At 36.2% G+C, this 119,589-nt stretch overlaps 1 protein-coding gene across 2 annotated transcripts; it reads right to left on the reverse strand.

The window, feature by feature from the left end:
* Window positions 1-35,907: 35,907 nt before the first annotated feature.
* Window positions 35,908-119,110, reverse strand: CD163L1 (CD163 molecule like 1). 2 transcript variants are annotated; one of them, XM_005570013.4, is made up of 20 exons: window positions 119,054-119,110; window positions 116,096-116,188; window positions 111,000-111,320; window positions 110,032-110,352; window positions 90,670-90,990; window positions 87,751-88,071; window positions 82,170-82,490; window positions 79,964-80,284; window positions 61,567-61,887; window positions 58,293-58,607; window positions 57,875-58,189; window positions 57,424-57,516; window positions 57,035-57,349; window positions 54,774-55,094; window positions 50,768-51,076; window positions 50,344-50,376; window positions 49,490-49,600; window positions 48,636-48,731; window positions 38,376-38,482; window positions 35,908-36,078 (listed from the first exon to the last, which is right to left on the reverse strand). In XM_005570013.4, the coding sequence occupies exons 1-19, from the start codon at window positions 119,082-119,084 to the stop codon at window positions 38,400-38,402; spliced, it is 4,362 nt and encodes a 1,453-aa protein (XP_005570070.4). In that variant the 5' UTR covers window positions 119,085-119,110; the 3' UTR covers window positions 35,908-36,078; window positions 38,376-38,399. The 2 variants fall into 2 exon arrangements, 1 of the variants encoding a protein (XP_005570070.4); XR_006690381.2 differs by lacking the exon at window positions 35,908-36,078 and having other exon boundaries at window positions 38,449-38,482; window positions 49,461-49,600.
* Window positions 119,111-119,589: the final 479 nt, after the last annotated feature.

The following is a 119,589-nucleotide window of genomic DNA, read 5'->3' on the forward strand; positions in this document are numbered from 1 at the left end:
AAACACTAGCAGACTGGCAGCAGAGGGGCCTGACTATCAGAAGGAAAAACTAACAAACAGAAAGGAATAGCACGTTCACTCAAAGACCCCATCTGAAGGTCACCAACATCAAACACCAAAGGTAGATAAATCCACAAAGATGGAGAGAAACCAGTGGAAAAAGGCTGAAAATTCCAAAAACCAGAACACTGCTTCTCCTCCAAAGAACCACAACACCTCACCAGCAAGGTAACAAAACTGGACGGAGAATGAGTTTGACTAATTGACAGAAGTAGGCTTCAGAAGGTGAGTAATAACAAACTCCTCCAAGCTAAACGAGCATGTTCTAACCCAATGCAAGGAAGCTAAGAACCTTGAAAAAAGGTTAGACAAATTGCTAACTAGAATAACCAGTGTAGAGAAGAACATAAATGACCTGATGGAGCTGAAAAACACAGCATGAGAACTTCATGAAGTATACACAACTTTCAATAGCCGAATTGATCAAGGAGAAGAAAGGATATCAGTGATTGAAGATCAACTTAATGAAATAAAGAAAGAAGACAAGATTAGAAAAAAAAAAAAAAAAAAAAGAATAAAAAGGAGCAAACAAAGCCTCCAAGAAATATGGGACTATGTGCAAAGACCAAATCTACATTTGATTGGTGTACCTGAAAGTGACAACGAGAATGAAACCAAGTAGGAAAACACTTTTCAGGATATTATCTAAGAGAACTTCCCCAAATTAGCAAGACAGGACAACCTTCAAATTCAGGAAATACAGAGAATGCCATGAAGATACTGCTCGAGAAGAGGAAAACCAAGACACATAATCAGCAGATTCACCCAGGTTGAAATGAAGGGAAAAATGTTATGGGCAGCCAGAAAGAAAGGTCAGATTACCCACAAAGGGAAACCCATTAGACTAACAGCAGATTACTCTGCAGAAACCCTACAAGCCAGAAGAGAGTGGGGGCCAAAATTCAACATTCTTAAAGAAAAGAATTTTCAACCCAGAATTTCATATCCAGCCAAACCAAGCTTCATAAGCGAAGGAGAAAAAAAATCCCTTACAAAGACAAGCAAATGCTGAGAGATTTTGTCACCACCAGGCCAGCCTTACAAGAGCTCCTCAAGGAAGCACTAAATGTGGAAAGGAACAACTGGTACCAGCCACTGCAAAAACATACCAAATAATAATGGAAGACTTTAACACCCCACTGTCAATATTATACAGATTAATGAGACAGAAAATTAACAAGGATATTCAGGACTTGAACTCAGCTCTGGACCAAGAGGACCTAATAGACATCTACAGAACTCTCCACCCCAAATCAACAGAATATACATTCTTCTCAGCACCTCATCAAAAATATTCTAAAATTGACCACTTCATTGGAAGTAAAACACTCCTCAGCAAATGCAAAGGAACGGAAATCATAACAAACAGTCTCTCAGACCACAGTGCAAACAAATTAGAACCCTGGATTAAGAAACTCACTAAAAACTGCACAACTACATGGAAACTGAACAACCTGCTCCTGAATGACTACTGGGTAAATAACGAAATTAAAGCAGAAATAAAGATGTTCTTTGAAACCAATAAGAACAAAGACACAATGTACCAGAATTTCTGGGACACATTTAAAACAGTGTGTAGAGGGAAATTTATAGCACTAAATGCCCATAAGAGAAAGCAGAAATGATCTAAAATTGACACTCTAACATCAAAATTAAAAGAACTAGAGAAGCAACAGCAAACAAATTCAAAATTCAACAGAAGATAAGAAATAACTAAGATCAGAGCAGAACTGAAGGAGATAGAGACAAAAAACTCCTCAAAAAATCAACGAATCCAGGAGCTGTTTTTGGAAAAGATCAACCGAGTAGATAGACCACTAGCCAGACTAATAAAGAAGAAAAGAGAGAAGAATCAAATAGACGCAATAAAAAATGATATAAAGGATATCACCACTGATCCCACAGTAATACAAACTACCATCAGAGAATACTGTAAACACCTCTATGCAAATAAACTAGAAAATCTAGAAGACATGGATAAATTCCTAGACACAAACACCCTTCCAAGTCTAAGCCAGGAAGAAGTCGAATCCCTGAATAAACCAATAACAAGTTCTGAAATTGAGGCAGTAATTAATAACCTACCAACCAAAAAAAGCCCAGGACCAGATGGATTCACAGCTGAATTCTACCAGAGGTACAAAGCGGAGCGGCTACCATTCTTTCGTAAACTATTCCAAGCGGTAGAAAAAGAAGGAATCCTCCCTAACTCATTTCATGAGGCCAGAATCATCCTGATACCAAAACCTGGCAGAGGTACAACAAAAAAAGAAAATTTCAAGCCAACACCGTTCATGAACATTGTTATGAAAATCCTCAATAAAATACTGGCAAACCGAATCCAGCAGCACATCAAAGAGCTTATCCACCACAATCGAGTCACCTTCATCCCTGGGATGCAAGGCTGTTTCAACATACACAAATCAATAAACGTAATCCATCACATAAACAGAACCAATAAGAAAAAGCACATGATTATCTCAATAGATGCAGAAAAGGCCTTTGACAAAATTCAACAGCCTTTCCTGCTAAAAGCTCTCAATAAACTAGAAATCGATGGAACATATCTCAAAATAATAAGATATATTTATGACAAACCCATAGCCAATATCATACTGAATGGACAAAAACTGGAAGCATTCCCTTTGAAAACCAGCACAAGACAAGGATGCCCTCTCTCACCATTCCTATTCAACATAAAATTGGAAGTTCTGGCCAGGGCAATCAGGCAAGATAAATAAATAAACGGTATTCAAATAGGAAGAGAGGAAGTTGAACTGTCCCTGTTTGCAGATGGCATGATTGTATATTTAGAAAACCCCAATGTCTCAGCCCAAAATCTCCTTAAGCTGATAAGCAACTTCAGCAAAGTCTCAAGATACAAAATGAATGTGCAAAAATCACAAGCATTCCTATACACCAATAACAGACAAACAGAGAGCCAAATCATGAGTGAACTCCCATTCACCATTGCTACACAGAGAATAAAATATGTAGGAACATAACTTACAAAGGATGTGAAGGACCTCTTCAAGGAGAACTACAAACCACTGTTCAAGGAAATAAGAGAGGACATAAACAAATGGAAATACATTCCATGCTCATAGATAGGAAGAATCTATATTGTGAAAATGGCAATACTGCCCAAAGTAATTTATAGATTGAATGCCATTGCCATCAAGCTACCATTGACTTTCTTCACAGAATTGGAAAAAACTACTTTAAAGTTCATATGGAACCAAAAAAGAGCCCGCATAGCTAAGACAATCCTAAGCAAAAAGAACAAAGCTGGAGGGATCGTGCCACCTGACTTGATCATGCCACCTGACTTCAAACTGTACTCCACCACTACAGTAAATAAAACAGCTTGATCCTGGTACCAAAACAGATATATTGACCAATGGAACAGAAGAGAGGCCTCAGAAATAGCACCACACATCTACAACCATCTGATATATATTTACAATTGTTATATCCTCTTGCTGAATTTTTCTATTTATTATTATACAATGTCCTCCTTCGTCTCTTTTTGCAGTTTTTTTTTTTTACTTAAAGTGTATTTTATTTGATGTAAGTTAGCTATTCCTGCTCATTTTTATTTGCATAGAAATTTTTTTTCATACTTTTGCTTTCAGTCCTGTTTAATTTTTTAATTTTTTTATTTTTTTAGAGATGAGGTCTTGCCTTATTGCCCAGCTGGTCTTAAACTCATGGACTCAAGCAATCCTCCTGCCTTGGCCTTCCAAAGTCTTGGGATTGCAGGCATGAGCCATGCACCCAGCCCTATTTCTACTTCTTTAAGTTGTAAATTTAGGATGTTGATTTTAGATCTTTCTCATTTTTTAATGTGTGCATTCATAGATATGAAGGTCCCCCTTAGTTTTGTTTTCACTGTGTTCCATATGTTTTTATAGTTTTTGTATGCTGTGCTTTCATTTTCGTTTGTCTCTAAGAATTGTCTATTTTTTTTTCTGATCTCTCCATTGATCCATTTGTTAAGCGTGTGTTGCTTAATTTCCACAACTTTGTGAAGCTTCCAGTTTTTCCTCTGTTATTAATTTCTAACTTTCTCCTGTTGTGGTTGGAGAAGATACTTTGTACACATCTACCTTTCAAAATATATTGAGACTTAACTTGTGGTCTAACATATAGTTTATTCTAGAAAATGCCTCATGTGCCCTTGAGAAGAATATGCATACTGTTGTTGTTGGGTAGAGTGTTCTGTAAATGTCTGTTAGACCTAATTGGTTTATTGTGTTGTTTAAATCCTCTATTTCCTTACTTCTGTCTGGTTGTTCTATCCATTACTAACAGTGGAATACTAAAGCCTCCAACTATATTGTAGAACTGCCTATTTTATTTCTCCTTTCATAATTTTTATTTGAACATTGTACATCATGTATAGAACAGTAGAAAATGAGATAAATAACATTTACATCTAGAAATTTTAATTCCTCTTCTTTTACAAGTTTATAAGTATAGGGGCCGAGTTTGTCTAGCTAAAAATTCAGCTGTTTTGAAATGTTTTTGCTATCATTATCTTCAGTACACCACAAACTTTGTATTTCCCCAGAAGTGGGTTGCTGCCATCTTGTGCTTTGAGTTGGGACTACAGTACCAAAGCATTTTTTTCAGTGTTCTTTATTCTCCCTCAATTCAGTGTTTCTGCAAATCTGTGCCCCAGAGATAATTTTTCTCCTCATGCCTCACTCTTGTTACTCAGTGCCAAGTTCATTGTGAGAGAAGAGAGAGTTCTATCTTTTCCTTGTCCACTCCCAGTCTTAGAATACTTTATGCATTTGGACTTAAGTGGTGGATCTTTTCAGCATCTATTTTCTTCCTCCCCATAATGGCCAAATTCTAAAATGTATCATGGTTGATATTTGGTGGTTGTTTTTTACCTCTTTACCACTGGCTAGCAGAGCTCTGCTTGGTATTAGTGTTGGTTCCTGAGTCAAAGACAGTTTCTTACATCCAATCCAGAAGTAGAGAGTTTTTGCTTCAACACTCAACAGAAGCAATGAATCTTTTATTATTATTATTATTAATATTATTATTAATTTGTATCATGGAAGCAAGAGACAGACTGGTTTTGCTTCTACTGCTACCTCAGAAGCAATGGATTTTTTTTTTTTTTTTGCCTATACCCTGAGGCAAAAGGGATTGCTGCCTCTTATCTGGTGATGCAAGGCTTTTCCTTTTTGTAAGAAAACGTTTTGAAGAAGACAGGGCTTTTTCTCCCCAGCAGTTGTTGATTACCTCTCACACTCTTGTAACATTGGAGGGTCTCTATGCAGTGTCCTATGCTGCTCTTAATCTTTTTTGTGAGGTCCCAGTAAAGGCCCATGAAGAAGAGATTGTGAAGAAGTATAAAATTCCCCTGTTTCTGGGTACCCCAATGATTCCAAACTGATGAAGTAGCCCACGCTTAACAACAATTCATTAGAACTTTACCTTATGTCCTATTTTTTGAGGGGGCTGTTTATCTTGGAATTTGAATTACTTGGATGGCTTATGGCTTCAGTTATCTAATGAGCTGAAGAAAAGGTATGATTCTGTAGTGCAACTTCTCATTTTTTGGGCAATAGAAATATTCTTTGTAGCTTCCACATTCTTTGAGCTACCACTTCAGTAGAGGTGGAAATCTCAATCATTATTATTTTAAAATCCTTGTATATTTATGTCAGACTCTTTCATGATCTGCAAATCTGTTTTTGTTGTCTATTTTATCTCACTCCTTCATTTTATCCCATTTTTTTTGGTCGTGTTTGGCAATGTTTGATTGAGTGTGAAATTTTTTAAATAAAGAATTTTATTCCAACTTGATTTTATTTTCCTACAGACAGGATTCCTTCTTGGAAACATGTAGCAGCCAAGAATACTATATCCAGCAAAGCTAACCTTCAGAACTTAAGGAGAAATAAAGTCTTTCCCAGACAATCAAAAACTGAGGAAGTTCATCACCACTAGACTACCTTCAAAGAAATGTATAAGGGAGTTCTACATCTGGAAACAAAAGGAAAATAACTACCATCATAAAACACATGAAAGCAAAAAAACTGACTAATAGAGCAGATGTACAAATGAAAAAGAGAAATAAATTAAACCTAATCACTACAGAAAACCACCAAACCACAAAGACAAACAATAAGAGAGGAAGAAATGAACAAAGAAAATACAAAACAACCAGAAAACAACTAACAAAATGATAAGAGTTAGTCTTCATGTATCAGTAATAACCTTGAATGTAAACAAATTAAATTTCCCAATTAAAAAATATAGATTGGCTGAATGGATTTAAAAAATACTTTACATATTGCTTATAAGAAACTCACTTCACCTGTAAAGACACACACAGAATAAAAGCAAAAGTATGAAAAAAAAGATATTCTATGCAATGAGCAGGAATAGCTACACTTACATCAGATAAAATAGACTTTAAGTAAAAATTAAAAAAAAAACAAACTGCAAAAAAACCCAAAGAAGGTCATTGTATAATAATAAATGGATAAACTCAGCAAAAGGATATAACAATTATAAATATATATTCACTGAACACCAAAGTTCTCATATATATAAAGAAAATATTATTAGATTTCAAGGGAGAGACCCCAATACAATAATAGCTGGGTACTTCAATACCCCACTCTCAAAATTTGATGTATCATCTAGACAGAAAATCAACACAGAAACATCAGATTTAAACTGCACTATAGATCAAATGAACCTAACAGATATTTACAGGACATTTCATCCAACAGCTGTAGAATACACATTCTTCTTATCAGCACACAAAATATTCTCCAGGATAGATCATGTATTAGGTAACAAAACAAATCTCAACAAATTAAAAAAATAGGAATTATATCAAGGTGTTTTTTTTTTTTTTTTTTTTTTTTTTTTTTTTTTTTTTTTTTACCTTAGTGGCATAAAACTAGAAATCAACAACAAGAATAAATGTCAGAAAGTATATAAATACATGAAAATTAAACAACATGCTCCTGAATGACAAGAAGTTAATGAATAAATTAATAAGAAAATTAAAGAAATTCTTAAAACAGATGGAAACAGAAACATGACATATGAAAACCAATGGGCCTTCATAGTTAAAGTAGTGCTAAGAGGGAATTGTATAACAATAAATGCTTACATCAAAAGGGTAGAAAGATTTCAAATAAACAACCCAATAGTGCATCTCAAGGAATTTTGAAAAGCAAGAACAAACCAAAAACAAAATTAGTAGAAGAAAATAAATAAAGATCAGAGCAGGACCGGGAGCGGTGGCTCACACCTGTAATTCCAATACTTTAGGAGGCCGAAGAGGGTGGATCATGAGATCAGGAGATCGAGACCATCCTGGCTAACACAGTGAAACCCCATCTCTACTAAAAATACAAAAAATTAGCCAGAAGCGATGGCATGGGCATATAATCCCAGCTACTCGGGAGGCTGAGGCAGGAGAATCACTTGAACCTGGGAGGCAGAGGTTGCAGTAAGCCAAGATCATGCCACTGCACTCAAGCCTGAGCGACAGAGTGAGACTCTGTCTCAAAAAAAAAAAAAAAAATCAGAGCAGATGAAATCAAGACGAAAAACAATATAAAAATCAACAAAATTAGAAGTTGTTTTTTGGAGAAGATAAACAATATTGACAAATCATTAGCTAGACTAATAAAAAAGAGAAAGAACGCAAGTAAATCAAACAAAAAGAGACGTTAACAACTGATAACCACAGAAATACAAAGGATCGTAAGTTTTAAGAAAAACTATACACCAATGAATTGGAAAACCTAGAGGAAATGGATACATTCCTGGATACATAAAACCTACCAAGATTGAACTAGAAAGAAATAGAAAATCTGAACAAGACTAAGAACAAGTAATAAGATTGAAGCCATAATAAAAAGTCTCCCAGTAAAGAAAAGTCCAAGACTGGATGACTTCACTGCTGACTTCTATCAAACATTTAAATAAGTGTTAACACCAGTTCTTCTCAAACTATTCCAAAAAACTGAAGGGGACTCCAAACTCATTCTATAAGGATAGCATTAATCTGATACCAAAACCAGATGAAGACACAACAACAAAGAACTATAAGTCTGTATCTGTGATGAACATATATGCAGAAGTCCTCAATAATATACTAGAAAACCAAATCCAACAGCCCATCAAAATATTTTGTAGCGTGATCAAGTAAGATTTATCCCAGGGGTGCAAGGATGATTAAACACACATAAGTCAGTAAATATGATGCATCACATCAACAGAATGAAGGACAAAAGCCTTGTGATCATCTCAATAGATGCAAAAAAAGCACTGGATAAAACCCACTATCCCTTCATGAAAAAACTCTGTACGAATTAGATACGGAAGGAACATACCACAATAAAATGAAGATTATATATGAGAAAACAGGTAACATCACACTAAACAGGGAAAAATTGAAAGTTTTTTATGTATGAACTGGAACAAGGCAAGGATGGCCATTTTCACCACTCTTATTCAGCATAGTACTGGAAGTACTAGTCAGAGCAATTAGGCAAGAGAAAGAAAGAGCACTTAAATTGAAAAAGAAGCAGTGAAATTGTTACTGTTTGCAGAGGACATGCTCTTACATACATAAGACTCCACCAAAAACTTTTAAAATGGGCATACAAATTTAGTAAAGTTGCAGGATACAAAATTAACATATGAAAATCAGTAGTGTTTCTATACACCAATAATAAACTAGAGAAAGAAATCAAGAAAGTAATTTCTTTACAATAATTACCTAAAAATCAAATACCTAGGAATAAATTTAACAATCAAAACTACAAAACACTGATGAAGCAAATTGAAAATGACACACACAAAAATGAAAATACATCCCATGTTTATTGATTGGAAGAAATTATTAAAATGAACATACTATACAAAATAATCTACAGATTTAGTGCAATCTCTATCAAATTATGTGTGCCATTCTCCACAGAAATAGAAAAAAAAAATCCTAAAATTCTATGGAGCCATAAAAGACCCCAAATAGCCATGGAAATCCTGTGCAAAAAGAGAAAAGATGGCAGCATCACACTATCTGATGTCAAAATATACTACAAAACTGTAGTAAAGAAATCAGTATGGTACTGGAGTAAAAACAGACACATATGCCAATAGAACAGAACAGAGGGCCAAGACATAAATCCATGCATTTACAGCCAAATAATTCTTGACAAATACACAAAGGATATATTTTGGGGAAAGAACAGTCTCTTCAATAAAAGCACCATTAAAGACAAAAATTAACATATTATAATGATAAAGAGGTCAACTCATCAAAAATTAATTCTAAATCCATCAACACCTTTAAAATAATGAAAATTCATACACAAAAAAGAGAAATGAACAAACCTAAAATCACAGGTTCATAGAACAAACATAAAAAATGCATTAGGATATATATTATATATCACCTACTACACCTGGTAGATTGTATATATGATGAATTATGGTGATAGTGATAGTACTCACTTCATTAGCAATATGAGGGAGAGAGATAGCTTTTAATATGTCAGCATGTATCGTGTTTGCTGTAGGTTTTGTGTAGATGTTCTTTACCAGGTTGAAGAAGTTTCCTTCCATTCTTATTTTGCTAAGAATTTTTAACATTAATGAGTGTTGAATTTTATCAAATGCTTGTTTGATATGTATCAAAATAATTGTATAATTTTGGCCCTTTTTCAGTATCAAAGAGATATTACATTGATTGAATTTTTAAATGCTAAATCACCCTTGCATTCCTGGCATAAGCTTTACTTAGTCATAATATATTATTCTTCATATATGCTCCAGATTAATTTTGCTAATAGTATGCTTAGTCTTATGCAACATGCTCATAAGAGGGATTTGTTGTATTTCTTTCTCATAAAGTTTTTCCCCCCAAGCTTTTGTATTAAGTTATGCTGGCTTAAAAAACATGTTCTATACCATAAAAGTATTTTTATGGCACACATAATTTGATAGAGATTGCACTAAATCTGTAGATTATTTTGTATAGTATGATCATTTTAATAATATTATTTCTTCCAATCAATAAACATGGGATGTCTTTTCATTTTTTTGTGTGTCCTTTTCAATTTCTTTCATCTGTTGAAAAGTAGTGATATTTCTGATCTAAATACTTGGGAGAATCATTGGTGAAGTTATGTGATCCAGAAGTTTGCTTTCTGGGAATGTTTTCAATAATGCATTCAATTTTTGTAATACTTAGAAGACTACTGAGATTTCCTAATTCTTCCTTTGCCGGTTTTAAAAGAAATTGTCTACGTTGGTACAAGGTGTATTATCATTTTAGCATCTGTAGAATTTATGGTAGCATATCCTTTATTCATTCCTAATAACAATTTGTATTATACTTTTTATATCCTTTATCAATCTTGGTGGAGGATTTTAACAATTTCATTTAGATTTTCACATAGTTTTTAGCTTTAATGATCTACTCTATTACAGGTTGATTTTCTATTGTATCATTTTCTAAGCTTGTTTCTGTATCTTTATGCATTCTATTACTATTTTTAGATTCATTTTGCTATAATCTAAGATTTAATATAATTATGTCTGTAACTTTTCCTCTAACTGTTACACTACTTTTTAAACTATTTTTTAAGAGATGAGATCTTGCTATGCTGTCTAGGCTGAACTCAAACTCCAGGGCTCAAGGAATCCTTCTGTCTCAGCCTCCCATATAACTGATATTATAGGTGCGTGTTACCACACCTGGATATAAGTACTACTTTATTTAATAAATTTTATATATTATATTTTCACTATTGTTCAGTTAAAATTATTTTCTAATTTTATCATTATTTCCCCACTTTGGTCAGATAATATATATGAATTATTACAAACTTTTGAAATCATTGAGGCTTTTTTATGATCCTAAAAATGAACCATACATATACCATAAGATCTAACTACTAGGTATTTATCCCAGAGAAAGGAAAACTTATATCCACACAAAAACTTGTATGTACTTTTTCATTGCAGCTTTATTTGTAATAGCCAAAATTGGAGCCAAGCAAATGTACTATTTTTGCAACTATGTGAATTTATGATTATTTCAAAATAAAGTTTAAAGATAGTCTTTGTTTAATGATATACTGGATAAATGTATTAAAGAATGTATATTATAAACCAATCTCTGGGGCCTAAATTCAGATTCAAGAAAGCCTAAGAATTCGATACACAGAAAATGTCTGGTTTATTCTCTTATGCCTACATAATTGCATAGCTGAACTTGGTGAATTTCCCAAACACTTAAAAGGATTCACCCTTATGCTAATAATGGCATAGACTAAAACTGTAAGAAACTTTCAACTGCCTTTCCCTTGATAAAAAAAAAAAATTATAAAAAGAATGATTTTCTTTTTTTTTTTTTTGAGACGGAATCTTGCTGTGTCTCTGAGGCTGGAGCATGGTGGCGCGATCTCAGCTCACTGCAAACTCCAGTAAAAAGAATAAATTTTTAAAAGAGATTCTAATAAATCACTTTTTAATTCTGTACTATTTTCCTGTACCATTTTAATAACTTTGTTCATATATAGTTATTTTAAAGTTACTTGTGTTTATATTTTGATTATTAAATTGACTTCAGGTTTAAGAGTCCCTCTGGTTTTGTTAAAAGGAAAAAGCAAATGTTATTTTTTATAAGCTACTTCACTTATGCTTATTTAAATGACATTTTCCCTTTCCTCACACGAGGGAACACAGATCATATACATAACAATAAAAATAATGAATCAAGTTCTACATAAAAAGGAATGAGCTTTCTAAGGGGAGAAGCATGTGCTAGAGTCAGAGTATTTTTGGTCTAAAATAAGAATCTGTCTGTATGAGATATGAACACACACAAAACAAAATAACACAGGGACTAGATAGAATTCTATGTAGTTATTAGTATTAATAATTATAAGAGTAAAACAGCATCAACAGTTTTTGGGTTTCAACTTCTAAATATTAATTATCTCAATAACTTAAAAATGAAATTTAGACTGAGAAGTGTTAAGTTTCTGAGTCTCCCAACATCATTTTTTCTCCCAAAAAGACAATAAAGGCATATACATGGTTGTCTTCATTCCCTGTTTCCATCCACGAAAGCCAAGAAGTCACTTTGAGCCTCAGAACATTTCCTGTTAGTTCCCTTTGCCTAGCTGTCATTCCTTCTCTGTGCTGTTCCATAAAGAATTCCCCAAGTACCCCAGCCCATGATGACCTTTGACTTTCCTGCCTGGGATTTTATTTCCTCAGTTGGATCAGATGCTCGCAGAGGGAGCATTGGCACAGTTTAGATTCTTAGTCAGAGTCACAATGGTGGTGATTTCTCTTTGTTCTTTTGTGGGAACAAAAATAGGGAACTTGACCTTGAGAGAACACACATACTCATGTCAGACAGAGACTAGGCATGAAGACTCCTGGAGCTGGTACATGAGAAGTCTTGAGAGCTAGCCAAGGCTACAGAGTCATGCAAACATCTTATCAGTGGGTCTCCACTGGGATTTTAGAGAAGGTTGTGTTTAGACCGAGATTGGGATCATCCTGTGCTGTGCGGCGTGAAAGAAGGCAGAGCCATCGCTATGGCAGTGGGCTGGGACTCTCGGGAAAGGTACTTGAAGCATGAGACATCTTCTTGTAAGTGCTCTTATGAAAGGGGGAGAATGAATTGACCTAAATTCTTTGAAAACCATGAGATGGGTTTGCATAGTAGGTTAGGAATGCAGAGCCTCTCTCTCCTGTCTGGTTCCAGAATTGCTGCCAAGGATCGAGAAAGCATGTCATGGTGATAGTCAGAGTAACTATTGCTCGATATACTGTTTAGTTCACAAGACAATGTAATTTACATCTTGAAAAAAAACCTGTTCCCTGGGGGTTCTGGGCAAGATGGCCAAATAGGAACAGCTCCTGTCTGCAGCTCCCAGATAGACCAATGCAGAAGGTGGGCGATTTCTGCGTTTCCAACTGAGGTACCTGGTTCGTCTCATTGGGACTGGTTAGAAAGTAGGTGCAGCCCACTGTGGGCGAGCCAAAGCAAGATGAGGCATTGCCTCACTCGAGAAGCACAAGGGGCAGGGGAACTCCCTCCCCTAGCCAAGAAAAGCGGTGAGGGATGGTGCTATCCAGCGCAGATACTATGCTTTTCCCATGGTTTTTGCAACCCACAGACCAGGAGATTCCCTCGGGTGCCTACACTACCAGGGCCGTGGGGTTCAAGCACAAAACTGGGTGGCCATTTGAGCAGACACGGGCTAGCTGCAGGAGATTCTTCTTTTTCTTTCTTTTTTTTTTCCCCCCCCAGCAGCGCCTGGAACCCCAGTGAGATAGAACCTTTCCCTCCCCTGGAAAGGGGGTTGAAGCCAGGGAGCCAAATGGTCTTGCTCAACAGGTCTCACCCCCATGAGTCCAGTAAGCTAAGATCTACCGGCTGGAAATTCTTGCTGCCAGCACAGCAGTCTGAAGTCGACCTGGGACACTTGAGCTTGGTGGGGGGAGAAGCGCCTGCCATTACTGAGGCTTGAGTAGGCAGCTTTCCCCTCACAGTGTAAAAATGCTGCAGGGAAGGTTGGACTGGGCAGAGACCACCTCAGCACAGGAAAGCCACTGTAGCTAGCCTGCCTCTCTGGATTCTTCCTCTCTGGGCAAGGCATGTCTGAAAGAAAGGCAGCAGCCCCAGTCAGGGGCTTATAGATAAAACTCCCATCTCCCTGGGACAGAGCACCTGGAGGAAGGGGCGGCTGTGGGTGCAGCTTCAGCAGACTTAAAAGTTTCTACCCGCCAGCACTGAAGAAAGCAGCAGATTTTCAAGCACAGGACTCGAGGTCTGCTAAGGGACACACTGCCTCATCAAGTTGGTCCCTGACCCCTGTGCCTCCTGACAGGGAGACAACCCCCAGAAGAGGCGACAGACACCTCATAGAGGAGAGTGCCAGCTGGCATCCAGCAGGAGCCCTTCTGGGATGAAGCTTCCAGAGGAAGGAACAGGCAGCAATCTTAGCTGTTCTGCAACCTCCACTGGTGATACCCAGGCAAACAGGATCTGGAGTGGACCTCCAGCAAATTGCAGCAGACCTGCAAAAGAGAGGCCTGATGGTTGGAAGGAAAACTAACAAACAGAAAGCAATAATTTCAACATCAACAAAAAGGAAGCCGATGCAAAAACCCCATCTGAAGGTTACTAACATCAAAGCTCAAGGTAGAAAATTCCACCAAGATGGGGAAAAACCAGAGCAAAAATGCTGAAAATTCCAAAAACCAGAATGCCTCTTCTCCTCCAAAGGATTACAACTCATTGCCAGCAAGGGAACAAAAATGGTTGAAGAAGGAGTTTGATGAATTGACAGAAGTAGGCTTCAGAAGGTGGGTCATAACCAACTCCTCCGAGCTAAAGGGGCATGTTCTAACCCAATGTAAGGAAGCTAAGAACCTTGATAAAATGTTACAGGAACTGATAACGAGAATAACCAATTTAGAGAAGAACATAAATGACCTGATGGAGCTGAAAAACAGCAAGAGAACTTCGTGAAGCATACACAAGTATCAATAGCCAAATCAATCAACCAAAAGAGGGGATATCCGAGACTGAAGATCAACTTAATGAAATAAACCATGAAGACAAAGAGAAAAAAGAATGAATAAAAAATGAACAAAGCCTCCAAGAAATATGGGACTATATGAAAAGACCAAACTTAAAATTGATTAGTGTACCTGAAAGTGATGGGGAGAATGGAAGCAATTTGGAAAACACACTTCAGGATATTATCCATGAGTACTTCTAACCTAGCAAGACAGGACAACATTCAAATTCAGGAAATACAGAGAACACCACTAAGATACTCCTTGAGAAGAGCAACCCCAAGACACATAATAGGTTCACCAAAGTTGAAATGAAGGTAAACATGTTAAGGGCAGATAAAGGTCAGGATACCCACAAAGGGAAGCCTATCAGACTAACAGCAGATCTCTCTGCAGAAACCCTACAAGCCAGAAGAGAGTGGGACCAATATTCAACATTCTTAAAGAAAAGAATTTTCAATCCAGAATTACATATCCAGCCAAACTAAGCTTCATAAGCGAAAGAGAAATAAAATCCTTTACAGACAAGCAAATGCTGAGAGATTTTGTCACCTCCAGGCCTGCCTTACAAGAGCTCCTGAAGGAAACACTAAATATGAAAAGGAAAAACCAGTACCAGCCACTGCAGAAGCATATCAAATTGTAAAGACCAATGACACTATGAAGAAACTGCACCAACTAATGTGCAAAATAACCAGCTAGCATCATGATGACAGGATCAAATTCACACATAGCAATATTAATCTTAAGTATAAATGAGCTGAAAGCCCCAATTAAAAGACACAGATTGGCAAATTGGATAAAGAGTCAAGACTCATCAGTGTGCTGTACTCAGAAGACCCATTTCATGTACAAAGACACACATAGGCTCAAAATAAAGGGATGGAGGAATATTTACCAAGCAAATGGAAAGCAAAAAAAAAAAAAAAGTAGGGGCTGCAATCCAAGTCCCTCATAAAACAGACTTTAAACCAACAAAGATCAAAAGAGACAAAGAAGGGCATTACATAATGGTAAAGGGATCAATGCAGCAAGAAGAGCTAACTATCCTAAATATATATGCACCCAATACAAGGGCACCTGTATACATAAAGCAAGTTTTAGAGACCTACAAAGAGACTTAGACTCCCACACAATAATAGTGGGAGACTTTAACATCCCAACATCAATATTAAACAGATTAATGAGACAGAAAATTAACAAGGATATTCAGGACTTGAACTCAGCTCTGGACCACATGGACCTAATAGGCATCTACAGAACTCTCCACCCCAAATCAACAGAATATACACTCTTCTTAGCACCAAATAGCACTTATTCTAAAATTGACCATATAATTGGAAGTAAAACACTCCTCAGCAAATGTAAAGGAAGAGAAATCGTAACAAACAATTTCTCAGACCCCAGTGAAATCATTAGAACTCAAAATTAAGAAATGCACTCAAAATCACAAAACTACATGGAAGCTGAACAACCTGCTCCTGAATGACTATTGGGTAAATAACAAAATTAAGGCAGAAATAAATAAGTTCTTTGAAACCAACGAGAACAAAGAAACAACATAACAGAATCTCTGGGACATAGCTAAAGCAGCGTTTAGAGAAAAAAATTATAGCACTAAATGCCCACAGAAGAAAGCAGAAAAGATCTAAAATCGACATCCTAAGATCACAATTGAAATAACTAGAGAAGCAGGAGCAAACAAATTCAAAAGCTAGCAGAAGACAAAAAATAACTAAGATCAGAGCAGAACTGAAGGAGATAGAGACATGAAAGACTCTTCAAAGAAATCAATGAATCCAGAAGCTGATTTTTGAAAATATTAACAAAATAAATAGACTGCTAGCCAGACTAATAAAGAAGAAAAGAGAGAAGAATCAAATAGACACATTAAAAAATGACAATGAGGATATCACCACTGATCCCACAGAAATACAAACTACCATCAGATAATACTATAAACACCTCTATGCAAATAAACTAGAAAATCTAGAAAAAAATGGATAAATTCCTGGACACATATACCCTCCCAAGACTAAACTAGGAAGAAGTCGAATCCCTGAAGAGACCAATAACAAGATCTGAAATTAAGGCAGTAATTAATAGTCTACCAACCAAAAAAAGCCCAGGTTCATATGGATTCACAGCTGAATTCTACCAGAGGTACAAAGAGAAGCTGGTACCATTCCTTCTGAAACTATTCCAAACAACAGAAAAAAAAGGAATCCTTCCTAACTCATTTTATGAGGCCAGAATCATTCTCCTACCAAAACCTGGCAGAGACACACAAAAAAGGAAAATTTCAGGCCAATATCTCTGAAGAACATCAACGTAAAAATCCTCAATAAAATATTGGCAAACGAGATCCTACAGCACATCAGAAAGCTTATCCACCACTATCAAGTCAGTTTCATCCCTCGGATGCAAGGCTGGTTCAGCATATGCAAATCACTAAATGTCATCCATCACATAAACAGAACCAATGACAAAAACCACATGATTATTTCAATAAAGCAGTAAAGGCCTTTGATAAAATTCAACACCCCTTCTTGCTAAAAGCACTCAAACTTGGTAATGATGGAACATATCTCAAAATAATAAGAGCTATTTATGACAAACCTACAGCCAATATCATACTGAATGGGCAAAAGCTGGAAGAATTCCCTTTGAAAACTGGCACAGGACAAAGATACCCTCTCTCACCACTCCTATTCAACTTAGTATTGGAAGTTCTGGTGAGGGCAATCAGGCAAGACAAAGAAATAAAAGGTATTCAAGTAGGAAGAGAGGAAGTCAAACTGTCTCTGTTTGCAGATGACATGATTGTATATTTAGAAAACCCCATCATCTAAGCCCCAAAACTCCTTAAGCTGATAAGCAACTTCAGCAAAGTCTCAGGATACAAAATCAGTATGCCAAAATTTCAAGCATTTCTAAACACCAATAATAGACCAAAAGAGAGTCCAATCATGAGTGAACTCCCATTCAAATTGTGACAAGGGGAATAAAATACCTAGAAATAAAACTTACAAGGGATGCGAAGGACCTCTTTAAGGAGAAGGACCTCTTCAAGGAAACCACTGCTCAAGGAAAGAAGAGAGTACATAAACAAATGGAAAACCATTCCATGCTTTTGGATAGGAAGAATCAATATCGTGAAAAATGGCCATACTGCCTAAGGTAATTTATAGATCTGATGCCATTCCCATCAAGCTACTATTGACTTTCTTCACGGAATTAGAAAAAAACTACTTTAAAGTTCATATGGAAGCAAAAAAGGGCCCGTATAGCCAAGACAACCCTAAGCAAAAAGAACAAAGCTGGAGGCATCATGCTACCTAACTTCAAACTATACTGCAAGGCTACAGTAACCAAAATAGCATGGTACTGGTACCAAAACAGATATATAGACCAATGGAACAGAACAGAGGCCTCAGAAATAACATCACACATCTACAACCCTCTGATCTTCGACAAACCTGACAAAAACAAGTAATGGGGAAAGGATTCCCTATTTAACAAAGATGTTGGGAAAACTGGCTAGCCATATGCAGAAACAAAAACTGGACCCCTTCCTTACACCTTAAACAAAAATTATCTCAAGGTGGATTGGATTAAAGACTTAAATGTAAGACCTAAAACCATAAAAACCCTAGAAGGAAACCTAGGCAATACCATTCAGGACACAAGCATGGGCAAAGACTTCATGACTAAAACACCAAAAGCAGTGGCAACCAAAGCCAAAATTGCCAAATGGAATCTAATTAAACTAAAGAGCTTCTGCACAGCAAAAGAAACTATCATCAGAGTGAACAGACACCCTACAGAATGGGAGAAAATTTTTGCAATCTATCCATCAGACAAAGGGCCAATATCCAGAATCTACAAGGAACTTAAACAAGTTTATGAGAGAAACACAAACAATCCCATCAAAAAGTGGGCAAAGGATATTAGCAGACACTTCTCAAAACAAGACATTTGTGCAGCCAAACAAACATAACAAAAAAAGATCGTCACCGGTCATTAGAGAAAGGCAAATCAAAACCACAGTGAGATACCATCTAACTCCAGTTAGAATGTAAATCATTAAAAAGTCAAGAAACAACAGATGCTGGAGTGGATGTGGAGAAGTAGGAACGCTTTTACACTGTTGGTGGGAGTGTAAATTAGTTCAACCACTGTGGAAGACAGTGTGGTGATTCTTCAAGGATCTACAACCGGAAATACCATTTGACCCAGCAATCCCATTACTGGTTTTATATCCAAAGGATTATGAATCATTCTACTCCAAAGTCACATACACACCATACACACGTAGGTTTGTTACAGCACTATTTACAATAGCAAAGACTTGGGGCCAACTCAAATGTCCATCAATGATAGACCAGATAAAGAAAATGTGGCACATATATACCATGGAATACTATGCAGCCATAAAGAAGGATGTGTTCATGTACTTTGCAGGGACATGGATGAAGCTGGAAACCTTCATTCTCAGCAAACTAACACAGGAACAGAAAACTGAACACTGCATGTTCTCACTCATAAGTGGGAGTTGAACAGTGAGAACACATGGACACAGGGAGGGGAATGTCTCTCACTGGGGCTTGTCAGATGATGAAGGGCAAGGGGAGGAATAGCATTAGGAGAAATACTGAATGTAGATGATGGGATGATGGGTGCAGCAAACCACCATGGCACAGGTATACCTATGTAACAAACCTGCACGTTCTGCGCATGTGTCCCAAAACTTAAAGTATAATTTTAAAAAATAAATAAATAAAAAGAAAAATAAACTGTTCCCTTCATGCTGACACATGTTCTGGGGAGACAGTTTTATGATACACATGAGATATTCCTGACATGAATAAGCATGTTAAGACAGAGAATGCCAGGAATTCTAGGGAAAAACTTGAAGTCTTTCTTTGGGAAAATATGCTTTCCTTGGTGCTTCAACTTAGACGACACATTGCTGAGTAAGATTGGCTCTAGGGCTGAGAAGTGTAGGGAAACAGGCCCTTCCCTGTAATACACAGATGTCGTTCTTTTGCAGTGAGATGCTTACTCTGAATATCTGTGTAGTAACCTACCTTCCTCCTGGTCTACCCTGCTGATCTAGTGTTTTAGGCTCAATAGACCTCTGGTGGAAGGGAAACTGCCTGAGATTTATCATTCCTATATGGCACATATGGGATGAGGCTTAGCCAATTTCCACCCAGATATTCATCACTCCCATTGTGTCTGAAGTTATGACTTCATCACTTTGATCACCAAGGAGACGACAGAGCTTGGCAGAGAATTCCATGTCCTCTCTCACATCCCAATGGCGGTGGTTGAACCAGGAGCCAGTTTACTCCCAAATGGTGTTCCTTGGCTCTATGTTGTGTTTGCTATGCTTTTTGTATTTTTTCTTTTTGCCATGTTTTCTCCCTTTTTACTTGAGATAGACCAGCACATAAAGAAATGTAAGTGTCATGGTGGGCCTGAGGGCACAGGGAAACATAGTGAAATAATAAATGTATGAAGGGGGGCAAGATATTTATTATAATGTGAGAAACAAGAAAATAATGCTTGCTCTTCTCTGGTCTCCAAGGCTCCATGACCCAGGACTTAGAGTTCTTAGACATTATAATCTTATATATAATTAATATACTTGGAGGACACAGAACAAAACTAGACTAAGAAGTCCATTCCTGGTATCCTCATGGAGCATAAGACAGTATCTTGGGCCCTGACTGAGCCAATAGTAATACCCAGTATAAAAATATGGGACGTTGTTTGGAATCTGGGGATATTTGAGAGAGTTTTCAGATGATAGTCTCTGATGCAGTATGCTTTGTCTTAGTTTTGATCAGATGCAGGTATTCTCTGCATAACACTGTGCATAAGGACAAAAAAAACAGGGAGATAAAGATGGACCATCTAGAAAGGACAGGTAAGTATTCTTTGCCCTTCGCCTCTGGGTTCTTTTGGCCAAAACCTGGCAACTCCAGTCAGTTCCGTAGTCTATGTGCCAGATAGCTAACCCCATGCTCAATTCTGGTCTCAGTGAAACAGACTCTTCAAAGTGTGCACATGACCTCTCTTCCTCTAAGCTTAGCCTAAAACCACTGAGATTTCTCTCTAGAGAGAATATTTTTCAGGCAGAGGTTTGATTCTGAGCCCTGTTAACTCTTGTTGGTTGAAAAGTTTCTTTTGCAATCTATACTTGTGATATTTCTCTTCCTACTAGAGAGGTTCCCTCTTACGTGACTCAGTGACTTAGATATCATTTTTTTCATGCTAGACAATGAAAAGAAAGGTGGCTGGTCTCCAGGAAGTGGTTGTAAATTTGCTTTTGTGATAGGATAAGGGCAAAGGGACTTTGTAGGTATGAGATCATCATAGAAATGGCCTGAGGAGACTGAAAGTCCACTTTTTTGGGTGACATTATGACCATGTGTTAATCATAGTTCCTGCAGGTTGTGTATATTATGGAACTTGCCTCTCCAGTCAAGGTCAGCTCTAATTTGCTTTTTTGCTGTTTTTAGGCTCCCTCATCACATCACAGAGAGGGAACACACTAAATTCTAGGGTTCTTTGTGCCCACTGCTGCACAACCATTTTATGAATATGTCCTATAGATACTCTGAACAGCTTTCCCTCATACAAAATTAAAATGCCTAGTCTGTAAAAGGTTCTTGTGTTGCTTTGAGATAAGTAAAACAGGGTGAAAATACATTTCTGTCTGAGTACATATTTGGATTTGGGAACATTTTTGCTTATTAACTCAAGGGAAGAATGGTACCACATTTTTGGGTTGTTGCATCCCCACCGTAATAAAAGTATATGATGATTTCAATTGTAGACCATCAGAATGTCTCTCCAAACACTGCAATTACATAAATTAGAATATGTAATTTATAGTGAGAATATATAACTTAACACTTATAGTTGGAAATGTGTATTACCACAAAGTTCACATGAAGTCACTGTAACTCCCAGTTGTTTGTACAAATGTCTTTGATTCCTCACTTCAATTCATGTACCACTTCCTCACCTGCTATTGTTCTTGAGACTGTTGTTTGCCCTTAGAACCCATAGGCAGAAGAGCAATACTCCAAGAGCTGCTTTCAAAGGGGTCAAATGGGTGGCTTTTTCTGAAGCTTTCCATTCCAGCAATGAGTGAGAGGAGTATCTCCCCCAGGAAGGGTAGAGATACCCAGGCTTATTATCCAGGGCTTCTTGTAAATGACCAAGAGCCTTTCAGAGAGTTCAAAATCTGAATGGGCTCCTATCTCTCTTACACATCAACTTCCACTTTTCTGCAAGTTGGTGTATGAGACAGAAGCCTACTCAGAATCTGAATATGCCTCCTGCAACCCCATTCCCATTCACTGATGCATACAAGTTATGCCATTATGACCACATTTTCCAAATTCAAATGTTAGTTCTTTGGACCATCAAATGATTTTTGTGCTAATTCTGTATATGTCCAAAGTGTGGGAAGTTGCTAAAATACGGACATATTTTTGACATTTTCCTACCTTATGGTGACCATTGCTCCTAATATAATAGATTAATTTTCTTTACTTAGTTTCTTGGGTTGGATGAGAAGAACATTATTCCAGATTTAAAAAATAAAGTCAGAGAACATTAGATCTAGAAGCAGTAGAGCTGATGTAGAAAATATCAATTTATTTTCTGTTTCTTATGTAAGATGAAAGTTGTGGGACATTTGGTGACTTTCAGAGTTTAGGTAACATTCATTTATGGACAATCTATACAGGTTGGGATTATCTGCATAGATGTGGGAATCAGGACATAGTTGCAAAGAAAGAGTTGACTTGTCATTGAGGAACAAATGTTCTGGAACTGTGGTTTCCTCTTTTCCATTTTTTTTTGTATTCAGCTTGAGAAATAATCATCTCTTGTAACAAATATTTTCCAGACTGTGGGTCAAGAGTTACATAGTCCTGCCCTAACATGATAGCTCCAAGCATTTTATGTACAGAAACTTTTATGATCTGTATCTCTTGCATTGTTTCTGCGTCTAAAATGTGTGTGGTGATTCTGCTATGTCACAGATATAACCAAGCAATTTTCTTGTTGTTTCAGGTTGTCCTCTGGAGTCCCCAAGGAGAGGAGTTCTGGGAGGGAAGAAAGATGGGGTAGGAAAAGACCCCTTACTACTTGTGAAAGTGACAAGAGAGCCCAGGGATTCTGAGGCTGAAATCTCTACCCCTGGGCCTTCAGTATGAGAGTCACTTAGCCTGTAAAGAATTACCTGTGACATTATATTCTAGAGAGACGAGAATTTTTGAGACCCTTATTATCAATGTTTATATTGAAAAAAATGGTAATAAATATTTTGAGACTCTCAGAAAAGTTCTGTATTACCAAGAAATTTGTTGAACTTCTAACTTCTTCCACACAATTGATTTTAGTCAATTCAAATCTCACACAGATTTCCCACTTTCAGGTGAAATCCTAGGTAAATGACTCATGCTGTCTTCTGCTCCTAAAGCCACGTGTGGAGCTTTAGGGAAGAGAAGCTCATGGTTACTATATGACTCAGCAAACTCTGAATCCCAGGCCACAGCTGAGTCCTTCCTCTCTCCCCTCTCAAGATGGTCCACAGAAGTATCACCCGGACATTCTAAAATGTGTTGGGAACAGGCTCCCCAAAATCTGGCCATAAACTGGCCCCAAAACTGGCCATAAACAAAATCTCTGCAGCACTGTGACATGTTCATGATGGTGATGACGCACACTCTGGAAGGTTGTGGGTTTACCGGAATGAGGGCAAGGAACACCTGGCCCACCCAGGGTGGAAAACTGCTTAAAGGCATTCTTAAACCACAAACAATAGCGTGAGCGATCTGTGCCTTAAGGACGTGCGCTCCTGCTGCAGATAACTAGCCAGACTCATCCCTTTATTTTGGCCCATCCCTTCATTTCCCATAAAGCATACTTTTAGTTAATCTAATATCTACAGAAACAATGCTTATCACTGGCTTGCTGTTAATAAATATGTGGGTAAATCTCTGTTCGAGGCTCTCAGCTCTGAAGGCTGTGAGATCCCTGATTTCCCACTCCACACCTCTATATTTCTGTGTGTGTGTCTTTAATTCCTCTAGTGCCTCTGGTTTAAGGTCTCTCTGACTGAGCTGGTCTCGGCAAAAATGTTCTGTCCAGGTTGCATTTTCCTCCAACCTTGGAGAGGAGCACAACACTTACCCAAGGAAATGGTGGTGCAGTGGCATGATCATGGCTCTCTGCAGCCTGGACCTCCCCACCTCAAGAGATCCCCCTGCCTCTGCCTTTCAAGTAGCCAGGACTACAGGCAAGTGGAGAAAGATGCATAGGGAAGAAACTGCTACAGTTTTTATTTTCTACCCAAAGCTTCATGGACTCCAAAATATTATTTATTTAGTGTCAAATGAAAGTACTTTTTCTCTTTCCTCTCCCACATCAGATTTTCTTTTCACGTAAATCTCATCCCATAATCTCTGTTATCTTAACCAACTTATACCTGTTTACCTGCTCTTCCTCTTTGTTCACTCTCTCAACTACATGCAATATCTTTTGTCATGATGGGTCAATAAGACAGCAAAGTGGAAACCTCTAGTTAGATACATTAGAGGATATTAGGAATGGGGGAAGAGAGGGAGGGAGGAAGAGAGAGAGAGAGAAGGAGACAGAAGGAAAGAGGAGGGGAGAGAGATATGAACTGGAGACATGGAATAGGTTGTTTTGAGATGAAAGGAACTCTTGTCAGTAGAAATGTTAAAGTCTGGTGCTACCTGTCAGAACAGTTATGTGAGGAATTTCAGCATGGAATGGGAAGTTAAAATGGTTTGTGAAAGTCTCTTCACTGTCTCATAATTATAACAATTTGTGACAAAGAATGGTTGAAATCTCAATCTCAATGCCATTCTTACATTGCTACAAAGAAATATCTGAAGTTGGGTAATTTATAAAGAAAAGAGATTTAATTACCTCATGGTTCTGCAGGATGTACAGGAAGCATGGTGCCGGGCATCTTATTGGCTTCTGATGAGGCCTCAGGAAGCTTACAATCATGTTGGAAGGCAAAGGGAGAGCCAGCATATCACACAGAGAGAACAGAAGCAAAAGAGAGAGCAGGAAGGTGCCGCAAACTTTTACACAACCAGGTCTTGTGAGAATTCACTATCCTGAGGATAGCACCAAGCCATGAGGGATATACCCCCGTGACACAAACACCTCCCACCAGGCCCCACCTTCAATATTGGAGATTGTATTCCAACATGATACTTGGGTGGGACAAATATCCAAACCATATCATTTCACCTCTTGCCCCCCAAATCTTATGTCCTCACATGGCCAAATTTGCTCATGCCCTCCCAATAGCCCTCTAGAGTCTTAACTCATTCCAGTATTACCTCAAAAGTCCCAAGTCCAAGTTCAAAGTCTCATCTGGAGATGAGTTACTTCTACCTATGAACCTATGAAATCAAACCTACTTTATTTACTTCCAAGATGCAATGGTGTACACACTGGGTAAACATTCCCATTCCAAAAGGGAGAAATGGGCCAAAAGAAAGGAGCAACAGGCCCCTAGCAAGTCTGAAACCCCAGGAGGGCAATCATTAAAACTTTTTTAATTTTAATTTTAATTTTTTTTTTTTTTGAGACAGGGTCTTGTTCTGTCACTTAGGCTGTAGTGTAGTGGGTTATCATGGCTCACTGCAGACTTGACCTCCTGGAGTCAAGTGATCCTCTTACCTCAGCCTCCCTAGGAGCTGGGACAACAGACGTGTCACCTCACCTGGTTAATTTTTGCATTTTTTTGTACAGATGGGGTTTCACTATGTTGCCCAGGCTGGTCTCTAACTCCTCCTCTTTGTTCACCTCTCTCAACTACATGCAATCTGCCTGCTTCGGCCTCCCAAAGTGCTGGAATTACAGCCATGAGCCACCATACCTAGCTCAGTCATTAAACCTTAAATGTCCAAAATAAACTGCTTTAACTTCAAGTACCACATCCTGGGCACACTGGTACAAGGGGTAGGCTTCCAAGGCCTTGGGCAGCTCTGCCCCTTTGGCTTTTTCAGGCTGATATTGAAAACTGCTGTTGGATCTACCATTCTTGGGTCTGGAAGGTGATAACCCCCTTCCCCCAGTTGCACTTGGCAGTGCCCCGATGGGGAGCCTGTGTGGGACCTCCAATCCCACATTTCCCTTTGGTATTGCCCTAGAGTTCTCTGTGAGGTTTCCACCCTTGCAGCAGGTTTCTGCCTGGGCACCCAGCCTTTCTCATAAATACTCTAAAACTAGGCTGAGGTTGCCAATCCTTCTTCACTCTTGGATTCTGTGTACTCACATGCTTAAAACCACATGGAAGGCACGAAGACAAATGGCTTGTGCTCTCTGAAGCTGGTGCTACAACTGTACCTGGGTCCCTTTGAACTGAGGCTGCAGCTGGAGCACATGTGAGGAGCAGTGTCCCCAGGCTGCACAGGGCAGTAGGCCCTGGGCCTGGCCCCTGAAACCATTCTTTCCTCTTAGGCTTCTGGGCTTGTGATGGGAGGGGCTGGTTCTTAGATCTCTGAAATGCCTTCAGGCCCTCTTTTTCATTGTCTTGGCTATTAGCACTTGACTCCCTTCTTGTTATGCAAGTATCTCTAGAAAGTGGTTGCTCCACAGCCCGTTTGAATTTCTCTACTGATAATGCTTCTTCTTCTTTTTTTTTTTTTCCTCTACCACATGGCTAGGCTACGAATTATCTGAACTTTTATGCTTTGCTTCTCTTTTAAATATAAATTACAACATTAAGTCATTTCTTTGCTCCTGTAGCTGAATATAGGCTAGTAGAAGCAGCCAGGCCACATCTCGAATGCTTCACTGCTTAGAAATTTCTTCCACTAGATGCCCCAAGTCGTCACTTAAGTTGAAACTTCCATAGATCCCTAGGGCATGAACAGAAAGCAGCCAAGCTCTTTGCTAAGGCATAATGTGAGTAACATTTACTCCAGTTTCCATAAAGTTCCTCAATTTCATTTGAGACTTCCCCAGCCTGGACTTCTCTGTTCATATCATTATCAGCATTTTGGTCACAACCATTTAACCAGTCTTTAAGAAGTTGCAAACTTTCCCACATCTTCCTGTCTTCTTCTGAGTCCTCCAAACTTGTCCCATCTCTGCCTATTACCAAGTTCTAAAGTTGCTTCCATAATTTCAAGCACCTTTATAGCAACGCCCCACTCCACAGCACCAATTTTCTGCATTAGGCTGTCCTTGTGTTGCTACAACAAAATACGGAGTCTGGGTAATTTATAAAAAGAGGTTTAATTGACTCACAGTTCTGCAGACTGTACAGGCAGCATGGTGCTGGCATCTGTTTGGATGACTTCTGATGAGGCCTCAGGAAGCTTACAACCATGGTGGAAGGCAAAGGGGGTAGAGTGGCTTATCACATGGCAAGGGCAGGAGCAAAACTGAGAGCAGGGACATGCTACACTTTTAAAGAACCATATATTTGGGAGAACACATTCACTATTACAAGGACAGCACCAAGACATGAAGGATCTGTGCCCATGACCCAAATACCTCCCACTAGGCCCAATCTCCAACTTTGGGGCCTACATTTTAACATAAGATTTCGGTGGAGCAAATATCCAAACCACATGACCAATTTACTCTGATGTTTGTAAAACTGTATGTATATTAAGATGTTTTATATAGCCATGGATGTTAGTCTCTTGTGTCTGCATGGGTTTCCTTGGTGTGTGTATTACTTTGTGTGATTGTAGATATCTTGTTTATGTAGATGCCCCCAAAATTCCTGGGGGCTACATTTATTCTTTTTTATTCCATTTTATTTTTTATTTCTCCCCTTTTCTATGTTTTCTATTAATTTGCATTGATTCTTTTTATTACTCTGATTCTCTAAAAAATTTTAAAATCCTTTTTCCTGCTTTCTTAATCTTTTAGCTTGTGTGTGTCTTTCCTATTACTGTTTGTTTCTTAAGTCTTGGATTACTTCTTACTGAGTATAATTTCTTTCACTCTTTTTTTCTCTGTCTGCCCAATACATTTCTTGCCAACGTTGTTTCATTCTTCATGTTTCACTATTTGGAATTAGAGAATGCAACTCTTAAGGCTCTATTGTTCCATTCCCCAAAATGTAATTCTTTCCAGGGTTAAACAAATTCAAGGAGACCAAGAGCTCTAAAATCAGACAACAAACAAAAAGTCACCTAGGTATTTTAAGCAGGAAGTGGTTTACTACAGGAAATAATTGTGCTTACAAAACCCTCATCAGGAAGTTTTAAAACACCCAGGAAACCACTGCTAAAGGTCACCGTGCTGTAATACCAAGGCTAGCAGTTTTCAGGACAAGTACAAAGACCCTTGGGAAAGCATGTCTTCCATGAATAAGTCTCTCTGGTAGAAGTGGGCCCAGATTCTTCCTGCTAGGGATTGTGGGAAATAAAGTTCTTAGCCCTGCAAACCTAGTCATTCAGGGAGAACATAAAAGGAGGCAAGAATGATGAGGAATTAATAAGCAGTAATGCAGCTCAGTGGTCTACTCAGTGCAAAGGGATGCTCTTGGTTTACCTGCAGCAGAAAAACTGATCACACTGTAGGATTTCCCTAGTTCCTTTGACTGCTGCTCTTCATGGTGAGTTTTCAGTTTGCTGGGTTAGGAGAGCTTAACATTGGCCACATATCAAGATTCTATTTTTAAAGAAATTTTTTTAAAAATTTAAAAATTTAAAGAAATTTTTTCTCTCTGTGTCTTTCTAAAAGCACACAACAATTGCAATAGCTTTCAGTTCATTTCTCTAAAATTGTGTTTACCTAAGTTTACATATCTTTGTGTATGGGCACCAACATTTTAATTTCCTTACCAGGAAATCATTGCTCTTCAAAGATCCTCTTGGGCTAATGAATACCTGATGTATTTATTTAAAAATATTCTTTGTAACCCAATCTCTGGGATGTTAAAAGTTAGCCTAATAGTTTTCTTCATTGCAATGGGTGGTTACTTTCCTTATACCTGTATAACCAGTTTATCTTGGTTAATTTTGAAGGTAAAAAGGAATAGTCTCTTATGCTAAGGATGCCATGGGATAAAACAACCAGAAACTTCTCAATCGCCATTCTCTTGATAAAATAATAACAAATATAAAATTAAACACTGGTTGCATTGAACTATTATTGTGTTTCCACATAAGCTTCACATGTCATTCAAATGTCCACAAACCCACATTTTTCTTCTTTAATTATTTACTACTTTGCATCATTAAATTAACACATTTTCAAACATCATTGTTAAAGAAAAGGCAAATATTTGTAGTTTTTAAAGTATCCCCTTCAACTCATGACTATTAGAAATGTGTTTTTTCTTATATTTGTCTATAATACAAGGAGATGTAAATAGGCTATACTAAAAATAACAAAAATATTGAACAGAGTTCCACGTAAGGAGGCTCTGCCATTCATTAGGGAGCGTCAATCATCTGCCACCACTCTGTGCAAGGCGAAAGAGCATGGACTGTGCAGGGAAGTGGCCCACATCACAACTCTTCATTGGTGAGACCCAGTCACATGACCATAACGAGTTGTAATGAATGTTGAGAAACACAGCTAATGCACAGACCTAGCTGAAAATCTTATTGCTTGTAAGAAGAGAATGGCATATGGTTTACCACTTATGGCCCTATTAATAAGGAAGAAGAGAATGGGTGACAGTAGATTTCTTAGTCCACGCGTCTATTCCAGCCCATCCATTAATGGATAATCCTATGGTTAGAACATAGTATGCCATTTAGTATATTGCTATTGAGTCAAACTGCCTGGGTTTGAATCCAGGCTCTTCATTTATAAGCTTTGTTACCTTTAGCAAGTTACCTTTCTGAGCTTCAGTTTTTATTTTATTAACTGAAAAAAAAAAAAGAGAATTTTAATAGTACTTACTTCACAGAGTTATTGGACTTTCATGTGAAGTAAAATACACTAAGCATTTAAAACAAGGCTTTACATATAGTACATAGTTAATACATATTCATTACTTAGGTTAGAGGAAAGCTGGAAGGCCCTCACAAAGCAATAATAAGTCCTTGTTACGTTTTTTTGTTTTCAAAATAAATGTTTTTTAAAAACTGAGTACTCTGGAATACTTTTAGATTTACAAAAGAGTTGAAAAATAGTATGGCCAGGTGCGATGGCTTACCCCTATAATCTCAACACTTTGGGAGGTCAGGGTCAAGGTTGTGAGCTCCCTCTTCTGAGACTTAAGGGGAAAAATTACAATGAGGTAGACGCTGAATCTGGATTTCTGTCCAAATCACACTGGTTAGCTAAACTGAGCTGGACTTGATCCTGAGTCGAGAAATTGTGGAGAATTCAAGTATGAATGTCTCCATGGAAGTATGTTTAGAGACTGATAAGCTTGTGGAAATCCAGAAATGATAGTTAGAGCACATGAGAAATTACTTTCTTATCTTTAATCAAATAACATTTACTAAACCCTTAATTATATATTGATTTTTAAATTATATCCTGGGTTCTGTGTTAAATATTGCAGAAGTAGTTCAGATGTGATTGACACTGACTATTTTGAAATTACTCATATTTCAAAGTCAAGTCTCAAATTGAGTTATACTTTCCTCAACTAGGAAGTATAAATAACTAATGGAAATCTTCTTGGATGCTTGCTGGGAGATTTGGATGACTTAATGCATAGTAATTAGTAATTTCTCAATACAAAGTAATTAGTAATTTCTCAATACCAAGATTGTTTTTGAAAGATGAAGTTAAATTATTCTAGTAAGGGTCTATGGTTAAGCAAAAAATTATTTCTTTCAGGAATTGCAAGTAATAAAAGTGACTGGAATAACAAACCACAGGGAAAGGTGGGAGAATGAAAAGATGTATAAGGGTCATACCCTACAGGTGTTGTGGCCACACCAAATGATCTGACTCACGTGGAGTGGGCAGATACGTTTATTTGTAAGTGTATCCTCAGCCACTTGTACTAAGCTTTGGGCATTTTGATTACTCTACAAATGTTGACTAAATTATTTTTCAGAAATGTTTTTCTGGAGTAATGGGAACAATACACTAAGCTGGGGGAAGACAGGATGTTTCCAAAGTAGTTAGGATGTCCTAGACTTTCTCATAGAAAGTATTTCATCGAGCTCATTGAGGAGTAATAGTATATTTATACTCTTCAAAATATCTTATTCATGAAACTGACATAGCTTGGGAACAATTGCCTCTCTTCCCTTTGTCTTTATTGCTAACATTCTCTCCTGATGTAAAAAATGCGGGACCTGGGAATAAACTAAATGTTTCCCTTCTCTTCTCTGAGCTCCCAGAAGCAGAGTTTATGCAGAAATATGAGGAGCTATGGAGAAAGTCACTAGAGAGGTGTGCAGACTCATTTCTTGAGCAAATAAATGTATAGTCCTAAATTTAGTTATCTTCATTTGCTAAAATATGCTCCTTTGTTGCAGAAGCAGTTCCAGAAGCTGGGTTGTAGTCAGAGAATATTAGCAGCTCCAGGTGCCAAGTTGGAGTCACAGAGAGTTCCTAGACCTAAGATGTGAATCTTAAATCACCCCTCATATCTAAAGCTACTTTTCATGAACTGGAGTTCTGTGAATCCCAGGAAACAATGTAACTTTAGAGAGCGTCTTTAGTGTGTGACTTTTCATTTCTAGTCCCAAATGCAATGTGCAAACAGCTAAGGAATTCTGGGTTGTCATTTCTTACAGTTATGTGGTTGGTTATTTCCTTTAATTTACTTGTGATATTTCATCCATCCATTTACCGCATCTTCGTGTCTCTGCTTTTCTGTTCCTGTCTCTTTCTGTCCTCTTTCCTCAACTTATAAATGTCCATTTAAATTTATATCATAGTACAGTTACTCTATTGGTAATACATACTTAGATGTGAAAACTGCTTCCTGGAAGATAACAATCAGATGTTGCGAAGTTACTATTATAAGCTTTTCAGCTGTTTTTATTTTAATCAACTCTAGATGTTTTGATAATTACACAAACAGATGTTAGAAATGATGTTTATTCATTTTAATTTTGATATAATTTTAAAGGTACCAAAAATTGCCAAAATATCAAAAGAACTACTCTTCTTTATCCATTTAGCATTTACTTCATTCCCTTTACCCCTTTCTCCTGAGCTGCAGATATCATACCCTTTACCTGAAATTCATCAATATGTATAAGAACAAAAAGATCATTTTATGTAACTGAGTACAATTATAAAACAAAAATATATTATTATATTATGCAAAGTTCATATTCGAATATTGCCAATTGTTTCAATAATATTATTTGTAATGACTTTTTCTTCTCATCCAGGATTCAGACAAGGATCATGAATTGAACTTAATTGTCATGTCTCTTTATAAAGTCTTCTTTGATCTAATGAATTCAGAATATTATAGATAAATGTATAGATATATGGATGGATAGATATACATCAATACATATAGATATATAGATAGATAATACATATAAATATGTATATGTATGTAATATGTGTGTGTGCATACATGTGTATGTATATCTATTTTTCCATCTTTCTGCTGAGACGAGTATGCCTTAGCTTGAGCATCCATAACAAAATACCACAGACTGGTAGCTTAAACCACAGGAATTTATTTCTCACAGTTCTAGAGGTTGGAAAGTCCAAGATCAACATGCCAGCTGATTTGGTTTCTGGAAAGGGCTTTCTTTCTGGCTTGCAGACAGCCATCTTCTCACTGTGGTCTCACATGGTGAAGACAGAGCACTCTGAAGTCTCTTCCTCTTCTTATTAGGCAGCAGCCCTGTCAGATGGGACTCACACCCTATGATCCCATTTAACCTGCATTACCTGCTTAAGGCCCTGTCTCCAAATATAGTCACAGCAGAGATTAGGGATTCAACATATGAATTTTGGAGGGACCAACTGAATATATATCAGATTACAAATGACACTTCAGGAACAATTAGATCACTTAGAACTCAGACATTGCTTTCTAAATTTTATTTCTCTCTAAAATAAACCAGGGCTCCTTGGAAAGGTGCCTGATTCTAGGGTTGGGGAAGAGAAAGCACAAGATAAGCCTGAAAACTGTAATTGTCCCATAAGTTAAGGAAGTCAAAGAATGACGTAAATGGGTCTAAAGGACATAGGAACTAATATGAGGGGCTCCTGCTGGCCAAATGTGAGATGGCTTTGCATCAACATAAATTTATATTGAATAAATAAAGAAAATAAAGTAAATAGGGAAGAAGAAAAAGCTCTTACTGACAGTAGAATTTCAACAAATAAAGTAAAATCATGAATGGATTTAAAAATAACTTTTGGCAATCATCATATTAACAATTGATAGTATATGAATGTTAACTCTGGTAAGTGAGAGATGATAGAATGAACAGATTGACAAATCCTGTCTCCCAAAAGGAATTATAAAACTAAACAAAACAGTCAAAACTGACCATTTTAGAACTCTGGAAACTGACCAAAGGCAAAAAATAGTTTGAGAACTATTTATTCAAGAAAAATGACTAAACTTAGAGTAAGAACAGTGGAAATCTTTGGCTTTATTGCTGGGGTTGCTCTCTTCTCCCCACATCTCTAAAAATAGAAACAACCAGTGGACTAGGAGGGTATTTAACAGGGAGATCTGGTAAGCGAGATAGCAATAGATGAGCCATATAGGATTCCACACATTCCTGACTGACTGAAGACCACACACACATGCAGAAGAAGAGACAAAAGAGACTCTATAGAGAAATTTGAAACAAGGGCAGACTTTAAAAGTACCTGAACTTAGAATATGTTTCCTAACACACAGAGAGATCTATTGGCAGAGGATGAAGCTTTACCGGTTCAGTGTGTTCGGGTGCAATGTTTAACCAATTACTGGCTGAACGCTAAGCTAGACAGATAGAGGGATGACCTGTTTAAAATCCAGGTTTGAAAATAAAAACAAGAATAAAAAACTCGGCAGAGACATCAGAGGCTGCATAGTATGGAGGACTTAGAGTCCATAGATGTAGTCCAGGCAAGTTAGCAGACAAGTAGATCAAAAAACAAACAGCAACAACAACTGCCCTGGGGAAGACAGATTAGAAACCAGAATTACTGCAGTATATTATCTAAAATGTACAGATCTAAACAAACAAAAAAGAGATATGAAAGAAACAGGGAAGTGATCTATTCATACCAAGAAAAACAAAAGCAATCAATGAAAACTAGCTCTGAGGAGGCCCAGGTGCTGGACTAAATAGAGAAAGACTTCAAAGTAGTTATATAAATAAGTTTGAAAAACTAAAGAAAATCATATTTAAAGAAAGAAAAATATAATGACAATGGCTCTACAAATAAGAAGAAATAAAATCTGTAAAACAAAAAACAATAGGAATTCTTGAGTTGGAACATGAAATAAATGAAATGATAAGTTTATAAAAAGGCTAAATAGTAAATTTAAAATTCCAGGAGAAAAAAATGCAGCAAATTTGTAGTTTAATAGACATGATCAATCTTAAGAACATGGAAAAAAATACTGCAGAAAAATTAACAGAGCTTGTATATCAGCATACATGTAAAGGGAGGCATAGAAGAAGAGAGAGAGAAAGAGATAGAAAAATATTTGAAAAAATAACAGCTGAAAATGTCTCAGATTTGTATATTAATTTGAAAATCCAAATAATCCAGTGAAACTTAAGGAAGAAATACAAATAAATCCTTCTCTAGATACTATCAAGCTGTTGAAAGATAGGGACAAGGAGAAAATCTTGGAAACAGTAAGAGAAAAATGATTCATCATGTGCAAGAAAACAACAATACGATTAATGTTGCATTTAATGGAAGTTCAAAAAATAATATAATAAGAATTAATAATCTTTATTTTATGTAGGTGAATAATTTCATTCATTTATACATGAGAGAGGACAGACAAAAGAGTGACAGAAACATTCCAAAATGTTAACAGTGCTTATTTCAGAATGATAGACTTTTTCGTATTTATTATTGCTCTTTCAATATTTTTTAAACATGTATTGATGTTATAATAAAAACTTAAACTTTCCAAACATAGAAATAGGGACAGCTCTTTATTTTAGTGTATGAATCTATAATAATTTTAGTGCAGTACAACAATATTAATGAAATATATATTGATTGGCTAGGATTAAATTATAGTCTTTAAACTCTCTACTACATTTCCTCATAATATATACTGCAAACATATTGCACAGAGAGGCCCCAGTATTTGAAGTACAATCTAAAATCTTGCTATCTCTTGAGAAGAAGCCTTCAGACAAGCTTTTCTTGGCATTGGAATAATTATCTTTTTTTATCAGATTTGTGAACAAAAGTCTCCTGATTTTTAGGATTTCCAACTCTTTGAGGGTAGAGATCCTAAATGAATAAAGCTTATTTAGGGTCTTAAAGATTTTAAAATGTCTTTTCTAATAACCTAGGCTTCTTTTGTTTGTTTGTTTTACATCTCTTGTAACAGCTCCATGAAGCCTACTGATTTTTTAAAAATTATTTTTCTTTTATGATAGGTACTTGTTACTATAATATATATGTTATAATTCCTATAGGAACAACAATATGTTCAAAATCTGAGGAAGCCAAGTTAGAAGCAAGGGCAATTGAGCAAAGCTGTCATTAATCAATCTATCAGGGATAAAAATAAAGATGACTATTCTGACATTAAATTTTGAAAATGATTTCTATGTTCAAATATCTATGGAATTACACTAACTTGAACTACAAGAATAGCCACAAGTCAGCCTCAAATAATGTTTTTCATTGTTCAGCAGGAGTAGGACTAGGACATGGTATAGAGTAGTTTTTTAGTTAGTGATTGTCTCAGTTTGGGCTGCCATAAGAGAGTACTATAAACTGGTGGCATATAAACAACAGAATTTTTTTCCCTCACAGTTTGGGAAGTTATAAGCCTGAGATCAGGGTGCCAGCATGATTCAGACCTGATGAGGGCTCCCTACCAAGTTGTAGACTGCTGACTTCCCATTCTACATTCACATAAGGGAAGGACAGTGACAGAGCTTCTGAGGTTCCATTATTAAGGGCACTAAACCCATTTATGAGGGCTTCACCCTCACGACATGATTACCTCCCCAAAGCTCCACTTCCTAATACCATTACATTGGCCGTTAGGATTTCAACATATGGATTTTTTTTTTTTTTTTTTTTGTGGGAGGGGAAAGGAAAACACAAACATTCAGTCCATTTAACAGTGATACACATAATTCAACTTTTATTATCACCAGTCTTTATCAATTTAGTTGCTCTCCTACTGTTCAAGAAATGTTATTTGGATCAGTTTTTCATAGGGCAACTTGACTTCATCTTTATTCATTTAAAAGTTGCTGTCTCCTTCAAAGACATTTAGAGGTTTATCTGAAATTATAAAACAAGAGGCAACAAGTTACTATTCTTCTAAATAAGAATGCTAGCCTACATGAGGTTAAAGTTAAGACACGTGTGTGCGTGCACACACAAACACACACACACCTCACAAAGAATTGATCGATTAGGACAGATTTAGTAGATGCTATGTACTGATATTTCTTTTTTGTGCATATGCAAATATGATGCAATTTTCTTTCTGTCCCATAGTCTAGAATTCTGAGTCTCAGAATGTAATAATTTACTTATCAAAGAAAAAGTGTTAAATAACACCAAAATTAAAAAGGAAGGTACAATTACATATGGTTTTGCTCTTTGGAATGCCTCTGGAAATTAATCTTTCAAAAGTTTTTAGGATGGATTCTAAGTCAGAACTGTTGATTAATGAGGTTTAGACAGGGCAAAAGTAGTTTTTTTTGTATCATACAGTAATAGACTTGCTCAGTGTTATGAGCTGAATTGGATCCCCCCCAAATTCACATGTTCAAGTCTTAACCCCTAGTTCCTCAGGATGTGATTGTATTTGAAGACTGGACCTTCAAAGAGTTAATTACAGTAAAATGAGGTCACATGGGTGAGCCCTAATCCAGTATGACTGGTGTCCTTACAAGAAGAAATTAGATCACAGGCGACACAGACCAAAGGATGACCATCTGAGGGCGTAACAAGAAGATGGCCGTCTGCAAGGGAAGGAAAGAGGCCTCAGAAGAAACCAAACCTCCCACCATCTTGATCATGGACTTCTGGCATCCAGAATTGTGAGAAAACAAATTTCCGTTGTTTAAGCTGCCCAGTTTGTGGTATTTTCTTTTGGCGGCCCTAGAAAACTAATACACTAAGCACAATAATAAACTAAGCAGAACTGCTGAGGGAAAATGTTTTCTAATATAGAACCCTAATACTTTAAAAACAACATATAGTATCAAGTACTTTAAAAACAACATATAGTATCAAGTACTTTAAAAACAACATATAGTATCCACTGGCAAAGAAAAATTGTGTTAATATAAATTAGTATTTATTAAAATTGGTTTAAAATAATATAAACTAAATCATTTGTTCCCTATATCATGCAGATGATAACACCATAAGATACACTTTAGGATATATTTTAAGTTTTTCAATGAACCTTTCCAAATAGAGAAATTATCAATAGCATATAAAGAGGAAAAAGGCTTCAATCATAAATATAAGTCTTGGTATTAGAAGAGTTACCATTAAATTATGTTGGAGCTAGTTATTATCTAAATGGTTTTTATGCATTTTGCCTCTGGTATTTCTTTTATTGTTATTATGGTAATAATATATTTTCGAGAAAAAAATGGAGAAACTCAAGCCCATTCACTTGGATCTTTGGGTCAAATTTGAAATAGTTTTGTGTTGGTGATGTCTAGTTATTCTGTAATAAAAATCAGGAGATATGACTTATCTTTGCTCCCTGGCATTTATTCCCATAAAAAATTTAGAATTATCTTTGGGCTACACAGAAATGCTCTTTTCAGAATTGCTAGCTCATTCATGCTAGGAATTAAAAGGTGTTCTCAACAGTATTTAGAAAGCACAGTGCTTTCTAGTCCTTTGACTTCACTGAGTTCAATTTTTCTCTCCATCATATTTGGACCATCCACTGTACTTGAGAGAAAGCACTGTTCTTTTTGTGCTGGATTTTCTAGTTGACTTTGATTTTAGTTATTTGTCCTGGCACCAGTGAGTGTTTTAGAATTGCCTCAATGCAACATTATTATATAATGAATGCTTGTTTTTCTAAACCTTTAGAGAATGATTTCATTACTATTATATTAATGTTTTCTCATCAGACAAAGCCACCTACATTGATTAAATATGAAGCATGTATCATCTGTCAGGCACTGGCGATTAAAGCAATAAGGAGTGATATTCATGCATGGAATCTAGGCTGTACTTAAGAGAATAAATGTGAACATCCTACTCTGTATAACAAAAATGAACAGAAATCCTAGGAATTGAGGTTATCAATGAGCAGTATGTAAAGCTGAGATCTAATCAACCTCTTCCTTAGTGACAGACTATCTGCAGCCCCAGCCAATGCTCAAAACCAATTCTGATAAACTCTGTAAATTTTCTATAGGAACAACTTTCTTACCAACCTGTCTGCTTTCCAGAGGTTAACATAGAATATTTGATATACTGGGGATAAGAACCAGTGACATAATATATGGTAATATAAATACTGGAAAAAATGTGTTTAATTCTGCAACAGTGGGAGATTAAATTACTAGTTTTAGTAAGAATGATACTTCTCAACTTACCTGGTGAGCCCTGGAAGTCTAAAGTCATTTTGTGGCTTCAGAGGCAGGAAGAACCTCCAACAGTGATGTGTCTCTAGCATCTTCACAACCATGACTGGGGGTATCATCTAAAAGAGGCAAAATCTGTATTATTGAGTAGTAGAAAACCCTTCTGCAGAGGGAAGAGCTGTTAGGTGCAGTGGTTGATCAGCTGGGAAAGTATAATAGAGCAAGAAGTGACTATTACATAAACTAAGAGCATGCTTAGTTACTGTTTTGAAGTAAAACAATTACCATATTTAAAAGGATAAACCATTAAGTGTTACCAAAACAAATAATACAGGTTTTTTATCAGATTATTAGATTTGCTCCCAATATCTTAAAAGCCTAGAATTGTGATATTTATATTTTGAGTTTTAAAATGGGACAAGTGAAACTCAATGGTAAGCATCATTGTCTAAAGATAGGAGGGTACTAAAAATTGTATTTAGGGAGTTGTTCCATTTTTGGCAGAATTGAGAGAAATAAAGAATTGTTGTCCATGGATAAATTTAGATAACTAAATATCAAGAAGGTTCAATATGACTGCATCTTTTAAGAGTAATTATTTGAACTTCTAGTTGCCCATGCAGCCTATAAGAAGCTTGGGAGTCATTACTGCCAATCACATAACAAGAAAAAAGGTGAATAAACTGAAAATCAACAACTCTTCTTAGGTACATCAAAGAACTGAGGTCATAGGGCAAACCACGACCACCAAAATTGGGAGAGACAGACAGGCAGAGACAGAGAATTACAACTTATAGAGCAGGACCTCACAGGCAGAAATCCCTGTGGAAATCAGTAATGGGGTAGGGAAATATAAACTGTAATTGACAAATTACTGTAGGCTCAGAGTGGAAAAGTTTCAGTGTTAAAAACTCCAGGGGACCTACATTTTTGTTTTACCTTTAGAAGCCCTACCAAGTTATCACAGTGAAGACTGGAGCAAAATCATCTTGTGCTTTCTATCAGGAGAGGGGAAAGTAGTCATTTTGAAGTACGTATAAAATATTGTGTTCTTCTTAACGAAGAACACTTCAATAGGGTTCCCATAAAATACCGGGGAATACAATGAATAAAATTGCACATCAGAGATCTTATTTAAGAACTCACTAGGGAGCCCCAAAGACAACGGGAGAGACATAAACAAGGGCACCAGAGGAAATATTAGCCTCTGACACCTACAGCTACAGCAAACAACAAATACACCCTAATCCCTGGCCAGATAAATATAAAACCTTACACCGACACCCTCTTTACATCAATTCTTTGTGTCCACTATATGTCATGTCTGACTTTCTACAAAATAATTACAAGGCACACTGAAAGACAAAAAACAGAGTCTGAAGAGACAGTAAGCATCAGACCAGACTCAGATATGAGAGAGATGTTGAAATGATAACACCAGAACTTTAAAACAACTATGATTAATGTTATGGGATCGAAAAGAAAAAGAGGACAACCTGCAGGAACATATGAGCAATGTAGGCACAGAGTTGGAAATTCAAAGAAAGAATTAAAAATGCTAGACGTTAACAACACTGTAATAGAAATGAAGCATGTCTTTTTTTTTTTTTTTTTTTTTTTTTTTTTTTTTTTGAGACGGAGTCTCGCTTTGTCGCCCAGGCTGGAGTGCAGTGGCCGGATCTCAGCTCACTGCAAGCTCCGCCTCCCGGGTTCCCGCCATTCTCCTGCCTCAGCCTCCCGAGTAGTTGGGACTACAGGCGCCCACCACCTCGCCCGGCTAGTTTTTTTGTATTTTTAGTAGAGACGGGGTTTCACCATATTAGCCAGGATGGTCTCGATCTCCTGACCTCGTGATCCGCCCGTCTCGGCCTCCCAAAGTGCTGGGATTACAGGCTTGAGCCACCGCGCCCGGCCGAAGCATGTCTTTTAAGGGCCCGTCAATGGACTGGACACGGCTGAGGAAAAAAAATGAGTGAGCTTGAAGAAACATTAATGGAAACTTCAAAAACTCAAATGCAAAGAGAAAAGAATAAAAAAGACAGAACAGAATATCCAAAAATTGTGAAAGAACTACAAAAGATGTAACATACATACAATAGGAATGCCAGAAGGAGAAAAAGGTGAGAAAGAAGCAGAAAAATATATGAAGCAAAATGACAGAATTTCTCACAACTAATGACAGAAACCAAAGCACTTATCCAGGCTGCACAAAGAACACCAAGCAGAATAAGTGCCAAAACAAAACAAAACAAAACAAACAAAAAACCCCGGAATTTAGGCATTCATATTCAAACTGCAAAAAATCAAAGACAAAGGAAAAATATTAAAAGAAACCAGAAAAAAAAATTGTCTATAGAGGAGCAAGGGTAAGAATTAAATTGAACTTCTCTTCAAAAACTATACTAGCAAAAAGAGTGAGTATAATATTTAGCGTGAAAAAAAAGAACCATCAACTTAGAATTCTGTGTTCAGGGAAAGTATCCTTCAAAAGTGAATGAGAAATAAAAGGTTTTCTCAGACAAATAAAAATTGAGGTTATTTGTTGCCATTACAGTCACTTTGGAAAAAATTATAAAAGAAATTGTTCAGAAAGAAAGAAAAATGATACAGGTCAGAAGCTCTGATCTACAAAAAAAAAAAAAAAAAAAAAAAAAAGGAAGCATTAGAGAAGAAATAAATACAGGTAAAATAAAATAAAATCCTTAAAAATTTTTTACTCTTATTTGATCTAACAGATAAATTTGCTCATCTTCATTCCTGAAAGTTATTTTTTCTGGATATAGAATTCTGGACTGACAGTTCTTTTCATTTAGTACTTTAAAGATTTTGTTTGTTTCCTGACCCCTTTAGAAATCTGTATTCATTTTAATTGTTGTTCCTCTAAACATAATGTGTCATTTTTGTCTTCTTGCTTTTGATATTTTTTCCTTTGTGTTTGATTTTCGGTAATTTGAGCATGATGTGTCTGGGAATGTATACATTTATTTTGGTGTTTGCTAAGCCTCTTAAATCTACAAATTCATGTCTTTCAAGAAATTTATGAAGTTTTCAGCCAATATTTCTTTAAAAACAAATCCTGCACCATGTCTAAGCTCTCTCTTTTTCTAATACTCCAATGATATGTATGCCTTTTTTTTTTTTTTTTTTTTTTTTCAGATGGAGTTTCGCTCTTGTCACCCAGGCTGGAGTGCAATGGTGCGATCTCCACTCACTGCAACCTCTGCCTTCCAGGTTCAAGCAATTCTGCTGCTTCGGCCTCTCAAGTAGCTGGGATTACAGGTCCCCCACTACCACACCCAGCTAATTTTTGTATTTTTAGTAGAGATGAGGTTTCACCATGTTAGCCAGGCTGGTCTCAAACACCTAACCTCAGGTGATCCACTCACCTCGGCTTCCCAAAGTGCTGGGATTACAGCCATGAGCCACCACACACCACCAGTATATATATCTTTTGATATATTCCCATAGGTTCCTCTCTCCCCATTTTTAAGGCACCTTTTTTCCTATTTTATTGAATAATTTCTATTGGTCTGTCTTGAAGTTCACTGATTTTTTTTCTGTTATCTTCATTCTGTTGTTGAGGCAATCCAGTGAGTTTTTGAAAAATTTTTACTGACATTTTTAATTTTTAAATTTCCATGGGATTCTGCTTCTCTCCTGAAAAAAATTTCTCTATGCATTTCTAGAAAGCTTGCCATTGCCTCATAGAATATGTATGATAATTCCAACCTCTGTTTAATGTAGGTTGGCAGTTGCTGGTTGTCTGTTTCGTGAGAATTGATCAGATATTCCTGGTTGTATGTTGAATAATTTTGGTTTGTATGTTGGATATTTTGAATATTATGTTGTAAGACTTCTAAGTCTTATAAAAGTTTTGTTAAAACACTTTGGAGAAAGTGGATTTTTGTTTTGTTTTGTTTTAGCAAGCCATCAACCCAGCTAGGTTCAGATTGCAATCTGTGGTGGTTTATTTAGTGCCAATTCAGTTCTCAAAGACTTTGCTATTCTGTTTGGGTATGCTTTTTGTATGTACCAGTATGAATTGCTCTGGGATTTGAGTAGTATACATATTTTTGTTCAGTTCTCAAATACTTTGCTATGCTTTACTGTGGATGTTCTGTATATTTGCAGCTAAAAGGTAAACCTGGTACTCGTATTGCTTCAAGACCTCTTCTCCTGATCTTCCCTCTATGGAATTTCCTCTATTGTCTCTAGCTTCCAGTGGCTTCGTTTTCTATTTTCTCTGGCAAGAAAATAAATGGGTTATCTCACAGTTTTATTTTCTCATACTGCAGTAAAGTTTCACATGACTAGGAAGTAATAAGAGAAAAGAGAATAAGGATTTTCCACAAATGATTTGCATAACAGGGGTCATTCTTTCATGCTCTGCTATCCAGAGAAATAAATCTTCTCTCAAACTTGGGTGCCTGTGCCACATTGGCTGTAGCAGGGCAGATATGCCTTTGAAACTGCACTAGGGCTAGGGCCAAAAAAGCAAACTAAAAAATAGGAAGATTCCCCCGTATTCCCTGGATTTTCCTTCCCCTGTCCTTTGGCCAGAAAGATGGGCTTTTTTAGGAGTCCAGGAAGAAAAAAAAACAAACAGAAAATTTACCATCATGATCACAATAGTCTTTCCTCAGTCTGACGTCTCTTTTCAATGTGTTATTTACTTTTCAGAGTCCCAAGATTTTTTTTTAAGTGTATGATTTGATGAAATTAAGTACATTCAGTTGTTTGTGCAACCATTACCACCATCTATCTCCAGAATTCTTTTTATCTTGCAAAATGAAACTCTATACTAATTAAAGAATAACTCCCCATTTTCCCTCCTCCAGCCCCCAGAAACTACCATTCTACTTTCTGTTTTTATGAATTTGATTGCTCTATGTACCTCTTATAAAGGCAATCATGTAGTATTTGTCTTTTTCTGGCTGACTTATTTTACTTAGCATAATTATTTCACTTAGTATAATTTCCCTAAAGTTCACATACATTCCATTGTGTATATACACATACATGTAAAATGGAGTATTTATATATATAAGGTACATTTGTATATTATATATACTATATATTATTTTTATATATTATATATTACTTATATAAATTATATATAGTATATATTACTTATATATTATATAATATATAATATATCATATATTATTTTTATATTATATATTATAATATATAACTTACCTATTATAGATTATATATTATAATATATAACTTATATATTATAGACTATATAGTAATTATGCTATATAATTACATTAAATTATATAAAATAAAATATAATATAAAATATATAAATATATCAAATATTATATAATATATAATTATTATTATAGATAATTATATAGTATGTTATTTATAATATATAATATATAATTACATATCATTAAATTATTCTAATAATTTATTCTATAATATAGTATATATTAATTAATATATTAAATAATAATAACATAATTATATATTAATATATTGTATATTAATTTAATATAATATGATGTTGTATAATATAATATTATATTGTAATTTATATATTACATATAAATATAATAAATTACATATTATATTGTAATTTTTATATAATGTAATTTATATATTATATTAATATAATATAAATTTATATCATAATATAGTATAAATATAATATATAATATATAATATATGATTTATAATATAATTATATTATTAACATAACATTAATATATAATAATATAATATAACATAATGGTAAAAGGAGATCTACCATTTGATCCAGCAATCCTACTACTGGGTGTCCACCCAGAGGAAAAGAAGTCATTTTATGAAAAAGACACTTGCACATGCATTTTTATAGCAACACAATTTGCAATTGCAAAAATATGGACCCAGCCCAATCAACAAGTGGATAAAGAAGATGTGGTATATATGTATAGATAGATAGATAGATAGATAGATAGATAGATAGATAGATATGCACCATGGAATACTACTCAGTCATGAAAAGGAAAGAAATTAAGAAAATTAAGAGTTTTTTAAAAAATGGAAATGAAAACACAACATACTGAAATATATGGGATACAGCAAAAAAAAAAAAAAAAAAAATACACTAAATAACAGTACTAAGAGGGAAGTTTATAGCAGTAAACACCCATATCAAAAAAGTAGATCGAGACCAGTCTGGCCAACATGGTGAAACCCCATGTCTACTAAAATACAAAAAAAAATTAGCCAGGCATGGTGTCATGTGCCTGTAATCCTAGCTGCTCCAGAGGCTGAGGCAGGAGAATTGCTTGAACCTGGGAGGTAGAGGTTGCAGTTAGCTGAGATTGTACTCCTGCACTCCAGCTTGGGTGACAGAGTGAGACTCCATATTAAAAAGGGGAAAAAAAGGTAGAAAGACTGCAAATAAACAGGCTAATGGTGCACTTCAAGGAACAAAAAAGGAAAGAACAAACCAAACCCCAAATTAGCAGATAAAAAGAAATAATAATAAAAATCAGAGAAGAAATAAATTAAATTGAGACTTAAAATCTACAAAGGAGCAGCAAGATTAATAAGTTGATTTTTTGAAAAGATAAATTGATAAACCTTTAGCTGGACTAAGTAAGAAGAGAGAAAACTGAAATAAATAAAATCAGAAATGAAAAGAGAGACATAACAATTGAGACCACAGAAATACAAAGAATCATTTAAAAATATTATGAACTATAGACAATTTGGAAAACTTAGAAGAAATGGATATATTCCTAGTCATATACAAACTTACCAACACTGCACCATGAAAAAATAGAAAAGTTCAACAAATCAATAACAAGTCATGAGATCAAAGCCATAATAATAATAATTTTAAAACACCTGTCACTAAAGAAAACCCCAAGACCTGATGCTTCACTGCTGAATTCTACCAACCATTTAAAGAAGAACTAATGCTGATTCTATTCAAACTCTTAATGAAATTGAAGAGGAGAGAACACTTCTAAACTCATTTTATAGAGCCAGCATTACCCTGATACCAAAACCAGACAATGAAACAACCAAGAAAGAAGACTCCAGGCCAATGTCACTGATGAACAAAAATATAAAAATCCTCACCAAAATACTAGCAGACTAAATTCAACAACAGATTAAAAGATTTTTCATCAAAATCAAGTGAAATTCATTCCAGGGATGCAAAGATTGTTCAACATGAGCAAATCAATAAAAAAGTGTCAGAATCAAGAACAAAACCCATATGATCACATCAATAGATGCTAAAAAATCATTCATAAAATTCAACATCCTGTTATAATGAAAAGCCTCAACATACTGGGTATAGAAGGAACATATTTCAACATAATAAAGGCCATGTATGATAAATCCACAGCTAATATGATACTAAATGGGGAAAAATAGAAAACATTTCCTCTAAAATGTGGAACAAGGCAAAGATGTCCATTTTCACCACATTTATTCAGCGTAATACTGGAAGTCCCAGCCAGAGCAGTTAGGCAAGAGAAAGACATATGGGTCATCCTAGTTGGAAAGAAAGAAGTCAAATTAGCCTTCTTTGCAGACAATATGGTTTTATAGTTAGAAAAATCTAAAGACTCCACCAAAAAACTGTGAGAACTAATAAATACATTCAGTAAAGTTACAGAATACAAAATTAACATATAAAAATCGGTAGCATTTCTATATCCCAAAAGCAAATAACGTGAAAAAGAAATCAAAAAGCAATCCAATCTGCAATAGCTATAAATAATATAAAATACTTAGGAATCAATTTAACCAAGAAGTGAAAGATGTATACAAACAAAACTATAAAACACTGATGAAAGAAATAGAAGAGGACAAAAAAATAAAACTACATTTCATGCTCATAGATTGAAAGAATTAATATTGTTAAATAACCAAAGCAATTACTCAAAGCAATTTACAGATTCAGTGCAATCCCTATGAAAACACTAATGACGTTTTTCACAGAAATAGAAATAACAATCATAAATTTTAGATGGAACAACAGAAGACCTCCAATAGCCAAAGCTATTCCAAGCAAAAGAACATAATTGGAGGTATCACATTACCTGACTTCAAAATATACTACAAAATTATAATAACCAAATCAGCATGGTACTAAAACAGACACATAAACCAGTGGAACAGAATAGACAACCCAGATATAAATCCATGCATTTATGGCCAAGCCACTCTTGACAAATACAGCAAGGACATACACTGGGAAAAGACAGTCTCTTCAATAAATAGCACTGGGAAAACTGGATAACCACACGCACAAGAATGAAACTAGATTCTATCTCACACCATATAAAACATCAAATAAAAACGATTGAATAACTAAATGTAAGACCTGAAACTGTGAAACTACTAGAAGAAAACATTGGGAAAGACTCCAGGATATTGGTCTGGGCAAAGATTCTTGGGTAAGACCTCAAAAGCACAGGCTGCCAAAGCAAAAATATAGACAAATGGGATTACATCAATCAAAAAAGCTTCTGCACAGCAAAGGAAACAATCAACAAAGTGAAGAGACAACCCACAGAGTGGGAGAAAATATTTTTAAACTATCCATCTAATAACGGGTTAATAATCTAAATATAGAGAGAGCTCAGACAACTCAATAGCAAAAAACCAACTAATCTGATTTTTAAAATGGGTGAAAGAACTGAATAGACATTTCTCAAAAGACATACAAATGGCCAATATGTAAATAAATGCTCAACAACACTAATAATCAGAGAAACGTAACTCAAAAAGACAATGAGATATCATACCTCAGGCAGAATGGCTTTTATAAAAAAGACAGGAAATAATGGATGCTGGCAAGGATATGAAGAAAGGAGAACCCTCATACACTATTGATGGGAATATAAATTAGTATAGTCATTTTGGAAAACTGTATGGATTTTCCTCAAAAAACTAAAGATAGTATTACTATATGATTCAGCAATTCCACTTCTGGGTATGTATCCAAAAGAATGAAAATTATATAACAAAGTGAATAGCTGCACCATGTTTATTGCAGCACTATTTATTATAGCCAAAATATGGAATCAGCCTAAGTGTCCATCAATGAATGAATGGATAAAGAATACGTGGTATATATACACACACATTTTTAGCCATAAAAAATGAAATCATGTTATTTTTAGTAACATGATGGAACTAGAGGTCATTATGTTAAATGAAATAAGCCAAGCACAGAAAGACAAATATCCATGTTCTCATTAATATGTGGGAGCTAAAAATGTCCCATGAAGATAGAGAGTAGATTGGTGGTTATCAGAGGCTGGAAAGGGTAGGGGAAAAGGAGGATAAAGAGAGGTTGATTGAGTACAAATATACAATTATAAGAAATAAAATCTAGTGTTTGATAAATCAATAAGGTGACTATAATTTACAATAATCTATTGCTATTTCAAAATAGCTAGAAGATAATAATTCAGATGTTTCTGGTATAATAAAAAGACCAATATTTGAAGTGACAGATAATGCAATTATATTAATTTGATCTTTACAAATTATATGAATGTACTAAATTATCACATGTACCTAGAAACTAGGTACATAAATACAAAAATAAAATTTAAAAACAATGTTAATTAAAATAACAATGAGATGCCACTTATCAAATACTAAATTAGCAACATTATAAAAGATGAAACTATTTAGTGTCAGTGATTATTCAGTAAAATACATTCTCATTTATAACTCAGAGGAGTAAAATTTGTTATAGCTATTGGAAAGTCGCTTTGCCAGATGGTGTTCATTGTATTGTCACAGTAATTCCATTATAAGTTATTCCAAAAAAGATGTAGTTTTATGCACTGTTTTGTCCACACTGCATATCATAATAAAATTATTTTAAAAATAATTATAAATGTACAAATATAGATAAGATTCAAGGAACTTAGCCACCATATTAAAACAGAATGTAACGAAATTGGAAAACAATTATTGTTTATTGGGTTTGTAATGAAACTGTGGACAAGGTATTTGACTTATTATTAGAAGAAACAATACTTTTTATTTTAGTCTTCTCTGCTTGGTGCCTCTGCCATGAACTAAATATGACACTGAGGATGAAATAAGTGAGAATGTATATTCCAGTTTTCTTAATTTTGAGTCATATTTTATTTTATCTATTCCCCGTTTGTTTCCCTTTCGTGTATTTTGTATAAGAGGCTGAGACACATCTCCATCCGGTGGGAATTCCTAAATATCAGTGGTATTTATATTCCCACCCTCTCCATGGAATGAGGCCCCTGGAGTTGCACAGACCTGAGGTTCTTGTCCCATGTGGGTCCTCTCTCTTGAGACAGGTCTCCATCTCCTGGAATAAATTCTCCTCGAGAGAACCCCTCCTTCTGGTTGAAACTGAGAATGGATGCTTCATGGTTAGGATTCAAATTCAAATGGCCTATCCCTTATACTAGGACACTTAATGCTAAGGTTTGACACATGTTAATCCCTCTGAGCTAAAATCCATTGGCCCTTTCAGCACCTACCCTGCTAGTGAATTTTTAACAATTTTAATATTTATCTTCCTTTTTCTTGAACCCTTGATATTCTTCTACTTTTATTACTAAGTTCTTTACATAGTACTTACTATGTGATGGCCATTTTTCATACAGATGATTAATTTATTTAACTATCTTAACCTAATGAGGTAGTACTATTATTATCTTTACAAATTAGGAAATTGGATTTTGGAAAGGTAGTTTCTAGCCAAAGGCCACACAGCTAGTAAATTATGTAAGTGGTGTTCAAACCCAGGACACTCTTGTTCTTAATCCTCCACCATGCTTCTACATTTTCTATTGGCTATTTCTGCAATCTAGATTCTGAACCCAAACATACAATTCCTTTCCTTCTATCAGCTAAGATATTTGCCTCTCTGACTCATCATCTGTATTGCAAGCTACAGCTTCTAAAAGATTACATTTGTGTAAATGGAAATTGTGGATGGGCTGATTCTTGATCCTTCCACATGCTTCTGCATTTGGCCTGGCACTTTCCAATCCATCTCACTCAAAGTTGCAAGTGTATTTCTTCCCCTCTGCAAGAATCCCCCATCCTGTGTGCCCTTGGTGGCAAGTAACTCACATTTTATACAATCCTAGTGGGGCTCTCACCTCTGAGGGACAGATGTTTTTGTTTCTGAACTTGGCACCACGTGAGAAATAGAATAAACAGAACCAGGAGAAGGAGACCAAAGATACTAGATAAAATAAGTGCAGAATGACCTGTATAGAAATTAAGCATTGATAAGTATTAAACTAGTAGATATCAGTTGTGGGTTTATACATTGTAAAAAAAACTGGTTCCCTGGTTGCTGAGAAGAATAATGGCTATACATTTCAGCATATTCATGAACAATACATAATTTTTGAGAGCTATTTTAGATGAAAACGATCTAGGAACAACTGAATCCAAATCTTTCCATAATTCTATTGCCCTAAATTACTTCCAATTTTATGCGAAAGATTTGATAATTAAACCTTTCCTCTTGCATTACATTCACTACTAAAACATCAGAAATCAGAAAATACTAGAGCTTGAGCTGTGAGCTGTGTCTTTTTTCTTTTTTTTTTTTTGAGATGGAGTCTCACTCCGTCACCCAGGCTGAGTGCAGTGGCATGACCTCGGCTCACTGCAACCTCTGCCTCCTGGGTTTAAGTGATTCTCCTGAGGCTTGAGCTGTTTCTGCCAGTCTCATAAAGAATAGTTGAGAATCTAGAAAGATAATTCTATCTATGAGGGTACCACGAGAGTCTTATCCTTCTCTGCGTGTAAAAAGGATTTTTCTAGAGAGAAGGACTGCATAGCAAAGCAATCATAGAGCTATTGATACCACTGGCTGCGACCCAGAGACTCATCTTTCTGCAATCCAGAGTCTTCTTTGAGTATCATAGCAGTTTCTGCCCTCCCTTGATCTTCCTTATAGCCTTAGGTATTGATGTCAGCACTGATAGGCAGAAGACTATACCTGAGGAGGCATTCGGTGATTTCAGCGACTGTCCTGAGAGAGAGAGAGAAAGACATAAATGAATGAAAAGGAACTGGGTATTTCTTTTCACATCTCCTGTGAATATTGGATGCCATTTAAATATCCTTTTTACGTCTGTGAATATTGGCTGTCATTTAAAATATCACTCCTCAGAATCCTCTTGCTAAGAGGATTTAGTCTAAGGCTAAATCCAGCTTTCTTCCCTCAAAATTATGGGGGCTATTTTAGATAACTGTGGAACATTATCTTATTTAGTTGTGGAAAAACATTAGTTTAACATAGCCTTTCATTCTTCAGCAAGAAATCCTAGTATCTTCAGCCCAACTCTCTGAGTAAGGCTGTTTCCCAATGTTCTCTACCATTACTGGGAGGCTCAGTTTAAGCATGGCCTTTTCACACTTACCAGAGCACCTCACGCCAGCATCTTCCTTGTGTCCACAGTCACTTTGTCCCCAGGGTTTGGCATGACAGTCCCATAGAAATGACTCATTTCCTTTGCACTGCATCTCATCCAGCCAGATGGTTCCAGTTCCCTGGCCAAACGAAGCCTCCTTCAGGGCAGCCAGAGCAGAGCCACAGCCCAGCTGCTGACATACCACTTCCGCCTCGGCCAGGTCCCAGGAGTCATCACACACTGTGCCCCAGGAGCCTGCGTGCCAGATCTCCACTCTCCCAGAGCACTCGGTGTCTCCTCCACGCACTCTTATTCTATCTACAAAGGCACAAAACATGGCTGTCTTTACTCCTGAAGGAGATTGTGGGAGAATGCTGAGGTAGAAAAACGTGAAGGTAATAAATGTGCTTGATGAATATGGGTGTGGTAAGGAAGGCAGAATTTCAATGTTACATAGATTAGACAAGAACCTGTAAAGTGAATAAGCCCCTACACATGACTGTGGTTTGTCCTAATCACAGTCAAGGGGTGAAGCATCTCCAGCGAGGCCAAACCAGATATTCATTTTCTACTCTAGGCGTTTGAAAACAAAACATATTGATTTCATTTTCCAAATTTCAATGTCCTATCTGACACAAACCTCCTGTCTTGTCCCTCTCATTTTCACGATTTCTCCAAATATAACTAATGTTCGTTTGGCTCAAGTCTGATCCATAGACCATTGCTTCTTCTATGTCTTCCAATTATCAGTCCTTTCTTGCCTTCACTTCGCTCCCTGTAAGTATGTATACCAAGATCATAACTACAAACACTCTCTTTCCCAAATGAACAATGCCTTGGCACTAGTGACCTCTCATTACACAGCTGTGTGCAAATGCAGGATAAGCCTAACTCTCCACCTCCTTTAAGCTGGTTCCTGAAATACTGAGTTTCACTGCAGATAATTATAACTGGGGTCATTTTAAACTTGCTGCCAAAAAAGTTGGCAGAATCCTCGATATTTTAGAATGATCTTATCATTTTTATTTCTCATTCTTTATTATTTTGTTACACTTTCTTTCATATTCTAAGCCTCAGCCTTACCTCTGCCCACTAACCACATGAAGACCAAAAGAGAATCTTGGGATTTCTCTATTGGATCTTAGTTCCCGTAATAATATAGGAAAAGTTACAGTTTCAGTAGTTAATTAACTTTTAGGTAATTTGGCTTCTATTCAAAAGGGTGTTTTTGATCTAAACATCTCATCCCCAGGTCTGATAAGTCATCCCCAAGTCCCCAAACCTGATAACTTTCACATGTACCCTTTAAAAATTTTCCTTTCTCATTGTCATAAGAGTCCCTCTCCAGTTACCAGGTTAACTCTTTTCTCTCTCGCATAGCCAAACATCTTGAAAGTGTTAATTTTTTCTCTTCATTTTTGTAAATCTCCTGCTCATTAATAAATACTTTTAGACTAGTTTCTACCTCCTACCATTGAATGGCCTATATAATAATAAATCATTGAATGGCCTATATAATAATAAATTCAGAGTATCGTTTTTAATCCTACTTCTTTGCTATGGTTTGCCTGTATCCCCACCCAAATCTCGAACTGTAGCTCCCATAATTCCCACGTGCTGTTGGGGGGACCTGGTAGGAGGTAATTGAATCATAGGGATGGGTCTTTCCTGTGCTGTTCTTGTGATAGTGAATAAGTCTCACAAGATCTGATGGTTTTATACAGGGGAGTTCCCCTGCACATGCTCTTTTGCCTGATACCATGTAAAACGTGACTTTGCTCCTCCTTTGCCTTCAGCCATGATTGTGAGGCCTCCCCAGCCATGTGGAACTGTGAGTCCATTAAGCCTCTTTCCTTTATAAATTACCTGGTTTCTGATGTTTCTTTATTAGCAGCATGAGAACTGACTAATGCATTCTTTCATCCTTTCACAAAATTGACTCAAGAAAATGAGAATAAGCCAATAGTCCTGGACATTCTTTTTAAGTATTAACAAATTACTATCCAAAATAGCTGTAGTTATTCTCTTTCAAATATTGAAACACAATGATTTTATTCCATATACTATTAAAGATCATAAAAGCTGGCAGAATTCATCCTAGTCAATTTTATATTTCAACAAATCTCCAATGCTAATATCAACAAATATAAAAAGAGCACTGAAGAAGATCTATTGCATAGTATCATTCATATACATATAGATGTAAAATTTTAACATACAATATTGATAAATTAAAACTTAAGATAGTTGAAATCCAAAATTTATTATTGGATTTAATTTAATTTATTATTGGTAATATAATTGATCAAATAGGAAAATAGATTTTGGGAAGAAAATATTGAGAAATATGCTTAAAATAATTTTCTCTATATTTAAAGATATTTAATGTGATGTTACTTAAAATGGAAAAATAACTTGAATTTTTTACATGTCCAATGACAGGGATTTGGTGTGTCAGATTACAGTGTATCATATGGTAAAAAAATATATACTTTAACTTGAGAAAATACTGCTATATCAAAAGAGCAGGCAGCACAAAAATGCATAGTATAACTTTTTTGCAATAAAATATACGAATATATATAATTATATACACATATATGATACTCAAGAGTGTAACATCAGCTACATATCATCAACTGATCATGGTACTATAGGTGATATTTGTGTTTTTTTTCAAGATTTCTGTTTTTTTTTTTCAATTTTTGGGGGAATGATATTTTGTGACAAAATTACAATAGTAAAAAGAAGCAAAATGCTTAAAAGTATGAACCACAAATGGACAATACTCATAAATAATGTCCATATCCACTACTAACCAAGCCCATGCAAATTATGTTGATTTAGGTGAAATTTTAATTTGGGAAGTTATGTGTATGTCTGTGTATATGTTTCTCTCTGTGTGTAACATTGATGGGAAGGGTGAAATAAAATCAATGCTCTCATATACTGGTGATAAGAATGAAAACTGATGCATAGGTTTTCTGCTGGAGTAATTAGCTAGTACATATAAAGAATCATAAAAATGTTCACTCATTTTACCCACTCATTATGGGACTAGAAATATAACCTTCAGATATAATCAGAGATTCACTGAAAATGAATAAAGATGCTTATAATGGCATTATTTATACTAGTTTGACACTGAGAAATAGCCTTAACACCAATAATCGCATGGTTATTTATGTTTACATGATAAAATATTACATGCCATTTGAAAGCTATTAATTGAAATTAGAATATATTTACAGTGTACTTTTACATATAAAAGTAGGATACAGAAATCCTAAATATAGTGCAATGCTATATATTACATGCATATATATCATACTATATATACATATACACATATACAGTATCTATATTTCATATACACATATCTATATTTCATACACACAATCATAACTTCAAGTTTTTGTACAAAAGGAAGTCTAATAGTTAATGTTTCTGAATATTAGTAATGGTTATTTTTGATAATCAGATTAAACGTGGAATGCATTTTATTGTTTATAATTGTACAATTTCTAAAATCTCTACAATAAACATATTAAATTTTAATCAAATAAGACAATTTTCTTATAAATAATCAACTAACTTCCCATAGTAAAATGTTCTGCAGGAAAAAATAGAGCTGTTTAATCTCCCTAATTAATTCACGTTTCCTCAAAAGTTCTGGGCTTTCTAGAATTTCTAGGACAAAGTATATATATAATATTTTCATTTTTTAAAACACTATAATTTTTTATGAGTTGTTATCCTTTTATGTGCTTTCATCCAGCTTCTCACAAGGAGCTTAAAGGAATCAAAAGAGACAATATACATTTTTAAATACCCTGTAAAATACTAAACCAAAATAATAAAATTTCAATATAGAATAGATGTGATAAATCAGGATTTATTGTCATGCACTTTTCAGTGAGTCTGTCATGTGCTCCTGAATGGAAAGATTTGCTATTTGTGCTAAGTTATATTTCACAGGGCTTCAGTGACAGCCAGTGTTTAGAAAGATACCCACCTTCACATGTGATCCAGGTCTCTTCTGCTGGGCTGGAGATTCTTCGCTCCCATGGGGCAGATAGGCACTGCCATATGGAGATATGCGTTTTAGAACACTGAATGTCATCTACCCACATGAAACCAGAGCCTATCTTAGACAAAGGGGCGAGGCTGACAACTCCATTCTCCCCACAGCCCAGCTGCTTGCACACAATCCCTGCTATGGCTGTGGTGATGTTCCTCCTGCCAACGCTGCCCCAGGTCCCATTATAGAAGACTTCCAATCTCCCAGCACAGCTCTCCACTTCAGTTTCACTGTAGAGCCTCAAGGCTGTGAATTCTACAGAGAAATACAAAACTTAGTGTTAAATATTTCCTTTGGAGTTGGAAAATTCCTCCCCAAGGAATCCATTTTTCCCTTGGAAATAATATATTAGGGCTCACGATACAATTTCATAAATCACTCTGACATATTAACAGCATAAATCTGATGGAAACTAAAGGTCTTGTGTGATTTCACGATTAGCGTGGGTTTCCCTAATATAGTATTTGAGCTTTAAATTTGTATCAACTTAAGTTAAAATGCAACCTTCTACATTCTACTCTCGAACATAAATTCAATTCAGGAAATAATCAGGAGGTTAATCCCATTTGCAGGGATGTCCAAGGGAGAGAATACAGTTATGGGTTCTTAGTTTCTGTTTCTGGTCAGGCTGGTAAAGCCCCTTCCTCATCCCTCTTTTCCGCTTACCACTAGAGACAGAAACTAATAACCATGGCTTCAGGCTACTAAAAGCCTAAAACAAAACAAAACAGAACAACAAAAAAAGGCAGATTGGACACGGTTGACAGTGTGTTCTCAGAGCCACGGTGGATGTAACGTAAGGTCCCTTTTTTGGGGTCTAACCTGCTCTGACAGTAAGACCAATCTTATTTTTCTCAGTTATGAATGATACCCAGACAAGTGTAATATGACAAGGGTATTAAGAAATCAGTATTCCAAGTCTTTGCTATTGTGAATAGTGCTGCAATAAACATACGTGTGCATGTGTCTTTATAGCAGCATAATTTATAATCCTTTGTGTATATACCCAGTAATGGGATGGCTGGGTCATATGGTACATCTAGTTCTAGATCCTTGAGGAATCGCCATACTGTTTTCCATAATGGTTGAACTAGTTTACAATCCCACCAACAGTGTAAAAGTGTTCCTATTTCTCCACATCCTCTCCAGCACCTGTTGTTTCCTGACTTTTTAATGATTGCCATTCTAACTGGTGTGAGATGGTATCTCATTGTGGTTTTGATTTGCATTTCTCTGATGGCCAGTGATGATGAGCATTTTTTCATGTGTCTGTTGGCTGTATGAATGTCTTCTTTTGAGAAATGTCTGTTCATGTCCTTTGCCCACTTTTTGATGGGGTTGTTTGTTTTTTTCTTGTAAATTTGTTTGAGTTCTTTGTAGGTTCTGGATATTAGCCCTTTGTCAGATGAGTAGATTGCAAAAATTTTCTCCCATTCTGTAGGTTGCCTGTTCACTCTGATGGTAGTGTCTTTTGCTGTGCAGAAGCTCTTTAGTTTAATGAGATCCCATTTGTCAATTTTGGCTTTTGCTGCCGTTGCTTTTGGTGTTTTAGACATGAAATCTTTGCCCATGCCTATGTCCTGAATGGTACTACCTAGTCCATCAGTGACAGATTGGATTAAGAAAATGTGGCACATATACACCATGGAATACTATGCAGCCATAAAAAAGGATGAGTTTGAGTCCTTTGTAGGGACTTGGATGCAGCTGGAATCCATCATTCTTAGCAAACTATCACAAGAACAGAAAACCAAACACCGCATGTTCTCACTCATAGGTGGGAACTGAACAATGAGATCACTCGGACTCAGGAAGGGGAACATCACACACCGGGGCCTATCATGGGGAGGGGGGAGGGGGGAGGGATTGCATTGGGAGTTATACCTGATGTAAATGACGAGTTGATGGGTGCAGCACAGCAACATGGCACAAGTATACATATGTAACAAACCTGCACGTTATGCACATGTACCCTACAACTTAAAGTATAATAATAATAAATAAATAAATAAATAAATAAATAAATAAATAAATAAATAAAAAAAAAAAAAAGAAATCAGTATAAGACTAGGATTAAAATCAAGTGCCTTTTTTTTTATTCCTAGGCCATACACTTTTCACTATACTTTACAATTGTGTGTGTGCAAGTGTGTGCACGTATGTGTAGAGGAGGGTGCAAAGGTAGTAGCACAGACCTGAGCAGATGACCCCTGCGTCCTCCTTGTGCCTGCAGTCGTGCTGCCCCCAGCCCCGGGAAGGGCACTGCCACAAGTGGGACTCCGTTCCTATGCAGTTCAGGTCATCCAGCCAGATGGGCCCTGACCCAGCCCCAAAGTGAGCAGAGACCGTGGCATTGAGGGCCACTCCACAGCCCAGCTTTCGACACACCACGTGGGCATCGCTCAGGTCCCAGCCGTCATCACAGATGGTGCCCCACATGCCGTTGTGATAGATCTCTACTCTCCCGGCACAGCGGCCGTCCCCGTTCACCAGGCGGAGCCGTTTGTCCTCTTAGAGGAGAAAGTCCAGTTAATAGGTCACATTCTTTAGGGTCGCAGTGTTTCCTAAAACTGATTCTGCTTACCTAAGCAGATGAAAGCACGGCCCTCTGGAACTGCAGACAAATACGGGTCAGATAAATTTGCAACGCATGGCAACAGTGGCCCTGTCAGGCTTCCTGGTGGAGGGTGTAGGAAATGGGGCAAAAGTAAGACCAAAATACATGGAAAAGGTTGAAGAGTTCTGTGATAACATGGAATCAGCAATTGTGGTAAGGACTTCTCAAACCCTGTCGTCTATTGAAATCATTTGTATTAATGATGTCTACTTGTAAATCCCAAACACAGAGTTGTTAACTTCACCCTAGGAATGGCCCTAGTTATCATTATTTCTTACATGTTACTCTTTGACTGTCATGCCTATCCTCTCTCCACCTGTGCCCCCATTTTCTTACCCCTCTTTCCTTTAATCCCACACTCCCTCTACCATCTCTGGGTTATATTGACAGTAGTTAACCATAAGCATTGTTCTCTTACCTGTGCAGATCACAGAGACAGTATTTCCATGGATACAGGGAGGTGCTCCAAGAACTGTCATTTGACAGTTATCCAGAAGTGACTCATTCCCTAAGCAATGAAACCTGTGTCCCCACACACGACCAGTTCTTTCTCCAATATATTTTCCTCCTGTGGTTGAGACAGCAGCCCCACAGCTGAGCTGTCTACATAGAACATGGGCATCTTCTGGGTACCAGTGGGTGTCACACAGTAAGCCCCATTGTCCAAGCACCTTGATCTCCACTTGCCCGTCACACTGGGATTTGCCATTCACCAGTCGGACATCTGTATATCCTGGGAGGAGACAAGGCCATAGAAGAGACATCATGACTTATCCGCTCCAGCCTCATACTCCCCATCTCTAGCCCCACCAATTAAGATTATTTAAAAATCTCACGGGAACAGACAACTCCAACTTCTCTGCTGTGGATACAAGCGTCTTCCGGATGTTGAACCGTGGGGCATAATGCAAGGTGAGTTTCACTCCCTTCACACTGGATCTTTTCGGCCCAAGTTAGACCACTCCCTTTTCCAAAGTGATCTCCCACAGAAAGAGATACGGCATCTCCACAATTTAATTCTCTGCACAGCACATTGGCAGCATGAAGAGAGAAATCAGAATCACAGACAGAGCCCCATGTGTCTGCACGTTTCACTTCAACACGTCCAGAGCAGGGCATATCAGCTCCAACCAGCCTGGGCTGCCTGTGGGCTACAAAATAGTATTTCAAAAGTTAGTTTTTAGGGTTTTCCAATATCTATCCCTGTCTCCAATCTCCACCTCTAACCCCAGAGCAATTTTTTTCCATTCATCTTTAGAATATCCCATTTGCAGTGGCTCAGAGGATGAGATTAGCAGTACAGACTTAAATTCATAGATCTGGATTACATATCTATTTTCTATGTCTTGGTGACCCACCAATCCTAGATTTAGAGCTCCTCAGAAGGAAATGAATTGCACAATTTGTTTACATTAAAAACTACTAAGTAACCTCAGCATTAAACAACATATATGAAGATTTGTAGTCATCTTAAGAAGATGGTGTAATGTAAGAATAGAAAGACTTCTACCTACTGGTTAGATCCCAGTAATCCATCTAAATGAGTAATTTATAAACAACAAAAAAATACTGCCTATTATTGTGACTCTATTCTTTGCAGCAAAACTACTTATATTAGTAATGTAAATTATCTGTCTCCAACCCAGCCATTTTTCCAAACTCCTGACTCATTTATCCAATTTCTACTTAGCATTTCCACTTGGATTTCTTATAGACATCTCAATGTGAATTCTTTGGAGTCTTTTCAAACTTCTATCCAAGGCTGCAGACTTCCATATTCCTATTGATAGAACTCTACCATTCCAGACATTCAAATATTTTGAAATAATTCTTGACTTCTGTTGCATAATTTATCTCGCCTTTCAGAAAGTTTTGTTTTCTGTATTTTCAAAGTATGTCCACAATCCCAAAACTTCTCACCCCTTCAATCCTAGTGCCTGGATTGAGCCACCATCATTACTTGCCTGAGTTACTGTATTAGATTCCTACAGATTCCCTGTTTCTGTAATTATTCCTCTATAGTTCATCTTTTAAAAAAATAAAAACCCAGAGAGGTCATTTAAAATGATGTATCAGGTTAAATCAGTATTCTGCCCCAAATCCTCCCATGACTCCATATTTTACTCAGAGTAAAAACTTAAACTCCTACAAAGATCTACTTGTCCCTCAGTGACCTTCCCCTGCTCATTTACTTCTTTTGGTGCCATGTTCTGATGCTTTACTTACTGCTCTTCAGCTGCACTGGATTCCTTTCTCTTCTTCAAACATATCAGGCATAATCCTACCCCAAGGCTTTTCAACTGGCTGTATCTCTATTTGTATTTTCCTTCTGCATATATGCATATAACTGACTCTCTCATGACCTTCAAGTCTTTGTCTATGTTTCACCTTTTAAGTAAGGCCTACTCCAATCATTTTATTTGGAATTTCATTCTGTCCCATAAACACTCTGGATTCTATTTTCTAGTTCTATTTTTTTCCCATAGCTTCTAACATCAGCTAATAGCATATATTTTACTTCATCGCAGAAAGTGATGCTCTTTTGAACAGCACTACTCTAGAATCTCCTATCAATAAAAAAAATTGAGTAACTCCCCTGGAGATTATATTCCTTTTTAGTCATCACCTTATCTATTTCTTCCCCTTAAAATTTCAACTTTTTGGAAATAATCTATGCCTATTATTCCAACATTTTTACCTCCCATTTCCTTCTCAACTTGAAATGATCTCCTTTTTCTAATGTGACAAAACTACTTTTATTAAATTTATTCATGACTTCTCTGTTGCTAAGTTTAGTGGAAATTGTTCAGTTTCATCTATATTGGCTTCTTAGGGTTTTTTCTTTTTTTAATCCATGTCCCCATCTTTTTGAAACATCTTCTTCCCTTGGCTTTAGTGATGTGACATTCTGCAACCACTATTCCTCAGTATGCTTTTCCAACTTCTTTTATGTCAATAAACTATTAAATATTATTGTTCCTCAGACCTAAGAGCTCCTCTTTCTTTCATCTAGGCTTTAAACATTCTCAATTTACATTTTATTCCTAGATTTAGTTTCCATCCACATATCTAGGACTCTAATAGTTACATCTCCATTCAATAGAAGTCTTCTGATCACCTAAATTTTATATCATATTTCCTCCAACCCTCTTCATTTGATGACTGCTTTACTATTGCCTCATATTTCACACATACAAAATTGGACTCATCATCCCACTCTCTCTAACCTGCTCCTCTTCCAAGATTATCTTTCCAGACAATGAAACTGCAGTGCACCCATCTGCTTAGTCTAGAAACCTTTATCTTTATTCCCACATTCAGTGTATTAAGTTCTGCTGGTTTCAGCTACTAAATATTTCTGAAATTTGGAAGCTTTTCAGCAGCTCTACAGTGAGCATCCTAATCAGAATTCCACATCTTCCCTAGAATTAGTCAACGTGACTCCCAGCATCCAATAGCCTCCTCTCTCCAATACACACACAGACACACACACACACCACACTGCAGCCAGAGTGCTGTCTTTGAAATGCAAATTGTATCATGCTTACAACCTTCAATGGTTTATCATTCACTTTAGAATAAAGTCCAGAATTCCTATTCCATAAATAACCTTTCCCTTCCCTACATATCAAGACTTTATTATAACTTTTCACCCTTGTTCACTTGGATCTAATACCTCTTCTTTCAACCATCTTTTAGTTCCCGGAATAACACAAGCTTATTCCCAAGTGTGGTACTCGAATAAAATACTGCTGTTTAAATTAATTTTCCCAACACTTCTTCATATGATTAAATCATACCTGTCCTTCGCATCTTTCCTTAACTATCACTTCACAGAAGTATTCTCCAACTCTGCAAATAGGTAATATCTTCTAATTATGCCTTCTCATTTCATCTTGTGCTTCTACTTCACACAATTTTAAATAAACAATTATTTTATTATATATTTTTATTATATGCCTGTCTTCTAGATAAGAGGGTAGGATTACTTTTACCTAGTTCATTTACTTTTGACCTAATACTGTTAAGTAGCCACTTCATAAACATGTATTAAATAAGTGCAAAAAATAAATAATTGAATAAGTGTGTTTATCTTTGTCCAGAAATTACCTGAGCAGATCACACTTGCTTCCATATTTAAACGACATGCAGTCTGTTTCCACTCCCATCGTATACAATCCCAGAGAGACGCTTCCCTTCCAGTGCAGCCAGAATTAGATATAAAGATGTGTAATGTTCTTTCTGTGAAATGAGGCTCTCTGTAGACCAAGATTGGAGACCCACATTCAAGTTGCCTGCAAACAACTTCAGCAATGTTTATTCCCCAGCTGTTAGCACACAGAATTCCTGAGGCACCCTGGACTTTCACCTCAACTCTTCCAGCACATCTGCTGCTTCCACCCACAAGCCTCAGCTCCATATCTGATGCATCTGAAACCAAATACCACAATGATTTTAGAGAAGCACTCTGTGTGAGACATTAAAGATTCTTATCCATTCACATACACTAACATAGACCAGTGGCCAAAAGTTGAGAGATTGTTCAGGTCCTGGCTTCACCAGTGTTTAACTTTATTTTGTACTTTCCTTCAAACTTAATTTTCCTTTTTATTGGATAAAAAATAAAATAACAAAAGTACACCAAGGTATGTTTCAAATCCATGAACATTTCTGGCTTATAAAGCAAGGATATAATTTCGCTTACAACATCTTATCAGAGACAGGATAAAAAATAATGTTACTCAATGGCCCTAATTCTTGCCTGAGTATTTGAAGAATTACATATTACATGTTAGATACCGAAGAGAATGTTAGGAAGTGGTGAAATAATTTAATGAAAAGGCGATTCCTCAAGGATCTAGAACTAGAAATACCATTTTACCCAGCCATCCCATTACTGGGTATATACCTAAAGGATTATAAATCATGCTGCTATAAAGACACATGCACACGTATGTTTATCATGGCACTATTCACAATAGCAAAGACTTGGAACCAACCCAAATGTCCCTCAGTGATAGAGTGGATAAAGAAAATGTGACACATATACACCATGGAATGCTATGCAGCCATAAAAAAGGATGAGTTCACGTCCTTTGCAGGGACATGGATGAAGCTGGAAACCATCATTCTGAGCAAACTATCACAAGGACAGAAAACCAAACACCGCATGTTCTCACTCATAGGTGGGAATTGAACAATGAGAACACTTGGGCACAGAGTGGGGAACATCACACACCAGGGCCTGTCGTGAGGTGGGGAACGGGGGAGGGATAGCATTAGGAGAAATATCTAATGTAAATGACGAGTTAATGGGTGCAGCACACCAACATGGCACATGTATACATATGTAACAAACCTGCATGTTGTGCACATATACGCTAGAACTTAAAGTATAATAATAAAAAAAAAAGTCAAGGAAAAACTACATAGGGTTGTGATATTACCAAATCCAGAAAAATGGAGAAACTTGCCTATTAGTAATGCCAAATGAAGTAATTCTAAAAAGAAATTGGAGCTCAGGAAAAGAAAACATGAAATTCACTGTATGTGAGAAGAGGAGTAGGTGAGTTTTGTTTTGTTTTTTTTTTAATGAAAAATGCTCAGCATCACTAATGATCAGGAAAATGCAAATCAAAACTACAATGCAACACCACCTTACTCCTGTAAGAATGGCCATAATCAAAAAATCAAAAAATCATAGATGTGGCCGGGCGCGGTGGCTCAAGCCTGTAATCCCAGCACTTTGGGAGGCCGAGATGGGCGGATCACGAGGTCAGGAGATCGAGACCATCCTGGCTGACACGGTGAAACCCCGTCTCTACTTTAAAAATACAAAAAACTAGCCGGGCGAGGTGGCGGCGCCTGTAGTCCCAGCTACTCGGGAGGCTGAGGCAGGAGAATGGCGTGAACCCGGGAGGCAGAGCTTGCAGTGAGCTGAGATCCGGCCACTGCACTCCAGCCTGGGTGACAGAGCGAGACTCTGTCTCAAAAAAAAAAAAAAAAAAAATCATAGATGTTTGCATGGATGCAGTGGAAAGGGAACACTTCTGCACTGCTGGTGGGAATGTAAACTACTACAACCACTATGAAAAACAGAGTGAAGATTCTTTAAAGAACTAAAAGCAGAGCTACCATTTGATCCAGCAATCCCACTACTAGGTATCTACCCAGAGGAAAATAAGTCATTATCTGAAAAAGATACTTGCAAACGCCTGTTTATAGCAGCACAAATCACAATTGCAAAAATAATGAACCAGCCCAAATGCCCATCAGTCAACAAGTGGATAAAGAAACTGGTGTGTGTGTGTGTGTGTGTGTGTGTTATATACACACATATATATACACACATATATACACATATATATACACACACATATATATACACATATATATATGATGGAATACTACTTAGCCATAAAGAAGAATGAATTAATGGCATTCACAGCAACATGAATGGAATTGAAGACTATTATTCTAAGCGAAGTAACTCAGGAATGGAAAACCAAACATTGTATGTTCTCACTCATAAGTGGGGGCTAAGTTACGAGGATGCAAAGACATAATAATAATACAATGGACTTTGAGGACTCAGGGGAAAGGGTAGGAGGGGTTGAGGAATAAAAGACTACAAACTGGGTTCAGCGTATACTGCTTGGGTGATAGGTGCATCAAAATCTCACAAATCAAAACTGAAGAACTTACTCATGTAACCAATTACCACCTGTTTCTCCCAAAAACTTATGGAAATAAAAAACTTTTTTAAAAGGAGGAAAAAAAAGAATTAAATCAGAAAGTAATTCTGAGCCAAATTGAAAGAGTCAGCTCTTGAAGGAAATTTTTAGCAGTATTGATGTAAAATGAAATGAATCTAATTCTAGAAAGGTTACTTTATCTTTTTAGGACAGTTTGGTAGCTTTGAGCGTGCTGTGGCATAGTCTGTGAAACAAAAATAATATTGCCTGCTAATTTGAGAATATATCTAATTATACAAGAGTGTAATACTTCTTTATCTAATTAAAAACTATAAATGGTATCAGCTTGTTTTCTATTGTTTTAGTTAAAAATAAAAATTCATATTATTAAATGCCTATGTGATATCAAACTATTTTTCTACTTTATATACTACATTATCTTAATACATTTATTGACTTCCTAATGTTGACAGATCTGACATGTCAGAAAATCAACTCTGACTTTGTCTGACCAGCTCAAACCTGACCAAGTTACTTCCTATTGGCCTTGAGAAGAAGAAAAATATAATGAACATGGTCTAGAGGACCTGGAATGTCTGTCCTTTCCTGCCACTTCACCCCACTTCCTGCCTTATAAAACAGCTGAATGAAATTCACCCCACTTCCTGCCTTATAAAACTGCTGAATGAAATTCACCCCACTTCCTGCCTTATAAAACAGCTGAATGAAATTCACCCCACTTCCTGCCTTATAAAACTGCTGAATGAAATTCACCCCACTTCCTGCCTTATAAAACAGCTGAATGAAATTCACCCCACTTCCTGCCTTATAAAACAGCTGAATGAAATTTTACTGCATTGGTTCTTTTGGTATAATCTTGTGTAGACATGAGATGATTCTCTAAATAAAACTCTCATTCAGCAGAAAAATAGAGTTGCAATGTATTTCCATTTTAAGCCTATTCGTTACTCTGTGTCTCTGGAGCTCAGTGACAGGGTTTGTGAAACATGAGTTTCTGTTTGTAATTGGCAGGAGTTTCAAAACAATAATCGTGTGAGGGTGGCAGATCAGTCTTAGCAACTTTACCATAAAAGTAAAAAGAAATTTTTTAAAATGGGACTTATTGTAGGTACTGATGTTTAGAGAGCTCTAATTTTGTGTGTGGTGGTGGGGAGGGTGGGAAGAATAAACATATATATCTTGTAGGAATCTCTATCGAAATTGAGATTCCATGAAAGGGTGTCTAGAAACAGATGAACTTTCTTCCCTAAATGAACTACACTAAATATAGGGAAAAACATATTTCACTGCTTTGTAGCAACATATGTCCACTCTGAGAGAGAGTCTTAGATGGAAAAACAGGTGTTGTAGGTGATTCATCATAAAAAGATGACATCACATTGACTTTTAGTTTTTTCTGAATTAAAAAAATATATTTATATATAATTGTTTTATATACATAATTATATATTTTATATACACAATTATATATTTTATATATAATGGTTTTATATAGAATTGTTTATATATAATTGTTATAGATAATTGTTTTAAATATATATATACACACAGAGATATATATAATTCTCAATATATAAAACAATTATTACCAATAAGAAAGTCTGTAGTTTACAGTAACAGATACAAGCACAGAGAAGAAAGGTGTGGGTAGTTTCTACGGACTGGAGTTGGGTCCTGTGTTCAGGAACCCTCAACTGTCTTATTGAAAGACACACTGATACTCATGACTATGGAGAGAAGAACTTTCCCTTAAAAGAGAATAGCTCAAGCGAGAGGCTTCAAGATGGTTGCTAGAGGCACCCAACACTCACCACCAAAAACGATCAAAACAGCAAGTAGATCATTTCACAACGAATAGTGTCTAAGATAGAACACTGGAATTCAGCAGGGAAGTGATAGGGAACAGATCCTTCTGAGGCACAGAGAGAGAAAGAAGTGAAGCAATTGTCTGGTTAGGATTGACTAGAAGCCTGGTAAGGATCCCCACTGTAGAAAAAGAATAAACAAGAGATTCCTAGCAGTCCACATTCCCACTGTGGGCCCTTGCAATCCTAGCCATGGGAGAGCCCCTCAGCTTCTGTGGGTTCTCAGACTAATATAGGGAGCTGCCTAGAGTTTGCACAATAGCATTGTTCCAGAGGGGAAGTTTATGCTGAGTCCTACATCCCAATCCCCAATCCCAAGAACCAAGTAACTGCAGCATGGCACCATTTTGAGAGTCCAGCTCCCACAAGATTGCATCCTGTCCTGGGCCTCAGTAAACCCTACATCTTTGCAAGTCTAGAACCCCACTGATATCCTCCTTCGTCCATCCGGAGGGCTGCAGTGGTGCCATGCTGGCTGGACTGGCAGTGTATCTAGGTCCCAGCCATCTATTCTGCACAGTGTCTCACACCCTGGGAAATGGGTAGTTCACAGAGGAGTTCCCCCATGATGAAGAGAGCTGAAGCATGTCTCCCCAGAGCCTGAGAGCCACCTGCCTGGGGTCACTATCACTGATAGCAGCCTCACTTTCTCACAGCAGCAGGGACACTGTGCACTTGCATGAGCCTTCAGTGAGCCTGAAAATGGCTTGCCAGGATGCCATACAAGGACCTACATGGAGGCTTGCCCCACCTGCTACCACCTAAGCATGCCACTCAATGGCCTGTAAATTGCCCCATTCCACTCATCATATCCTGACCCTGTGTGCAACATCAGTAGCCTTGAGGATAGACCTGCACTGCTGGGTGCCACCACCGCCTCCAGCACCCACCTACATGTGCCACCTGGGGGCTTGGAGAATTGCCTGCCCAGCACTGCTAGCACCAGTGTATACCAGCTTGGAACCTGAGAGTTGGCCTGCCACCACTACTGCCGTTGGGGACACCGTGCATGTTACCTACGGGCCTGAGAACTTTCCCACCTGCCTAACCCAATGCTGCCACTGCTGGTAGACAAGCAAGCCACCTGGAAGCCCAAGAATTGACCCACCTAGATCAGCTCACATTGGTGCTTGCATGTGCCACCTAGGGTCTCATGGACAGGCATGCTCAGCCTGCTACCACCACCACTGAGACCCAAGGACTGGCTTGTCTGATATACTTATTCTTAGCAAAGCTTCACAACAGCCTTAACTAATAAATATAGTCTAAGCCAAAGAGGAAATCCCAGACACTCTTGACACTGATTACCACTGAAGAAATCATGGAAATTACACTAGAGCATGTACCCAGGATCAAAGATAAACTGTCCTACTCAACCAACACTATAGATATATCTATAACAAAAAGTTTTCCTCCATGAAAGCCAACCCCAAAATTCGAAAGCAATGATTGTTATACCAGATGCACAGATATCAATGATATCAACACAGTGAAACCCCATCTCTACAAAAAACTACAAAAATTGGCTGGGTATGATGGTGCATGCCTATGGTCCCAGCTACTTGGGGGACTGAGGTGACAGGATTGCTTGAGCCCTGGAGGTCGAGGCTGCAGTGAGCTGAGATTGTGCCACTCCACCCTAGCCTAGATATCAATGTCAGGATATCAATGTCAGGACACAAGAAACATAAAAAGGCAAGGAAACATGACACCTTCAAAGGAACACAATAATTTCTCCAGCAACACATTTCAGCAAAAATAAAATTGATAAACTGCCTGAAAATAATTTTAACTAATGATATTAAAGAATTTCAGTGAAACACACACACACAAAAACACAGATAAATAATACAAATAAATTAGAAAAACAATTTAAGATATTAATGAGAAATTCAACAAAGAGATAGAAATCATAAAAAAGAAACAGAAACCATGGAACTAAATAATTCAATGAAAAACATAAAAAATACAATCAAATAAAGCAGAAGAAAGAATTGCAGAACTTGAAGATAAGTCTTTGAAATAACTTAGTAAAAGAAAAAGAAAGAAATTTTTTTTTAATTAAAAAACCTTTGCAACACATGGGACTCCATAAGGTGACCAAATATTTGGATTTTGGGTATTCCCAAATACCCAAAAGAAGGAGAAGAGATGGATAATGGCATAGAAAACTTATTTAATAAAATAATAGCTGAAACTTTCAAAGTTTTAAAAGATACTTAGATATCCAGATATAAGAAGTTGAAAGATGTCCAAATAGCTACACCTCCTCCCACAAAATGTATTCTCCAAAGCACATTATAGTCAAACTGTGACAAGCCCAAGATAAAAAAGTGTTAAACACAACAGGAAAAAAACGGCCACTCATGTGCAAGGAAACCCAGATCAGATGAATAGGGGATTTCCCAGCAGAAATCTTACAGGCCAGGAAAGAAAGGTATCGTGTATTCAAAGTGCTAAAAGAAAAAAATGCCAGCCTAAAATACAATACCCAGCAAAGCTATCGTTCCAAAGTGAAGGAGATATAAGGTCTTTCCCAGATAAGCAAAACATGAGGAAATTCATCACCACTAGATTGGTCCTACAAGAAACACTTATGGAAATCTATATCTGGAAGTGTATATCATCATGAAACCATATGAGAGTATAAAACTCACTAAGCAGACAAATGAGAAAAAAAGGATCCAAGTGTTACCACCATAGAAAACCACAAAACAGCAATAATAAATAAGAGAGAAGAAAATAAAGGATATATAAAACAACAAAAAACAATGAATAAAATGACAGAAATAAGTCCTTATACCTATCAACAATAACCTTGAATGTAAATTAATTAAACTGTCCACTTAAAAGGTATAGATTGGCTGAACGGATAAAAAAAAAAATGACCCAAATATATGTGGCCTAGAAGAAAATGACTTCAACTGTGAAAATAGACATAGACTGAAAGTGAAGAAATGGACAAAGATATTCCATGGAAATGAAAACCAAAAGCAAGTAGGAAAGTAGAAATAGCTATACTTACATCAGATAAAGTGAACTTTAAGTTAAAAACTGTAAAAAAAAAACCAACAAAGATAATCATCATATACAGATAAATTGATCAATTTATTAAGAGGCTATAACAATTCTAAATACATATACACCCAACAATGAAGCATTCAGACATATAAAGCAGATATTATTAGACCTGGAGGGAGAGAGTGACTCAAATACAATAATAATTGACACTTCAACTATTTATCTCAATATTGAAGATATCGTCTAGACAGAAAACCAGTAAAGAAACATCAGATGAAACTAGACTTTAGACCAAATGTACTTAATGGACATTTACAGACTATTTCATTCAACAGCTGTAGAATATACATTCTTTACATCAGCACATAAAACGTTTTCCAGAATAGACCATATTCAAGGCCACAAAACAAGTCTCAACAAATTTTTAAAAATCAAAATTATATAAAGTATCTTATCAGACCACAATGGAACAAAATTGGAAATCAATAACAAGGTAAATTTTGGAAACTAAAAATACATGGAAATTAAACAACATGCTCCTGAATGATCACTGAGTTAATTAAGAAATTAAGAAGGAAATGACAATATTTCTTGAAACAAATGAAAATAGAAACACAACATAACAAAGCCTATAGGATACACCAATAGCACAATTAAGAAGGAATTTATAGCAATAAACAAAGCAAAAAGGTAGGAAAATTTCAAATAAACAATCTAATGATGCATCATAACACGCTAGGAAAGCAAGACCAAACCAAACCCAAAATGTGTAGGAGGAAAGAAATAATACAGATCAGTGCAGAATTAAACAAAATAGAGCCTAAAAACCAATACAATCAATGAAACAAAAAGTTGACTTTTTGAAAAGATAAGATCAAACTTTTGCTTAAAGAAGAGCAAAGATTCAAATAAAAATCACAAACTAAAAGAGAAACATTACAACTGATACCACAGAAACACAAAAGATTATCAGAGACAAGTATGAGCAACAATATACTCACAAACTGGTAAATCTAGAAGAAAGGATAAATTCCTGAACACATACAATCTGCCCAAGATTAATCAAGGAAGAAATAGGAATCCTGAACAGATCAGTCATGACTAATGAGATTAAATCAGTAATAAAAAGTCTCCAGACAATGGAAACCCTAGGACTAGATGGCTTTACTGCAGACTTCTATCAAACTAATAAAGAAAATCTAACATCAATTCTTTTCAAACTATTCCAAAAAATCAAAGAGGAGGGCATTCTTCCAAACTCATCCTATGAGGCCAGTATTACCCTGATACCAAAACCAGAAAAGGAAGCAACAGAAAGAGAAACATACAGGCCAATATCCTTGATGAACATAGATATAAAAATCCTCAACAAAATACCAGCAAGCCAAATCTGCCAACACTTAAAAAATATATATATATACACTATGGTCAAGTGGGATTTAGTCCAGGCATGCAAGCATGATTGAACATATGCAAATCAATAAAAGTGATACGTTATATCAACAGAATGAATGACAAAAACCATATGATCATCTCAATAAATGTAGAAAAAGCATTTGAAAAAATTCAACATCCCTTCATAATAAAAACTCTCAATTAGGCATAGAAGGAACATACCTCAACATGAGAAAGGCCATATAGGACAAGCCCACAACTAACATTATAATGAATGGGGAAAAGCTGAAAGTCTTACCTATAAGAACTGGAAAAAGACAAGGATGCCCACTTTCACCACTGTTATTTAATATAGTACTAGAAGTCCTAGCCAGAGCAATCAGACAAGAGAAAGAAATAAAAGGCATCCAAATCAGAAAAGGGAAAATCAAATTGTCCATCTTTGCAGATGACATGATTGAATATTTAGAAAAACCTTAAGACTCCATCAAAAAATCTCTTAGAACTAATAAACAAATTCAGCAAAGTTACAGCATACAAAATCAACATACAAAAGTGAGCAACATTTCTATACACCAATAACAAACTACGGAGAAAGACACCAAGAAGGCAATCTTATTTGCAATAGCCACAAAAAAGAATAAAATAAAATATCTAGGAATACATTTAACCAAGGAGGTGAAAGACTTCTATGATGAAAACTATAAAACATTGATGAATGCAATTAAGGAAGACACAAACAAATGAAATGAAGAGACACCTCATGCTTTTTGATTGGAAGAATTAATATTATTAAAATGATCATACTACATGATATAGCTTGGATGTTTACCCCTCCAAATCTCATGTTGAAATTTGATTCTCAATGTCAGAGGTGAGGTCTAATGGGTGGTGTTTGCCTCCTGGTGGTGGATTGCTCATGGTTGCCTTGGGGCCATCCTTTTGGTAATGAGTGAGTTGTCACTCTATTAGTTCTCTTGATATCTGGCTGTTAAAAAGAGCCTGGTACCTTCTCTTCTTTCATCATGTGGTGTTGGCTCCCCTTCCCCTTTTGCCATGCTACCTGAGGACCTCACCAGAGGCAGATGCTGATGCCATGCTTGTTCAGTAGTAAGACTGTGAGCCAAATAAATCTCTTTTCTTTATAAATTACCCAGCCTCAAGTATTCCTTTATAGCAATGCAAATGTACTAAGACACTACCCAGAACCTGAATAACCACAGCAACCCTGAGCAAGAAGAATAAAGTTTGAGGCACATCATACTATCTACCTTCAAAATACACTACAAAGCTACAGTAACCAAAACAGCCTGCTATTGGTATGAAACAGACACATGGACCAATTAAACACAATAGAGAACCTAGAAATAAGTCCATGTATTTGTAGTTGACTGATTTTTGACAAAAGGCACCAAGAACATACATCGAGAGAAGGATCCCTCTTCAACAAATGATGCTGGGAAGACTGGATATCCACATGAAGAATGAAACCATACCCCTCTCTCACCATACATATAAATCAAAGGAAAATGGAGTAAATACTTAAATATAACACCTCAACCTATAAAACTACTAGAAGAAAACATTGAGAAAATACTCCAAGACATTGATGGGCAAATATTTTATAGCTAAGATTTCAAAAACACAGGCATCAAAACCAAAAGGAGACAAACTTTTAGACAAACTAAAAAGCTTCTACACAGGAAAGGAAACAATTAACAGAGTGAAAAGACAACCTGATGAATAGGAGAAAATATTTGCAAACAAACTCTTCATCTAACAGAGTGCTAATATCCAGAATATTTTAAAACTTGAATAACTTGACAGGAAAACAAAACAAACAACCCCATTACAAAGTGGGTAGGCTGGGCATGGTGGCTTATGCCTATAATTCCAGCATTTTGGGAGGCCAAGGAGGGCAGATCACTTGAGCCGGGGAGATTGAGACCAGCCTGGGCAACACAGTGAAACCCCATCTCTACAAAAAACTACAAAGATTGGCTGGGTATGATGGTGCATGCCTGTGGTCCCAGCTACTTGGGGGACTGAGGTGACAGGATTGCTTGAGCCCTGGAGGTCGAGGCTGCAGTGAGCTGAGATTGTGCCACTCCACCCTAGCCTAGACAACAGAGTGAGATCCAGTTTCAAAAAAAAAAAAAAAGGCGGGGGTGGAAGCAAAGGTTATAAAGGTTACGAATAGACATTTCTTAAAATAAGATAACAATATGGAGATTTCTCAAAAACTAAAAATAGAACTTAATCATATGATCCAGAAATCCTATTTATCCAAAGGAAAGGAAATCAGTATACCAAAAGAATACCTCCATATTGTTGCAAATCATTGAATGTCATTCTTTTTTGTCTGAATAGTACTCCTTTGTGTATATGCACATTTTCCTTATCCATTCATCTGTTGATGGACGCTTAGATTGCTTCCAAATCTTAGCAATTGTAAACAGTGCTGCAACAGACATAGGAGTGCAGGTATCTCTTTGATATATTGATTTCCTTTTGGGGGGTATATACCCAGCAATGGGATTGCTGAATCACATGGTAGCCCAATTTTTAGTTTTGCAGGGAACCTCCAAACTGTTCCCCATAGTGGTTGTACTAATTTACATTCTCATCAACAGTGTTCAAGTGTTCCCTTTTCTCCACATCCTCACCAGCATTTGCTATTGCCTGTCTTTTGGATATAAACCATTTAACTGGGGTAATATGATATCTCATTGTATTTTTGATTTGCACTTCTCTGATGATCAATGATGCTGAGCACCTTTTCCTATGCCTATTATGTTAAGTGAAACAAGCCAGGTACAAGAAGGCAAACATCGCATACTCTCACTTATTTCTGGGATCTAAAAATCAAAACAATTGAACTCATGGACATAGAGAGTAGAAGGATGTTTATCAGAGGCTGGGAAGGGTAATGGGTGGCTGGGGAGAAGGTGGGGATGGTGAATGGGTACAAAAAAAAAAAACAGAAAAAATGAATAAGACCTCCTATTGATAGCACAATTGGGTGACTATAGTCAATAATAACTTAATTGCATATTTTTAAATAAGTTAAAAAATGTAACTGGATTGCTTTATGTAAAGAATGTAACACAAAGGATAAATGCTTGAGGGAATGGAAACCCATTCTCCTCAGTGTGCTTATTTCTCATTGCACACCTGTATCAGAACATCTCATGTACTCCATAAATATATATACCTAGCATGTCCCCACAGACATTTAAAAAAATAATTTTAAAAATTAAAAAACAAAGGAATAACTGTACCCCCATGTTTCTTGCAGCACTATTCACAATAGCCAAGATATGAAATCAACCTAAGTGTCCATCAAAGGATGAATGAATAATTAAACATGGTGTGTATATATACATATATATACACACACACACACACACACACACATACACACAATGGAATACTATTCAGTCCCCCTAAAAATGAAATGTTACTATTTGCAGCAACATGGATGGCCTGGATGACATTACGTTATGCAGAATAAGCCAGGCACAGAAAGACAAATATCACATGTTCTCACTCATATATGCGAGCTAAAAAAGTCATCTAATGGAGACAGAGAGTAAATGATAGTTACCAGAGGCTGAGAAGGGTGTGTGTATGGTGGGTGGGCAGGATGAGGAGAGGTTAATAGGTCCAAACATACAGTTAAACAGAAGGAATAAGTAAGTTCTCATGTTCAATAGCACAGTAGGGTGACTATAGTTAAAAATAATATATTGTATATTTTTAAATAGCTAGAAGAGAAGATGTGAAATGTTATCAATACAAAGAAATGATAAATATTTGAAGAGAAGGATATCCTAAGTACCCTGACTTGATCATTTACACTCATGCAGCATTCCATGCTTGAGTTAAAATGTCACATGTACTCCATAAATATGTACACACATTATAGATCAGTAAAAATAATAAAAAGAGAATAGTGCATTGGAAGAACAAGCTTCCAGAAAACAACAGGTAAAATTCAAATTGGAAGATCTCTGAAGAAAGATTGTGACTATTTGTAAATCGTAACTCTATGTCTACCTACATTAAAAGGGAGAATAGAATTATGAAAGTTTAAAAGGAAAATTTCAAACTTATATCAGAGCTTAATGATTCTTTAAAATTTAATTTAATATCTTATCCACTCATCTTAGAAATAATGTACAGACTAAGGAATAAATATGTTGAAAACAAGGAAGCCCAAAGACCAATGATGTATCTGAGTCAGGGAATCCAACTCTTTTAAAAATTTTACTACATGGGTAGTTGTATATCAAATTTTTCTTTGTACCATTTTACAGTTGTCTAATAAAAAGTTTCATCTTAGAGAAGGAATCTACAAGGCAATTCTTGACATCTTTAAAATTATGTAAAGGACGGCCAAATAGGAACAGCTCCAGTCTGCAGCTCCCAGTGTGATCAACGCAGAAGACAGGTGATTTCTGCATTTCCAACTGAGCCTCCGCTGTTGATACCCAGGCAAACAGGGTCTTCAGTGGACCTCCAGCAAACTCCAGCAGGCCTGCAGCTGAGGGACCTGACTGTTAGAAGGAAAACTAACAAACAGAAAGGAATACTATCAACATCAACAAACAGGATAACCATACCAAAACCTCATCTGTAGGTCACCAACATCAAAGACCAAAGGTAGATAAAACTGCAAAGATGGGGAGGAACCAGAGCAGCAAAGTAGAGAATTCTAAAAACCAGAGTGCCTCTCCTCCAAAGGATCGCAGCTCCCCACCAGCAACGGAACAAAGCTGGACAGAGAATGGATTTGATGAGCTGACAGAAGTAGGCTTCAGAAGGTCTGTAATAACAAACTTCTTCGAGCTAAAGGGGCATGTTCTAACCCATGGCAAGGAAGCTTAAAAACCTTGAAAAAAGGTTAGACGAATGGCTAACTAGAATAAACAGTGTAGAGAAGACCTTAAATGACCTGATGGAGCTGAAAACCATGGCACGAGAACTTTGTGATGCATGCACAAGCTTCAATAGCCAATTCAATCAAGTGGAAGAAAGGATATCAGTGATTAAAGACTTGAACAAAGACTCAAGAGCCATCAGTGTGCTGAATTAAGGAGACCCATCACCTTCAGAGACACACATAGGCTTAAAATAAAGGAGTGGAGGAAGATCTAACAAGCAAATGGAATGCAAAACAACAACAACAACAACAAAAAACCCAGGGTTGCAAACCTAGTCTCTGATAAAACAGACTTTACACCAACAAAGATCAAAAGAGACAAAGAAGGCCATTACATAATGGTAAAGGGATCAATTCAACAAGAAGAGCTAACTATCCTAAATATATATGCACAAAATACAGGAGCACCCAGATTCATAAAACAAGTCCTTAGAGACCTACCAAGAGATTTAGACTCCCACACAATATTAATGGGAGACTTTAACACCCCACTGTCAATATTAGACAGATCAACGAGACAGAAAGTTAACAAGGATATCCACGACTTGAACTCAGCTCTACACCAAGAAGACCTAATAGACATCTACAGAACTTTCCACAGCAAATCAACAGAGTATACATTCTTCTCAGCATCAGATCACACTTATTCTAAAATTGACCAAATAATTGGAAGTAAAGCACTCCTCAGCAAATGTAAAAGAACAGAAATCACAACCAACAGTCTCTCAGACCACAGCTCAATCAAATTAGAACTGAGGATTAAGAAACTCACACAAACCCACACAACTACATGGAAACTGAACAACATTCTCCCGAATGATTACTGGGTAAATAACAAAATGAAGGCAAAAATAAAGATGTTCTTTCAAACCAATGAGAAAAAAGACACAATATACCAGAATCTCTGGGACACATTTAAAGCAGTGTGCAGAGGGAAATTTATAGCACTAAATGCCCACAAGAGAAAGCAGGAAAGATCTAAAATCAACACCCTAATATCACGGTTAAAAGAACTAGAGAAGCAAGAGCAAACAAATTCAAAAGCTAGCAGAAGAAACAACCAAGATTAGAGCAGAACTGAAGGAGATAGAGACACAAAAAACCCTTAAAAAAATCAATGAATCCAGAAGTTGGTTTTTCAAAAAGATCAACAAAGTTGATAGACCGTTAGCAAAACTAATAAAGAAGAGAGAAGAATCAAATAGATGCGATAGAAAATGACAAAGGGAATATCACCACCAATCCCACAGAAATACAAACTACCATCAGAGAATACTATAAATACCTCTATGCAAATAAAATAGAAAATCCAGAAGAAATGGATAAATTCCTGGACACATACACCCTCCCAAGACTTAAACCAGGAAGAAGTTGAATCTCTGAATAAACCAATAACCGGCTCTGAAATTGAGGCAATAATTAATAGCCTACCAACCAAAAAAAAAAATCCAAGAGACAGATTCACAGCCGAATTCTACCAGAGGTAAAAAGAGGGGCTGGTACCATTCCTTCTGAAACTAATCTAATCAATAGAAAAAGAAGGAATCCTCCCTAACTCATTTTATGCAGCCAACATCATCCTGATACCAAAGCCTGGCAGAGACATAACAAAAAAAAGAGAATTTTAAACCAATATCCCTGATGAACATCGACGCGAAAACCTTCAATAAAATACCGGCAAACCGAATCCAGTAGCACAACAAAAAGTCTGTCCACCACGATCAAGTTGGCTTCATCCCTGGGATGCAAGGCTGGTTCAACATACTCAATTCAATAAACGTAATCCACATAAACAGAACCAATGACAAAAACCACATGATTATCTCAATAGATGCAGAAAAGGCCTTTGGCAAAATTCAACACTGCTTCATGCTAAAAACTCTCAATAAACTAGGTAATGATGGAACACATCTCAAAATAATAAGAGCTATTTATGACAAACCCATAGCCAATATCATACTGAATGGGCAAAAGCTGGAAGCATCCCCTTTGAAAACCAGCACAAGACAAGGATGCTCTCTCTCACCACTCCTATTCAACATAGTATTGGAAGTTCTGGCCAGGGCAATCAGGCAAGAGAAAGAAATAAAGGGTATTCAATTAGGAAAAGAGGAAGTCAAATTGTCCCTGTTTGCAGATGACATGATTGTATATTTAGAAAACCCCATCATCTCAGCCCAAAATCTCCTTAAACTGATAAGCAACTTCAGCAAAGTCTCAGGATACAAAATCAATGTTCAAAAACCGCAAGCATTCCTATACACAAATAACAGAAAAACAGAGACCTAAATCATGAGGGAACTCCCATTGACAATTGCTACAAAGAGAATATAATACCTACGAATCCAACTTACAAGGGATGTGAAGGACTTCTTCAAGGAGAACGATAAACCACTGCTTAATGAAATAAAAGAGGACACAAACAAATGGAAGAACATTCCATGTTCATGGATTGGAAGAATCAATATCGTGAAAATGGCCATACTGCCCAAGGTAATTTATGGATTCAATGCCTTCCCCATTAAGCTACCAATGACTTTCTTCACAGAATTGGAAAAAACTACTTTAAAGTTCATATGGAACAACAACAACAACAACAAAAAACCCACATAGCCAAGACAATCCTAAGCAAAAAGAACAAAGCTGGAGGCATCATGCTACCTGACTTCAAACTATACTACAAGGCTACATTAACCAAAACAGCATGGCACTGGTGCCAAAGCAGATATATAGACCAATGGAACAGAACAGAGGCCTCAGAAATACCACCACACATCTACAACCATCTGATCTTTAACAAACCTGACAAAAACAAGAAATGGGGAAAGGATTCCCTATTTAATAAATGATGCTAGGAAAACTGGCTAGCCATATGTAGAAAGCTGAAACTGGATCCCTTCCTTACACCTCATACAAAAATTAATTGACTTAAAGACTTAAATGTTAGACATAAAACCATAAAAACCCTAGAAGAAAACCTAGGCAATACCATTCAGGACATAGGCATGGGCAAGGACTTCATGACTAAAACACCAAAAGCAATGGCAACAAAAGCCAAAATTGACAAATGGGATCTAATTAAACTAAATAGCTTCTGCACAGCAAAAGAAACTATCATCAGAGTAAACAGGCAACCTACAGAATGGGAGAAAATTTTTGCAATCTAACCATCTGACAAAGGGCTAATATCCAGAATCTACAAAGAACTTAAAGAAATTTATAAGAAAAAAACAGCCCCATCAAAAAGTGGGCAAAGGATATGGACAGACACTTCTCAAAAGAAGACATCTATGCAGCCAACAGACACATGAAAAAATGCTCATCATCACTGGTCGTCCAAGAAATGCAAATCAAAACCAGAATGAGATACCATCTCACGCCAGTTAGAATGGCAGTCATTAAAAAGTCAGGAAACAGATGCTGGAGAGGATGTGGAGAAATAGGAATGCTTTTACACTGTTGGTGGGAGTGTAAATTAGTTCAACTATTGTGGAAGACAGTGCGGCCTAAAACCAGAAATGCCATTTGACCCAGTAATCCCTTTACTGGGCATATACCCAAAGGATTATAAATCATTCTACTATAGACACATACACATGTAGGTTTATTGTAGCACTGTTCAGAATAGCAAAAGCTTGGAACCAACCCAAATGCCCATCAATGATAGACTGGATAAAGAAAATGTGGCACATATACACCATGGAATACTATGCACTCATAAAAAAGGATGAGTTCACATCCTTTGTAGGGACATGGATGCAGCTGGAAACCATCATTCTGAGCAAACTGTCACAAGGACAGAAAACAAAACACCGCATGTTCTCACTCATAGGTGGGAATTGAACAATAAGAACACTTGGACACAGGGTGGGGAACATCACCCACTGGGACCTGTTGGTCAGTTGGGGACTGGGGGAGGGATAGCATTAGGAGAAATACCTAATGTAAATGATGGGTTGATGGGTGCAGCAAACCAACAAGGCACACGTATACCTATGTAACAAACCTGCACGTTGTGCACGTGTACCCTAGAACTTAAAGTATAATAATAAAAAAATTATATAATCCATAAGACCAGACCTCTGGATGAAGTATTTTTGTTCTAATGCTGTTGGGATGGATTGACCTTACATAAATAAGCCTTTCAGGTAACAATGAGTATTTGAGTAATCTTGGGTACCAATTTTTGAGAAATTGGGTGATTCAACATAAGGGTTTATTTATTTAAATAAATAACTGAATTCTCATTATTTTTTCCTGAACTGATTTGACTATGGATAACATCTTTTTGTAGAATTGTATTGACTAGTGGTTTGATGAAACTAACTTTGGGAAAATTTGGATAGATATTAGAAAATTAGGTTTCATTTCTTGAGAAAACAGGTTTGATCCCATAGAAAGATATTAAAAATGAATGAGAATATGAGGTATGGTTAGCTCTAAAAAAAGTGAGAAATGAGTACTCAGTCATAAATGTACTGATTAAGAAAAAAGAAGGTATGTAGAAGGTATGTTAGAGAACCCAGGCAGTTTCTTTTAAGGAAGCCCTGGTTTGGGTATCTTACCAGAACAGATCACTCCAACATCTTCACCATGACTGCAGTCATTATTTCCCCACCCACTGTTCCTGCATGACCAGAGATCTGACTCATCTCCATCACAGGAAACGTCATCGAGCCAAATTTTTCCATATCCTGTAGAAGTGTTTCCCAGACCCATGCCAATGATAGAAGTTGGGCAGTCCAGCTGGCTACACACCACAGTCGCAGCAATACTGTTCCAGCCATCATCACACACTGTGCCCCACTGTTCTTGAAAGTACACCTCCAGTCTTCCCGAGCAGCGGTTGCTGCCACCCGCCAGCCTCAGGCCCCATGTTGCATTACCTGCACCAAGAACAATGAAGCAAGTAGTTAATGGGTGTGATGGTTTATTTTATATGTCAACTTGGCTGGGCTATGATACTCAGTTATTTGGTCAAACACCAGTCAAACAGACAGTGCTGTGAAGGTATTTTTTCAGATGTGATTAACCTTTAAATCAGCAGACTTTGAGTATAGCCAATTATCCTCCATAATGTGGGTGGGCCTCATCCAATCAGTTGAAGACCTTAAGAGAAAAGACTGAAGTCCCCCAAGAAAGAAGGAATTCTACTTCCACACTTTCTTGAGATTCAAGACTGCAACATCAGCTCTTCTCTGCAGTCTGCTGGCCTCCTCTTCAGATTTTGGACTTACAAGTCCCCACAATTGCTTATAAAATTGATGAACCAAGTCCTTAAAATAAATCTCTGTCTTTCTGTCTCCTTCCCTCTCTCTACATACATACATATGCACGCGTGCGCACACACACACACGCGCGTGCACACACACACACGCACACACACACAGAGAAGAAAGGCTCACATTCCATTGGTTTTGTTTTCCTGGAGAACCCTGAATAATGCAGATTTTGGTACTAATAGTGGTTCTAGAGGAACAAAATCTTAAGGATGAGTTTTATGAATTGATGCTATAATTCATAAATTGATTCTGGAATTGGTTCTCTAACCTGACAAAAATTTAATGACATGAATGATTCTATATCCAGTAGTAAAGAGGGCACTGAAATCCATGGCATGATGTGGCAATAGATATATACAAAATCTCATCATTAGATATTCCTAATCAAATACTCATAGGAGGTAAAGTTCTGAATGAACATGTATTTGTTAACCTGGGACATTTCTGTCAAACTTACAAGTATAATGAGATTGGCTGGCTACTCCCCATTGCACTGGACAAAGTGGGGAAAGAAAAGAATGAACTTAGAGATTCAAATTCCCACCTGAACCTGCAAGTTTTTATGTCTTCCTGGAAAGAAACTCATGTCTCTTATAGCCACAGAACTGAGATTACTGAAAACCTTCACCTGGTAAGGTACTGAATTCTCAACCTCACAAGATGTCTACTGTCTAAGTGAGGGATTTAATTGGGATGGAACGGAATTCTGAACATTGGGATGGGGTAATATGGGGAGATCTGATAAGGTTGGGAACATTGAAACCCTAAATTCTACGGTTTCTCCTTTAACAGTAGAGACAACCATCCACCTCTGTATGAGAATATTAATTCTACTTTGCTTGAAGAAATTGAATCTCTCCTGAGATAACTGCCTTGAAAGGCACTCCTGATTCTCCTCAGCACCCATTCCATCAGCCCTCTTTACATCTAGACTCAAGTCCCAGCAAGCTCCAAAACATGAGGTACAAAGTGTCTAATGTGGAAGTGCACACAAACAACCATGATTTTTCCAATTTACACAGACAGGTATCAGAATATATGTGAGAATGAATATTAAGGATCTGAGATAATGCTGGAAGGAACATAAAGTTGGATCAGGGTGAATTTACTGATATGAGCCCTAAGCAGAGATTCTAGATTTAATGATGCAGCTAAGGGTTAGAAAGGCTCTAATAGTTTGTTGGACTGGTTGGGTGAAACATGTACCCAAAGGTGGCCTACTCTTAATGAAGTTGAAAGGCCAGACTGCTTCTGTATTTGGTAGGGGAAGGGATCAAAAGGGTCATGGTCAGGGTTGTCTACTAATTTCTTACTTTACCTGTATAAGCGGAAGAGTTCCAGGTAAAGTGAACTGAAGTCTAACTTAAAGACAAGAGTCATGACCCCTCAATCAATTCCCAGATGTGAGCCAGTTTGTAGACCCAGAAGCCCCTCCTATGAGGAATACTATTTCTCTTGTCAGGAAATAATAAACAAGAACAAGTCTTACCTGAGCAGGTTACAATCACATCCTCTCTGTGTACACAATTATGCTTTCCCCATCCATTATGTTTACAGTCCCAGATATCTGACTCATTTCCAATGCAAGAAACATCATCCAGCCAAATAGGTCCTGATGCTTCTTTAAAATAGGTTATACCAAACATACGGATAGGCTTTCCACATCCCAGTCGTTTACACACAACAGCTGCATTCCTCGTACTCCATCTGTCATGACACACAGTCCCCCACTGTCCTTGGTATTTCACCTCCAATCTCCCATAACAGGGGCTATCAGCCCCGGCAAGTCTTAGGTCCAGATCTGCCTTATCTGCAAGCAAGACAAAACCACATATTTGAGATCAAATGAGAGGGTCTTTTCAGAAGACTGAAAAGACTCTCTAAATTCACCACTATAAGGCTTTGCCTAATAGGTGACATATTAGGCATACTTTTGGATGAAAAGTTTGGTTTTCTTTCTTTTGACAATTTTTTATTCAATTTTTGGAGAGAATGTGTCTCTAAAGCATGAAACAGCAAAAGCAAATTTACCGAAGTAAAGCCTGGGGAATGTTATAAAGCCTCCAAGAATGATGGGTTTGGATAAGATGAGCAACGTGGAAGCATGCAGAGAAGTTCTTTGAGGTATGGATACAATTCAGGAGATAACTCTGGCAGGTTTCTGCAGTGGAGTCCAGCATCAGCACCAAAGTTCATTCCCTCATAGTCTTCATTTTAGTTTGCCTGCCATGTTTTATAAGATAAAGGGAGGCATATGTACATGAAACTGCCCTTTCATAAAATAAATTCCTTTTTAATTCTTAATTTTTCCAGTGTTCAGAGCACTTGATAAATTTTGAGAAAATCCTTGCTTCCTTCCTCCCTGCCTCCTTTCTTTTCTTCTTTCTTTTTTTCTTTTTCTCTTTCTTTCTTTTCTTTCTTTCTTTCCTTTCTTTCTTTCTCTTCCTTTCTTCCTCTTTCTTCTTTCTTCCTTTTTCTGTCTTTCATTCTCTCTCTTCAGTTCTTTCTTCTTTCTTCCTTTCTTCTTTCCTTCTTTCTTTTTCTCTCTCTCCTCTTTCTCCTCTCTTTCTCTCTCTCTTTTTCTTTCTTCTCTCTCTTCTTTCATTCTCTCTCCTTTCTCTCTCTTTCTCTTTCTTTCTTTCTGACTTTGTTTCTCTTTTCTTTCCGTCCTTGCTCCCCTCCCCCTCCCTCCTCCTCCTCTTTCTTTCTCTCTTTCTTTCTCTTTTTCTTTCTTTCTTTCTTTCTTTTCTTTCTTCTTTCTTCTTTTTCTTCTTTCTTTCTTTTTCTTCTTTCTTTCTTCTTTCTTTTTTCTTCCTTTCTTCCTTCCTTTCTTCCTCTCTTTCTCTCTCTCTTTCTTTCCAGGGCCTCGCTCTGTCACCCAGGCTAGAGTGCTGTGGCACAATCTTGGCTCACTACAACCTCTGCCTTCAGGGTTTAATCCTCCCACCTCAGCCTCCCAAGTAGCTGGGATTACATGCGCACACCACCACAGCCAGCTATTTTTTGTGTTTTAGTAGAGACAGGGTTTCACCATATTGCCCAGGCTGGTCTAGAACTCCTGACCTCCTTTCGGCCTCCCAAAGTGCCAGGGTTACAGGCATGAGCCACCGTGCCCAGCCGAGAAATATTTTGCTATGCAGGTACTACTGTGATATAGGAAAGGTATAATATTTTATAATGGGTCACTTTAAAAATTCTAAAAGCCTTCCAATTTCCTTACTTGCTATCCAGTACAACAACTCTTCCATGTGTCTATAATAATCTTACATTCTATTCAACCTAGTATGTGTGTGTGTGTATTTTAAAACATAATATTTAATAATTGCATAGGATACAATCATATGGAGATATAGAGATTCTGTAAGTTATTTAATCAAGACACAATTCTTGGTTACTTATGTTATGATTAATTTTTCATTTTCACAAATTACGCTGCCATGGACATCCTTACACATAAAGTTTTGAGTATGTCACCAAGTACTTCCATGATATAATGGAAACCAATGTATTCAGTGTAGGTTAAATGTATGGGTGTATGAACAGATATATGATGTATGTATATATAATATATATCATTTCCAGATATACTAAATAAAAATTCATAGAAACAAAGCAAAGAAAAAATTTAAATTCCTGATGCAAATAAATATACAAATGAAGTAGTGTACCCTATTCTAATATAGGGTAACTGGATAGTATAATGATATAATTTCTGCACAAATCAAACCAATTTATATTTATATGGTATTTTAAGAGACTGGGCTTTTCTACATTGCCCAGGATGGAGTGGAGTGGCTATGTACAGGTGCAAGCATAGCACCTTACAGTCTCTATCTCCTGGGCTCAAGTGATATTCCTGCCTCAGCCTCCTGAGTTGCTGGGACAACAGGCATGTGCCACCATGCCCAACCAATTCATAGGTTTAATATTACCTTAAAAACAATTCTAATTTTAATCCATATTTAGAAGAATAAGAAGAAAAAAGTCGCAAGGAATTTTATGAAAAATAAGAATACTTAGGGAATATATATCTCAGTACATATTAGCCTATAGAAAGCTACGATAGTTAAATGTGTTAAAGTTAGTTAAAGTAGTTAAAGTAAAATGTGATGGTTCTAGAAATAGAAGAGGGGGACTATGTATTTTATAAAGGGACTCTGTAAAATACACAGAGTTCTTACACATTATGAAGACAAAGATCTCACACAACTGAAAAATGGCCAAAGAACCAGAAATGCTAACACATGAACAAATACAAATAAGTTGCTAATAAAGAATTGGGAAAAAGCTCTCATTTGTTATGAAGGAAGTAAGATTTTTGAGCATTGACTTTGGAGCTAAAACAGTCCATATTTGAACTCCAGCTTCACTACTGCCCTGATAGCTGAGTGACCTGGGTGAGTTACTTTCTCTCAGTATCTCTATTTCCTCACTGTAAAATAGAAATTAGAATAGTAACCCCCTTCCTGGGATTCCATGAGGATTCCACGAACCCATATATGTAAACTAATAGAACACTGCCTGGAACACTATAAATATTCAATAACTGTTCATTAATATTATTATATTTTTAAAATCAGATTAACAGTTATTCTAAAATATGAAAACATTCAGTGTTAATATGATACAGTGGAATAATAGGGAACTGAAATCGAATAGAAGAAAAAAACACAATTTATAGACAATAATTTGTTAATATATATCCAAGACTTAAAAAAAAGATGCATATGGTTTTACATGACAATTTCATTTTTAAGTATTTGGCAAATTACATAATCAAGTGTGAAAAATTTATTTCTCAGTATATCAAATAAAAGCGTATTTTTAACAATAAAAATTTGAAAACCTTTTAACTTAACATGATGAGATAGTTAAATAAATTATAGTACATTTATGCAATATAGTAAGTAGCCTTTAACATTAAGATAGATTAGTAATGGCCATGTGGAATATGTCTGTGGTATATTGTTCAGCACAAAGGGTACACACACACACACGATCCAGAAATATAAACAACAACAACAAAAAAACAAAAGAATGAATGGCAGCGTTGCATGTGGATTTAAAAAATTCTTTTAATTTTTTTGTATTTTGACCTTTTCACTGGGTTTATAATTTGAAAAAGTAGTTTCCAAAAAGCAAAAGCAATTTTTATAATGTTTTATATCAATCTATGAGAAAGAGAAAACTAAAATAAAATTGATGTGTACAAAAGAATTGATAGTTAACTTTGCCTACCAAATTAATCACATTAAATGTGAACAGAATAGATAGATAAATAGATTCATAAACCAAACTCCACTCTGCAATTTCTGGATACCATTATATATTATACTAATCTGACATTCTTGAATATAAGGTGTATGTAAGTGTACATTCAAGAATGTCAGGTTAGTATAATATTAATAGTGAAAAATTATCAACAGCCTAAACACCAAGAAAAGAGCTCAGGTTAAATTTACTGTACTCATATGATAGAATAACATAAAGTTTTTTAATTTTAATTTTTAAGAAATTAGTTTTGGCCAGGCGTGGTGGTTCAAGCCTGTAATCCCAGCACTTTGGGAGGCCGAGACGGGTGGATCACGAGGTCAGGAGATCGAGACCATCCTGGCTAATACGGTGAAACCCCGTTTCTACTAAAAAATACAAAAAACTAGCTGGGCGAGGTGGCGGGCGCCTGTAGTCCCAGCTACTTGGGAGGCTGAGGCAGGAGTAATGGTGTGAACCCGGGAGGCGGAGCTTGCAGTGCGCTGAGATCCGGCCACTGCACTCCAGCCCGGGCACAGAGCAAGACTCAGTCTCAAAAAAAAAAAAAAAAAAGAAATTAGTTTAAGGGTGTGGGAAAATGCAAATGTTATAGCAAGTGAGAGACAAGATACAAAATAAGGAGTTGCATTATCTATATTTCTATCCTTCCATCCACATACAAGGTATGTGTGTGTGTTTCATTTACAAGAACATCATTCTTCATTTATCCTATATCTATCATCTATCAGGCTTTTAGGATATCAATAAATAACAGGACTATCTAGGTATACTCTCATGTAAATAGCATCATTGGAAATGGTTATGTAGGCTCACAATACTCCCCTGACACCTGTGCCCCTCCCACTTAGGACTCTCTAGAAATTCCTTTTTTTTCCCTTCATAAAGTGCCACAGAGAATAATGATGACTGGATTTTATTTATTTATTTCATTTTTTTTTTTACAAGATGAGATCTGACTCTGTTGCCCCAGCTGGAGTGCAGTGACCCAATCATGGCTCACTGCAGCCTTGAATTTCTGGGATCAAGCAATCCTCCTGCCTTAGCCTACTGAGTAGCTAGGACCACTGGCATGTGCCACCACACCCAGATAATTTTTAAATTTTTTGCAGAGGGAGTCTTGCTATATTACCCAAGTTGATTGTGAATCTTGGCCTCAAGTGATCTTCCTGTGTTACAGGTATGAGCCGCTGCACCTAGCTTTGTTTTTTAAATATCTAACCTGTTTTTTCTGTTTAGAAGGTCTTGGAAATGTTTTATACTTAAAATAATTCATAAGTATTATACACACAGATTTTCTTTGTTTTCAATTCTACTAATGATATTCTAGATTCTTACAGAATTACACATCATATCAACATATGCATATAAATATATCTATATCAGCTATTTGGATTTGTATATATTCCTAATTCTCTATAATAAGCCTTAATTTATAATCAGAAATAAACAATGTATATTATTAAATGAAAAACTTAAAAAGCAGCAGAAAAACTGTTAAGAAAACTGTAAACTAGTAAAACTCATTAGTTTAATATGAAGAGAGTTTTCCCAGTTATTTTAGAGATACAGATTATACTCACGCAGTGGTACCAGCTGTGTCTGATTTCAGGAGAGACTGCTAGTGAGGAGAAACTTTTTACAATGTGCATTTGAAAAGGTATTTGTGCTGCTTAAGAGTACTTTGCGGTTTTTTTAAGGACCAAAAAACCTTTTTATCAAGCTACTAAGTGCTTCTAACCTCCCAACAAATTATTTCTAAAAATTCAAATGTGCACTCTCTCATGATCTTTGAACCTTACCAGAACAAATTACTCCAGCATCTGATCTTCGGAAGCATGTTCGCTTTGCTTTTCCATCATATATGCAGTCCCAGAGAGATGACTCATTCCCAGTGCAAGATATGCTGTTTATCCAAATGTCTCTAGCTTCATTACTAGGTTTAGCACGACGACTGCCAAAGACACTAAACGGACATCCTAGCTGCTTACAAACCACAAGAGCTTGTTCATTCTTCCAGTTCTGGTCACATATTGTCCACCACTGTTCATGGATTCTCACCTCTACTCTCCCTGAACAATTGTCACTTCCATCTGCTAGTCGCAGTTCCAAATCTGCTCCATCTAGGATGAAGTCACAGAGAAACGTCTGAATTGGATTTGGGACAATATCATCAGCATCCCTCTCCTCCAACCTCCCCATGTGAAGATTAGATGTATCCTTCACATACTGAGAAAAGTAAAGACTGGAAATGCATTTTGTTTCAAAATTTCAACAAGAAGACTTCAATGCTAAAGTACTTGTCGGTCTTTATGACAACAATCTTCTTTTAAATATGAACATTGAAATTAGAATCCTAAGAACCTTGCTTTAGCCTTGCTAAAATTTAAGAAACTAAACATTACAATAAAAAGCCTTAGAATCCTATATGCCATTAATTACATTAATTTTCAAAATATTAGAGTGATTATTTTTAACACCATAAAATAAAATAAAGTGTTGGGAAATACTTGCCTTTCAGTAACTTCAGAAAGAAAAGGGACAAAAAGAATGTGCAATTAGGAAAAAATCTCTCTTGGATTTAAATAGAAACATGTTCTTTCTCATACTGGTTTCTATGAAGAAGCAAGCCTTTGCTTATTAAACATATTTGCCGTAGGAAATGAAATTTGTTCAGTGGTAATTTTTGAAGGAACTGTGTGTTTTCGCTCTGTCAGCATGTACATCACGTGACTTCTTTGTGTCCCTGTGACTCTGCTTTTTCATGCATACAAATAAATATATTAAATAACCCCAAGAAAGTAAAAATGTGGAGAATTTTTCTTGAAATAATTGAGGAAAGAAGATATAATTTCTATGCCTCATCTCCTCCCATTATTCAAGCTTTTCATACATCATTACAAAGTGTAATTTGCTATCTAGTGAGAAATCTGGTTCACATTGAATAGGTTAGTCTCGGGAGATTTGGAGGTTTATTTTCCTATAAATAATGTGGGTCATAATGATGATAATAATTATGCCTAAACCTATGGAGAACTTCTTGGTTGCCTGGCACATTTTAGGTATTTTCCCTGTACTATTTTATTTAATGCTGTTATCCTAGTCATGATATAAGAAATCTGCAACTTGGAGATTGATTTATACAGGGTCACATAATTATCAAGTGACAGATTTTAAACTGTGAAACTGTGAACTGTTTTTGTTTGGTGAAAAAAAAAATCCTTTGACTACAGGGCTGCAGAGAAGGCCAATGTATCTAACTACCCATTTTCCTGTGGGTTGGCCACATACACATCTATTTTCAGTGTTGGGATTGTTTTCCCACCTTGTTTTCACATCTGCATCATTCTTCCTGGCCCTTCCTTACTCTTCCAGAGGCACATCGTTCTGGAAGTTCCGGAGTTTGAATAGCAACTGGTCTTACAGTTAGGGATGTTATATAAAGTCAGAAGCACACTGTTATGAATTCACTTCATTGTAAGAAAATGTATCAAAATGATTAAAATTCTCTCTCTCTTCCTGTTTCCTCCCCCTCTCCTCTCATCTCTCTCATCTTCTCATGTCTCCCTCTTTTCTCTACCTCCCTTTTATGTGGAGGAAAATTTTTTCTTGTAAAATGATGGATTGATCACATATACTGTGGGAAACTCTTTTGAATGGTGAAAGTGGTCGTTCCCCAGATAAAACTTGCAAGCAAACTAGTATAAACAGAAAGAAAAGGATTAAAAGATGTTCTGAATATATTATCCTTCCCAAAAGTCCTATGAGGATGGCATAAATCCTGTGGCTAAGGTACAGCTAAACCCATAAACCTCTGTCTACATATGTTTTTCTATGTATATCGTTCCCTGCTGCATACTCTAGACTTAAGCAAAACTCTTCTTAAAAGAGGCGACCTGATCTCAAATTCTATAGGAAATAAGATTAAGGCATCCTGTGTAAGGCTGGTAGAATAAGGTCAGTAATAATTTACTAAAGAAGCCTCTTCCATCAAGACAAACTGACTCTCAGAGGAAAATACTTGGCTTTACATCTAGGGAGTCTCCTTTCATAAGAATATTAGAAGGTGTGGATTTAATCTTATTAAGACAGTGAACACGTTTAATTACATCTTTGAACATAAAATACTACTGTGAGAGAAATATGAGTGATATTTTAACCCCTGATATACAAAACTATAAATAAACAGGGAGGGGTAACTTGCTTGTAGTTGACAGTTGCAAACTAGAAAACAAATGGCTGCAGACAAAAATTCTGCTAGTATAAGGTACAAAGTAATTAGCAAAGTCATAAAGTTTTAGATAGGTACTCTTTGGAAATAGTTTATTTTAATGAGAGGAAGTGCTAAAACAAACTCAATGATAACATAGAAAAATATAGTTGTATCTATGAATACGCAAAGTGATTACACATTTAAAAATTATACTGAATATTAATATAAGCCATACACTTGTATAGATTAATAGCAATTTTGACTAGATTGGATATTTCGTTGCACCAATTAGAATTAAGTAAAACGGTGTGTTGGGGGTGGGTGAAAACCTTATTCCCATGAGGCTTACAATGTACTGTGCTGCATAAAACGCAGGCATGTTCCCTGAGGAAGAATTGAAAGCGTCAATTCTGACACATCACAATTGGTTGTAACTTCTTCAGGGTTTGGTCCTAGTTCTCCAAAAAAGGAATTTTATCTGATGTAATCATGTGGATGTAAGTCTTACCTGAGCAGATCACAGACACATCGTTCTGATGAATACAGTCCATATTTACGGTTGCGGAATGTCTGCAGTCCCAAAGAAAAGACTCATTACCGGAGCAGGAGACACCATCAAGCCATACAACATCAGATCCTGACTGCAAATGAGGCAAGCCAGCGAAGTGAAGTGCAGTTCCGCATCCCAACTGCTTGCATACGACATCGGCTGCAGCATTGTTCCACTTATGGTGGCATATGGTCCCCCACCTTCCTTGGATTTTCAGCTCTACTCTCCCCACACAGCGGTTAGTTCCACCTACAAGCCTTAGTTCAAGATCACTACTATCTGAAACAGAGATATAAACACAAAGCCCAGGTGAAGTTTTGATCAGAAACTTCAGATTCCAGATCCTGCTATCCAAATTGAGATTCAATGAATGCCTAACTCTTGCTTTTTAAAATTCTTGTACACATACAAGATTAATATAATAGAATCTATCCCAGGAAAGGATCATGTTGACAATCCACCAGAATCTCTGGCATTTGGGGAATAAAGCACAACAGAGACTAGAAATGCCCTTTCTGATTGTGAGTTAAGAATAAATCTATCAAAGGTCAAGAATGCATGTAAATTTGTTGTCAAAACATGAGCCTTGCTGGCTCTGAGTCTAGCCAGCAACCATTTTAGAACTTATAACTGTGTATAAGCAGTGGCAATAAGATATCATTGTCATCACTGTCATCATTCTCTTATTCCTACTTCAAAAATTTTTCTTCCTTTAAGTGAACATTTAACTCCAACTTCTTGCAATATAACTTCCAATTATTCATCTTACTGGAATTTACTCTTGAATGAAATGGAACAAATGAAACAAATGAAAAATAAAACTTCCAAAGGTGAAAGCAAGTGTGGCCAGCCATAAATTATGGACTTGTCATATTATTAAAACACTCTGTTGATTTAATTCAAATTATCAGCCTTTCCTTATTACCTTATTTCTTTATATCACTTAGCAAAATTGACCACTACATATATATATATATATCATGCGTAGTGGTCAATTTTACTAAGTGATATAAAGAAAAAAGGAAATAAGGAAAGGCTGAGAATTTGGATATTTTATATATGTATGTATATATATAGTGATCAATTTTGCTAAGTGATATAAGGAAATAAGGAAAGATTGAGAATTTGGATATATATATACACACACACACACACACACAAAATCATCTCACCATATCCACGGGGGTGTGGTTCCAGGACTCCTATGGATACTAAAATCTGCAGATACTCAAGTTCCTTAGTTGGCCTTCTGTGTCTGCTGGTTTCACACCCACGGATTCAACTAAATGCAAAGTTTCCATCAGCGGTTGATTGACTCCATGGATATGAAACCCACAGATTCTAAAGGCCAACTGTGTGTGTACATACATATTTTTACACTTAGCAAAATTGACCACTATATATATATAATATATTATATAATATAAATATAATATATAATATAAAATATGTTTTATATTATATGTTATATTTGCCTAGGTCTTCCAAGAATCCAAGAATACATTGTCTGTCTGTCTCCCTCTCTCTCCAATTGCTTGTTTTGTCCCCATATCTGTCAGTTAAATGAATGAGTCTTTTTTACAGATTATTTACCTTTATTTAATAAATTAACATACAGTAAAATTGACTGGTTTTGTGTACATTTTTGTGTGTATAGTTCTCTAAGTTGTAATACAGGCATTAATTTGTGTAACTATTACCACAGTGAGAATATAGAACTTTGTTAACCCATTCATTCATTGAAAGACAGTTAGTTACAGTGTATTATTGTTTTAATATATTGCTAGGTTCAAGAAACAGAATGTTATACTAGCAATATTTTAAAACTATTTCTATTTTTTAATTTTTGTTGATATATATCAGTTGTATGTATTTTGGGGATACATGTGATATTCTGATACCTATATACAGTATGAAATATTCAAATTAGAGTAATTTGGATATCTGTCACCTCAAAATTTTGTCTTTTATTCGTGGCGAGAACATTCCAAATCTTCTCTTCTAACTATTTAGATGTTTTTTTCTTAATCTAATTATTGATTAAGGAAATAGATTCCCAGAAATAATGTGGAACCTTGGATCTAGGCATACTCAAAGTGATTCACAATTGGGCATGCCAGCTCTTTGAGTCAAAACAGTGCCTCTGCTTTTGTTATTTTGATGGGCTGGTTTGTTTTTTCCTGTAGATTTGCTTAAGTTCCTTGTAGATTCTGGATATTAGCCCTTTGTCAGATGGACAAATTGCAAAAATTTTCTCTCATTTTGTAGGTTGACTGTTCACTCTGACAATAGTTTCTTTTGCTGTGCAGAAGCTCCTTAGTTTGATTAGACCCATATGTCAATTTTGGCTTTTGTTGCCATTGCTTTTGGTGTTTTAGTTATGAAGTCTTTGCCTATGCCTTTGTCTTGAATGGTATTGCCTAGAAATACCTAGAAAACCTAGAATAGGTTTTCTTCTAGGGTTTTTATGGTTTTAGGTCTTACATTTAAGTCTTTAATCCATCTTGAGTTAATTTTTGTATAAGGCGTATGGAAGGGTTCCAGTTTCTTTTTTCTGCATATGGCTATCCAGTTTCCTGATACCATTTATTAAATAAGGAATCCTTTCCCCATTGCTTGTTTTTGTCAGGTTTGTCAAGGATCAGATGGTTGTAGGTGTGTAGCATTATTTCTGAGGCCTCTGTTCTGTTCCATTGGTCTATATATCTGTTTTGGTATCAGTAACATGCTGTTTAGTTACTGTAGCCTTGAGGTACAGTTTGAAGTCAGATAGCATGATGCCTCCAGCTTTGTTCTTTTTGCTTAGGATTGTCTTGGCCAAACAGGCTCTTTTTTGGTTCCATATGCAATTTAACGTAGTTTTTTCTAGCACTGTGAAGAAAATCAATGGTAGCTTGACGGGGATAGCATTGAATCTATAAATTACTTTAGGCAGTATGGCCTAAAGTAATTTTCATGATATTTTCATGATATTGATCCTATTTATGAGCATGGAATGTTTTTCTATGTTTGTGTCCTCTCTTATTTCCTTGAGCAGTGGTTTGTAATTCTCCTTGAAGAGGTCCTTCACATCCCTTGTAAGTTGTATTCCTAGGTATTTTATTCTCTTAGTAGCAATTGTGAATGGGAATTCACTCATGATTTGGCTCTCTGTTTGTCTATTATTGTGTATAGGAATGCTTGTGATTTTTGCACATTGATTTCATATCCTGAGACTTTGCCGAATTTGCTCATGAGCTTAAGGAGATTTTGAGCTGAGACGATGGGGTTTTCTAAATATACAATCATGTTATCTGTAAACAGAGACTATTTGACTTCCTCTCCTTCTATTTGCATACCCTTTATTTCTTTCTCTTGCCTGATTGCCCTGGCCAGAACTTCCAATACTATGTTGAATAGGAGTGGTGAGAGAGGGCATCTTTGTCTTGTGCTGGTTTTCAAAGGGGATGCTTCCAGCTTTTGCCCATTCAGTATGATATTGGCTATGGGTTTGTCATAAATAGCTCTTATTATTTTGAGATACATTCCATCAATACCTAGCTTATTGAGAGCTTTTAACATGATGGGGTGTTGAATTTTATCGAAGGCCTTTTCTGCATCTATTGAGATAATCATGTGGTTTTTGTCATTGGTTCTGTTTATGTGAAGGATTATATTTACTGATTTGCATGTATTGAATTAGCCTTGCATCCCAGAAATGAAGATGACTTGATCATGGTGTATAAGCTTTTTGATGTGCTGCTGGATTTGGTTTGCCAGTATTTTATTGAGGATTTTCACATCAATGTTCATCAGGGATATTGGCCTGCAGTTTTTTGTTGTTGTTATTGTGTCTCAAAACAGTGTAAAATAATTAACAAAATGGCATCAACAGGTTCTTACCTATCAATAATTGCTTTAAATGTAAATTGATTAAATTCTCTAATGAAAAAACAGAGTGGAGAGGTTAAAAAATGGCAAACAAGTGGCAGAACAAATGGACTTAACGCATTTTTACAGAAAATTTTACCCAACAGCTGCAGAATATGCATTCTATTCATCAGCACATGGAATATTCTCATGGAATATTCTCATATAGACCATATGATAGGCCACAAAACAAGTCTCCACACATTTAAGAAAATCAAAATTATATCAAGTACACTCTCATACCACAGTGGAAGAAAATTGGAAATCAGCCCCAAAAGAAATCCTCAAAACAATGCAAATACATGGTAATTACATAATCTGCTCCTAAATGAGCACTGGGTCAACAATGAAATCAAGATGGAAATTTTAAAATTCTTTGAACTGAATGGTAATAGTCACACAACCTATCAAAACCTCTGGAATACAACAAAGGTGGTGCTAAGAGGAAAGTTCATAGCCTTAAATGCCTACATCAAAAAGTCTGAAATAGATATTTTTTAAATTATTATTATTATACTTTAAGTTCTAGGGTACATGTGCACAATGTGCAGGTTTGTTACATATGTATACATGTGCCATGTTGGTGTGCTGCACCCATTAACTCATCATTTACATTAGGTATATCTCCTAATGCTATCCCTCCCCTCTCCACCCTCCCCACAATAGGCCCCGGTGTGTGATGTTCCCCTTCCTGTGCCCAAGTGATCTCATTGTTCAATTCCCACCTATGAGTGAGAACATGTGGTGTTTGGTTTTCTGTTCTTGTGATAGTTTGCTGAGAATGATGGTTTCCAGCTGCATCCATGTCCCTATAAAGGACACGAACTCATCCTTTTTTATGGCTGCATAGTATTCCATGGTGTATATGTGCCACATTTTCTTAATCCAGTCTGTCACTGATGGGTTTCTACCCAGAGGAAAAGAAGTCATTATCTGAAAAAGGTATTTGCACATGCATGTTTATAGCAGCACAATCTGCAATTGTACAAACATGGCAACAACCCAAATGCCCATCAATCAATGAGTGGGTAAAGAAAATATATATCACAATTTATATCTATATCTATATCTATGTATACACCATGGAATACTACTCAGCCATAAAAATGGAATGAAATAATGGCATTCACAGCAACCTGGATGGAATTGCAGACCATTATTCTAAGTGAAGTAACTCAGGAATGGAAAACCAAACATGGTATGTTCTCACTCATAAGTGGGAACTAAGCTATGAAGATGCAAAGGTATAAGAATGATGTAATGGAGAATAGAGCAGCAGATCCTGACAAGGAGGATGCAACCACTACAGCGCTTGAGCTATGTGCTAAGGAAAAAACTGCCTCCTTTAGGGGGTCCCTGAACTCCATGACTTCTGACTGGGAGAGAACTCCCAACAGGGGTTGACAGACCCCTCGTACAAGAGAGCTCTGGCTGGCATCAGGCCGGTGCCCTCTGGGACAAAGCTTCTAGAGGAAAGAGCAGGCAGCAATATTTGCTGTCCTGCACCCTCTGCTGGTGATAACCAGGCAAATAGGGTCTGGAGTAGAGCCCAAGCAAACTGCAGCAGACCTGGAGAAAAGGGGCATGACTGATAGAAGAAAAAACTAACAAACAAAAAGCAATAACATCAACATCAATGAAAGAACGTCCACACAGAAACCCCATCCAAAGGTCTTCAGTCACAAAGATCTAAGGTAGATTAACCCATGAAGATGAGGAAAAACCAGTGCATAAATGCTGAAAATTCCCAAAACCAGAATGCCTCTTCTCCTCCAAATGATCGCAACTACTCTCCAGCAAGGGCACAAATGAGTTTGTATATATGTATTATACACACATGTATATAAAAGTATATACATACATAGAATGAGTTTGATGAACTGACAGAAGGAGGCTTCAGAAGGTGGACAATAAACTCCTCTGAGCTAAAGGAGCGTGTGTTCTAACCTAATTCAAGGAAGCTAAGAACCTTAAAAAAAGGTTAAAGAACTACTAACTAGAATAATCAGTTTAGAGAAAAACATAAATGACCTGATGGAGCTGAAAAATACAGCACAAGAACTTCGTGAAGCAAACACAAGTATCAATAGTCAACTCGATCAAGCAGAAGAGAGGATATCAGAGATTGAAGATCAGCTTAATGAAATAAAGCGTGAAGACGAGATTAGAGAAAAAATATTGAAAAGGAACGAACAAAGCCTCAAAGAAATGTGGAACTATGTGAAAAGACCAAACCTATGATTGATTAGTGTACCTGAAAGTGATGAAGAGAAAGGAACCAAGTTGGAAAACACTTTTTGGGATATTATCCAGAAGAATGTCCCCAACCTAGCAAGAGAGGCTGAAATTCAAATTCGGAAAATACAGAGACCACCACAAAGATACACCTTAAGAAGAGCAACCCCAAGACACACAATCATCAGATTCCAAAGGTTGAAACTAATGAAAAACTGTTAAGGGCAGCCAGAGAGAAAGGTCAGGTTACCCACAAAGGGAAGCCCATCAGACTAACAGCAGATCTCTCTGCAGAAACCCTACAAGCCCAAAGAGATTGGGGGCCAATATGCAACATTCTTAAAGAAAAGAATTTTCAATGCAGAATTTCATATTCAGCAAAACTAAGTTTCATAGATGAAAGAGAAACAAAATCCTTTACAGACAAGCACCAGACCTGCCTTACAAGAGCTCCTGAAGGAAGCACTAAATATGGAAAGGAAAACTCAGTACCAGCCACTGCAAAAACAGACAAAAATATAAAGACCAATGACACTATGAAGAAACTGCATCAACTAATGTGCAAAATAACCAGCTAGCATCATGATGACAGGATCAAATTCACACATAACAATATTAACCTTAAATGTAAATGGGCTAAATGCCCCAATTAACAGACACAGGCTGGCAAATTGGATAAAGAGTCAAGACCCATTGGTGTGCTATATTCAAGAGACAAATCTCATGTGCAAAGACATACATCAGCTCAAAATAAAGGGATGGAGAAATATTTACCAAGCAAATGGAAAGCAAAAAAAAAAAGCAGGGGTTGCAATACTAGTCTCTGATAGGAAGACTTTAAACCAACAAAGATCAAAAAAGACAAAGAAAGGCATTACATAATGGTAAAGAGAATAATGCAACAAGCAGAACTATCATATATATATGAATATATATAAAAATATACACATATATACATATGTACATATACACATATATGTGTATATATAAGATCCAAATAAGGTGAATTAGAAACAAAATATGCTATATACATACATGTTTATACATATATTCATATATATACACATACATATGTATATCCATATACATATGTATGTATATACATGTAGATATTTGTATATACATATGTGTATACGTATATGTTATGGACATGCATATATGTGTATTATGCACATGTATAATACATGTGTACATGTATAATACATGCATACATATACATATACATGTATGTATATACTTGTGTGATACATATATGTAAACATATATACGTATATATGCATGTATGTATATATGTATATGTGTATATGTACATACATGTATGGATATATTTATATGTTATTCTATACATGCATGTATGTATATGTGTATGTATATATGTATACGTGTATACATATACATGTGTATAATACATATATGTATATATACATATATATGTATGTGCATGTATGTATATGTATATACATGTATATATGTATATGAATATATACATGTATATATTCATGTGTACATATATACATGTATATATATTTATATATACATATATGTGTGTGTGTATATATATATACAGGTGCACCCAATACAGGAGCACCAAATCCATAAAACCAGTTCTTAGAGACCTACAAACAGACTTAGACTTCAACACAATAATAGTGGGAGACTTTAACACCCCACTTTCAATATTAGAAAGATCAAGGAGACAGAAAATTAACAAGGACATTCAAGAGTTCAACTCAGCTCTGGGCCAAGGAAACCTAATAGATATCTACAAAACTCTCCACAGCAAATCAACAGAATATACATTTTTCTCAGCACCACATAGCACTTATTCTAAAATCAATCTCATAATTGGAAGTAAAACATTCCTCAGCAAATGCAAAAGAATGGAAATCATAACAAACAGTCTCTCAGGACACAGTGCAATCAAATTAGAACTCAGAATTAAGAAACACACTCAAAACCACACAACTACATGGAAGCTGAACAACCTGCTTCTGAATGACCACTAAGTAAATAACAAAATTAAGGCAGAAATAATGCAGTTCATTGAAACCAATGAGAACAAACAGACCATGTAGCAGAATCTCTGGGACACAGCTAACACAGTGTTAAGAGGGAACTTTATAGCATTAAACACCATCAGAAAGCAGGAATGATCTAAAATTGACACTCCAACATCACAATTAAAAGAACTAGAGAAGGAGAGCAAACAAATTTAGAAGCTAGCAAAAGAGAAGAAATAACTAAGATAAGAGCAAAACTGAAAGAGATAGAGACACAAAAAACCTTCAAAAAACAATCAACCCAGGAGCTGATTTTTTGAAAAGATTAACAAAATAGATAAACTGCTAGCCAGACTAATAAGAAAGAAAAGAGAGAAGAATCAAACAGACACAATAAAAATGATAAAGGGGATATCGCCACTGATCCCACAGAAATACAAACTACCATCAGAGAACACTATATCCACCTCTACACAAATAAGCTAGAAAATCTAGAAGAAATGGATAAATTCCTGGACACATACACCCTCCCAAGACTAAACCAGGAAGAAGTTAAATCCCTGAATAGATCGATAACAAATTCTGAAAAAGAGACCCTAATTAATAGCTTACCAACCCAAAAAAGCCCAGGACCAGAGGATTCACAGCGGAACTCTGCTAGAGGTACAAAGAGGATTTAGTACCATTCCTTCTGAAACGATTCCAAACAATAGAAAAAGAGACACTCCTCCCTAACTCAATTTTATGAAGCCAGCATTATCCTGATTCCAAAACCTGGGAGAAATACAACAAAAAAAAGTAAATTTCAGGTCAATATCCCTGATGAACATCAATGCAAAAATCCTCAATAAAATACTGGCAAACTGAATCCAGCAGCACACCAAAAAGTTTATTCACCACGATCAAATTGGCTTCATCCCTGGGATGCCAGGCTGGTACAACATACACAAATCAATAAATATAATCTATCACATAAACAGAACCAATGACAGAAACCACATGAGTACCTCAAAAGATGCAGAAAAGGTCTTCGATATAATTCAACACCCCTTCATGGTAAAAAAACCAAAAAACAAAAAACAAAAAAACTCTCAATAAACTAGGTATTGACGGAAGACAGCTCAAAATAATAAGAGCTATTTATGACAAACCCATAGCTAATATACTGAATGGGCAAAAGCTGAAAGCATCCCCTTTGGAAACCAGCACAAGACAAGGATGCCCTCTCTCACCCCTCCTATTCAACATAGTACTGAAAGTTCTGGCCAGGGCAATCAGGCAAGAGAAAGAAATAAAGCATATTCAAATAGGAAGAGAGGAAGTCAAATGGTCTTTGTTTGCAGATGACATGATTGTATATTTAGAAAACCCCATGTCACAGCCCAAAATCTCCTTAAACTGATAAGCAACATCAGCAAAGTCTCAGGATACAAAATTGATGTGTAAAAATCACAAGCATACGTATACAACAATAATAGACAAGCAGAGAGCCAAATCATGAGTGAACTCCCATTCACAATTGCTACAAAAATAATAAAATACCTAGGAATACAACTTACAAGGGACATGAAGGAACTCTTCAAGGAGAACTACAAACTGCTGCTCAAAGAAAGCAGAGAGGATACAAACAAATGGAAAAACATTCAATGCTCATGGATAAAAAGATTCAATACTGTGAAAATGGCCATACTGCCCAAAGTAATTTATAGATTCAATGCTATTCCCATCAAGCTACCATTGACTTTCTTTACAGAACTAGAAAAAACTACTTTAAATTGCATATGGAACCAAAAAAGAGCCTGTATAGCCAAGACAATTCTAAGGAAAAAGAACAAAGCTGAAGGCATCATGCTACCTAAGTTCAAAACTACACTACAAGGCAATAACCAAACCAGCATGGTACTGGTACCAAAACAGAAATATAGACCAATGGAACAGAACAGAGGCCTCGGAAATAACACCACACATTTACAACCATCTGATCCTTGATAAACATGACAAAACCAAGCAATGGGTAAAGGATTCCCTGTTTAATAAATGATGCTGGGAAAACTGGCTAGCCATATGCAGAAAACTGAAACTGGAACCCTTCCTTAAACTTTATACAAAAATTAACTCAAGATGGATTAAAGACTTAAATGTAAGACCTAAAATCATAAACAATCCTAGAAGAAAACCTAGGCAATACCATTCAGGATATAGGCATGTGTGAAGGCTTTATGACTCAAACACAAAAGCAATGGCAACAAAAGCCAAAATTTACAAATAGGATCTAATTAAACTACAGAGGTTCTGCTCTGCAAAAGAAACTATCATCAGAGTGAACAGGCAACCTTCAGAATAGGAGAAAATTTTTGCAATCTGTCCATCTGACAAAGGGCTAATATCCAGAATCTACAAGGAACTTAAACAAGTTTACAAGAAAAAACCAAACAACCCCATCAAAAAGTGGGCAAAGGATGCGAACAGACACTTCTCAAAAGAAGACATTTATGCAACCAACAAACATATGAAAAAAAGCTCATCATCACTGGTCATCAGAGAAATGGAAACCAAAACCACAGTGAGATACATCTCACACCAGTTAGAATGGCGATCATTAAAAACTCTGGAAACAACAGATGCTGGCGAGGATGTGGAGATGTAAATTAGTTCAACAATTGTGGAAGACTGTGGTGATTCCTCAACAGTCTAGAACTAGAAAAACCATTTGACCCAGCAACCCCATTACTGGGTAAATACTCAAAGATTATAAATCATTCTACTATAAAAACATATGCACACACATGTTTATTGCAGTACTATTTACAAAAGCAAAGACTTGGAACCAACCCAAATGCCCATCAATAATAGACTGGATAAAGGAAATGTGGCACATATACACCATGGATTACTATGCAGCCATAAAAAAGAATGAGTTCATGTTCTTTGCAGGGACATGGATGAAGCTGGAAACCATCATTCTCACCAAATTAATACAAGAACAGAAAACCAAACACCACATGTTCTCACTCATAAGTGGGAGCTGAACAATGAGAACAGATGAACAAATGGAGGGGAACATCAGACACTTGGGCATGTCTGGGAATGGGGCGCAACGGGAGGGAGAGCATTAGGACAAATACCGACAGCATGTGGGGCTTAAAACCTAGATGACAGGTTGATAGGTCAGCCAACCACCATGGCACATGTATATCTATGTAACAAACCTGCATGTTCCCCACACATATCCCAGAACTTAAAGTAAAAATAAATAAATAAATAAATAAATAAATAAATAAATAAATAGGACTTTGGGGACTTAGGGGAAAGAGTGGGAGGTGGGTAAAGGATAAAAACTACACTGTGGATTCAGTGTATACTGCTTAGGTGATGGGTGCATCAAAATCTGAGAAATCACTACTAAAGAACTTATTCATGTAACCAAACACCACCTGTCACCCCCAAAATCGGGTTGATAGGTGCAGCAAACTGCCATGGCACATGTATACCCATGTAACAAACCTGCATGTTCTGTACATGTGTACCAGAACTTAAAGTAAACAATAAACAAATAAAAAGACAGAGTGGTTGAATGGATTAAGAAAAAACATGGTCCAAATATATGCTGCTTACAAGGGACTCACTTCTTTAGTTTTAGGACACACATAGGCTGAAAATAGAGATGCAAAAACATATTTCATGTAAATGGCAACCAAAGGTAAGCCAGAGGATCTATGTTTATATCTGACAAAATAGATTTAAGTCCAAAATTGTAAAAAGAGACAAAGAAGTCCATTATATAATGATAAAGGGGTTAATTCATCAAGAGGATATAACGAGAAAAAATATATATGAGCCCCTGTCAAAGCACCTAAACATATAAAGCAAATATTAGGAGACTGAAAGGGAGAAATAGACAGTAATACATAATAGTAGGGATTTTAATACTCCATTTTCAAAAATGGACAGATAATTCAAACAGAAAATCAATAAAGAAATAGTGGACTTGAACAACACTATAGACTAAAGGAACCTAACAGACACATATGTAACATTCCATCTAAAGTAGCAGAATATAGCTTCTTTTAAAGGGCGCACATATCATGCTCCAGGACAGATCATATTTTAGGCCACAAAACAAGTCTTAACAAATTTAACAAGATTAATATAATGTCAAGTATCACGTATGGCTACAATGGTTTGAAACTGGAAATCAGTAACAGAGGAGAGTTGAGAAATTCACAAATATGTGGAAATTAAATATCATTCTCTTGTACAATCAATAGGTCAAAGAAGTAATTAAAAGAGAAATCAAAAAGCATCTTAAGACAAACAAAAATAGAAACAAAATATGCCAGAACTTATGAAATGAAGCAAAAGCAGTTCTAAGAGGGAAGTTCAGTGACAAACACCTATGTTAAGAAAAAAAGAAAGATCTTAAACAACCAAACTTTACAACTCAAGGAACAAGAAAAAGAGGAACAAGTTATGCTTGAAGTCAACAGAAGAAAAGAAATAATAAATGGTAGAGAATAAATCTATGAGACTATAAAAACAAAAATTTTAACAAAACTAAGAGCTTTAAAAAAAAAAACAAAATTGACAGACTTAGCTAGACTGTGAAAAAAGAGGAAAGTCAAATAAATGAAATAATAAATGAAAGAAAAAACATTGCAACTGACACCACAGAAACACAATCATAAAATATTACTAAAACAATTATTAAAAATGAATTTTATAATCTAGAAGAAATAGTTACATTCCTAGAAACATACACTCTACAAAGACTGATTCAAAAATAAACAGAAAATCTGAGAAGACCAATAATAAATAAGGAGATTGAATCAGTAATCAACAGTCTCCACAAAAGAAAAAGCCCAGGACCTGATGTTACAAGTGAATTCGATCGAACGTTTAAAGAAGAATTAATGCCAATAGTTCTTAAAGTCTTGCAAAAAATCAAAGAGGAGGAAAGACTTACAAACTCATTTGAAGAGGCCAGCATTACCCTGAGACCAAAGTCAGACAAGGACACTATAAGAAAAGGAAACTACAAATATCTTTTATAAAAATGGCTGCAAAAATCTTCAAAAAATACTAGCAACTGGCAAACCAAATTCAACCACATATTAATAGGATCACTAGCCATAATTAAGTGGGATTTATCCCTGAGATGCAACAACAGTTCAACATATAGAAAATAATAAATAGAATACATCATATTAATAGAATGAAAGATAAAAATCATATTATCATCTCAATTGATGCAGAAAAAACATTTGAAAACATTTTCAAAGAAATTGAAAACATTTTCAAAGAATGTTGAAAACAAATTCAACACTCTTTCATGATAAAAATTCTCCCTGGGCAACAGAGCGAGACTCCGTCTCAAACAAGCAAACAAACAAAAAAAACTCTCTCAACAAATTAGGTACAAAAGAAATGTACTTCAACGTAATAGATACCAGATAGAGCAAGCCAACAGCTAACATTATATTCAGTGGTGAAAGCTAAAAAGTTTTTCTCTAAGATTAGTAACAAGACAAGGATACTCACTGTCACCACTTCCATTCAACATAGTACTGAAAGTCCTCACCAGAGCAATCAGGCAAGAGAAATAAATAAAAGGCATTCAAATTGCAAAAGAAGAAATAAGGTTGTCTATGTTTTCAGATGACTTGAGCTTATATACAGTAAACTGTAGAGACTTAAAAAAAATGCTTGAACTAATAAATAAATTCAGTAAATTTGCAGGATACAGAAAATATTTTTTAAAGCAGCTGCATTTCTTTTTCTTTTTTTCTTTTTTCTTTTTTTTTTTTTTGAGACAGAGTCTTGTTCTGTCGCCCAGGCTGGAGTGCAATGGCATGATCTTGGCTCACTGCCTCCCAGGTTCAAGCAATTCTCCTGCCTCAGCCTCCCAAGTAGCTGGAATTACAGGCACGTGCCACTAGGCCTGGCTAATTTTTGTATTTTTAGTAGAGATGGGGTTTCACCATGTTGCTCAGGCTGCTCTGGAACTCTTGACCTCAAGTGATCTGCCCGCTTCGGCCTCCCAAAGTATTGGGATTACACGCGTGAGCAACAGTGCCGGGCCTAAAAAGTTGCATTTCTATATACTGACAACAAACTGCCTGGAAAAAAATTGAGAAAACAATTCCATTTATAAGAGCATCACAAAGAATAAAATACCTGGGAGTAAATTTAACTAAGGAGGTGAAATATCTGTATTCTGAAAACCAGAAGTCATTGATAAAAATCATGGAACGATATCCCACGTTTATGGATTAAAAGAATTAATATTGTTAAAATGTTCATTCTACCTCAAAAGACCTACAGATACTGTACTGCATGCTTAAAAGCAGCTACGAAGGTAGCTATTATGTTAAATGTTCTTACCATCAAAAAATTAATAATAAAAGGGGTGGGAAGAAACTTTGGGAAGTGATGCATATTCTTATGGCCTTGATGGTGGTAATGGTTTCATGGGTTTACAGTTTTTCTTAAACTCATCAGGTTGTGTATATTAAATATGTACAGCTTTTTACATGTCAAACAAACTCATTTAAGGGCTTTAATAAAATGATAAAGGCAGGCCAGATAGCAAGAATTTGACAATGTCATACTTGCTAATGTGATTCTTGTTCAGTGAACATGACAATCCAGTCCCCTCATGCAGGCATCCTTCCAAGTTATAGAGGTTTCAGACTGTATTTAATGGTGCTGGTCAATGATTAATTACAACTTACTTCCCTTGCTTCTTTTGTTCTTAGTTAAGTCTCATCAAACTTATTATACAATTATATAATAAATTTCCTATGAAGAGTGTATATTCTGACCAATTTTCAAAAACATTCTGGCCTACTCGATAGTTACATTGCTAATTGCAAAACAATAATTTGAAGCTTTGTTTATACGTCATTCTGTTATAAATTTAGTACCAGATAAATTCTGCTGAATCAAATAATGTCTGGCTGCCCTTGGCAAAACTGGGTTTCTGTAACTGAAAAATCTGTAACTGAAGCCAAACACCTTTAAATAAAACTGTAAAATCCAAGACTATTTTGATTGCCAAGATACCCCCTTTATGGTTTTAACTATCATCCAGAAACTAAAATAAGGAGTAAAATTAGAGAATTGTATTTAGCTACATAACATAGACAATTGTACTGATAAAAAAAATTTTTTTAAGTCAATGGAATCTATTTAATGTGAAATATACGTTCACTTTCAATGTTCTTTAGATGGCATGTATTCATACTGTTTGCCCAGTAGATTATTAGTTCCTTGAGGACAAAATATGTAACACATACCTTTTTCTTATTTTTCACAGAATCAGTCATTGTGTCTAGTACACAACAAGAAAAAGCCCTAGAAAAATCATCTCTTTGTCACTTATAACTTATCTCTGTAGTTCTTTCTTCACTCAGAGTAGTATTCTCACACTGTAAGCCAGTATTTTCATATGATTTACCAGCTTCTGGACTAAAGCCCCCTTCCTCACTTCTTCATTCTCCCATTCAGTTGTATTGTATCAAACCTAGATTTGACTTCCCTTTGTTCTCTTTTGTTTCTATACCTATATACCACCCTCATCATTACTACTTGCTTTCAATAGCTGTAATTTTGGCGAGAATTTGATACTCTATTTTGCACTTTGGGGGACATTTGTGGTCACTTAAACGTAGTGAAAATATAAAACTAACTTTTGCTAATTCTGCTGCTGATGTTCCTTTCACATCCAGGTAGCTGGAAGAAGTAAATAAATTATGTTTGCAGACTCAAATAATCCAATCAAACTAGTCTATAGGTGTCAATACCAAAGTAAAAATATAAATAACAAATTATTTAATCCGAGTTTCTTCTACAAAAACTGACTTAAAAAATATAATTATATATACAATATTGTGTTATGTGCCAAAATTGTTAAACATAATCAGAAGATATGTGTAGCAAAGTTTAATAAACAAGAAAAAACTATGTAAAATAAAGGATATTATCTCAAATTTGAAATTGTAACTGGATACTTTTATCTTCCCCATTTTGTCATGAGGAGAAATGTTTTCAAACCATGTAACAATTAAAACACATTTTAGGTTAAATAATAGAATTCTTAGGGGCTATTATGACATTTATAAATCAAAATAAAATGTCCACTTCAGTAGGCATTACTGCAAATTATCAAAAATGTTTTAAGAATTTCCTTGGATTTGTCTTTATAGTAAATTTGTAAACCACAAAATCATATCTGTCTTAATTCCTCTAAAATCTCCCAGGATTTTATCAATTGCAAAGTCCTCAAGCACTGCTGATATGCTGATACTAAATTTATATCTCTAATTCAGACATTTCTTCTGAGAATTTCCAGTGGGAATATCCACCTGCATATTTTCCAAGTACCTCAAAAATGTTCTAACACTCTTAGCATCTTGCTTTTAAATGGTACTACTGGCTACAAGGCTGTATACATAAGAAATTTGGGAAAAATTCTTACCCTTCTTTCTTTCTCACCTCTTTTTTCACTTCTCTTGGTACTATCAAAGCTGCTGTGTAATTATAACTCCAATCCATCCACTTATCTCTATCTTAACTATTTTAGCCCTAGTCAAACCACTATCATGTCTTACCTGACCTCCTTCAGGGTCTTCTTAACTCGTGTCTCTGCATCCAAGCTTGGCTCTCAAAAGCTGTTGTTCATTCAGTTAATCCACGATATTATAATAATCAAATTTTATCATGGTAATTATCTGCATAAAACCCTTCAAAGAATACCCTTGGCTATTAAAATAAAGTCTAAAACTCTTGCCATAGCTCCCCAGTCTCTGAGTACAAGCCCTCAGCTTCATCAACTACCACGCAACCTCTGAGTACAAGCCCTCAGCTTCATCAACTATCACGCAACCTTCCTCATTAAGTTACAGCTACTCCAGTGTTTTCTCTACCCTTGGAGGCCACCAAGTCCTTTCTTACTTCAGGAGAATTGGGTGTGTCCCTTTGAAATACTGTTTGTTGAAAAACTGCTTTTAACACCTCAGATTTCAGTAACCCAATTCTAAAGACCTACATTAAGTAAGTCATCCTATTAAATAATCTGATACTAATTTGTATCTTTATTTCAAAACATTTATTGGAGTTTACAAACCTGTAGATATTCGTAGAAGAAAAAACAGAAGAAATTAGAAGGCTTTACAGAAGGTTCTAGGTACTCTTCCTGACTTTGAACTACTCCAAGACTTTAAGTTCTTTCAGATTATTATTCACTTTTTGTAAGAACTCTGTCAGCCAGTAGGAGACAGATCACTTAGAAATTAAAGAATATTGTATCTTCCTGAAATTCCAAACATAAAAAAATGATCGAGAGGAACTGGATTTTAAGAATAGGAACAAAGACATCATATTTTCTATGCCTCTTCCACCTTCCCGAGTTTCTAATAAATTAACCAGTTAAAACATAAACATGTATAGGTCACCTAAAATTGCTGAAAACTATGCTAATTGTTAGGAATAAATAAGTCTAAAATAATTCCCATCCCTCTGGTATTAGCATATTTGAGAGAAGGCAAGAAATTAAATAACTAAAATGTTATTAACACATGAAGAATTAGGACAGAGTGCCATCACAGCATATGAATAGGATATGTTTATATTTGAGAAAGTCTTCCCTGAGGAAATGTTCTTTAAGATGACGTTAATGGATAACCAAATTTAGCTAAGAGAAATGAAGGAGGAAGAGTTTTTTTCTACCTAGAGGAAAAGAATGTCTCAATGTTCTGAGGTGGGACAGAAAATATCACGTACATGAAAGAATGCAGCAGAGATCAAGCAGAAAAGAGAGAGTAGCAACATCTTGCAGATAATAAGAAATTTCCTGTATTACTTTAAGGTCAACTAAATGTGCTTCAAAAAACATCACTTCCGCTGCAGTGTGGAGAATGGATGTGAAGGTGTTTGTAACGACTGCAGAGAGGCCACTGGGGAGAGGTCGTTGCTTTCCATAGTGACTTCTTAGAGGTGGTGAGTGATTGTTGCTTGGTTTATATTGATAGCAATGAAAATCGTGAAAAGAAGCCACATTCTTCAGCCGGGTGTGGTGGCTCTGCAGTGAGCAGAGATCGCGCCACTGCACTCTAGCCTGGGCAACAGCCTGGGTGACAGAATGAGACTCTGTCCTCCCAAAAAAGAAGCCACATTTTAAAATATTTAAATAGTATAATCATTTCCATCTGGTCATGTAATGAATATAGTGTGCTAACAGAGAAATGAAGGACTTAAAAGTGATCCCCTAGTTGAACAACAAGAACACATAGACACAGAGCGGGGAGCATCACACACCGGGGCCCGTGCGGGGAGTGGGGGGCTGGGGGAAGGATAGCATTAGGAGAAATACCTAATGCAAATGACGAGTTGATGGGTGCAGCAAACCAATATGGCACATGTATACCTATGTAACAAACCTGCACGTTGTGCACATGTACCCTAGAACTTAAAGTATATTAAAAAAAAGTGATCCCTTAGATTTCTGACTTGAACAATGAAGTGGGAAGTAATGCTATTTACTGAGCTTAGGAAGATTTGATGATGAATAAACAAGGATAATAAGCTTACTTTTGGAAACATTAAGGTTCAGGTACACGGATATATGTATCTAGAGCTCTTAGGAGGTGTCTGGTGTGGAATTTTTGTTAAGCTAAGAAAGTAAATTGCCAAGGGTCCAAAATGTACCTGAACCTTAACGTTTCCAAAAGTAACGTTAAGCTAAGAAAGTAAATTGCCAAGGGAAAGAGTGTAGTGCGAGATTAGGGACTTAGTCCTGAGGAAATCTAAGTTTTCCCCACTTTGGTAAAGTGGGGAAACCAGACTAAGAATGAGTGACCTCAGAGAAAGAAGGGGAAAATATGATATTATGTCAGGAAGTTATTTGAAAAAGGTTTTTAGAAAAAAAGATTTGATCAGCCTATGGAATACTGCTGAGTAATCGGAAATATTAAAACTCAAAATGTGCTTTACATTTATTAGGAAGAGCAGTTTTAGGAAGAGTGTTTAGGAAAACTCCAGAATGGAGCAATTTCAGGGGTAACAAAAATTTGTTATAACCAGAGAAAACTCTTCTCCAGAGAATGATTGACCCTTTTCTTTCCATACATACTATTTCTAAACAAATTGTTCCTTTCTTCTACATGTCTTGGGCTCTTACCATAACAAGTTAATGTGACATCCTCATAGTGACTGCAGTCATGATTTCCCCATCCACGATGTCTGCAATTCCAGATTGCCAACTCATTCCCCTGGCATATAATGTCATCCAGCCAAATGGGGCCCAATACAGCAGGGCTATCAACAACTCCAGAAGAAATAAAAGAAGATGGACATCCTAGTTGCCTGCACACCACGGCAGCAGTATTCGAGTTCCACCCATCATCACATATAGTCCCCCACCTTTCTTGGAATTTCACCTCCACTCTCCCTGAACAGGAGCTGTTTCCATCCACTAGCCTCAAACCCAGATTGGCTTCACCTATGAAAAAGACAAGCAGACATATGAAAAATTGATTCAACTTTGAACCTGAAATACAATCAAAAGGATTCTTAGAAGATAGCCCTGTTATGAATGAAGTTACCAAAAAATAAAAAAAAAAACCTAACTGAAAATACTTATAGGAGGGGTAGGTGAGACTGTTTTCTAAACACAAATATACAAACAAACAAACAAACAAAATCCTAGGTGAAAAAATCAATCATTAGCATGATATTCTTTATCGTTTTGCTTTAATTTTATACTTCATTTTTCAGAAAATATTTGTTCTGTTAGTGTACCTGGTACATGAAAAAGGGCACTGAAATCAAAACTATCCCTGCTCCCAACCTTCTTAATTTCTTTCTAAACTCAATTACAGTTATGATAAAGATATTACATTGGTAACTGTAATATATTCTCTCTCTCTCTGTCTCTCTCTCTCCATTTCTTTCTAAACTCAGTTACAGTTATAAAAAGAAAAGCAATTAAACATTACTTTGGAAGTAAGGGAAGGGTAGAATATATAAAATATTTTCTACACCTCCCAGAGGAATACCATTAAAGTCAAAATAGAAACCCCTACCTTCCAGCAGATGATTCCTGAGGGTAGGTCTTACCTTGCCTTCCTACTCTAGTTAGACTCTTACCATAACAGTTCACACCAACATCTTCTCCATGATTACAATCATGGCTTCCCCATTCCCGGTGTTGACATTCCCAGAGAGCTGACTCATTTCCATAACAGGAAACATCATCAAGCCAAATTTTTCCATATCTAGTCACGGCTTGTCCAAAATGAAACATGGTGAAAGAAAATGGACATCCAAGCTGTTTGCACACGACAATTGAGGCAGCAGGGTTCCACCCATCATCACACACAGTTCCCCACTGTCCCTGGAATTTCACCTCCACTCTGCCAGAGCAGGGACCATCTCCATCGACCAGCCTCAACTCCAAATCTGTTCCATCTACAAGAAAGACAGAAACATACATTAGAGATGGCAAAGATTAGAAGGCAGAAATAATATAAGTAGGTGAGATGGATGATGATCATTTAGCTTAAATGTTGTTATTAGAACTTATAGTAGAGAGAAAAGAAAAATGAGAAAATTTGAGGTGAGAAGCTTTAATTTTTCATGAAAGGGAACTAGAGACCACATTGCAGCATAGTTTTGCTTTGCATTGTAATGTGAAAATAAAAAGAAGGGAAAGAAATTTTTCCTTTCTATGCAATTCCCACCAATATAAACCACAGAAAAGGTAAGGTTGGCTGTTTTGCAGGCAGAATGAAAGTCCCTTGGCTAGTCAGTTTCAAAATAATCTGTATCTGAGGATTCCACCTCACATTTTTGAAGGAGATGTTTTATATACTTAACAATTGAAAACATCCTGTAAGGTTGACATAATAATTTTCTACTCAATAAAATCTACAGCATTAAATACTTTTGAGTATTTATATCCTCAAATGTTTTAAATACATTCTGCAATAGGCTTTGCAGGAGGAGAAGACCTAGTCATCCATGATTGTAGCATGTTACTCCACCTTCCCTAATCAACAGCTATGTGGATCACAGGTAGACAACCACTTCAGAAAAGGTCAGTCCTTCAGATGACCACTGACTACTCATAATCCCGTCTTAAAAATTTGAAATAAGTAAAATGGATTTTAAAAAATCCTAAGTGAAAAAAATCCACTTAAAACAAGTGAAAATTAATATTAACCCAAATCTACTTGTAAGCCAAAATTTTGAGGAACAGACAATAAAAATTTAATTGGGAAGCCAATGTGAAGGGAGAAAACTTTAAAGCAACCATGACTTTTCAACGTGAAACTTTATGGTGAATTCTGTGCATATGATGACGATGAGAGGGTGTGTTAGTAAGAAGAGCAAGTGAGCCAAAGGGACAGAGAGAAGCAATAAGGAGGAAGAAAAAGAGGGAAAAAGAGAAAGAAAGAGAAGGAGAGAGGAAGAGACAGAGAGAGAGAGAGAAACAGGGCGAGAGAATACAATAGAGGAGGCTTCCCATTTCTGAGTTTCAGTCCACAATGGCTCAGTGAGAACATATTTTTCACAAGAGATAACAATATTCTTTCTGAAAGTGGATTGTGAGTTAACCATAAGTCTTCATTCAGTGTGGTCTTGCCTATACTATACTCATGAGAGTAACCAGAAATTTTGGTTTCTTTATATTTCTCTTTCTGAGTTCCTAGTGCTGCTACTGTTTCCTATTTCTTTCTATATGTACATTTTTCTTTTTAGTTGAAATGTGTGTGAGGGGCATTCTAATGCCTGTGCCCATATCATATAACTCATAAGTCTAATGAAAGCTCTTAAAAATGTAGTTGGTACACACGCACACACACATACACAGAGATATATATTCTAATATGATTGATATTTGCCATTTCTATTTTTTCAATATATTGATTAAGGTATTTTTTCAATGTGTACATTAGGATTTCTACTAATTTTCAGACATACCAAATTTCTACCAAGGTGTGATAAAAATTATTGAAGAAAACTTGATAAATTAAGAACTTCAAAATACACCATATAAAAAGTGAAAAGTCACAAATGTGAAGAATATATTAGCAACACATATTATGACTATGGAAAAGTCTCTAGATTATATTTTTTAAATGTATATATTTAGAAAAATAAGCAAAATGGGCAAATGACTTGAACAGATATTTCACAGAAGAAAACAAAAGGCATGACCATTAAATACATGGAGAAATGCCTAAACTTGTTAGTCTTAAGGAAATTGAAAGTTAAGATGAAAAGATATAGCTTTGTACTCTCTTGATTGGCAAAACTTCAGAACTCTGAATATTTAAAATATTAGTGAGGATATGGGTCATTGAAAATACATATACATTGTTGGCAGAATTCATCCTATTTGGTAAAGTTGAAAACATGCACATCCCAGAACCTGGTAATTCTACTTCTACCTATAGAACCTAGTAAACGCCCACAAATCTGCACCAGAGACATATTTATAGCAGTATATTTGACCATAGTAATGAAAAATCCACATAACTATTGACAGGATAATAGATGAATTCATTGGGAATATTTATTTATACAAGATAATATATTTTGCTTCATGAAAACTGAATTAATTATAGCCATTGTAACAACAGAGATGAAGCTTAGAAATATAATATTGAAAGATAAAAGCAAGTCCCAGAACACTAAATGCAGTTTGATATATTATAAAGCTTAAAATAAGCAAAACTAAACAATACATTATTTCTGCATCTACATCTATCATATTATTAGAAAGTATTTTATTATTAAAAAGTAAGGTAGTGAGAAATGCACAATTCAGGATAGACATTTTCTCTGGTGGGGTTGGAAGGTAGGTGGGAGAGAAGAAGAAAACATACTTAGAAAAAAGTGGTTGATAAAAATCCAGTTACCTGTTTGAGGAATGGATTTATGTGTGACATTACATTAGCTTAATGATTTGTATATATGTTGTAAAATGGCCATTTTTGTCTAATAAAATATAATATTAAACATCTAGAAATGTAAAGCATTTTAAAAGCAAATACATTGGCCAGGCACGGTGGCTCACACCTGTAATCCCAGCACTTTGGGAGGCCGAGGCAGGCAGATCACGAGGTCAGGAGATTGAGACCATCCTGGCTAACACGGTAAAACCCCGTCTCTACAAAAAATGCAAAAAATTAGCCGGGCGTGGTGGCAGGCGCCTGTAGTCCCAGCTACTCGGGAGGCTGAGGCAGGAGAATGGCCTGAACCCAGGAGGTGGAGCTTGCAGTGAGCCGAGATCGCGCCACTGCACTCCAGCCTGGGTGACTGAGTGAGACTCCATCTCAAAAAACAAAAACAAAAACAAATACATTAATCAAAAATATCTGTAACTGGGCAAGAACCAATACTATTTTGGAGTATACAAAGATATAGTAATATTATCTAAGATTAAACAGAAATAAGAAAATTGCACAAATAAAGTAAGCATTCAATTAAAATAAATAATCATTTGAATACCATGATTAAATCTCATCAGCATTTAAAATGTTAATTTAGCCCAGATGCCATGGCTCATGTCTGTAATTTCAGCACTCAGAAAGGCAGAGATGGGAGGATTGCTTGAGGCCAGGAGTTCCAGATCAGCCTGGACAACATAGTGAGACTCTATCTATACAAAAAAATTTTTTAATTAGCTGAGTATAGTGGCACACATCTGTAGCTGCACTCCAGCCTGGGTGACAGAGTGAAGCTCTGTCTCTTTAAAAAAAAGAATCTAACGACAATGAAATTTTATTTAAACTACAAATTTGGCACTAATGAAAAATATAGAAAATAATGAAAAATCTTAAAAATAACAATTTCTGTGTTAGAGCTATGAAATGTAATATATTTGAAAAATTATTGAAATACCAAGCAATTAAATAACTTCAATAATCACTCATAAGGTCTTATTAAAATCTATTTGGGTATATCCAAATGATGGAAAACTACACAGCCAATAAAACAAGGTATTATAAGTGATATGTGATAAAATAAAAATGTTAAAGAACTATACAGGTAATAACCAATAGATAAAATATAATGCAAAATTTTCTTAAAACATTATTATATAAAACTATAAAAAATGCCACAAATTGGTATTTTAAACAACCGTGCTTTTCTCTGGCTGTTAATATATTAATACATATATTTATTTATTTATTTTTTATTATACTTTAAGTTCTAGGGTACATGTGCACAATGTGCAGGTTTGTTACATATGTATACATGTGCTGTGTTGGTGTACTGCACCCATTAACTCGTCATTTACATTAGGTATTTCTCCTAATGCTATCCCTCCCCCATCCTCCCACCCTGTGACAAGCCCCAGTGTGTGATGTTCTCCACCCTGTGTGCAAGTGTTCTCACTGTTTAGTTCCCACCTTATGAGTGAGAACATGCAGTGCTTGGTTTTCTGTCCTTGAGATAGTTTGCTCAGAATGATGGTTTCCAGCTTCATCCATGTCCCTACAAAGGACATGAATTCATCCTTTTTTATGGCTGCATAGTATTCCATGGTGTATAACCCATATATGTTTTTAATTTTGTTTAATTCTTTGATTTCTGTATCTTGTAAGTTTTTATTAACCTATTTTTCTATTTGCAAAAATACAATATCCACATTTTTTCAATGAGACATTTTACATTTGGAAACTATCTTTATCTTTTTTCTTTTCTTTCTTTTTTTTTTTTTTTTGAGATGGAGTCTTGCTCTGTCGCCCAGGCTAGAGTGTAGTGGCATGATCTAGGCTCACTGTAACCTCTGCCTCCTGGGTTCAAGCAATTCTCCCACCTCAGCCCCCCAGGTAGCTGGGGTTATAGGCGCAACCACCACACCCAGCTAATTTTTGTATTTTTAATAGAGACGTGGTTTCACTATGTTGGCCAGGCTGGTCTCGAACTCCTGACCTCAGGTGATCTCCCCGCCTTGGCCTCCCAAAGTGCTGAGATTACAGGCCTGAGCCACTGTGCCCGGCTGAACTTGGAAATTATCTTTATCTGAAGGAGAAAAATGTCAACAAAAAATTTAATATGAAATGAGTAAAAATAATTTAGACACCTTTATTTACAGGATATAGTTATTGAAGGTCCAACATTATTTTTATATGTTCTGTTTCCCTCAAAATATGCATTTAGAGTAGTGAGTAGGGGAAAGGTAGGATAGAGGATTGTAAGCCCAAAAGTCATCATCCATCAGAACTCACTAAAACTGCTGATGAGAAAGCAGGAATTCAGGAGCAGGATGCAAGTTACCATAGCAGAGAAAAGGTTCTGATGACAGCAGCATCTTCCAAAATCTGGAGAAACAAAATATAGCAGGGTAGAATTTCATGTATTTCTAAGAAGTGTCAGATGACCTCAATGACTTAAATCCAAAATAATATAGAAGGAGTAAGATGAATTATTCTTCCACCTGTCAAGGATACCACAAAAGAAAGTCCTTTTCCCAGGAAAAGCCACAGGATTAGCTCCTGTTTGTGATGGAAAGGCACCAAATGGTTTGTAACAGGGCAGATATTTTAGCACATGATTCACTGAAAAATTGCATTCTATGTCCAAATATATTTTGTGGCTGTTTGGGGTAATTGATTAGCATTTTGGGTTATTGAGTTATTTTTACTTCTCAACGCTTTGACCCTCTCCTCAGTTTTACTAATGTGTTTTTCCTCCTAACGTTATCACCCTACTTTGTTCATTCATTTGCTCCTTTTTGGAGTATGACATATGTACCAGATCTTGTGCTTCATTATGGGAACAGAGGAATGAATAAGAGTTCTTGCCTGCATTCCACTCAGTGGCTTGTGACTGGAATGTACAAGCAAATCAACATTTGGAGGTCACTATAATAACTGCTGATTGAGCTCATGATTATTTACCAAAGCTATCCACTTTTCTTCAGGGTCACTATGTTATTATTCCTACAGAATCTTACCACTTCCTCACTACTCCCTGTCTTTTCAGTCATGCTCAGTTCTGCATCTAATAAAGTTTATGCTACACATGTGCAGAAAGAATGAATTGAGATAGGCAGGAGCAATACACAAGCGAAGGAGTTGAGAATTTATTCTGAGAGTTATTTGGAGACTTTAAAGAATTTAATCAGGGTGTAATAAATAAAATTTACATTATAGAAAGATTATTTTAAAGGAAGATGGGATGATTAATTCATAGAGATAAATAAATATATAAGAAATACTTAAAAATAATATTTATCATCCTGTTTACTTGAGGGGTATGTAACAGCTGTAACTGCTACAGAACTATCTTAAATAGTATTTTCATTAGTATCTTATGGAAAAGATGAAGTCAGAGTTAAACTGAGCATGTGTAATCCCAGACAACAAAAAACAACAACCCTAAGAGGACAGAAGGAACAGTACCCAACGTGGAAAGGCCCATGCTGCTTGGGCCATGCAAAAGCAGAGACAGAAGGCGCGAGCTGCTTTGGTGGACATCTTTAGTTTTTCAAGTGATGCTTTGAAACTAACATGGATCCTGGGCACTTCTCTAAGAAGAAGCAATCCCAAGTGAGTTTAGCAACAGTCAGCAATAACCATAGAGGAGACATTATTATTACAACTATCATCAGTCACATCCATCATTCTTGGAAAATGTACCCAAATCAAGAGAAAATCCTCCCTATAGAACCAAACAGGGAGAATAAGTGTGGAATGGGCAATTAGTGTCCCAATTTCCTTCTTTTCCATCTTGTCCAAAACACTTACTGAGTTGGTCTTCTTTTTTCTCTTATTTCTTTTGTTCCTAATGATAATATTTAGTTCCATCAAACCTCATGTGTACGATTATCCTAGGAGGTCATTTCATCTGCCTAAATCCTTCCAGAAAACTCTGAGTGCCCATTTGTAAGAATGGTTAGAGCTAAAGATGAACTATAAAGAAGAAAAGGATAGTAAGCTCTGACACCAACACAATCAAGATCTGATGAATGTGAACAAACAGTGCAGTAGGAAAGTCTTGAGAAAGGGAACTATTAAAGTATAATTGCCAGAACTTGTGACCCTCTATATATCTAATACCATCTCACCAATTCAAGACCTTCATCTTTCCCATTCCTTTTCTAATTAGATACATGGCAGACAGCATGTTGAAAGTTAAATAATGTTACCTTTTAAGTAACACACATGAATTATGAAAAACTATAATTCATTAAGATGAGTCTTGCCAGATAGAAGGCAGCCAAGCTTCTCAAACTGTAGAAAGCCTTTTTCAAAAAGGAGGCTTTGAAAAATATCAGAATTTCTGCTGGTTTTCTAGAAATATGCTGGTCTTTAGTCATAAGCAAAATAGTTACAAAATATTAAGTTGACTTGTAGTAATTGCACTGAGGAATGGCACAGAGACACAGTGCCAACAGAAGGAGCACTGCATTTTCAAAAGCCTCAATCCTATTTAGGAGTTATAAGTCCCGAATACAGCAAAAACCTCCCTTCGTGATTCTTTATTTCCACTAAATGTCTACGAAGTGCAAGTTGAAAGGATACTACTAATTTCAGACGTGCTCTGAAATACTTCTTAGCCATATATTCCTTTCTTAGTCCTTACTCTTTAGGGTCCATCAAAGACCTATTCTTTGTTTTTTATCATAATGTCTTTTTATTTATTTGCTTTATTAAAATTTATAGCAGAAAGATCAAGGGCTCAGACTTAGCTGGTCCTGAATTTAAATCATACTTTAGATTCTACTATATGACCTTACATAAATCAGTTAGTCCTTATAAGTCTTCATGTTCCATCTACCAAGGGAGACAATAATATCTGTAAAATAGGTTACATGCGTGAATTAAATTGAAATGACCTAAAGCATTTACTGTAGTACCTGGCACTTGAGAACAATAAGTTTCTAATTTATCCCTTCTTTCCATTTCCACAACTTTATATCCTTGTGTGACTTCTAATCTCCAGTCTTTAGAATACATTTTCTGTTTACTTTATTAATGATTTCCTCCTTTCTTGAATTTCAATTTTGCCTCCAATATTGCTGCTACTCTAAGTTCCACAAAACTTCCAATTTTTTTACATTTCTCATGTCCTGTTTTCTTTTTACCTTACTATATAATATTTATATCTGTCTGTTGTTACACATATTCTTACTATACCCACCATCTCCCAAATGGCAGAGCAAAATAAAAGTAAACCCTTACCAATATGCCAAGAGTTTTGAGGCAGCATCATTATGGGACTATCTCTTCCTGAGTCCTGATTTAACTCCTGGGTCCTCTTATATGTAATCTCAGAAGTGTACTTATGAGGTGAAAACAGATCTGCTATTTGGAAATGACAATAATGTAAAATTGAGTTCATAGTTCTCCAAAGGGGAAGTCATTATAAAAGCTGAGGTTGTTTTTTCTTTGCCACTTCCTTAGCACGTTAGGATATGGAAAACAAAGGAAGTTAAATAATATGCCTGGAAAGTCTCACAGAATAAAGAGGACTGTAAATTTCCACTCTAAATTTTAAAAAAGACTCATGTTTCACATTTAAAAATTTTTGCTCTATAAATGTGATCTTGTAAGCATAGTTTTATAGATATTTAAAAGATAAAATATATCATCAAATTTGTTTGCTTTAGCATACATATTTCAACCAGTTATGCTGAAAGGATCAGAAGAGGTTACATTGCTGAAAACTGGCTAGTCTATGAAAGCTTTGCTGATGAAACATGAGCACAGATAAACAT

Source organism: Macaca fascicularis, chromosome 11, assembly GCF_037993035.2.
Source record: "Macaca fascicularis isolate 582-1 chromosome 11, T2T-MFA8v1.1".
Taxonomy (NCBI): domain Eukaryota; kingdom Metazoa; phylum Chordata; class Mammalia; order Primates; family Cercopithecidae; genus Macaca; species Macaca fascicularis.

What these genes read in the sequence shown, in the direction of transcription:
- CD163L1 (XM_005570013.4), bottom strand. Translation starts at nt 119,084, where the DNA reads ATGATGCTGCCTCAAAACTCTTGGCATATTG. An exon ending in TGTGTCTGTGATCTGCTCAG is followed by an intron (nt 88,072 to 90,669) that starts GTAAGACTTACA and finishes ACTTCATCCTAG; the next exon opens with ATGGAGCAGATTTGGAACTG. An exon ending in GACCTGGATCACATGTGAAG is followed by an intron (nt 51,077 to 54,773) that starts GTGGGTATCTTT and finishes GTGCCTTTGTAG; the next exon opens with ATAGAATAAGAGTGCGTGGA.